The sequence below is a fragment of the Engystomops pustulosus genome, chromosome 6 (genome assembly GCF_040894005.1).
Source record: "Engystomops pustulosus chromosome 6, aEngPut4.maternal, whole genome shotgun sequence".
NCBI lineage: Eukaryota > Metazoa > Chordata > Amphibia > Anura > Leptodactylidae > Engystomops > Engystomops pustulosus.
The window spans coordinates 52,624,512-52,768,690 of NC_092416.1; the positions used below are offsets into that span (position 1 = coordinate 52,624,512).

Here is a 144,179-nt window from a genome sequence, read left to right on the forward strand (position 1 = left end):
GCACTAATTGGAAATAAATGTGTTATTTCTACTGTTTATACAGGAAGAAATAAACCGGAGCTGTGAAATGTCAGTTCCGTATTGTGAAGCCACATGTTCACTGGTGTGCCAAAACACAAGGTCACTTGATTGCCACTTCCCAAAGTGCTGACTGAGAAAAGCAACCTTACAAATCCGTTGCTGGAAGCCGTTGACTCACTGCCCATATTTTACATTAATTTACTTGGACTCCTTTGAAATAACACAAAGCTTTGAGAAAGTTCACGAGGTTTCAAAAAGTGTCAAAAAACATGTATTTACTTTATGTATCATAAGTTACCGTAAAAAGTGGACTAACTGAACTGCAATCTGATTTCATTTACTGAAATCCCATGAAAATTGCTACATTGGCTTCCGAGGGCTGTAAAGGAGCCTTCACTTGAATATTGCTTGGAGACCTGTAGGTACCATGCACTCTCAGTCCTTCTCTCTGCTGGATATGTGGTCTCCATGTCTCCTTCATGAACCTTTACCCACAATCCCCTTCTCAGCCAGTCAGTCCTTTCCTCTGCAACTCTTCCTGTAGGTGGCAGTGGCATAGAGCAGCAGGTAGTTCTGGGAAATGTAGTCCAGTCCTGCCCTGAGGATATGTGCTGGTGACTGCTGGTCTTATCACCTGCCTCGCTGTACAATGTGTGGCGTTTATTCAAACATGTACTAATGCATTTGTGATGCGTCCTTATAGACTGGATTGGGGTGTTCTTCACGCATGTCTCTCACAGAAGTAGAGCGTGCTGCAAGTTTCACGCCGCATCGTGGGTGTGCATAAAAAAAAATGCAGGTCCACAGAAACCCGTTGACCCACATTTATCAAAATGAGTGCAGTCTTTCTATGGAGTGTGCAGAGTGCCAAAGATTCATCAAAACTGGAGGTCTTCATGAATCTGGTGCCCCCTGCGCTGCTCTGGAAGTGTGGACCTTTTTTTTGGTAGACTTTGTTCATGCTGCAAAATTGTGGGGCACACTAGTAATAAATGTGGCGCAAACTGTGACTAAGCAGTAACACATCTCTTTAGGTGCATATTCAAAAAAGCGGATGTCCACTGATTTTCAAAAATATAAATTACATCTTTATTAAGTCAATACACTTTTAAAATACATTTAAAAAAGCACAATTGAGTGCTTCCAACAACCAAACAGACCCCACTATCCAATAATAAATAAATCCACTAGAGGTAAACTAAAAATGTATATATATGGCATAGCAGCATAAATCACACAAAAATTATAGAGAATAAATACACAAAGGTGCTAAGAGTTACAATTTATGCATAGCCTCCAATATAGCCATAGTTACCTCGGTATCTACATCGTCCAACCTGGGGATAGTGGGGGCAGAGAACAATCCCCATGTGTTCCACCTGTCTGTGCAGGCTTCCTGCATCATGATAAACCAGGGACACTTATTCAGCACAGTGACTGTGGAAATCTTCTTATATCTGTGATCCATGGCCTTCTTCTTAAAATCATCTTTTAAAATAATGCTAATAAGTCAGAAGGGCTCTGGAGGCATTGCTAAAGCCCCCCTGTGCTGTAGCTTTACAGGATGTAACACTGGAGCACATCCCCCTTCCCACTGAAAGCAGGCAGGAGGAGGGTTGTAGTGCTGTTTGAGCAGGGGTAGGGTTAGATGTGCTCCTGCACAGTGTAACAGCATGTGTAGCTTCAGCACAGAAGGACTCTGATGACCCCCCCCCCCCAGTGACCTTCTCTCTCATTAGAATAATTTTAAAAGTTGATTTTAGAAGGAAGGAGGCCCTAGATAACAGATATAAGAAGATTACCACATTGATAGATTTTGATGGTAGAGGTTTCTTTAATTGGTAGGTGTGCGATGGGAGTCCCTTCCGTCACACACTGTCACAGAATCGGCAAGTGAATAACGCTTGTGGTGAAGGGGTCTGTTTGTGAGAGACATAATTTTGGTTGAATTGTGCATTTCACTTTTGGTAATTGGAGAATAACTTCACAAAGGGCAAATGTGACAGCAGATAGAAGCCTCCGATATCAGTGTAATTCAGTGATATATTATATAATACTGTACCACCAAATGTTTTGATAAACCCTTTCTAGTCCAAAAACAAATTTACCCGTGGGGGAATGGTTTGTTTCTATAATACCCTTCTCCCTAAAACCCTTTAGGGTAACCCTACGTCCGTGTTTTTTGATGTTATGAATAATAATTTACTGGGGTGATGAGTCGGGCCAAAGAGTCTTCATCTGTCATCAGTTCCTGTCTCTCAATGTGTAAATCTCTTCTGTGAAATATTTGAATAGAATACAAGTTTTATTCTCTGTTAATAAAAAATTATTCTGCTCTTTATCTGGTATTTTTCATTTTTATTGTCTTTTTTAAAAGTTTGGCCTGTATGCAGTGGAAAATGTGATTACTTCCACGCATGCCATGCAATAAGCCGTCTCCTATTTGCATTTTTTACACGTCTTCATTCTCCCTGTTATGTTTTTGTTGCTTATCCGGATTTTCCACAATGAAAGAAAACCCAGTTTGTTTTTTCAAGAAAATAAGACTCAAACTAAACGTGTGTTCCTGAAGGTAAGAAGACGAGTGTCCAGGTCATGGTTAAAACTCTCACTGGGAGAGACATGTAATCTGCCGTGTTGAAATGATTATTATGGTGAGATTTTAATATTGTGTTTGAATGATGTTTTTTTATTGTTTATGTATATATGCTAGAAAATATAAAAGTTTTCATTAACCAGAGGAAACCTTGTAGTGGAATGGGACCTAGGAGAATGGTCCTAGGAGTCCATGGTCATGTGATGTTACACAGGTGCACTCCCCATTGTATTACAGAGAGTAATCAGAGCTGTACATTATAACGGGCCGTGCACCTGTGTGACATCACATGACCAAGGACCATTTTCTATACACTTGAAGTAAACAATGAAGCTTCCTATAAAATGACAACATGCACAGAACTAGAAAAGGGTGAGGAATTGATATGAAAAGTATATTGGAAAATTGTTTCATTACATAAACAATAAATAATATTTGCTGAAGGTGGACAACCCCTTTAGTCTGATCTGATAAAATATTTCAGTGTCTTACTTAACACTATCATCCAAGTTAAGAAATACTAAATTTCACATAATCAACATAGCATAACATCTTAATAAAACAACGATGTTGACTCTAAAGCAGTCGACTCATAAACAACATTCGGGTATACGTTATAAATGTATGATCTACATTCATGTTGTGGTCAGCCATTGGGATCCCTAGGGTTCACAAAAAGTGGGGTCTCTGAGTTCCCTTTTCCTTCATTAATTTGGGCTGAGGTATTTCATAAATTCCATAAAAGAGAATGGAGCACATGCACACACTACTCCTCCATTCATACAGGGGAATAGTGCATCCCTGTTCTCAAAGCAGGTTGAGGTCTCCATGGTCAGAACCAAAGCAATGCTTCATTTGTCATCCTGGCTATGATGGAGCCCATGGGTGGCAGAAGGACTTGCCTAAGTTTCATGAGAAAGTTCCTTTCCTCCATGTTCCATCACATTATTTAAAAAAAAAACCTATAGCCCATCCCTGCACATAGTAATCTTCTTTATAGGGAAAGAAGATTACTATCCACAAGAAGGAAGGTAGAATTGCCATTAACATAAGAAGCCAACACCTCAGACTGTTCAGCTCTTGGCCGCCACCTTTGTGCTCCTGTACAGCTCCTCCCTCCTGCTCCTTCACAGAGCTCACAGCCTGGTGAGCTGACGTCAGTTGGAGAGGGAGGAGCTGTATGGGAGCACAGGAGCTGAGCAGCACAGACAGGTCACGTGTTGTTTTTTGAAATGCATCCAAACCCCTGGGACTACACGGAGGATTCTGTCAGGATGCAAGATGCAAGATAACACACAATTATATTGCAATGCAATTGCTTAGAGAAAGAAGAAAGGCAGATTTGCAATTCAGCTGTAATGGGCTTCGGTAACCTGTCTTTGGTGAAAATGAGGTCCCTGGTGACAGGTTCCCTTTAAGCATCAAGGAGCAAGTTGATCTAATTTCGATGTTGGTTTATTATATGTTCTTATTGCCAGTTATTATATTATTATTATTACATAATTCTATCCAAGAAGTCAGTGACAAAAAGCCAAAAAGTTTTGGTGTATTTTTGGATCTAAGTGTTCTTATTGGCCTATTCCATGACAAGTTGAAAGTCACAGATCTTCAGAACAATCTATGAAGACGCCATGATACTTTATCCCACCTGCGGGAAGGGGTGTTGATAAAATGGCCAACCCTAATATCGAAATGGGTTGTGCACATTCTTTTCATCATATGTTATTCTTTCGTAAGTGAGAAATCTATTATTTATCAGAAAATTCACCTCAGGGGATGATTTTTTTTTCTCTACAGTTCTTGGTCCCTTTGCAAATTCTGTACTTGTGTCTAGACAAGAAATAATTGAAATCTGTCTTTGTCCTCTCTTCTTAAGCCCTTCATATTGTAAACTGCTAGAAAGAAGTTTCTCACTTATATCATTGCTCTCCTTCTAATGCCAAGAAAACGATGAAATACACGATGCCATCATAAAACCACATTATTGAGATTTTCTACAATTTCTGCATTCCTATTATTTACTATAAAACTTTCTCAAGAATGTGAAAAATGTCTTGCTGTGATTCCATTATCGTAAACAATTCAATATTCGCTCGTACAAATGATAGCCTGGCCTTATCAAGGGAAGTAGATCATCTGATATTACAGCTCCATACAAACAGATAAGAATCGGAGCATAAAGAAAAAAGGAAATCGGTCAGGTCCAAAGTGTTTCCCAAAATGAACAGAGTGCTGTGTAGCGCCTATTATTGGAGCCACAAAACAACAATGTTGAGATAAGTGTCTTTTTATGAATATGCAAATCAGTGTACAAGTGCAATGGGGCAGGGCAGATTTTCTTGATTTACCTATGGACAGCTGCATATGCTTTGGGTCTAATCTGGAATGTATTCCCAATGCTGCCTCTTTAATTGACGTGTTCAACCTTTGCCGCTTCACCATTGTCAAATCTACCAAATGAGGCCAGACCACCATTGCACTTACAGGAAATCTACCAGCAAAGTCAAGCAAGGTAAACCAAGGGCAATTACTCACAGAACCATAAAACCAGGCACCATGACTGTGGAAATCTTCTTATATTTGTTATCTATGGCCGCCTTCTGTCTAAAATTATGCTAATGATTGTTACAGAAGCCCTCTGTGCCATAGCTTCGCAAGCTGTTGTTACACCGCAGCTACATGTCTCAGTCTCATCCTCCTCTATACGCTCGCTGTAATCTTAGTAGCAATGCACAGTGAGAATACAGTGGGGAAAAGTGTTCCTGCACAGTGTAACATCCTGTAAAACTACAGCGCAGAGGGGCTATGGTAACACGCCCATATACCTTTAGCATAATTGGAGAGCCGAGAGCAGAGCCTGCTCTGCTGTCAAGGTGACCAGTGATTTGGCCAGAGTATTGTATAGCTGGTTAATATTCTGCCACAAGGGGGCGATGAGCGGACAGCTCCACCAAATGTGGAGCATCGTGCCCGTGTCATTTCCACATCGCCAGCACTGGTCCGAGATCTGAGGATCAATTTGCCTCAGCTTAACCGGGGTGCGGTACCAATGTGAAAGAATCTTAAAGTTGAGTTCCTGTAATCTGCAAGACGATGAGAGAACATGAGTTAGAGTGAAGACCGTAGTCCATTGCTCTGTGGTAAGTTCTTTACCCAGAGCCGTCTCCCAGGCCCTAGCATAGTATGGTTTTGAATCCCCTGTCTCCTTTGCCAAGAACACTCCATACAGTAATGAGACGGTGTGGGTGAGATGCGTGTCAGTAAGGCATAGTTCCTCAAATGTAGTGAGGGTAGCTGTGAGAGTTGGAACAGGTGCCAGAGAGGAGATGAAATGCCGCAATTGGAAGTATTTGAGCCAGGAACCAGGCATGTGTCCAGCACCTATCTCCACCAAAGGCCGCAGTCCCCCCTCACCCACCACATCCCTAATTCTAGGGAGCGCAGAGTCAATCCCCAATAGAGAGTGGGCCTGGACTCCTGGAGTAAACTGTGGATTACCCAGTAGTGGGGTCAAGGGGCCCGGGACAGATACTATTTTAAGTTTGAATGCAAACTTCCTCCAGGCCTGTAGGATACTTCTCAGGACTGATGAAATCTGCAAAGACTGTAGTGTGATAGACTGCGGCAACCAGAAAAAACCTAGTGCGTGTGGGGAGGAAAGCTCCAGCTCTGCTCTGACCCAGAGTTTTCTTGATTGGTGGTGAAAGAGGTCCAGCACACAATTGCCTATGGCTGCTCTAAAGTAGGATATAAAGTCCGGCATTCCCACCCCTCCAGCTATTTTGGGACGCGTGAGGAGACTCCTCCGTATACGAGGAAGGGCACCACGCCAAACGAAGTGGCGAGCCAATTTATGAAGCGACATAAAGAAGCTTCGAGGTATGTCCATGGGTACAGTCTGAAACAGATATAAGAGGCGAGGCAAGATGTCCATTTTTAGTACATTAACTCTCCCGAACCAGGACAGGGCTAACGATTGCCACTTAGTTAAATCAGCTGCTATGTTTGCTAATAATGGTTCGTGGTTTAGGGGGTAGAGACGCGACAGGTCCGAGGGAATGTGGACACCCAAATATTTAATGGATGTGTCCGACCAGCGAAAGGGGAAGACGGATGCTAGATGGGACGCCTCATTGGATGAGAGTGACACATTCAGCATCTCTGACTTCTGCAGGTTTACTTTAAAGTTGCTGAGTTTCCCATAGATCTCAAACTCCCTCAGAATTGCCGGGAGGGAGATCCGGGGATTGGATACATAAAGGAGCAGGTCATCTGCAAACAAAGATCTTATGGTGCACATGCCCGACTCTGATGCCCTGTATGTCAGGGTTGTTCCGTAGAGCGATGGCCAGGGACTCCATCACGAGCAGATATAAGAAAGGTGACAACGGGCATCCCTGCCTGGTTCCGTTGGAGATAGTGAATGGCAATGAGAGTGACCCGTTGACCTTGACCCTTGCAGAAGGACCTCGGTAAAGAGCCAAGATTCTCTCCTGCATATGAGGGCCCAAGCCGATGGAGCGCAAGGTCGCCTCCAGAAACCCCCAGTGCACTCGATCGAAGGCCTTTTCAGCGTCAATGGATAACAAGCACATGGGGGTCCCAGAGGTCTGTGTCTCTGCTATCAAGGAGATGGTTTTAATCGTGTTGTCCCTGGCCTCCCTGCCCGGGACGAATCCCACTTGTTCCTGATGGATCAAGGAGGGAATAAGAGGTTGGAGACGGACCGCTAAAAGCTTTGAGTATATTTTGGTGTCCACATTTAAGAGGGATATCGGGCGGAAGTTGCCACAGTGTGTCTGGTCCCTCCCCGCCTTGGGTATCACAGTGATGTAAGCTTGCAGAGCTTGATTTGAGAAGGGGCATTTCTCAGAGATGGCATTGAATACCTTGGTCAATAAAGGTGTCAGTTCCAGTTTACACATTTTATATAGTCTAGAAGTAAACCCATCTGGGCCCGGGCTCTTCCCGTTTTTAAGGTTTTTAATCACATGCGCCACCTCCTCCTCGGAAAAGTCATCCTCCAAGGAAGAGGCCTCTACTTCTGAGATAGTGGGAAGTGCATTTGTCTCCAGGTAACTGTTTACCGCAGGAGTGGGAGAGTTATGGGGCCCCTGTTGGGTGTTTCCGATGTTATATAGCTCCGAGTAGAATTTAGAGAATTCGTCTAGTATCTGGTACTCTTTATATACTAAACCCTTTTCCGGGGAGTTTATGGAAAATATATGTGTAGTCGGAGTACGTGGGTGAATTGCTTTGGCCAACCAAGCTCCACATTTATCCCCATATTCAAAAAACCCTTTTTGCATACGCTCCCTAGCACAGCGATACTTTTGGTCTAGAATGGACAGAATTTCTTGCCTTATATTGGAAATTTCAGCCTTCAGAAGCTCAGAGGGAGTGGATTTGTTAACAGATTCTTTATCGGCTAGGGAAAGCAGTGAGCTTTTAAGTTTGTGGGCCCTCTCCCGTTTCAATCTGGACCCATGTGATGTGAGAATGGTTTGCAGTTTAATTTTAAGAGCATCCCATCTGGAAACAGGGGCGGAGCTATCTGCGGATAAGCTTTCTGACGCGTTTCGAATAGCGGCCTTCACCTCCTCTATACATAGTTGATCATCAAGAAGATGATCGTTTAGCCTCCATGTGCCCTTTCGTCTTGTAAAAGGGGAGCCCGCTAGCGATCCAAAGACCGGGGCATGATCAGACCATAAAAATGTGTCAATGGAGCATCTAGGCAACATGTCTAGCAGTCTATGTGAGAGGAATAAATAGTCTAATCTGTGGTAGGAATTGTGCGCTAAAGAGTGGTAGCTATATTCCTTCGTGGAAGGATGCAATGTGCGCCACATGTCAACAAGATGAAGGGCACGCAGCTCAGTTTTCAATCTTCGACGTTTGGCAAAGGAGACAGCGGACCTACCTGTGGATGTGTCCAAGTCCACGTCCATTACCATATTGAAGTCTCCCCCCATGATGATGTTGGAGCCATTAGCAAATTCTGCCAGGATCTGGAGGGTTGAGACACCAAAGGAGACCTGGTTGGAGTTGGGAAAATATACATTAGCGATGGTAAAGACAGCACCTCCAATATTGATTTTCAGGAACAGGAATCTACCACCCGGGTCGTATTTTGAGTCTAGTAGGGTATAGTGAAGGGACCTATGCAACGCTATCGAGACCCCGCCTGCCTTTCGGTCAGGATGTGGAGAGTGGAACCACTTGGAGTATAGATTCGTCGGGCAGGCTGGTACAGCGTTGGCTACAAAATGGGTTTCTTGAAAGAGGGCTATAAGAATCTTTTGTTTGTTGAGTCTGTATAAGATTTGTCCTCTTTTTGCGGGGGCATTGAGTCCCTTGACATTAAATGAACAGAAAGATAGAGCCAGATTATTCATGATGTTGTCCGAGAAGAAGAGACAGAGAGAAATTCGGAAAAGAGAGAGAGAGAAAAGAGGGAGGGAGGAAAAGGAGGGAGAAGCTGCAGGAATAGTTGGGACAAGGGTAAATTACAATTAAACAGACTTGCTGGAAAATAAAATTAAACAGCTAGACCGTGTTCACGGTCAACCAATTAGACAACACTAGGTTGCCAGAAATACCTTAAATTTGGGGTATCGTCTACAAATACACGAACGGGCTCGCCGTACGTGTAGACCCCAGAGGGAAACGTGTAAACTAGGAGAGAGGTACACGAGGCATATGTAACCCCCGTTTGCTGTAATTGAGGTAACAAGAAAGATATAAACGCTAACTATCCAACATTTAGATGGTGTTTGTGGGATGAGTCCCTATTGATAACCAAGCCTAATTTAGACAACAGGAGCATTACTGAATGTCCGGTGATCTGGGCCGGCGCGGGTAGGCCGCTCGTCTTCCCTGGTCTCTGCGGGCCCGGCGTCTTGGAGGTCTAGCCGGCAGATGGGGAACCCCTCCAGGACCCCCTGGATTGGGGAGCCTCGGCCATTCTGTAATGACAGGGGCTGGAAAGCCCAGTGCAGCTGCCAAATCTTGTATATCAGAGGGATGTCGTAAGGTATATCTATTATCCCTGTAGCGGATATGAAGACAAAAGGGGAAACCCCATGAGTAAGGAATGTTCCGTTGTCTGAGTTCCTCTAAGAAAGGCTTTAATGCTTTGCGCTTAAGCAACGTGAGACGAGATAGATCTGGGAGCAACTGAAGACGTGTCCCTTGGAAGATGATATTCTCCGTTTCTCTGGCTTTACGCATGATGGCATCTTTAGTTTGGAACTTGTGAACTCTACAAATGACATCTCTAGGTGGATCTTGGTCATTTGGTCTAGCTTGTAATGATCGATGGGCCCTGTCTAGCTCCAAGGGTGTGTCAGCCGGGACTTCCAACAGGGAGTTAAAAATCTGCCGGAGAGTATCATGAAGACAAGAAGATTCCACTGTTTCCGGAAGACCTCTGACCCTTATATTATTACGTCGACCTCTATTTTCGTTGTCATCCAACTGGTCCGCCAGGAATTGTAATTGAAATGCATGTGCAGATAAAATGGCGTCATGGGTGTCCATTCTAGCTGTGAGGGTTGTTTGACTGTCTTCTGTAGCGGAAACTCTAGCTTGCAAATTTTGAACATCTTCTCTCACCACTCCTAACTCTGCTCCATAGGCCTGTTCCAGGCGCGCCATGTAACTTTCCATGTCCTCTCTAGTAGGGATAGAGCGAAGATGGGCACGGAGGGCTCGCAACTCCGCCAGCGCTTCAAATTCTTGTGATAAAAGCACACGCGGGAGCTCAGACATCATCACATGTGCATGCTGGGTCGACGGAGAGGAGTATACGGATTGAGGTGACATCACAGGGTCTGCCCCATGTAAGTGTTGAGGTGCGGATGGCGGGAGCGAGAGAGACTGTGTGCAGGTGGCCGGTGAAACATTCACCGGAGTGTCCGGCCATTCCTCTCCCTGGGAGGGCCAGAGGACAGGAGAGCAGGGGCCGTCTGGCATATAATTAGGCACCGCCGAAGTGGGAGCTCCCCCAGGACCGGCAGGGGGAAGCAACCAGTCAGCATGTCCTATACTCTGGGTGACCCCAGTTTCCCCATTGCCCCCCAGGCCTGCGGGTGGGACCTGTGACGGGGCAGGGATTGTCTGCACCTCTGGGACTGGACTGGTAGAGTGTATGCTTCCCTGCTGTAGGGGAGTAGGAGACATTATGGCTGGTGTCTGCTGCTGGGACATTGTGTCTCTGCTCACCTCTCCTGTTGTCATGGCTGTGGCTGCAGTAGAGGGTGCCCGCTCCTGTGCAGATGTGGCTGCGTGCCGCCGTTGGAGTGTAGGCAGGCTCTGCTGTGCTGCGGCGTCCGGTGATGAGGGAGGCGCCGCCATCTTGGCTCTTGCCACGGACCGTGCGGCTGTTGCTGTCGGATGGGCGCCGGATCGGGGGTCCCCGCAATTCCCGGAGTCTACTTCTCCAGCTGCGCTCACCTGGAGTGTCCCCGGGTGCACGGGCGCTCCGCTCCGTCGCACCGACCCTGCGACTTTGATGGGAGCCGCCACCTTGGACTCGTCCATGCCACGTGGATCGGCCAGAGGCAGTCCTGCCGCTGGGTCCCCCTGCGCTCCGGAGGTCTCCGTCGCGGCTGTGCTTCTCTGGGGAGGCGAGCGATGCTGCTCCGGGTTGGAGTTGGCCGGCATATCCGGGCCGGTCGCCATGCTGGAGCCACGCGGCGAAGAGGAGGAGGTCGCGCCAGGAGTCAGGTATCTCCCATTCCCACGGGATCCTGTTCTAGGGAGAGGGGTAGAAGATGGTTTGGGGTCTCCCCGCTTTTTGGGACCCATCTGTGGGGCAGTGATGTGCTGGATAGCAGTTAATACAGCTTCTTACGGGGGTATGATGCAGGAGCTACTCAGATGTGCGACCAGTCTCCGCCATAGTCAAGCCACGCCCCCCGGTAGATGTCCTTTAAAGCCTAATTTACATAAGCAGAAAAAGAGGATAATGTTGGCTTTATTGTGACATTTTGTTTCTGCTTCTATCATCCTATGAAGTTTTTTGGAGGGTGTTGTTGACATCATATTATACCAAATAAAACAATTCTTTTGTATTCCATATTTATACCCTTATTTATTCCATATTATTTAAAAACATTTTGATGGGTACAAAAAGATCTGAATAAAAATGATAACAGGATAAAAGACAACGCATTTCACTTTCATCCAGGAACGTTTCAATCAGATCTGTGTGAACATGTTGAAACTCTGAACATATATATACTTCTTACTGATTTATTCAGGAAAACTCCCTCCTCTCCTTTCCTGGAAGTGGCATCAACTTACAAGTGTAGGGGAAAAAGGTAATGTCAGGTTTGCAGAAGAGAATGCTGGTACTTCTGGTGGTGCTAGCAGCGTTCTCCGACCTCCGGCGCGTATCCGTGCAAACTCCACCTCTCGTCCGCTACCAGCGGTCTCTGGCGAGCACCCCGGGCAGCGGCTGCTAAGACCTTGCGCTGTTTAGGGGTTGTGCTCTGGACTGCTGGGCGTTGTGGTACCTATGCATGGTGCCTGCGATTGTGCTTGGATATTCTGCACCATGAGGGGTCAATTCCCAGAAGCTGAGGGCTACAGAAAGGGACAGAGGATGGGGCAAGCTCAGGGCACACTATCCCCTGTCTTCTGTGTTACCTAACCCTAAGGCCCGTTCCACACTTGCGAGTGTTGTGCGATGAACACGCATCACACTCGCAACGCATGCTGCCAGGAACGCACGGCCCGAACACTGCACACCGGGAGTGAACTGACATGCTTAGTTCACTCCCGCGGTGCAGCCTTTGGGCCGTGTGTTCCCGGCAACATGCGTTTTGAGTGTGATGCGAGTTCATCGCATCACACTCGCACGTGTGGAAGGGTCCTAACAGGTAACACCATCTTAAAGGCATATACAAGCAGATCATTGTCTCAAAGGCATACGTATACTGAGTAGAAAAAATTTTATTATCTTTTCTTTATATAATATATCATTTTTCTATGTAGTATACATATGTCTTTAAGACAGTGATGTTCTTGTATATGCCTTTAAAGAGAACCCGTCATGCAAAATAACCCCCCTAAACTAAATATATTTTCATAAACTGCCATTAGAGAGCATTGCCTCTATCCCTTCATTGTCCCTCTACATACCTGTAAACCTAAGCACTGAGGTCCTAAAGCTGTATGCAAATGACCTGTGAAATGTCCAATGAAGCATTAGCATATTCAAGCTGTCCACTCTATTCATGAGTGGGAGGCACAGCCACACCCCCAGTGCATGACTGACAGCCTGTATAATGATGTGAGGCTGTATAATGATGTGCTTCCTGGTGCTGGTGGCCACACCCCCTGCAGCCTGTGTGTGCATGTGTGTGTGTGTATAGGAGAGATACAGCAGCTCCATGCAGCCATGTTACAGCAGAACATGTCAGATTCATGTGTAGCTGATGTCTGTGTCTCTCACCTGTATATTAGGAGGATGCAGCATGTCAGCAGATGCAGCACACACACTAGCCATGCTTTACTATACATTACACACAGACATGAGCAGGGGGAGGAGAGGGGAGGGGTAACAGGGGTGACATCACTGCCTCTGACCATGTGACCAGCCTCATTTACATGATAAAGAATAGATGATTTTACAATGAATAATGTATGAAATAACTAGATAAAGGCTGGGATGGATCCTTGTGAGCTGCTCCAACAGGTAGAGGTGACAGGACTAGTGGCAGAGACCTGATGACAGGTGTCCTTTAAGATGATGATGCCTTTTTCCCCTTTCTGGCATTTTCTGGCGTATGCGAAATGATGTGTTTGATGTGTTTATTATTTTTATTACTACATTTTTGTATCCATCAACCTGTTTTTAAATAATATGGAATAAAAAAAGAATAATTTTATTTGGCAAAATACTATCGGTTATTGTTTATGATGTCAGTGCCTGCTTGTAAGTGCACAAAAACAAAAGGAAACAAACAAAAATGTACTACAATACCCAAAGGACTTCTGACAATCTACACTAGGAAGTGCTTTTTGCATCTTTTGCTTTCACATAGAGCAGCATCCTATATGGGAAGCAATGATATATTCTGTTTAAAGGGGCCTTCCATTACCATGGTAGATCATCAATATCAATTCAGTTGATGAAGGGTCCAAATCCTGGCACCCAATGATCAACTGACTGTAGGACACTATAAAGATTTGTATGTATTTAGTGTTTGCCTCATTTTTTCTATTTGCCTTATTTTTACTTTACATACTATCAGAGAGCCTAATATAAGAAAATGAGATTCTGAAATGGAGAGTTATAGTGAGAATCATATCACTATAATATCTAACGCATATCCATAGGTGTTTAGATTGACCCCTTCATAGGCCAGATATTTTAAATACTTGAAGGAGTATACTAGTTTTTGAAAATGAACTGCTATTCATCATGTTATCTCCATTTTTGCTTTATTGCCCCCTATTAATATGCCCCCTCCATTATAATAACTGTCCCTAGTGGCAAAAAAAAGGGAGTGTATTACTACCCTCACTGCCAGGGCAATAGAAGCCAGGAGCCCTACTCCTTTATTGTATCTGGCACCGCCACTGGTCCCACTCTCCGTGCTTCACCATCTGTCACAATCGTAGTTGCAAGGTATGTGACTGCGATTATTATGGGCGGTTACACAGGTCACTCCAAAATACTTAGTGGCCTGCAAGCCATATCATGCCAAGCCCTGCCTTTAGGGGATGACTATAAGCAATTTGCTATAACATTTGCCATGAATCAGTTACCAACATCCAAATCAAGTTTTACAATAAGTTCATTGATAAATACCCAATGAAAGATTTAATAACATGTAGATGGAGGGTCCCTTTTCAGGATCTTTATCAGTTGGCCAGAGTGAAAAGCAGCTGCAAGAGTGTTCCTTATTCTGGAAGAACTATACTAGTGGTAGCGAACCTTTGGCATCGGTGCCAGAGATGGAACTCAGTGCCCTCTCTATGGGCCATCACCTCATCGCAGAGTTTACCAGTCAGGACTCATGGCCTCTTGCAGTTTCAGGTGGCACAGGACCCTAGACGGAAGCTACATTGGTAATCTGAACTTCTTCTGTTTCTTTCTACTGTATTGGTGTCCTCTGCTGCCTATACAATTTAAACCTGTGACAGAGCAGGTAGTAATAAGTTACTGCATAAATTGTTGCATTGCCACTTTGCGAAAAATTTGTGGGTTTTGGTTGTAGCTTGGGCACTTGTTGTCTAAAAGGTTTGCCATCACTGACCTATACCATCCAACCCATTGATTGAAATGTGCAATACTTAAATTCTCCTGTGGAGGAGCTGCAGTAGAAATGCATGCTTATTGACAGCTATTCTAACAACTAATTGCTTTAGGTAACGACAGCAGGATATACTTTTTTAATCTTATATGCGCACAAATCAAATATATTGAAGAATCTGAGAAGGAATGTGTATGAGAAATGACCCACTTTTTAGAAAGTCCATTTCAAGATGTCCTTGATTCAACAAATAAACCTGATCAATAAAACAAAATCAAATCAATTCATTTAGAGATGAATTCTAATGCAACAACAAAATAAATAAATAAAATGAATTGATTTTCCCATTTACTCCATCAACAGCTATACATAGCAGCGGAAATGTTATTAAACAACCTTGACAATCCTGAGCTGGATCTACACATTTCTCAGAAACACCATTAAGTGGTTTCTAAGTAGTTTTTTTACAGCTGTTCTCAGACAGGGACAATGCACCTGGAAGAAAAATGTTGAGATGTATTTTATTAAAGTGTAATGACTCATTCACGTACACAGGTAATGTAGACAATGGATGCCATATGTGATCCCAGGCCTGCAAATAACTACATTCAGCCAAACAGAGATCTGGTAATAATCAGAGAAGACCCATATTAAAACAGCTACATGGAGTTGGCTCATCTTTGAAAACCATAATCCAAGAATTGAAACTGAACGCACCTTGTCAGAGTTGGACTGGAAATCTATGGGGCCACCAGTGGACATGATTCTGAAGAGGTCAACTGCAATCTATACAGAACATGTGTACATCAATCCAGTGTCCAGCTGGCCCATCAGAGTGCCAAGAGATCCTCCAGAGGGCACAGGCTCTATCACAATAATGGGTCAGACTGAAAACAACTAAATATAAAGACTTATACTCATTTACTAGGGGTTCATAGATGGTTGGCCCAAGGAACCACAGTCTGACACTGTTTCGACCAATAAAGTTGATCTATAAGTCAATAATAGGTTATTTATGAACAAACCCATAAAACACCTTACTTTCCTTCAAAAATGTGTAAATGACCATCCTGTTAAATCACAAGTACATTGGAAAATGCACTGGTGCTTTGGACTAGTTTGACCCTGCCACTCAACCTTGAATGGAATCCTGTCTTTTTTCAGAGAACAAGTCATGTCCAAAATAGTTTCTGATATGCAGCATTATTGGGTAGGAGGAGCTGATCAGGGTGGTGCATAAGGAGAGGAGGTATTGGTTTAACCTGTAATTTATTCATTTATTCTCTGTTTAGGAGTTTAGATAGTGGTCTCCTTTGTTGGTTGACAGCCTGCCCCAAAATGAATGTGTATGTAGAAATAGCTGTAAGTAGCCAAGTAGCTTTAAGTAGCATTTAACTGTAAATGCTGCAGCACTTCTCTCCCGTCTTCCAAAAACTATAATTTTTTATTTTTCCATTTAGACAGGGTCTTGCTTTTTGTTGTGCAAACTGTACTTCTTAGTGGTATCATTCAATAATCCATCTACTGGGAAGCAGGAAAAAATCCAAATGCTGTGGAATTGACAAATAACACACAGCGCAATACTTAAAACTAAACTCTTTTGAAAAGAAATACTTATTTGTATCATAACATTCAAACACCCCAAGGTTATACATCAGGGTACTGAGCTGTTTAAGGGGTACTTTTTGATTGACAAGCTCTCATTTTCATTGATAACATTTTGGGAAATCAACAGCACTTGGAATATATTGAATTTTTTCAGTTCCTGCATTCACTTTGTGAGATAATTAGTTTTAAATAGAATTTATATTTTTTTATTGTTATTTATTTACAATTTTTGGATTTTCTTACAATTTTTTAAGGACCTTAAAAGGAACCTGTCAGCAGAAAGTGACTTAATAAACCACTACCAGTATGTTGTCAAGCAGCTGAATGCCTTCCAGTTTGGATTTCTTTCACGACCCAGTGTGGTGACATCATCCAGAAAATCCGATTTAAAGTGAGATGTAAATTGGTTGTGTAAAGTCAAGGAAGCAGAGATTTAACACTAAAGTCAAGCTCTCTTTTCCTAAGAAAGCCCTTTTCACTGTAATGGATGGTCCTGCATCCAGAGACATCAGTAACCTGTTCTCTTGTAGTCCAATGCATTATGTCAGTCACAGAGAAGGAGGTGTTCAGAGCTCCTTGATTTCAGTGTTAAACTCTCCTCCTTCTTGACTTTATACAATCGATTTATATCTCACTTCAAAGTTGATTTTCTGGATGATGCCACCACACTGGATCATGAAAGAAACAAAAAGTAGAAGGTGTTATGCTGTTCGACAATTTATTAGTAGTAGTTTATTAGTCCAATTTCTGATGACTGGTTCCCTTTAAGGGGTCTGAACTTGCAGGTTACTACAAAAATTAACAGAGGGTTCTCTCGCCACCACAACACTGCTGTGTGGTGAATTTGGCCAAGATGTAAAATCTTTGGGTTGCAAATCAAACTCAAAAGGCACTATGCCCCAATTGGCCATGCTTTGGCTAGACATGTAGCCCATCGGCTTATGTGATAGTACTAATGTATGAGATAAGGTTCCCCCAATGTCCAGTTCATGGATTTTCACTGGTAATTACGGTATAAAAAGACTTTATAGAGACAGTGGGGGATATTTATCAGGACCTCTGCGCCACGCCAGTGGTTTATAGCTAGCTTTTGCAATTATTTTCCCCGATCCGCCACCTTCACAACAGTGGGTCGTGAAGGGGGGGGGGCGAGGCCAGCCGAGCGGAGGGCGCGGCCGGACAGGAGTGGGCACTTGCTGCTGCCGGCGACTTGCTGCTGACGGCCTCCTGTCCCAATACATCAAGAGGCGGAAGCCTCTTGATGTATCGGGCTGCGAATTTGCTGCCGCGGGGCTATCATACGCTGGCGCACGAGTGCCAGCGTATAATAAGTATCCCCCAGTGTATTAGATTTGTTATAGAATGACTATATAATTGTATCCTGCTGTTTATCAGGGTGTGATTTCACAATTAACACATCCAAACATTCAATATCCCTGGAGCTTATAGATATTATACTCATGTGTATCAGGGAAGCATTTCCTGTTTACTGAGACCACCCAAAAAATTTCATGACAGCAATTAATACATTTCAGCTTTCTCGGGTTATTGGTGTAAATTCTTTGTCCTATATTTAACTTGGATTTCATGTTGACTTGCTTGAGCTAGACATTTTGAAATTATCAATACAAAGCTTAATACGGGGTCATAGGGTGCAAGTTAAAGAAGTTGCTACCATAATCATGCTCATTGGTGCTGTAGAAAGCAGAAAAATACAAGTATTGTAGCAAAATACTTGGAAGTTGTAATTGAGCAAACAATTATGAGTTTACGATATAAAGTAGTATTACTGTAGATAATGCTGGAATATATTGACAAAATAAGGATTTTCTGTACCAGAAAATAAATGGTACATGTGCTGCAAAAGCTCAGGCGATTGGGAAGACTATAGGATAGGGACCGTCACCTGGAGACCACAGAATCATGGGAGAATATAGGGAGGTGAATAATCCTCAATTATTTTAATGGCCTGTATTCAGTACGTTTATTAATTTTCTGGGTCATATTAACACCCTTTAAAAAGATATTTAAAAAATCATCCCGTGTGTGGGCTAAGAAAATACTACTTGGGCATAGATGGACAAAGATGATGGTGAATAAATAGACTCATATATTATTTACTTTTCTAAATATTTCGAAGGAGTCTGTAAAAATGCATCTCGAAAAGCCCAAGAAGTTCCTAAAAAGTGAGGCTGTGCACATCCATCCCTTACATAAACATACTCCCCTTGGAGTCCACTGTCATTAATGACCTCCTCATGCCCATCACAGTCACGATCTGTGGTTTCTACTTTAGAAGTTTATATTTGCACTTTCCTTTACTGAAAAAAAACGGAAAATCTCCATCCTTGGAACATCAGTCTAATTACATTTTTGAGTAAATTGAGCTATCTATTTCCTTCTGAGTAGCTGATGACTCACCCTAAATTAAATGCCTCTGGCTCATTGGCTTGATGGCTGACCTACCAGCCAAGAAGTCATAAAAACACAAGCAAACTGAACCAGAAAAAAACATGGATTACATAATAGTTTCAAAAGTCTCAAAGAGTTCCTGTTAGTTCTCAATCTTAAGGATAAACCACAAAAATGGGAGCTTCATACCATGTGGCAAGGGCATATACGACCAAAAATGTCATCTAACCTGGGAGAAAAATGTTTCAAATTCATTTCTTTCAGCAACAATTTTATCTAAAGTCTGAAAATCATCAATAACAGCTCCAGAATAGTCACAAGGTTTGGAAAAGCTCTATTTTTTTGTAATTAGGAATGTATTGGTGTCATAAACAGTATTTGCCTTGGATAAGTATCCCAGTTTTGTTTTTTTTTTGCCTGATGTGCCTTTTGTCTTCTATTGTCTATTTTTATCTATGCTATGATTCATTATTGACATAAATATATATGCTTCATATTGGTGGCTTCAAATGGGTTTTTTCCAGCCAAAACATAGTAATGTTTTATCCACAGTACAGGCGGTCCCCTACTTAAGAACGACCCCTAGTTACAAACGGAACACTGGATATTGGTAATTTATTGTACTTTAGTCCTAGGCTACAATAATCAGCTGTAACAGTTATCACAGGCGTCTGTAATGAAGCTTTAGTGTTAATATTGATTCTTATGACAACCCAACATTTTTAAAATCCAATTGTCACAGAGGCCAAAAAAGTTCTGGCTGGGATTACAGTGCTAAAATATACAGTTCCGACTTACATACAAACTCAACTTAAGAACAAACCTACAGACCCTATCTTGTATGTAACCCGGGGACTGCCTGTACATGTCATTAAAAGTTGCCTAGTTGGGGTGCAACACACTGCCAATCAGCTTTTTTACACTGCAAACAGAACTGTCCATTGTGTATTGGTCTGTTGGTCATAGAAGTGAAGGAGAGTCTACAGTAAAGTCAGACGGTTGATATATTATAGAAGGAGCTGGGTTCTTTCTTGTCTGACCGTAGTTTAAGACAACTGAATGCTGTGGATACAGGGTGTCACACAACAACCGATCAACTATTAATTACCTATCCCATAGATAGCTCATTAATAAATGTGGCTAGAAAACCCCTTTAAATATTATCTTGTCTACATTCAATTCCATTTCTCAGTTTGCCTGCCACCAACATTCATTACATATGGGTTGTTACGGGTGCAATTTTTTTAGATAAATGTTGACAAACCTGAAACCCGATATAGTGTCCTTTATTTGTTCTGTGTTCGCACTCTCCCATGGATGCATTATAATCTTGGCTTAGGAGGATTCATCCAGGTGGCAATATTTCCTTTCATGTCCAATCCTGCGAGTCGCTCTGCCTACAAAAATCACAGGGAATAGAGTCAATCAAAATTCAACAGATGATCAACCAGACCCAATGGAACGTCAAGTGCCCAGTGTTCCCAGCTTCTTTTTCATAGTGACAATGTTTCACGCATGGATGTAGTTCAAATGGGATATCATATCACTATTCTACCAGCAAAAAGAATAGAAATTGTTCTAGGAAGGACCAACACCACCTGCAGGTCCAGTATCCAAGACACTCTACCTTGTGATCAGAAGGCTTTTCACTCTAGTGTTCAGACTCTGACCAGGATTTTGGATAGCAATTGGATGGGCAGATGGTGCAGATTACATTAGCAAATGATCAAACTCAAAAAGTTTTATTCTATAAACACAAGGGAGCTAAAAATGTATGCTCTGGTAAAATATCATATTCATAGGACACCATACATTGCTCTGCCCAGGGTTTCAAATCCGATATTCTGAGTGTTTTGAAAACTTAACCTGCCGATTGTGTTGTTCATTCCAGGAACACCTTCTATTTCTATTACTTGCGGAGTGGTGAAGATATCCCACTGTAAGTACATGACTTGACATCTATATAGAACTTTCCCTGAAAACCCTTCTAAGCTCATGGAAATTGTGCACCAAACTGCTAGATGGAGATTGATAAAAGGGAGATTGGAGGCCAAGATTATTTAGATTTATTGGGTCACTTACTTCAAAGGGCAGGCCTGAGCACAGCATGGGCAGGCTTTTACAGTAGCAGATCAGCCTCTTCAGTGTTTTGATCTACTTTTGGCTCACAACAATTGATGCTAAAAAACTGAGATGTGGATGTTGTATATCTGGATTTTTCAAAGGCATTTGACACCGTGCCACATAAAAGGTTGGTATATAAAATGAGACTGCTGGGAATAGGAGAAAACCTGTGTATTTGGGTAAGTAATTGGCTTAGTGATAGAAAACAGAGGGTGGTCATTAATGGCACATTCTCAGATTGGGTTGATGTTACCAGTGGAGTGCCACAGGGGTCAGTATTGGGGCCACTTCTTTTTAATATTTTTACAAATGACCTTGTATTGGGTTTACAAAGTCAAGTTTCAATATTTGCAGATGATACTAAGCTGTGTAAAGTAATAAATACTGAGGTCGATAGTTTAGCATTACATACGGATTTGTGGAAGCTTGAGGAGTGGGCAGAGAAATGGTTGATGAGGTTAATGTAGATAAATGTAAAGTTATGCACTTGGGCCATGGAAACAAAAAGTATAATTATGTTCTAAACAGTCAATTACTTAGTAAAACTGGAGCTGAAAAGGACTTGGGGGTATTGGTGGATGGTAAACTTAATTTTAGTGACCAGAGCCAGGCGGCTGCTGCTAAAGCAAATAAAATAATGGGATGTATCAAGAGAGGAATAGATTCTCATGATAAAGACATAGTTTTGCCCTTATACAAATCCCTGGTCAGACCACACATGGAATATTGTGTACAGTTTTGGGCACCAGTATATAAAAAGGATATAGTAGAGCTGGAACGGGTGCAGAGGAGAGCAACCAGGATTATTAGGGGAATGGGGGGATTAGAATACACTGACAGATTAAAAAAATTGGGATTATTCAGTTTAGAAAAAAGACGACTGAGGGGAGACCTCATTACAATGTACAAATGCCTGAACGGACAGTACAAGGATCTCTCCAAAGATCTTTTTATACCTAGGCCTGTGACCAGGACAAGGGGGCATCCTCTGCGCCTAGAGGAGAGGCGATTTTACCATCAACATAGACAGAGGTTCTTTACTGTAAGAGCAGTGAGACTATGGAACTCTCTGCCGCAGGAGGTTGTTATGGCGAACTCTATGTACATGTTCAAGAGAGGCCTGGATGCCTTTCTGGAGAGAACAAATATCACAGGTTATGGGGATAAAACATTAATTTAATTCTTAAAGGTTGGACTTGATGGATTTGCGTAAATATATCTAAAAATGACAATTCATCTGTAGTGTAAGGTTGTCTTAAAGATAGGCACAAAGGCTGCTGCAGGTTCCAAACCCCTTCCCACAGGACTCACCACACACTTCTGGAACAGAGCCAGGTAATGTGAAATTAAGTTTTATAAAGTACAGAAATGATTCAGAATCATGACAAAGGCATTTTTAAAATCAAAATGACATAGGCAACTAACATAGGCAGTTACATGATCGCATGATCAGACTACACTGGAAACATTTGTAGTCTGTAACTATGGAGACACATAGATCAGCATTGGAGCTATAAACATCAGTGTCTTTTTTTATTGCAAATTAATTTGTATTTTTTTTTAATAATTTTGGGCAGTGTTGGGATGTTTGAAAAGGTGCACATAACCTTTAATAAAGAACATTGGTTATTGCACATGTTGTATCCTGCACAGGATTAATGGAAGCAGCTCAGGAAACAACAGGTATAGGAATTGCCTTCTAAACGTACTCATTGCCAATAAATTTGAGTCAGCACTCCAACACTCATCGGGATTTCCCTTTAGGCTTCAGGCTTCCATGGCTACACTACTGCTTTAGTAATATGGCTTGCAGCCTAAAATGAGGATTTACATTTTATAACATCACTAAGTGATTGACATTATTAAGTTACAAGCATTGTGCGTGCTGAGACTATTGACAGTGGTTGAAACCTGGTCACATTCCATGTAGGAACACCCTGACTACCCAGCCAGCCAGCCTGGAGGAACGATTTGGTCATAAAACCATATAATGATATTGTTATTACTTGAGAATTGAGCGTGTTGTTACAGCGATTCCATCACTCCTGTTAATTGTGCTCAATGGGATCAGCACTCTATTTGCTTAGTAAGTATAAGCCACGGGATGGTGTAAAACATATTATATCTTTAATCTATACCTGACAGATTATCACTCTGCAACACGCGTTGAGTTGATCTATGTAGACGGCAGCGCAATTCATGCAGTAACGACAGCCAGGTGTTAACATGTTGTCTCAAATTAACGTCTTATAAAAATGAAACAAAGATGAAGAATTTTACTCTTCTGTGCAATGGCTTCTTAAGTGATATGGAAACTGTGGAGCATCAGGTTACATAGTAAATCCACAGTAAAGATTTTTGATGACAACAGGGCATGCGAAAAATCACTTAAAAAGTAACTATCCAGCATACAACTTTCTCCATACTATTTGATTCATTGTGGATGGTATGTAAAGCTATGGTATGTAAAGCTATAGCATTGAAAGACAGAAAACACTCGCCTTTCACAGTACATCTTATTGTGTATTACATATAAACATGATAATAAAAAGCATAGTATAAGAACTCGCATGGGGAGATTTATTAAGTGCTGGTGCATCTCGTCTGTCTGGCTTAGTAGAACTGCCATATAACCAGGAACGGGCACAGGCTATAACTGATAAGCCGGTGTGGGGCGTCCCTGCTCAGCACAACCCGCTCCATGCCCCTCTGCGCCCACTAGGCATGAAGGTGGCGTAAGGGGCCAAAAAGTTGCCAGTACAAGTCTTGCTAAATTCAAACTGTTTAGGACCAAAACATTTCTGTGCTTAAAAAGTATCTGTTTTTAAAACGCTCCATTTTGCATCCCTTCTAGAAATAAATTGGCAACTGGATGTTACGTTCAAGTGGTCAAGTACACCTTGATACTCATACATCTCAATGTTAAGTAGGACAGTTCTGAAGACTAAAGTGCTTAGGATTGACCACATCACCATTGGCTAAACGACTCACTCTTTTTGTGATATACAATAATAAAGCTCAAGAAATCTGCCCACAAATCAGGATTCCAGGAAGCCTTACCTTTTACGAAGAGCCTACTGGAAGTTTTTAGATAAGTTGCCAAGTAAGCTGAAACTTTCCAAGAAACTGTGTAGCAGTGCACTTAATTGAAATAGTAACAAACAGCTCTTTATTGACATGTTTCAAGAGTAGAAATCAGAGAAATGTAGAATACAGAGGGCAGAATGTATTTCAATAATAAATTGGTGAAAAATTTGGGAATCAAGTAAAATTAGAAAATAAATATTCACTGACATTTACTAGAGCATACTATTTGTCTACTCCTTCCAGGTCCCAGGCTGTTTGCATAGTAACACTATTGCCAAAGATTTCATTCACTATGGTACACAATGTTGCTGACCTTGTTTCTGCTAACAAACAAAAATTTAGATTCATATTATTCACATTATTACTTATTAAAATGTTTGCTCGAAAGCCCTCCTCTGTTGTACTTTAGTAAAAGTCCACTATGTCCTAAATTTGTCCTGGCTAATACCATTGGTATGTCCTGTGACATGTTGTAATGGCATGTTACAGGGGTATAATTCACACTAGTAACCGCCTTAATTGTCTCAGCAAATTAAATCTAATTATAACACATTTCCTACAGCTCAGTATTATTTACTAGCACTATTAGATGTCATTCAATAAAAAAGTCCATCCTCCAGGTCAGCTGCGCAAGAATCAAAAGACCAAATGTATTCTGGACAAACTGAGTTTTCATTTTCATTTTCCTTTTACATTTTGTATTTCTGTATTTTTTATTTTCATGTCATCCTTTATGCATTCTCTACATATGGATAATACTAATGGGGTATAAACATGTTATAGTTTTCCAAAGAAATAAAATTGCAAATAGTTTTGGTGATCGATGTTGGTCTGCTGCTGTTTTTGGGAATGCACAATAAAATGGAAGGAATGGATAGACATGGACAGTGAGCCCTACTCAGCTGTCCCTACCTTCTTGCCTATTCTACCCTAGACGGTAGATAACAACCGGTCGATGTTCCCTTGCTGTACCAAAGTGAAGACACTGAGACAAAACAACACAGAAAAATGCTCGTACAAATATGAATCAAAAACAACTGGACAATGCAGTACAGAATCAAGAGACAAACGGAGGGACAGAAGACAAGCAAGGGTCAAAAGATAAAAAATACAGAAGTCTAGAAAATACTATCAATCTCCAAAGAAGAAAAATAACAAGCACTGGTTAGTGGGCAGGTGGTCCTCTTATAAGACATTAAAAGTCCTGGTCCTTGAGCGATTCCCAGACAAACCAGACTGGCAGGGGAGGAATGTAAGTGGACGAGGCATCTGGTCATCACAGCTAGCTTACCCATCTAGAGCTCAGAACAAAGTCAACAGGAGACAACACCAACAGGTGTGGTGGAAATCAATTAAATTAACCAATTAAAGTGAAGTTATGCAGTGTTCAGACTAGTGCAGGACAGAATGCAAACTAAGAACAAAATCGCAGTCAGCAGCAAATCTTCTGGCGTACGTTATGGGCAGAGGATGGCACTGAAGTCCAAAGGGGCAGAGATTTTACACCTGGCTTCTTGATGCTAATGAGTCTATGGGCATTACCTTACCCTGTCCATGTGTCTACCACTTCTTCGTAGTCATTTTCCTCCCCTTTGCACAGAGTAAAAACAATGTTAAAAAACTATGGGGAAAAAGATTGACATATTGAGAAAGCAATAAAAATGTATTAAAGCTGATATATTGAGGAAGAAATGAAACAATTTAGATGTTTATGATTATGAGGTAAAGCTTAGGACCTTCAATCGTTTTTTCCAGTTGGAACAAGACCAAGATTTGCATTTTGTATCATGACTTTACAAGTGGATGATGTACTGCAAAGCTTCAGCTTGGACCAAAAGTTTATTTTACTGACTTTACTCTGCATCTACCTATATAAAAGTCACCATGAGACTATTGAGGTCATAACCATCAATGAAGACGGCCCATTTTAACTTAGGGAGCAGTTAGTGATACAGCTGGAAGATGGTATAAAGAGTTTTGCTTATGGTATATATGTGAACATTATCCCTGTTATGTGACATCTGGTGTGATTGTTAGTATATTTCCTGGACTATGACATCATTGCATTTATAATCCCTCACATGTGACATCACTGGCTTTAATATTTATTTTCCATGACATCACTTAAATAATGTACTGTGGCATCACAGTGTAAATTGTCTAAGAATGATTGTTCGGTTGTAGTGGGGGCTCCATTTTAAGTTTTGCTGTTGGACCCTATGGTTGATAGTTACACCCCTAGCAATATATCCTATAGCTCAGATCTGAAACCTGTTGCTCTCCTGTTTTTCTGGATAAACAACTCCTTCCAAGCTCTGACATCCAAGTGCTCGGAGATGTATCTTCTCAACATCCAGATAAAGAGCACAATAACCACTCCAAAGGCACTTTCTGTAAAGAGGTGAAAAATATACACTTCTTACCTCAGCAACTAAACAGGACATAACCCTCTATGGAATTCTTACCTATTCATTAGCATTTTTACTTCAACCATGACCAAGATCGTTCACTTTTTACATTCAATACCAGCTATTCTCTACAGAAAGCATAATAACCACTCGAAATACGCTTTCTTTGAAAAGGTCAAAAAGAGACAACAAAAGAATATGTAGACTTCTTACCTCAGCATCTAACTACGATTCTCTTCACATAACTTTGTATATTTTTAGCGAATGCAGAGAAGACTAACCTCCACCACATCCACTCTCTCAAAACACAAACAAAGTGAGCGCCATGGAGCATTGAACTTGTTATTTTGAGTGGGAAGTATTTACACAATGTGACGTTGCTATACGCCAAACCTTAGCATTCAAAGAAAGACACCAGACTGCTTAGTCGTAAACCCATGCCATTAACGTGCGGCCATCCTGGTAGAGACAGGAGCTTGTAAGGATTACTCAGATCCATGCACATTTCATCCTCTGTAACTTTGTCAGTCAGCAGTGTAGTACAGGGTCCACTGCAAATATTGTTGACCTATTCTGTTTCTGGTTGAGTGGGCATGACCAGACTCAGGTAAAAGTCTGTGTACTGAGAGTTGCAATTGATCTTGAAGTTATGTAGTCCCCCTGGGAATTCCATACTCCGCAGTAGACCTTGGTGTAGTATGCAGTATACCTTCCTCGGCACATGCAAAGTTTAAACCAATATTTACATTGCAGGTTATGACAAATTTAAATGAGTAAAACTATGGTCAAACGTAGAATATGTGACTTTTTTTATTTACTCCGTTAGTGTTTATGTCAATATGGCACGGTGACGCAGTTGACTTACATTCCTGATGGTCAGTGACCTGTAACGTAAACATGTCTGTAGCGCTTCTGATATGCATATTCAAAAATCTAGAAGTATGCAGCCAAACCACGTCAGACGGATTTATTTGCAATCTGGTGAGCTATGAGGATGCTGAATAAAATAGAATGGGAGAGAAAACTGCATTGTATTCTGCTCTTTTAGCTTCTCTGGGTTAAGGATATTGACAAACTATTGATGACGTATCCCTATCGCCATATCAATACTTTGGTGAGCAAAGTGCAAAAGTTACAAATGTGGGCACATAACCCTCATAAACCACATAAACATCATAAGAGTAGCAGAACTGTACTGTGCCAATATTGAGGATGTCAGGCAGCCACCAATCGGATGTTAATGACTTTAATGATGGGACCAGCTTCAGGCACACAAAGAGGACAGTGAGCCCCAAAAATATAGAATACTTCTAGAGACTAGTCAAAACAGTCTGAAATCAAACACCAAGCACACTTGTAACAAAGACACATAAATATAACATAGTGAGAAAGCAGAATGAGCCACAGATAGTGAGGACCCATTAAAATGTGGCCCAGTTCAACTGAACCAAATGTTTGGGTCTGGGTTTGAATATTGAACTTGAAACCTCACCAGTAAGTTAATCTCTGCCAAAGAGAACAGGGTTGTTTTATACACAGGTAGTTTATTCAATACCCTAATCTGACATGTTTGTTAGGATAACCCTGTATAATTGTACAAACAGTTTTTTGCATAGCTTGGGCTTGTTATCATATGTATTTGGCACAGTTACTGACACTAATACGTACTTATACTGACATTTTATATTTACAAAGTGCCGTTCAGTGCTCTACTGTTTCCATGTATTACATTTTTATCATGACATTTTTGCATTAATAAAGATAATAATTTTTTACTATACATTTTTTGGTGACAAGCTTCTATCTTTTGTGTTTTTGGTTTGGTTGTTTTATACAGCGCCTATGCAACTTGTTGGGAGAATAGACCTTGGTCCATTGGACGTTCCTCAATTGATATTCTAGGTGTTCTCTGATGGATCTTAATCGTGGTTCTGATATAGGGGTATATGTATGGGTATATGATGGTCATATAGTTAGGGCCATAAATATTTGGACACTGTCATGAATTTATTTTTTTTCACCTGTTTTTGGAAACATCTTTAAGTTCTAGTTATATTCTAGACATGGACATAAAGGGGGATATTTATCAGGACCTCTGCGCACCGCCAGTGACGCAGAGGCCCTGAAATAATCGCAAATGCTAGCTTATTGCTAGCTTTTGCGATTATTTTTCACAATCCGCCACCTTCACGCCAGTTACTGTCCCCGCGTCTGCGCACTCGCTGCTGCCGGCGACTTTTCATACGTGAAAAGTCGCCGGTTGCGTTTTTTTCTACGCCAGGCCCTGCCTGGCGTAGGAAATACGCTGCGCGACTGGCAGCCCGATACATCAAGAGGCAGAAGCCTCTTCATGTATCGGGCTGTGAATTTGCGGCGGCAGGGCTATTCAACTTCCATTCGATGGTATCCACATTAAAATTAGATGAAGAGTTTTAGGGTTTTGGTTTCATAACGTGTGCCACGCTGTTTTTAAAGGGCCCAATTCCTTCATTATGTCATTCTCAATGCCATATAAAAGCCATGAAGTTGAGTTGAGTTGTGGTACTTGCATTTGGAAGATTTTGCTGTGAAGAAAACATGTTGTCATAGGAGCTCTACATGCAGGTACAATACGCTATCATTACTCTGCGGGGGAAAAAAATTTTAGAAATTGCTACGATATTAGGTGTGAAAAAATAAGTCTGGGATAGAAACAAAGAAAGCACTGGTGAGCTCAATGCAAAAAGCTAGATATCCACAGAAGACAACAGTGGTGGATGATCACAGAATACTCTCCATGGTGAAGAATAACAACAATTAGCCACATGAACAACACTTTACAGGATGTAGGCAATGTATCATTACACAAATCTACTATAAAGAGAAGACCGTGTGAAAGTAAGTACAGAGGGTTCACTGCATGGTTCACTCATTCACTCATGAACCACAAGAATGAAAAAGCTGGATTGGACTTTGCTAATGAACATCTAAAAAAGACAGTTCAGGAAGAACATTTTCTGGACTGAAGAACCCAAATCAACCTTTACCAGAATGATGGAAATAAAAGAAGGAAAATGAAAGTGTGGGACAGCTCATGATCCAAAACATACCACATCATCTGCAAAACACAGTGGAGGTAGTGCGCTGGGTCGCTAGATGCTGTGGAATATTCTTGAATGGCCAAGTCAGACGCCTGATCTCAACCCAATTGAGACGCATTTCATTTGTGAAAGTCTAAACTTTAGACAGAAAGGCCATAAACAACTAGAGGCCTTGACAGTAAAGGCCTGGCAGAGCATCACAAAGGAGGAAACACAGCAATGTCTGGTGATGTCCATGAGTTCAAGACTTTAGGCTGTCAATGCCAAGAAAGGGTGTTCAACCAAGTATTAGAAATTAACATTTTATTATCAATTATTTAACTTGTCCTATTCCTTTTGAAGTGAAGGGATTGTGGCTCATTTACTAAGGGTTGCGGATCGCACTAGTGTCAGACTTTGCACTGTTTTTGAGATTTGCACAACTTTGAAAGGTATTTAAAAGGTGTCTGCTCTGGGATTGCGTCGCACGCGATCGTTTTTTGGTGCTTCTATGTGAAACAAATCGGGGGAGGGGGGTTGCCGTCAGATGATCTGACTGATTCGGACTGATCATGGGATTCAACTTTCAAATTGTGTTGCAAGACAATGCACTTACATTCTCCGGCGGAAGCGACACATGTACGAAATCGGGCGGCACAGTGCATTATCGTCAGGCAATGTACTTTCAGTGAACGCCGCAGACCGGGTAAGTAAATGTGCCCCATTGTGTTTAAAGATGTTTCAGTTTCTCCCATTTTATGCAGTCATTCTGTTCGACTCACTGAACTAAACCTGAATGTCTGAACATCAATTTCATCTGAACTGTGACTGTAGTAATCTTCTTATATTTGTTATCCATGGTCTCCTTTCTTTTTAAAGCAAACTTTTATATTTATGCTAAGAAGCCAGAAGGGCCGTGGGGGTTGTTACCTAACCCATGTGTGCTGTAGCTTTGCAAATGTTACACTCTCACCCCTGTCCCCCTCCGCACTTCCATCCAGCCTCTACCTGCTGTAATCTCACACATTGCACAATGTAACAGCCTGTGAAGCCGCAGCATGGAAGTGCTTTGGTAACACCTCCCATAGCCCATCTGATTCATTAGCATGAAGTAGATTTTAGAAAAAGGAGACCATGGATCACAAATATAAGAAGATAACCCCAGACACAGTGCCTGGATATATGAATAATTGTCCCTGGTTTATTATGATGGATTTTTATGGTATATTTCCTTTAAAAGGATAATTTGGCTGTATAATACAAAGAGTCCAATAAACAAAATTTCTGTCATCCAGGAAAGAAGGTCCCAGAACTTATTAGGCTCCATTTTCGCTGTTATAGAGGAGACATGGGAAGTGTGGAGCTATTTGAGTTCAATCCCCACCCACTCTGCAATCCTTCTAGAAGCTTCAAACTGTAGTATCTTCACACTAATAATGCTTTAGGGCACATTCACATGGCCGTCTGCGGGGACGTACATGCGACCGCAAATTTGCGGCCGAATGTACGTCCCCATAGACGGCATTAGTGGCGCGGCGCAGATCTGGTGCCACACATGTGTGGCACCAATCCGGCCCGCACACCGCAAAAAGATAGAGCATGCTCTATCTTTTGGCGTGTATGTAGCCGTGCGCCGCTATTCTCTATGGAGGGAGGTGGGGTCACCTCCTCCTCCACTCCAGCACACGGCGGTAGGCATACCGCGTGTGAATGGACCCTAAATTTTATAGTTCTTTAAATTTTACTATGATGTTCTTCACATTTTTAAAAAGTGAACCATCCCTTTAAATATTTTACATTTTGAAAAAAGGGTATAACAGTAACTCCACAGACTGAACGATGATACATTATACCCCCTTGTATTCCGTTTGACTAAGGGTGACTCAGGTTTTATAGATGTGCTGTGGAAAACCAGCAAATTGTTCACGGACATTGTAAAATTTCATCAGGTGAATTCTTCAAAGTGAGCAGGTTAATTGTTCGTGGTTTTCTTGTTATGACAGGCTTAGTATCGGAGGTGAACCTGGTAATTAAAGGCAATTAAGCATAGCTAACATGCCTTCATAATACCTTAATAGAGTTGAAATGTGAACAGAATTAATTCTGTGTTAACTAATGTAATTACCTCAGGAGTCTCCTTTTTACTTTAGTCTTTATAATGTACATCTTTAATACAAGAGAAAGCATGGAGATTAAGAATCCCAATCAGTTACTTAAAAGGACGAATATGACCTCCATTTTACTCTCTTAAAGTGGTTGTCCAAATTATATATACAACAGTGTGTTTAAGGGAACTTGTTATGGCATTTTGGGACACTAATCCTTCCACAATTCAAGCAATTGTTGCTTTAGCGTCTGATAAAGTCCTATACTATTGCAACATTTTCCACCGGGGCCTGACCTTTTTGGGCCAGGGGCAGCTGGATTCTCCTGGTACCTGAGTGGCTGGCTTCAGCGCGGCCTAGCGCTCAACTGGCTCATGGCCGCTTGGTACAGGTGGAACAGGTCTCATCCATGCCGGGAAGGTGTCCGACAGGTGGTTTGCAAGAAAGGAAGTAGACGTCGCGGATTGATGGGAACAGTTCTCCTTGGGGCACTCCCTATGTATATGTATGTGAGGATACCGGGTAGAGGGTATGCGGCTTCCAGTGATCATGCTGAGATAAGGGATGTGAAACATCTCTTTTTCTTCCAGAACACAGCATAGGCAACAGGCCAAGATAATAGTTCAACTGGTCCAAAGTCGCTGGTTGGAAGTATCTAGCATTCACAGAAAGGACTTCTCAGAAAGAACTCTCTCCAATTCTGGAACTTTCCAGCCACCAGCAAGTTGATGTAAACCTTACCTGGAGTGGAGAGTACAGAGATTAACCAACCAGGGCCTTTGTTACAATATAGAATTAACAATCAGTTACAAATATGTGCCTATCAGGCAGATCTGGGACAGCTGCAGTAGCAATTATAGACCATAGATGGCACAAAGAGGAGATCAGGCTCTATGGGACACATAAAATCTTATAGAAGGAATACTTTGTAATAGTCTATCTGAGCCTGGATGGAAAAGGACAACACTTTTTTACTTACCTGGATCCTGATATAAGCTAGCACAGTATTCCCTGAACCTAACCTCTCCACTGCCTGAGGTGAGCTATATAATGATGCCCCCCTCTGCCCCATCCAGTAGTGATATTTTTTTTTTTAGTAAGTGGATTTTCCACGCAGTGTCTCATACCCATAATGGCATCAAGTGGCAGGTTCTGCTCTGTTGCAAGTGACAGTGCCACTGATGCTGCCCCAATCTTGCTGCAGGCGGTGCTGTCTGGGACAAGAGGCTCAACTGGCTTCTGCCTGTTTCCAATTTGTGCGCATGTGCAGAGAAGCCGAGTGTGCTTCCCAGATGTCAGTGTCACAGAGGTGAGTCTAGAGATGAGCCATTTACATTGTGCATAAAGATGTAATGCAAATGCCCAGGGGCAGGGCTTGGCCTGATTGCACATGCATTTCCATTAAAATGCATGCAATTGGTAATGAGTACCCGGTGTTTTCTATTTAAAGAAAGCAGAACCCTGGGTATTTTTTAGCAATCACATGCATTTCAAATGAAACACAGGGGCGTAACTTGATGGGGTGCGGAGGTTGGGCCTAAGAGGTATAGGGGGCCCTTATGGTGTCACTTTCCCATATGAGAAGAATATTACTATAAACCATACATTATAGTCGGGGGCCTGGCACAGACTTTGCACTGGGGCCCATCAGCTTCTAGTTACGACACTGTAGAAACGCTGACAAGATATTTTGACTTAGCTCTGGAAATTTTGGTTTTGAAATGTGCAAAGACATGTCATCATGGCAGCCATTTTAGACACACCTATGACATTCCATTCGTATATATGCCACGTTACCACCGATGACACTAATTGGCAGCAGTGATGATCTGCCACTTTAATATTGCATCAAAGAGCATTCCCCTGAGCTGCATGCATTAGAAGACACACATTACTTCAAGAGCTGAGCCCTCTCCATACAAGGGAGTTGTCTGCTGTATTATGCAACAACACCGGCCATTAACCCCTTAATGACCGCCCTATCGGGATTCTACGGCGGTCATTAAGGGTACTTCTTCTGATGCGACGCCTTTCTACGGCGGCGCATCAGAAGAAGATTTCGGGACATCGGGTTATTATAGTGCCGGTGTCGGGCTGTGATATTACAGCCCAGACCCGGCACTAACACCCGGGATCGGAAAAACTCCGATCCCGGGTGTTTAACCCCTTGCACGCCGCGGTCAAGCATGACCGCGGCGTGCAAGTGTGTCCCCCGTGGATCGGACCCCACCGGTGTGCTTACCGGGGGATCCAATCCCTCCTGCCGCTGCCCCGGGTTCCGACGAGTGACCCGGGGCTGTCGGCTCCTCTTCTCACCGGGTCCTGCCTTCCTGGCAGGACCCGGCTGTAAGTAACTGAGCATGCGCGGCATGCTCAGTTACTTACACTATACACTGCAATACAAGTGTATTGCAGTGTAAAGGCTTGAATAAGCGATCGGATGATCGCTTATTCAAGCCAAGAAGTAGAAAATGTAAAAAAGTAAAAAAAAAAAAAATTAAATCTTTTTATAATATAATTAAATAAATAAATAAAATAAAAGTCCCATAATCTCCCCAGTAACACATAAAATGCAAATAAAGTATATAAAACACAAAACACGTACATATTTGGTATCACCGCGTCCGTATTAATCTGTACAATAAATCTAAATCAATATTGAACCCGCTCGGTGAACTACGTAAAAAAAAAACTCGAAAAACTTCCCATAATATACAATTTTTCATCAAACACCATCACAAAAAATGTTCTAAAAAGTGATCAAAAAAAGTTACGGTACCTAATATGATACGACTGAAAAGAACAACTGTTTTCGCAAAAAATAAGCCCTCAACCAGATCTGACAACAGAAAAATACAGAAGTTATGGCCCTGAAAAGTTGTCAATAGTAAAAACAATGCGATTTTCTCCAATATTGGTTTTGCTCAGGAAAATTGAGCAAAATAAGAAAAACTATATAAATGAGGTATCACCGCGTCCGTATTAATCTGTACAATATATCTAAATCAATATTGAACCCGCTCGGTGAACTACGTAAAAAAAAAACTCGAAAAACTTCCCATAATATACAATTTTTCATCAAACACCATCACAAAAAATGTTCTAAAAAGTGATCAAAAAAAGTTACGGTACCTAATATGATACGACTGAAAAGAACAACTGTTTTCGCAAAAAATAAGCCCTCAACCAGATCTGACAACAGAAAAATACAGAAGTTATGGCCCTGAAAACTTGTCAATAGTAAAAACAATGCGATTTTCTCCAATATTGGTTTTGCTCAGGAAAATTGAGCAAAATAAGAAAAACTATATAAATGAGGTATCACCGCGTCCGTATTAATCTGTACAATATATCTAAATCAATATTGAACCCGCTCGGTGAACTACGTAAAAAAAAAACTCGAAAAACTTCCCATAATATACAATTTTTCATCAAACACCATCACAAAAAATGTTCTAAAAAGTGATCAAAAAAAGTTACGGTACCTAATATGATACGACTGAAAAGAACAACTGTTTTCGCAAAAAATAAGCCCTCAACCAGATCTGACAACAGAAAAATACAGAAGTTATGGCCCTGAAAACTTGTCAATAGTAAAAACAATGCGATTTTCTCCAATATTGGTTTTGCTCAGGAAAATTGAGCAAAATAAGAAAAACTATATAAATGAGGTATCACCGCAATCGTAGTGAACCAGAGAATAAAGATAAAATATTATTTTTACGTTACGGTGAGCGGGGGGGGGGATGCTCACAATCCAAAATAAAAATTGATGATTTTGTTTGTGTCCCCCTTGAAATAGTTAATAAAATCTCATGAATAAGCTTTAGACTCCCAAAATAAATTATTTATACATTGTATCTCATCCCATAAAAAATAAGCCCTCATATGATCGCATTATCAAAAAAAATAAAAATTTATAGGTCGTACAATGTGACAATACAAATCTGCTGTGGACGGCGCCTCCATTCATTCTATGCTCGGCCGTGCGCCCGTACAGCAGTTTACCACCACATATGGGGTATCAGTAAACTCGGGAGGAATTGGGCATCAAGCGTTGCAGTGCGTTTCATCATTTAATTTATTCTGAAAATGTCAGTTTTGGCCTAAATGAATGTATTTCCAAAAAAATTCCATAGTTTCTAAATCGCAGGTCCATATTTTTTAACCCATGTGAAACACTTAAAGGGTTAATGAACTTAATAGAAGTTGTTTTACATATGTTGAGGGGTGAAGTTTCTATAGTGGGGTAATTTATGGGGTTTTACTATTATTTAGGCCTCTCAAAGTCACTTGGAAGCTGAGTTGTCCCTCAAAATGTGAGTTATGGCAATTTTCATGAAAATAAGAAAAATCGCACCTAAAGTTCTGCGCCTCATAACATCCTAGAAAAATGACCGGAAGCATAAAATATCATCCCAACATAAAGCAGATATTCTGTAAATGTTAATTATCAAACTTTTTGGGTAGTTTTACTTCCTGTCTGGAAACCAGAACATTTCAAACTTGGAAAATGAAGAATTTTTACAAACTTTTGCCAAATTTTCACTTTTTTTCAGAACGAAACGCAAAACTTATCACTTAAATTTTATAACTAACATGAAGTACAATGTGTCACGAGAAAACATTCTCAAAATCACCAGGATATGTTAAAGCGTTCCGAAGTTATAACCAATTATCGTGAGACATGTCAGATTTGAAAAATCGAGTCTGGTCATTGAGCTGAAAACTAGTGTCGGTGATAAGGGGTTAATAAACGCTTTAGTTGTTTACACTGATCGCAGTAGTTAACTGGTAAGCAAAATGGCAGCATATTGATGTTGGGGCAATGATGTGACATGGAGGAACCCCAGTCAGTTGCCATGACAGCTAGGAGCATCTGAAAGGCTCCCAAGGCTGTCAGACAACTTTTTTTCTCTTACAGCTTACTGAATGCATTTCATAGTATCATAGTAAAAAGGTTAGATATTGACATCAGTCCATCAAGTCCAACTTATACATTATATTGCATTGACCCAGAAGGAAAACCCTGCAAGGCGGATGCCAATTGGCCCAAAGCAGGGAAAAACTTGTTCCCAACCCCTAATATGGCATTCATTATAACTCTGTGGATCAACAGAAACTATTAACAAAAAGTTTAATTCCCATACAATGTTGTATTATCGCTCTCCCAAAATGTATGCAGGTCCCTCTTGAACATGTTCAAATAAACAGCCATAACAACCTCCTACGGCAGAGAGTTCTCACTGCTCTTACAGTAAAGAATCCCCGTCTATGGCAATGGTAGAACCGCTTCTCCTCTAGGCATAGAGGATGCCCCATTGTCTTGGTCACAGGCCGAGGTATAAAAAGATCTTTGGAGAGATCCTTGTACTGTCCGTTCAGGTATTTGTACATTGTAATGAGGTCTCCCCTCAGTCGTCTTTTTTCTATACTGGATAACCTCATGTTTAGGAATCTATGCATTGTATTCCAAATAATCCTGGTTGCTCTCCTCTGCACCTGTTCCAGTTCTATCTACTATGTCCTTTCTATATACTAGTGCCCAAAACTGTACACAATGTTCCATGTGTGGTCTGACCAGTGATTTATATGAGGGCAAAAGTATGTCCTTTATTTATTTGATTTAGCAGCATATGCCTGGCACTGGTCAATAAAATTAAAATTACTATCCACCAATGCCCCTCAAGTCTTTTAATTGATCATTTAACTCATAATTATAATTTTCATTTCCTCGACCCAAGTGTATAACCTTACATTTATCTATATAAAACCTCATCTGTCATTTGTCAGGCCAGGCCTCCAGTTTCCACAAATCCCTCTGTAATGTTATGCTATCTGCCTCTGTATTAATTACTTTACAGAGCTTAGTATGATCTGCAAATATTGAAACTGTACTTTGTAAACCCTATATGTGGTCATTGCTAAAAATATTAAAAAGAAATGGCCCAATATATAAATAAATGTATAAAATCAGAAACAAGAAGACTCCACCCGGAATAATTCCATGCCAGTTCCAACTGCGCTCTAGCCCTCTCTACACCTCCTCCCTGCACAATTGGCTTGAAGGCGGCATAAGAAGAAAATAACATCACAGAAAAATTACATTTAAATATAGAAATCGTATCATTGTCACCAATTTGCAACCCATTAAAATTTGGCATAAATTAGGCATAAATGGGTCATACACTTCCGCAAATGGTTTAAATGAAAACATCCAATTTTCCTGAAAACAAATAATCCCACCTAACACAACTCCATACACAGAAGTAAAGTGTGTTACAGATTTCAGAATATGGTGATGGTGGAAAAAATGGAAACTGAAATTTGTAGCTAGTTGCCTACAGCATCTTTATATGTTTCCAAACTAGTAGCATGTAACTATCCAATACCCTGCCCTGTGAAACCAAGGGCCCAGGGTGGAAAAAATAAGTTCATCCTGTGCAATACTCAGATATTGGACTCTCCCATAACAAAAACTACTTTTTCCTCAAAGAAAACTCTACATAGGGATAAAAGAGACCTCCACTGCAGATCTATAGGCTCTGAAAGCAACTGTATTAACCTAAACCTATTTCCCCAACTATAGGTAAAGGTCACCTTATACCATATACCAGTGGTGGCTAACCTATGGCACTGGTGCCTGAGGTGGCACTCAGAGCCCTTTCTGTGGCCACTCAGGCCATCACCAGAGATGACTCCAGGTATCTTCCTGCAGTCCCGGACAGCCCAGGACTTGCTGTGCACAGCGCTACCTGGGACTACTGGAGGAGTGGGAAGGTGTGGACAGATCTGGATTACCATTGTAGCTCCTGCTCCGGCCCTGACAATTCTTCCTGTTAATGGACCCAGGAGGGAAGCTACAATGATCATCCAAATTTATTCTATGTTCTGCTTTATGGTTGTCCTCAGGGTGACAATGAAAGCTGTGACAGAGAAGGGAGTATAAATCACAACTTAAATTTCTGTGTTGGCACTTTGCGATAAATAAGTGGTTCTTGGTTGTAGTTTGGGCACTCTGTCTCTAAAAGGTTCGCCATCACTGCCATATACTATACAAAAATATACAAAAATACCATATAAAAATACAAATGCGGGGGGAAGTGAGAAAAAAACTTTCCATAGCCAGAAGAAATCATGTTGGTTATGCCAGGAATTTGTGGCGAATGATATGTAGAAATATATGTTCCTGACAAGAAGACGACAAATGAGTAATTGTGTTATTTTATCATGTAATGAACACAATTGGCGGCTCATGCAGAATTCTTCACATACGTTATTGCGTAGAGCTGAACAGCAATCTCTGGCTATGCTTCACTTGGGCTGAGTAATGAATTTTTTCACACTAGAAAATTTGGATGTAAAATATATTATATTATTCACTCCATGAAGGGTTTAATCATCCACACATAATGATTAATATTATAGCATATACACTCACCGGCCACTTTATTAGGTACACCTGTCCAACTGCTCGTTAACACTTAATTTCTAATCAGCCAATCACATTGCGGCAACTCAGTGCATTTAGGCATGTAGACATGGTCAAGACAATCTCCTGCAGTTCAAACCGAGCATCAGTATGGGGAAGAAAGGTGATTTGAGTGCCTTTGAACGTGGCATGGTTGTTGGTGCCAGAAGGGCTGGTCTGAGTATTTCAGAAACTGCTGATCTACTGGGATTTTCACACACAACCATCTCTAGGGTTTACAGAGAATGGTCCGAAAAAGAAAAAACATCCAGTGAGCGGCAGTTCTGTGGGCGGAAATGCCTTGTTGATGCCAGAGGTCAGAGGAGAATGGGCAGACTGGTTCGAGCTGATAGAAAGGCAACAGTGAATCAAATCACTACCCCTTACAACCAAGGTAGGCAGAAGAGCATCTCTGAACGCACAGTACGTCGAACTTTGAGGCAGATGGGCTACAGCAGAAGAAGACCACACCGGGTGCCACTCCTTTCAGCTAAGAACAGGAAACTGAGGCTACAATTTGCACAAGCTCATCAAAATTGGACAGTAGAAGATTGGAAAAACGTTGCCTGGTCTGATGAGTCTCGATTTCTGCTGCGACATTCGGATGGTAGGGTCAGAATTTGGCGTCAACAACACAAAAGCATGGATCCATCCTGCCTTGTATCAACGGTTCAGGCTGGTGGTGGTGGTGTCATGGTGTGGGGAATATTTTCTTGGCACTCTTTGGGCCCCTTGGTACCAATTGAGCATCGTTGCAATGCCAAAGCCTACCTGAGTATTGTTGCTGACCATGTCCATCCCTTTATGACCACAACGTACCCAACATCTGATGGCTACTTTCAGCAGGATAATGCGCCATGTCATAAAGCTGGAATCATCTCAGACTGGTTTCTTGAACATGACAATGAGTTCACTGTACTCAAACGGCCTCCACAGTCACCAGATCTCAATCCAATAGAGCATCTTTGGGATGTGGTGGAACGGGAGATTCGCATCATGGACGTGCAGCCGACAAATCTGCGGCAACTGTGTGATGCCATCATGTCAATATGGACCAAAATCTCTGAGGAATGCTTCCAGCACCTTGTTGAATCTATGCCACGAAGAATTGAGGCAGTTCTGAAGGCAAAAGGGGGTCCAACCCGTTACTAGCATGGTGTACCTAATAAAGTGGCCGGTGAGTGTATATTATCTACACACAATGGATCATGGACCCACATGGATGACTGGTCTTCGCCTGCAGTCTTAGGCCTCATTCACATGGCCGTGTGCTCGCCCAGACCGGATCCCAGACGAGCACAGGGCCGGGAGGAGGAGGGGTGAGCGCTTGTCACCCCCTCCAACCTTCATTGGCCACCTGACACCGTGACCGGGAGCCATTGCAATCTCTGGGGGCTTGTCCCTCTTGCAACCGTGTGAATGTACCCTTACATTGTACAAACATCAGCTGCCATATCTATACTGCTGGGTAGGCCCCTGGTCAGAAATATCCTCCTTACCCAATTGGCAGTTGGCAATATAGTCCCTTCTTGCATCTGCTGTAGAAGATGTCTCCGCAGTTATACTGCCCTGATACTCCATAGATCCTGCTCCTTACCTGACAAGCAGGAAAAATCTATTTCTATTTGCTGATGTGCCTTAACCAGATGATCATTGGCAGTGAGAATAGTGGCTGAGCATATGTGTCCACTGTCACTGGAAGTGAATATTTCTATACACACTATGTGGTGGCTTGCTATGTAAATCTTACTGGATTCTATAACAGCATGTGCATAGGGAATATTGCTAAGTTTCTATTATCTGTATATGAATATGATATTTAATGGTGGGATAAACATTTAGGGTACTGTACCATGGGGTTCTTTTCCCAAAGCGTCTGACCTACAAGCAGAAGTTCATCTACCATAAGTTTACAATAGTGATGGTAGATGTGTCTTAGTAAAAGATGTTCCTCAGGAACTTCCCACATCTACCATCTGTAAACTGATCGTAGATGTCCTTTAAATAGAAGTAGTTGCATCCTTTTTTGAGGTGCAAGAGGTGTGAATAATTAATCTCGTCTGCACACTCCGACCTGCTAATTATAAGTCTTTTTTTAGGTGATCAGGCATGTCAAAATTACCGGTGAGCACCGCCGGGTTCATTATCAAGAGGTAAGTAGGTGAGAATTTTCAGTCTATTCTGCCTTATCGATACTGGTAGATTTCCTTTAAGTACCATATATACTCGAGTATAAGCCTAGTTTTTCAGCACAAAAAATGTGCTGAAAACCCAAACTCGGTGTATTCTCAAGTAAAAAAAATATAGGTTTTACCAGGTTTTTGCGGTAAAATAAGGAGCCTCGGCTTATACTGGGGACGGCTTATACTCGAGTATATACAGTATTTCCTTTTTTATTTTTTACTACAGATACCAGTATTCCTGCAGTAATAATGCAAAAATAACTAATAATACTAACAGCAATAGAATCTGCTTCTTTGTCCACCTTAGTAAAGTCTGGAAAAATCAGGCATTGCCATAATGTGCAAAAGTTATAATCCTCTGGGGTGAATAGCCATAGAGTTACATAGAGAGTAAATGGACAGCTCAGGATGCACTTATCTGCCCTGCCCCTGCAGTAAAGGAGATTATTATATCCATATATTGGCAGCTTCAATTTAGTAGTACACAAGGGTCTAAGTAAAATGAGAGGTAATTGAGGACGGAGCAGAGGGAAAGATTATCTAAAGCTAAAAGGGATCTTCAGGGGAAGATTAAAGTGAGTGTGAGATCTCAGAGGAAGCGACACTTGTGATTTAAGACAGAAAACAAGAGTTCCAGCAGTATTTCCTGGCAGCGCTCAGCAGCATCCTGTTAAAACTTTCTAAGCAGAGTAAAAAGTTTGTCATTTTACTGAAGCCTCAGTGACCACTATATCAAACCAAGAAATTAAATAAACACAAGACTTGTCACTGCTGATTCCTGTTATCCCTAAAAGGCCAGGAATAACCTAGAAGCAGGTCAGATGTGCCGAACATATTCATTATATCAGAGAAAAATAGGGATTTATCTTCTACTTACTTCTATAAATAACCAGGGGGTATGCTCTGTCTCCTAAATACACAGTCCAAAAATATAGCATTTGCCTTAAATTGTTTGGAAATGTTCTGATAACCCTTCAAGTATTACCACACTCCCAACTGTTAAAGGTTCTGTCTTACAGAGGTGGCCACACCTCCTGATGATCAATGAATCAGGGGTATTTGTTTAACAGCGCTGACTATTTTCTACAGATTCAGTATGAATGTACTTTATTTTTCAAAACACTCATTTGCATTTTGTCAGGATAAATGACATGGTGTAATTTATTTCATGCTGTTGGGTCTCCTCGGGCACTATATTCCAGGTGGGACTGCTATCCCTGAACTTACTTTTCAAGAAATTGTGCATAACTCAATAGGACACAAAACATTGTAAGATGTGTTTTCAGAGCATTTTGCTTCCTTGTCTGCTTGCTTATGTTTTTATCATCATCCATCCTACCCTCTTAATCTTTGTTTCATTCTTCTTCTTTCTGTACTAGGATAATTACCTAATAATAATAACCCCTTTACTTATATAGCGCCTAAAGATTACACAGCGCTGCAAAGAGCTTGCTAGATCAGTCCTTGTCCCCATGGGGCTCACAATCTAATCAACCTACCAGTATGTTTTGGAGTGTGGGAGGAAACCAGAGGACCCGGAGGAAACCCACGCAAACACAGAGAGAACATGCAAACTCTATGCAAATGTTGACCTGGGTGGGACTTAAACCCAGGAACCCAGTGCTGCAAGGCTGTAGCCACCGTGCTGCCCGAAAAGAATGCACTTGAGAAATGCTCAGATTTGTAAGAGCCAAAACGTTGTCAGTTATGGATTGAAAAAACACAGTTTTTTCAACTTTATTTTTTGTGCTGCCTTTTCATCTTTATAATGTAGATATTTAAAGGGAACCTGTAAGGGCGATTCGGGACACTAAACCACCCACAGGTCCTAATGGCCTTGTATGAGTTCCAAGTTGGAAGCAGTAAAAATAAAAAAAAAAACATTAATACTTACCTGCTCCACAGATCTCTGCGCCTATGCGGCGCTGCAATGAAACTAGAGTTGTCACCCCGGCTTCATTACGCATGCTCCGTGGGTGCAGTGCATGCGCAATGAAGCAAGCGTCATCTCCCGCTTCATTCCGCATCGCTAGAGGAGGTGCGTCGGAGCAAGAACTTTAGATGTGAGTCCGATGTGTTTCATCAAACTCGCATCTAGGTGGTATATATGTTTCTTTTTTTAAAGTGCACCCACCCTAAAAGCTCATAAAAGCCATTTTAGGACCCATAGGTCCATACCTGTATTTGGTTTAGGATTCCAACACTGGTGACAGGTGGTCTTTGAGTGTATGATGTGTGTATACAGTTAGTTGTATGTGTAGATAATTCTTTTATATATTGCATGTGCATGTATGATATTGTAACTGTATATCTCTGTCCGCACTGCTATCCTGGTTACTAAAACCATGGTGGGAGTGTGAATCCCTGACTCAGCAGTCCCAAATACTTACCAAACCCAAATGATTCAGGGATCTGTCTAGGCTCCATTGTGATATCTATTGGTTAAATATTCACGGGGGGGGGGGGATATATCTAAACCAGTGTTTATCACACCAGTCCTGATACCCCCTGTCCCAGTGCATTGTGCACCTGATAGATGACAAGATGAGGCCTTATCATTTATTAGGAGCAAATTCTTACTACAATTGACTCCGGTAACAGAGTAGGACGCTCTCACATTATAAAACTTTCATAAAAGTCAGTAAATCCGGTCCCTGCCCTCTCCACTGTACCATCTATGCAAAACTCCAGTTACGTACACTTTTTCACACAGCCCATAGTAACCTTACCCTAAGCGGGACTTTATATGAATGTCCTGAAGAACAATCTCACCAAACTCCTGTATTAAAAATGCTCAATACAAGGAGCTATTTATGGACCAAAAAACTTGAACCCGACCTCCTCTGACTTCATTCGCACAGTGCAGATCTCCAATCAAGTCAATCCTTTCGATGATGATCGTGACCCAAAAAAGGCTTGATGGAATTAAAGCAGTTGTGTGAGTATCCCAGGATTAATTTGTGAGTATAATTAATACTTTTAAACTACTTTTGCACTATGGATCTGCTTTAATTTTATCTAGCCTCTTTAGGTAGATTGACTAAATTGGAAGTAGATATGATTCAACGGTAGTATTGAGCTACAACCCACCCCAAAATGGCGGCACTCGGCCATAGACTATTTAAATGCGCTGAAAATCGGGGTGTTACTGGTTCGGGTCTGGGTTCAGCTTTTTTAAATTTTTGGGTTTGGTTCATAGCTTTTATTATTCTGAGTTTTACAGGAAGTTATGGAGAACCCATTTTCTTGCAGCTGAAGCACAGATTGTTTTCTGGACATTTACCTTGGGCTTGTGTGGTGTTTTATTTAACTTGCAACTTGTATCTGTTGCTCCTCATCTTTTATAATTGTCTTGTGGAGAGTCTCAATTGTGGAGGGGTAAACAATTAATTTCACCATTATTTATAAAGAAATAATGTTAAAAGAAATCTGCCTTCAAAGTTAAGTATGGTAAAAACCAGGGACTCATTACTCATAGATCCATGCAGCATGACTGTGGTAATCTTCTCATATTTATTATCTATGGCCTTCTTCCTTCTAAAATCAACAAGGGCTATAAGGGTGTTACAGAGGCCCTCTTCACAAGCCGTTGTTATATTGCAGGAGCACATCTTAGTCTAACCCTCCCTCTGTACTTCCTGTAATCTCAGTGCTCCTTGCACAGTGTAACAGCCTGCGAATCTGCAGCTCAGAGGGGTTCTGATAACCTCTGGATAAGAAAGGAAGGAGGCCATGGATAACAAATATAAGAAGATTACCACAGTCACAGTGCCTGGATCTGTGAGTAGGTGTCCCTGGTATATTATGCTTGATTTTCACCTAACCTTTTCCTTTGTAACATATCAAGAGCCAGTGACGTAACTTGAATTTTTGGCGTTTGCTACAATGCATTCAATGCAAGCTTTGTGGCTTGATAAACACCAGATAACTGCTACCTTCACATTCTATATAACAAAGGTAATTTTTGGAGCACAGGGACATATGGGTGGACATCTTCATCTTTGGTTTATCACCAGGTTGATATGTTATATTTCACCTAGACTTTTCAAGGCAACATCTTGGACATTATGACAAGCTGACGACTCTAAAAATACTTCCCAGCTGAGCCATAAACACTTTCATGACACACTTAGCCATAATATTACACCCAAACCACATCTGAAAATCTAATGATAGTCTTGTATTTCTCCATTCTTTAATTGAACTCTGCCGAGTTTGTCATTTATTCTAGACATGTAGATTCTGCTGATCTCAGGCAAATCACAGATTTTCATCCAACTGCTTGGCTGTGGAGTAGAATATCTGTCCCTGCTTGTCTATGAAGCAGAATGAGAACTGGGATCCGGGGATTCAGTAATAACTCCGGAGAACGGTAAATCCCCCAGGTCCCATTTCTGACACAGAGTCCTGGAATCCGTCCATAAACTACAGTAATATAAATACTGATCTATCAAATAAAACAGCGGACAAGAGTTTTGTCGTCTAGATGTAGAAAATAAAGCCATGGAGCAAATGTCAAATGGAACACAATCTTACAGCCCGGTACTACATGTCTCTGTCTGTGTAATACATGATGTTCAGTTGTATGGAGATCAGTGATTTCAATCCGAATGCTAATGAGGCGGGTGGTGCTCCTAGGTTGTGTGCTTAGCACCCGCAGCACAGCTATTCCCGCTTAGGTCACTACCCTCTCCATAAACAGTCTTGTGAGAAACCTGGAGACACACTGGAAGGAGAGGGATGTGCCGTGCTCTAGGTGCTGAGGATATAACCTTGGTTTACCAACTGCCTCATTAGCATATGAATCAAACTGGGAATTTCTCGGAAAAGGCAAAATAAACAGAAATAATAAAGGTATATTGGAAATTACTGTGCATATCCCTGCAACATGCTGCCAGAAGATTTAGCAGATTATAATGCTTGGCGGAGCTAGTAGACTCCCTTCAAAAATCGTACTATGATATTATTGTCTCTGTACTGTGGCATTACTGTGTGTATTACTATCAGATCACTGTTTTATCCCTTTAATGTCCCATCACTATGTGTATTATCTCCATACTGTGATAGCACTATGTATACTATCCCTGTATTATAACAACACTGTTTATTATCCCTGTACTATGATGTCACTGTGTACATCATTCCTTTACTATGCAATCACTGTGTTTATTAGCTCTGTATTAAGACTTCATTATTCGTATTATCTCTATGCTATAATTTCAATGTTTATTATCCCTGTGTGCATTCTCTCTGTATTGTATAATCATTGTGTTTATTATTTATATACTGTACTGTAGTGTAGCATCCCTGTTCTGTAATATCATTGTGTGCTTTATTTCTGTACTGTGCATTGCCTCTGTATTGTGACATCACTTTGTGCAATTATCTCTGTACTGTAACATCACTGTGCATTTCTCTCCATAAAAATGGGCCTTTACACCCTTACTTCTACATGGGGTAAAAAGAAGAACAAACACACCACAATTTGTTACTCAATTACTCCTGAATATGGCTCAGAAGTAAAAGAGTTCTATGCACATTTGAGGCCTAATCTTGAAACTTACACTGGCTGCGCCCAACAGCGCCACTATTGTGGAAAATACAGCCCTCAAAGAATTCATCTAGGGAAATAGTGAGCACTGCAGCCCCACTGATAAATTTCAAAAATTAATGTCCAATGTCTGGTGTAATGTGAAAATGGTATTTTTTCTACAAATATGCAGGTGTGTGGGTCTGTGGGTGACATGTAGTACCAATCTCATGCCACTGTGTAAAGTCAACTGTCCCCAAAAGGGGGACATTTATCCATGTTTCCTGGTATAGAAGCACTGAAATAATCGCAATTATTCATGCGACTACGCCACCTCCACGTCATGTGGGCGTGGAGGGGACGTGAAGGGCCACAGCCACCAGCTAAATGGAACGCAATGGGGCGTTCCTGTCCTGCGCCTGTGCCTGGCATAGTTTTGCCCGGTGCCACGGCCACCTATGAATACATCAAGAGGTGTAAGTCGTGACAGAGAGAGTGTGGCTTGTATCATGCACCGAGGGATGATAAATTCCCAGCAAAATGTAAGTTGTACTTGTGAATGTTCCATTCCCATACACACCACTTGGTTTAGAGACGGAAGCTGACAGTGGGATTTAATATTTAGCTACTTCTTGCCTACAAATTTGCCTGGTGAGAACCACAGGAAAAAGCTGACATGTCCCTTTGAAGGGGCGGTGGGATAACGCATTTACTATTTATTTAAATTACACTAGACCTTAAGAAAATGTTTATGGTTGGGTAGGAAGCAGAGAACCACAGTTTAGACTCCCCGCCACAAGTCATTTTCTCTACTAAATATTAGCCCCTGGTTGGGAAAAGAAGTCTCTCCAAATGCTCCATGAAAGAACACACACAGGTGCTGACTTAGATATTTCTATGGGGCCCAAAAATAGAAATGTCAATAATGGTTTTACCATTATTATCATTTGGAAATTATTTCAGGAAAAGGACCCACAGTGTAGGGTTAATGGGTCTAATACACAATTTGTCTTTTCCTTCTATAAGGACATTCCTTTCCCAGATTGTATACTGTACTGTAGACATCCATAGCTTACACCCCAATCCTATATTTTGTGCAATTTGCTATGGAAAGTCTTAAAATTGTCACCTGAATAGTGTTATTTCGGCACCCTAATTGGTTGTCTGTATGGAGCCGATCTTAATTCTTGAGATACTGTCCAGGAAGATATTTTTGGTAAAAGAAAAATGTAAGGATTTTTTTTTTTTTTTTATTAAACTTTTTATTAATTTTGTAAACATACAGATACACATATACACAAAATCACGACAAATGTTGGCATATATGTTGAATCTTTCCAAAGTGAGTTAGAGCATTGTTGGTTCAAGTTTGTATTCTTTTGCTGTTGTTAGCTAAGTTCGCCCTGTAGAAATCTGGGTATCCAGTATAGTTACAAAACCAACTTAACTAATCCAAGTGAAAAAAGAGAATAATCAAAAACAGTTTAAACATTCAGAAACAGTACAAACAATGACCTAAGAGTATCTTGGATATAGCTGATGTTATCCTTGGTAGTTAGGGCTCTTGATCCATTTTTCCCAAGCTACAGTATATTTATGGTGTTTGTTCTCTTGAATAGAGATGTGTCTCTCATATATGCAGTTTGTGTTCACCTGGTTAATTACTTCCTTTATACTAAGATGTATTCTTTCATGAAATTCTAATAGAGTCTCTCCGCATGATTGGTTGTCATCAATGTAGCGACAATAGACAAAGGGTTTGAGATGACAGGAGGCCACAAAATTTTTGCTAATAGTTTATGATGGTTCCAGTGCCATCTACGTACATTTGTTTGCTAAAAATCAAGCAGTTCTGCATGCAGATGAACGGATGATCAGGGTAACCCGGGGTAACTGAAATTATATACACCAGGACTAATAGAGACAGGTTGGAATTATATCTGTGAAATGCTTCATGTTTGTTAATTACAATGAATTACAGAATGTGTTATTTTGTTATCCTGAGTATATTTAAGAATATTGTCTTTGTGGGAATACCCCTTTAATCTTGGAGAAAATCAGCCATCAAAATTAAGCAATTAAATTAAAGCAAAGGTACTTATCCATAGCCTCCTTCCTCCCAAAATCAACCTTTAAAATTATGCTAACAGGCCTGGAAGGCTCCTGGGGGGTGTGACCAAAGCCTCTCAGTGCTGTAGACTCACAGGCTGTTACAATGAGCAGGACATATCTCACCTAAACCCCTGGTCTCTCCCTCCTCCCTCTGCCTGTATAATCTAGTAGCAGCAGGAAGTGCAGTGGGAGGAGGAAAGACCTGTGTTGCTCATTGTCTGCAGGGAGGGTCTCAGGACCCTCCATCCTAAGCCCTTCTGGACAATTAGCATAATTTAAGTTTATTTTAGAAGAAAGGAGGCTATAAATAACAAATATAAGAAGATCACCACAGCCGCAGGACCTGGATCTATGAGTAAATGCCAATGGTTTATCGTGTTTGATTTTGATGGTACATATCCTTTAAACGGGCTGTCCAGTCACAAGTCAACCCCTATGCAGGATCCTGAGGTGGGACCCCCACATGTCATAAGAATGTGGGTCCATTTTACCCCAAAAGAATGGAACTGCTCATTTAATTGTCTATGGCTCTGTAGCCAAGTACACTGCTCATCTATCTCTGTCAGGGCCTAACAGATAAGTAGCAAAAACTGGTGACCAACTGCTCTCTGGATTTGGGGCTACAAGGGACCCAAGTTCTCATAATCTATGGAGGTGAGATGAACATGTTATGCCCTATTTTGTAGATATGGGAAAACTTGAAATTTAACTTCAGTGGCTGGACAACTCCTTTAAGATACGAGAATCCTTTATGTACAAAATTTGTGTTACTTTAGTTGTTTTGTATTATCATGCCTGATGAAGAGGCCTAAGTCACCTCAAAAGCTTGCTCGTGATGTCATCTTTCTCACTTATCTATTAAAAGGTATCATAATCTCAATGGGGCACTTCTACTTACCTGTTCGGACGAGTTCCCCGAAAGTGCATTGTGCACCCAATATCCTGCATGTGTCGCTTCCCCGCTCAGGTCCGGCAGAGTTTACCTTCCTCTAACCGGTGCATTGATCTTGCGACCCAATTTGAAAGTTAAATCAAGCATTCTGTCCGAATCAGTCGGATCGTCAGAACATTTCTTTTTATTCAACTGGTTAACATGATAGAAAACTTGGGGCATGACATGGTCAACAACCTCTTCTACTCAACAACCCATAGGTTGTGCTTTGCTTTATTGTATATATATATATATATTGTATATGTCTGTTAACCCTCTACAATATATTTTCTCCTTGAAATTTAAGTGACCACTTAAAGGAATAAAACTGATATAAGCTGACCTTATAAAGAGAACTATTTCCTTTAATCTGGAGGTGTCACCTCTAACTGTATAGGCAAGTGCTGTACACTCTCTGCTTCCCTGGCAGGGAATTTAATAGGATGAGTATAATTTTAATAGATTTGGCAAAGCGACTGTATTCCGGCATGACAAATAAACTTAATAGACTAAATTGCATACCTGGAAGTTAGACAAGTTTAGTAGAATTTAAGGACACAGAAAACACAGGAATTCACGGACATGTTATAAATGATAGAACTTAGCAACACAAAGCTCAGTCATATATACAAAGAATAAATACAATGGGTTCAGATTCCTGTAAAAACTGTCAAATCATAACATAAAAAGCCCAAGCTGAGATAATACTGTTTGGTGATCAACGTTAATTGTGGCATTTAATTTAATTAAATTCTTCACTTCAATCAAAATATATTGGCTCACATTTATCAAAAACATTGCAAACTACACTAGGTGCGGTTTGCCTGTGTAGTGAGCAGAGGGCACCAGATTCAGGAAGTATAGCACATGTTCTTCATGAATCCGGTTCCCCTGCACTGCTCCGACAGAATGCACCAACTTATTTTTGATGCAACTTTAACATAGGGCGTGGGACACATTTCTGTCGGACACTGCATGATAAATGTGGCATTTGGTCCGAATGAGCACTGAAACGCCCCCATGTGTCACGTTGGGCATAGTGCAGCAGCGACACTGAAAAAAGTACAAATTCAGGTAGAAAACTGGCGCAGGGGCTTTAATAAATGTGGGCCATTGTACTGTATTATGCCTAGTATTATGCCTTGGGTAGGAGGAACCTTACTATTCGTGTTGTTCATCGAATCTTTTAGACATCCTGTGCCCCGTCCGGCCAGCACTTGTATGATACAGGCCACCTTAACTGTTGCACAGACCTTTAAAGTCCATAATAATAATTTTGGTAAGGAATATGCAAATGCATGACTTTGGATAATAGCTGAACCAGCAAGTTTCTTCCAGAAGGAAAAGACTACAAACTTCAGACTACACTGTTTCAGTGTTATATTTCCTTGTCAGTACAGTACAGGGAACTAATTTGTGTATATGAGAAGCCATAGATGAGATTCAGGAAGGGGACTATGTTTCCTTAAGGGGACTGCCTTTGCAGGCTACCTATGTTGATGTATTGTTTCCCATAAGGCCATGAAGATTTTTGCATAGCATATGATATTTTTGCTAATTTATTAAAAATAATTATTGAAATATCATAATAATTATTATGGTTATAAGTATTCAGACCCTTTGCTGTGACACTTATATTTAACTCACTTCTGTGCATTTCCTTCTGATCCTCTTTGAGATGGTTCTACTCCTTCACTCTAGTCCAGTTGTGTTTAATTAAACTGAATGGCTTTGATTACGAAAGACACTCACCTGTTTATGTAAGACCTCACAGCTCACAGTGCATGTCAGAGCACATGAAAATCATGAGGTCCAAGGAAAGCCGCATACAGGTTCTAAAAAAAGCACATGAATGGCTATAAGAAATAATATGCTATGGTCTGATGAGAGAAAGATTGCACTTTTTGGTGTTAATTCTAAGCGGTATATGTGGAGAAAACCACATCTCTGGAGAGACTTGAAAATGGCTTCCACCAACGTTCACCATCCAACCTGAGGGAACTGGAAAGAATTTGCAAGTAATAATGACAAAAGATCCCCAAAAAAATCCAGGTGATAAAAACTTGTTGCATTATTCTCAAGAAGACTCCTGGCTGTACCAGCTCAAAAGTTGCTTCTACTCTACTGAGCAAAGGGTCTGAATACTTATGACCATGTGATGTTTTTCTTATTTAATAAATTAGCAAAAATATCTACATTTCTGTTTCAAGATGTGGAGCAGAGTGCCCATTAAAGAGCAAAAAGAGAACTTTTTAGAACTTATCAATTGGCTGCAATGAAACAAAGAGTAAAACATTTAATTTAAGTGGGAGATTATAAAAGGAGGCACCAAAGAAGTATATTTTAAATTGAGGAGAAACCACTAAGGTAATATATGTTGTGGGCTTCAGAATTGGAGGCATTATTTGGCAAAATATATGAACCCTTTAAAAGGGTTGTACCAAATTTCAATTTTATAATAATCTTGTCTGTAGGAGTCCAGCTGCTAGTATCCCCACCAAACAAGAGAACAGACCCCCACAGTTAAGGGTGAGCATGTGCCCTGCAGCTCTATTCAATAATATGGGAGCATCAGAAATGCTGAGCATGGGATTTGGCTATTTCACTATCCATGAGAGTGCCAGAGATAACCAAGCCGCCTCACAAATGAATGAAAATGGGACCCTTGTTCTAGTGTAGTACATTGTCCATTTGGTGGGCGTCTTTACGGTCAGAAGCAAATCAGATTGAAATTCCCTATCGTGTAGTTACAGGGATGATAATGACACGTAGGACAACCCCTTTAAGCAATTAGGTGTCTTTTCACCACTATGTAGCAGGCTGTGTCTATTTTACTGGGACATTCCAAAAAAAATACAAAAAATTCCAAATCACATTCTCAACATGCCTTGTCAAGACAAGAGGCATTGTAGAGGTTGCTGTCACTCTTAATTATTTTCAGGTCCAGCAATCACTCCAGATAATTACCTAATTGTGCAATATGTTTTCACTCTTGTTTCACTGTAAATTAGTTGCAGGGCATATCAATGTGCAATTTATCATCGGAATAACCGGCACTCATCACACCACAAGTGAGTTGCTTTAAATATATTGTTATCTTTGTTTCGCATTGGAGTGACAGCCTGAGCAGTGGAGTGTGTATATTATGTAGTTACCACTACAAGGCTGCATGGTGTTTTCACAGTCAAGTCTTTGGAGCACCTAGAATTTACCTTACACATTCAAAAAGGTGGTCGTAGTTTGGCACCAACTTCTATTATAGCCCATCAAAGAGCCGCTCCTATGGGCTACAATGAGCAGATCACTATCTGCTACTAAGACATGTTCTACTCATTGTAACAGCTTGTGAATCTGCAGCGCTGAGGGGCTCCGGTATTGCCCCCCTCCCAGAGCTCTTCATAGTCACGGTGCATCGATCTATGAAAAAGTGTCCTTGGTTTATCATGATGGATTTTGATTTCGATTTTCATTAAAGATTATAAATGGAAACCAAATTCTATCGAAGGTCCACATTCCTGTAGTCATTGTAACATCCATGCTAGTGTCTCCCTCTGTCCGCAGAATGCGGCTTAGAAGGTGTTCAGTTTCTCTTTTTGCTTTTGATTGACATTCCTTGTGTGAACTGTGCTTTAAGTTGCTGATTGTGTTCAAGACTAATTGCACCACACCCAATTCCTCTGCAGCTATGCTCTGGACCAGCAATAGTTAACTTTCATTGATGGACAGAGCTCTGCTCCAGTCATCTGGGCCTGAGGCTCTATGGACACATACACTCACCGGCCACTTTATTAGGTACACCTGTCCAACTGCTCGTTAACACTTAATTTCTAATCAGCCAATCACATGGCGGCAACTCAGTGCATTTAGGCGTGTAGACATGGTCAAGACAATCTCCTGCAGTTCAAACCGAGCTTCAGTATGGGGAAGAAAGGTGATTTGAGTGCCTTTGAACGGGGCATAATTGTTGGTGCCAGAAGGGCTGGTCTGAGTATTTCAGAAACTGCTGATCTACTGGGATTTTCATGCACAACCATCTCTAGGGTTTACAGAGAATGGTCCGAAAAAGAAAAAACATCCAGTGAGCGGCAGTTCTGTGGGCGGAAATGCCTTGTTGATGCCAGAGGTCAGAGGAGAATGGGCAGACTGGTTCGAGCTGATAGAAAGGCAACAGTGACTCAAATCGCCACCCGTTACAACCAAGGTAGGCAGACGAGCATCTCTGAACGCACAGTACGTCGAACTTTGAGGCAGATGGGCTACAGCAGCAGAAGACCACACCGGGTGCCACTCCTTTCAGCTAAGAACAGGAAACTGAGGTTACAATTTGCACAAGCTCATCAAAATTGGACAGTAGAAGATTGGAAAAACGTTGCCTGGTCTGATGAGTCTCGATTTCTGCTGCGACATTCGGATGGTAGGGTCAGAATTTGGCGTCAACAACATGAAAGCATGGATCCATCCTGCCTTGTATCAACGGTTCAGGCTGGTGGTGTCATGGTGTGGGGAATATTTTCTTGGCACTCTTTGGGCCCCTTGGTACCAATTGGGCAGCGTTGCAACGCCCAGCCTACCTGAGTATTGTGGCTGACCATGTCCATCCCTTTATGACCACAATGTACCCAACATGTGATGGCTACTTTCAGCAGGATAATGCGCCATGTCATAAAGCTGGAATCATCTCAGACTGGTTTCTTGAACATGACAATGAGGTCACTGTACTCAAATGGCCTCCACAGTCACCAGATCTCAATCCAATAGAGCATCTTTGGGATGTGGTGGAACGGGAGATTCGCATCATGGATGTGCAGCCGACAAATCTGTGGCAACTGTGTGATGCCATCATATCAATATGGACCAAAATCTCTGAGGAATGCTTCCAGCACCTTGTTGAATCTATGCCACAAAGAATTGAGGCAGTTCTGAAGGCAAAAGGGGGTCCAACCCGTTACTAGCATTGTGTACCTAATAAAGTGGCCGGTGAGTGTATACATATATTCAGTTCACAGTTAGTACATCGCTGATTATATTTCCTGGCTAGCTTCATGTTGTCTGCTCTTGCGATTCTTCCGTATCTTGGGTTAACAGATCTTGGCTTTCATACATTGACTATCCCTTTATATTCTGCATTTCTGTTGTATTTGTTATCTTCGCTGTGACCCAGACCTCTGTTATTTCCTTGTGAGTGTCTGGTTTTATGTCTGCTTAGTGACCCAGGGAGGGATTGTCTACTTGGTTGTCCCATATCGGTTAGGAGGATACACAGAGGCAAGTAGGCAGGTGACAGTTTGGGAAGCTTAGTGTAGAGCTCACTGTCCTGTCTGTGTTTCCGGAATCCCAGTCCTCATTACAGTCATATCAAGTTATCATCCCGGAATAAGCTAAATTATTCTGTGATAGTAAATTATTTGTGTAAATAAATTTAAACTATAAATTATACATTTATAGATATAATTAGAAAATGGAAGATATATAAGACCACTGGTAATCTCACTCGATCGGGGGTTCCACAAAGGTGAATAATCGTTTTTATATTTTGATAGATCAGACATTTTTAGACAGAGATTTTATTTTTCCATTTTTTTTCTATTATTTCAGTCCCCCTAGGTACTTCATCCCTAGGGAGTCTGATCACTTATATTTCAATACACTGCTACTACATGAAAGACTGGCTTCGGCAGACAATATCAAATGCTGAATGACAGCTATAGGAGCTTATACTAGGCTTCCAACTGTCACAGCAACTGTCACAGCAACTGATTGGTCCCCTTTGATGACATCATAGAGATCACAGATAGAGATCACGTGACCCTCCATGTGCAGCCATTTTATGGACAGGAAGGTCTGGTTGATGAGGTAAAAGACAGGAGGCTTCACTTTTCACAACAAGAAAGCGGAGCAGAACTTCTAATATCCTGCCGCCCACACTTACATATACATTACAAAAACTTAAGGTAAAGTTGCTAATCAGTTCAATAAGCCACAAATCTGGTTGCTATTACCAATAAACAGTGGGAACTCATACATGGCACATTCATCAAAATGTACAAAGGGCAAGGGGAACAGTCCCAATACTCATGGGTCACATGAGGTTTTTATTTCATGTATGAAGATGTTGGAGCAAGTTCCACATGTTCCTGTCAAGCACTGAGAAGATCCTATAATATGCTGCTATGGCCTACAAGTTGCTACTAACCTGTTATGCAGGACACTTGGAAACCCACTTGTCCCAAATGGGGCAATAACAATAGGACACTTTCATGTAAATCTGTTTTTAGGGAGACTTTTTCCAAATAAAGCTTTATAGCTGTGTGTATTGCTAAGAACTGTTACTATTATGATGACATTTTTAGACAAGCTACGTTGATCACATCAGTGGCCTTTAGGCTGGCAGTGACAAATAGTGATTTACCAGTATATATCCTACAAAACTCATCCATGTGATAGCTAAAAACTAAATAACTTGACAATTGTTGAAAGCCACAGGATAAAAACACCACCCAATTTATTCCAGGAGGACAAACCGCAGAACTTTCCATGTTGAGCATTTAGTCTTGAACATGTTTTTGGTGAGCTTTTTCCACACTACTTATTAAGGGGTATATAGATGACAGAAGGGTTCCCACCCAACATAACCATGAATGACCTCACTACCGTGGGTTTCAGTAATTTATCACTTTCCTGTCTGCCATGACCTGAGTTATTCTTATGTCTCAAGGATGTCTTTGTAATGTTCCTATTGTAATTTTACTTCCAACTTTTTGTTATCCATTAAAACACAGTCTATACTCAAAGTCAAGGCTTGCTACTTGTAGATGTATCCTTTCAGGTGAGGCTTGCACTGGCATGACCGGCAGCTGTAGAGCCTCTGTCATCCTGGAACCTGTTGTAACGATGTTAACTTTTGCAGGAAATAAACCACTTATGTCAATTAACACATGCCTGCGGTGCTGGAAACCGTTCCAAATTTTATATAGACTCTGTACCACTCTGTAAATCTGCTTGTGTGTATTTGTGTATATAGAATTGCTATAGTTATGACTTATGTTACAGTAAAAATGCCAGAATTTAGTATTTAGTTGGCTTCAACAATTTTTATAGCATATATGTCCACAGACGGAAAAAAAAGAAATTCCCCAAATTTTCCAATCTTCTCAAAATTGATTTGGATGCGATACTTGAACGTTTCACCCTGTTTTCTTGTACATTTAATCGAAATAAAAATGTCGGCAATTAATCAATATTGTTTATGTAATGAAACATTGTACAATTTTCCAATATACTTTCTAGATCTCTCTTTGCTGTCACTCTATAGGAAGCTTCATTTTATTTACTTGCAGTGGATAAAAATCTGTCCATGGTTATGTGATGTCACACAGATGCACAGCTCTTTATAACACAGAGCTCTTAAAACTCTCTGTAAAACTAACAAGCTGTGCACCTGTGTGACATCACATGACCATGGACAGATTTTTATCTACAGAAAGTAAACAATGAAGCTTCCTGTAGGCAGAGATCTAAAAAACTGTGAGGAATTGATACAGAAAGTATATTGGAAACTTGTTCTTTACACAAACAATGTCAATTGTTTGCTCAAAATGAACAACATTGGGCACCACAACCTTTGGAGAAAATAATTGAAATTAGTGTTTGGGAAATAAAGTCTTCTCCTCTGAGTAGTTATTTGGCCAAATATTCTATTCTGTAGCTTCTTTTGGTAACCTCTGTTTGGTATTTACCTTATGACTGAGAATTACAGATGTTCAACTGAACTTAGGTCAAAACTCCTGGTGGCCAACCATTCAATGTCTCCTAAAGGTAAATTTGGATATGGAGGTAAATTTTGGGTATTTATTTTTGTAATGGTAACATTATTTGAAAAGAAACTTCTTGTGGCTGGGCAATTATTCTCCATAATTGTTTATTTCCATCATGTCCTGCACACCTGCACAGATTTTAGGTGTTCAACCTGAAACTTTCAAGTCCATTAGGCTTTGTAATAAATGATCCCCTGAACCTAAGGGGGGTGTACTATATGGATATGTTCTATATGAATTGACACTAGTTCTCTAGAATTGTTTTCTCTGGTGGACTATTGCAAAAAAAAAAAGATGACCACTCCAAATTGAGAGAAGGTTAAGGGAAACCTACCACTTGTAGTGGCAGGTTTCTGATGGAAATACCGGGCACCAGCTCAGGGTGAGCTGGTGCCGGAGCTTATTTTTGTTAGTGTATTAAACCGCGGTATAGCGGTTTAAAACACTTTTTAAACTTTATAGCCGGCACAGGGAGGTACGCGCTTGGCGCTTACCGTGCGCGCGGCTACATAGGAAGTGAAGGAGAGCCGCGCGCATGGTAAGCGCCGAGCGCGTACCTGTCTGCGCTGGCTATAAAGTTTAAAAAGTGTTTTAAACCGCGATACCGCGGTTTAATACACTAACAAAAATAAGCTCCGGCACCAGCTCACCCTGAGCTGGTGCTCGGTATTGCCATCGGAAACCTGCCACTTCAAGTGGTAGGTTTCCTTTAAGTGTTAATCTGAATGTTATAAAACAGTAGTTTGACAATGTTTGACACACATGGCTATGTTCAGTTCCCACCATAGGTCTAGATTTAGCTGTATGGACATCCCTGAACCCCAAGTATAAGGGTTTTAAAGTTTTAGGGATACTTGAGACCCCAATCGTGTAGGCATCTGAACGAACTGTGGAAGCTTTTGAAATATATTTTCTTTCAATCACCAGGAATGAAATGAAAATACTTCTATGGGGTTTTCCAGCATCAATCTGAAAGGTAAAACAAGATATAACATGATAAAAAATACCAATGAAAGTGTCTCACAAACCAGACACATGGGTTGGGATCTTCTGAGGTGCTGCATGAAAATGAGCCCTATCCTAAATCAGATTTAAATGTTAGAGTTACAAAAAAAAGAGCATTACTCATTGATTCTACAGAATTTACAGCATCTTTTATATTATATAATGTTATTGTATTAGTTTCATATATTTTAGTTCTCTACTGTACTGTCCTGTTTTATTGCACTTAAATTGCAAAGTTTACCAACTTTGACTATGGAAAAATTCAACTTAATGCAAATGTTCCTTTCATCACACTAGTAAGAAAGTAGAGATGAGAAGAGTTGAGTTGGGGTCCAGGATTCGGGTGTGTGTCCAGAGCGACGGCTCTAGGCTCACCCAAACAACGGACCTGAACTCAAATTTCGAGACTGCTCATCTCTAGTAACAAGCCTCAAGCTTGTGTTTGACCTGACACTTCTTCTGGCTACAGTGAGCCAGACTAAGGACATTAGGGGAAACTTCTGCAGATATGTGAATGGTTCATAGGATTGAAGTAAAGTATTTAGAAGTAAAAAGTGCACGAATGGTCAAGGATAAGAGGATCTTGAGGTCCCTCGAAACGTCACAGCATGTGGACGATGTTATTCTGTCCAACAGTCAGAGCAACGTGTGTCTCGGCCATAAGGTCTTCAAACAAGTGAGTGTTGTGACTCCAGAATAAGGTGATTATGCCAGTTGTACACAATATATACACTCACAGGATGAATATAAGATTTGCAAGCTACAATGTATCTGTAAACACATATTTGGTCGTTTGAAAAATTTAAATTTGACCGATGGATGTATCGATATGAACATTGAGGTAAAAAACATATGATAAAACGTTAAAACTGTTTCTTGATGGTCAATTAATAGGACTGTATTCATGAATGAGATATGTGAATGGTGGCATGCGTAGGCTTGGATGGGGTAAACAAACAGTTACCATTGTCACCAGAAAACATGTCATGTCTAAACCTACATGGTGGGAAATGCCCAAGACCTTATCATCTAGGATGTCTTAAAGGGATTATCCAGTTTCAGCTATTTTTATATAAGGGCCCTCAGTAGTCTAAAAATAATAGATATTATTATACCTGTAGTGGGTACGGAAAGTATTCAGACCCCTTTAAATGTTTCTTTTTTTTGCTCATTAATGTAGATATTTTTGCTAATTTATTAAACAAGAAAAACTGAAATATCACATGGTCATAAGTATTCAGCCCCTTTGCAGATTTTGAGCTAGTACAGCCAGGAGTCTTCTTGGGAATGATACAACAAGTTTCTCACACCTGGATTTGGGGATCCTCTGCCTCTTCCTTGCAGATCCTCTCCAGTTCCCTCAGGTTGGATGGTGAAGGGGTCCAGAGCCCTCTGGAAGAGGTTATCACCCAGGATACCTCTGTACTTGGCCGCATTTATCTTTCCTTCAATTACAAGCAGTCGTCTTGTCCCTGCCCCCATAGCATGACTCTGCCACCACCACCATGTGTCACTGTTAGGATTGTATTTGGCAGGTGATGAGCAACGCCTGGTTTTCTCCACACAAACCGCTTAGAATTAACACCAAAAAGTTTAATGTTCATCTCATCAGACCAAAGAATTTTATTTCTCATAGTCTGGGAGTCCTTCATGTGTTTTTTTCAAACTGTATGCGGCTTTTGTATGTCTTGTAATGAGGAGAGGCTTCCGTCAGCACACTCTGACATAAAGCCCCGACTGTTGGAGGCTGCAGTAATAGGTGACTTTGTGCAACTTTCTCCCATCTCCATACTGCATCTCTGGAGCAGTACCCACTTTGCGTACCCACTGTACCTTTGTTTCAGTCTCTGGTCCATCATGGCTCCTCTTGTCAGTGCCAGTCTCTGTTGTTATAGTGGTGACACCATGTCAACAGTGTAAATCTAAAGAAACAAGAGGTTTTTTTTATGAAAAATGTGTATTGTACAGAAATAGAAGGGGTTATATACCAAATTCCAGGACATCTGTAGAAAGATCAGTTCAGACTTAATAGTTTCAGGCCTCAACCAAATTGTTTGAGAAATTCAAAAAAAGAGTCATATGTATAAATTCATGCAAAAGTGGCAGTCAGGTAGATATCAAGTTATCAGAGGTTTACTGTATTGTAGTGGTAAAGTTTCCACCTTCTCTACTCTCTTTTATTTATTTTTTTTACATTATTTTTTTGTTTTTGTTATCTGCCTTTCTCGTTCCATTTATTGTCACATGTAAACAAAGTAGACAGCAGCTTGGAGACGGAGGTCTCAGGTAAACCTCAGCACCTAAGTCCAGGCAAATCAGAGCTAAAAACAAATCTTAAATTCTAAGTTTCCGCAGCAGAATGTAAGATATTCTGAGCGTGTCCCTGTCCATAAGAAGATGACAGTAAACACAATGTAGATTTGTCTCCAGACCTTCCAGTTGGAAGGTTTAATAAAATGTAAGGCATGTCCTGAGTAAGATATTTGGATCGTAGTTGGCTGTCATTTTGGTTACTATTAAATTATATATATCAGGTTGCCATCTATTAATATACTCAACATACTAAAATTACCACCTATCCTAAATACCATCTGTCATTAACAAAACCCAACACTGATATGACTACTAAGAATACACCAATAAGCAAAGTAACAAGTCTAGCAATAGTGGGCATAGGGGCTTCATATGTTTGTATCTACCTGCTATCTGCCCCCACCTTCTGCTGTCCCCAAATCTTCCCGCCTTAACGACAACAACCAAACTTATAACCCTGTATCAACCTAAGCTAGAAAAACATAAAAGTATTTATTCTGAACAAGCAAAAAGTTTGTATGTTCTCTCTGTATTTGTGTGAGTTTCCTCCTGGTCTTCTGGTTTCCTCTCACAATCCAAAACATACTGGTAGGTTGATTACATTGTGAGCCCCATTGGGGACAGGGACTGATTTGGAAAGCTCTTTGCAGCGATGCGTAATCTGTGTGTGCTATATACATAAAGAATTATTATTATTGAACAACAAAACTTTTTTAAATAAAGGAAAAGTGATGCCTAGGTAAACCTCCATCATACAAAACACTTTATGAATCCCAAATGTATACAAGTACTGGTAAAATAGTATAGGTCTTCACAAAGAAAAAAAAATAAACTTCACACTTCCACATTTACAAAAAAAATTGTTTTTAAAGTTATGGTGCTTGGAAAGTGGCAACCCAAAAAGTTTGATATTTGCCCAAAAGTATTTCATTATGCAAATGAAGGTCATTTTAAAAAAAAAAAACTATATGGAATATCGCATGGACTCAGATTTGTGGGTTTTTTTTAAATATACTCTACAGAAAGGGTTAATAAAAGGTAATCAGTAGGACATGTGAAATTAAAAATTACATTTAGTCCCAAATAAGGGTCCATACAGATAAGGGGACATAACAATAAAAACTTATAGCTTGTAGAAGACATTGACAGAAAAAAAACTGAAAAAATGGCCTGGGCATTAACATGGAACATAGGGGTTACATCTCTATGTTGTTGTGTTCTTCTGTTATTATTCCTAGAAATTTCTGAATGAGTTACTTCTTACAAGTAGGGGACATGTCCCTGCAGAGTCTGACAACAAGCAACCAGTGCTGATAGCAACAGACTATGAAGGGGAATGTCTTTTTGACAATAGGCGTTCAATGTTCAGGAGGAATAACAGAGGAACTGCATTCTACTACAACTTTCCTCCAGGATTCACAGGACTTCTGATGTGGGAGCCCCTTAAATAATATGGATACATCACAAATAAATGTCATTTTTAATAAAAAATAATATATATTCAGTCCTGATACTTTCGACTAAATATGATATGTGACAAAACATATACCAATACCCATGGTGATGAATTTTATACTAATGCTTCTATGCAGGGGACCCAAAAATGCACAGAAAATGCAGTAGTGGCAATAGAATACGGTACTTATTCAGCTGCACCTCCTACCAGTAATAATATACTATTTAATATTATCACAATATTATTGTCATATGGTATTCTTATTATATTATTTATGATTCCCCTAATTGTTATTATGTGGTGTTGTTACTATACTAGTTGCTATTTGCACAATTTTATCATGTGTTGTTATTAATATTATATGATTTACTAATCGCATTATATTATTTTGTGCTGTTATCATATTAGGTTATGTTATTGTTATTATACTAGTTCCTATTCACACAATATTATGTGTTGTTATTCATATTGTATGCTTTGTAGTCTCATTATATTATGTGTCACTATTACTTTATGATGTGTTGTTGTTATAGCATTTAATATTCTCCTAATATTATTGTGTGTTGTTGTTATTATACTACTTTCTATTTGATCAATATTATTATTTTTTGTTATTAATATTATGTAATAAATAATAAGAATTCCTTTATTTATATAGTGCACACAGATTACTCAGCATTGCACAGAGCTGCTGTCCCTGTCCCCAATGGGGCTCACAATCTAATCAACCTACCAGTATGTTTTGGAGTGTGGGAGGAAACCGGAGGAGCAGGAGGAAGCAAACGCAGACACGGAGAGAACATACAAACTCTTTGCAGATGTTGACCTTGATGTGATTTACTGTTCTCATTATATTAATATGTTACTATTACATTATGATATGTTGTTGTTATTTTAGCATTTACTATTCTCCTAATATTATTGTATGTTGTTATTACACTATTTCCTATTTGCTCAATATTATCTTGTTTTGTTATTAATATTATGGGATTTACTGTTCTCATTGTATTATTATGTGTTACTCTAATATTATGATATGTTGTTGTTATTATATGATTTGCAGCAGTGATGGGGGACACATGACAAGCTCCTGGCTGCAGTTGTACGCAGGAGTCTCATCGAGTGGCTCAGCCAGACTCATCCACCTCCTGTGCTGCAGGCTGTCAGTGCAATGAATGAACCCAGCCTGGACTATAAAGTGCACATATCATCCCATGTCCCTCCCCTAGGGGGTGTCTGTGCCTTGTAACCCCGCCTGGGTATCACCAGCCCCTTTCTCCTCCTCCCCTCTCTCCATCCCTGGACTCCTGCAGCTGAGCTGACATTCTGCTCCTGACCCAGGCAGGAGGCACTGCTATAGGACTGTGCCATGCTGTGCTGAGTGCTGCTGTCACCATCTACACTGATGCCACCTGCAGTGCCTGCTAAGGAAGGATCACTCATTCTCACCAGGACCATCATACCCAGCTGTCTGCCAGCTTCACCCCTCTGGACATTGCAGCTGGCAAATAACTTTTTCCCTTGTCCTGATCTGCTCCTGGATACATTCATTACCCAAGAGGAGACTGGACTTAGCTGGGTCCCTCTTTATCATTTTGGATATTGACCTATCAGCCACTGAGGACCTACAACAACAACCTGCTCTATATTTTGTATTTCTACACATTTATTTTGGGAATCCCCCCCAAGCTGCTCAGGATGACCCCTGAATACTTCTTGAGGTCCTTGTTGATGATGATTTTAGCAGTTTTCTCTGCAAATGCTAGCAACTGGCTGTAAGTTATACATTATATATTATTTTCTTCTCCTCTATTATGGATTATGTCATTACCCAAGTAGTGATCTATCATCTGAAGAGTGTTACCTTATAAGAGGTCAGGTATTACTCAGGCATGTATCAGTTCTGCTGGATAACTAGACTGAAGAACTTGCAATCAAATGTATGTGTAAGCAGACCCGTATTAATCACTATACTATGCCCTAGAAGTGCATTAGACGCCCCTGGGCAGCAGAGCTTGCTATCTACCATGCTTTGTGGTCGGATATGAACGTAGTTGACAAGTTTCCTCCATAAAATTCATAGCAGCTCAGTTACTTCAAAAACTACGTGTCTCCAATATTAGTACTTGGTGAACGCAAGAGCTTGCAATCAATTCAGATAAGATTATTGCAATTAAAAACTTTACTGTGCAAATATTTAGCAGAAAATTAAATAATATCTAATATTTAGACTAGTGCTGCAGATATTTCTAGGAAGCAGAGCTGGCAATCTCTTCACACTGACCAGGTATAATAAGTTTAATTGGACACTGTGCTCCATCCGATCTGCAGCACATCCTAGACTACAGAGCTTGCAATTAACTCATTTATATTATAGCAGGTTTTCTTCAAGATCCTATACATCATCCTAGACCCAAGAGCTAGCAATCAGTCTCCGGATTAGTAATGAATACAGTTTTCATCCAAGATGTATAAGACTTGCAACAGGTTAGGTTTATCTCAGTGAACGCCCTGGGCTAAATAGTTAGCAATTTATTAACCCCCTTGAGATAGAATATTATAATATAGTAGTGTAAGATGTGGTATGGCTGCTTGTTCTGCAGGATACATGGTAGTAACCTGGTCCTTGCTGTTGGCATGCTGCTACTTCGGCTGGCATTATTTTAGGTGGTGGTAACCTCCACCCTGTAGCCCTGTAAGTGGATCCCCTGAGGACAGTGCCCAGCTCTGTTTACAATTAATCCCAATTTCCTATACATATTAGGCTGATATTACAGTGAGCTTCCTTCACCCCAGCACCACAACAGGTGCTTTATCACCAGCACTCAGCAAGTCTATGCTCATATCCTCTATGATGGACCTCAGAAGCACAATATATAGCACCATACACCCAGGACTCTACATAGGGAGGACACTGTGCTATTGATTTTGCATATATTGATATTTAATAAATGGATGGATTGATAGGTAGATAGACACATAATAGATGGATAGATGATGGATTTATAATAGATGGGTGAATTGATATCTAATAGATAGATAGATAGATAGATAGATAGATAGATAGATAGATAGATAGATAGATAGATAGACACTGCTGAGTTTTTCATGTAGCAAAACTAAAATGATCAGTGACACCTCTCCCGGGGATCTGGTTATATTCAAGACTATAGGTCATCCTACTGCATGGTCTGGTATTCATACTTTTTGGGTGAGAATCCTTGGGATTTTATATTGTGGATATTCTTCCAGTAGTACACAACAACTTGTGGAACTAGTGGAACCTGTAATACAATATTTTCAATTTGGAATTTATTTTTTTTATTAAGGAGTAAGATATTTTATGGACAAATGAGAACCCTGACAAACAGCTCCTGAAATCTCAGCTTCTTATATCATGTGGCTTATGGAAGGAGCTGGCTTAACTGTAGTTACACCTCAGGTTTCAGTAATAGACCCAAATGACAAATTCGTCTCTGAAGATCATAGATAGAGATGTTGCATTCTATTACTTTTTCATATAAAATTTCCTTCTATGATATCCCTCCTTTAGCAGCTGATGTAGTTGTTCCTTGGTTCACCCTTGCATTTTACATTTGTAACTCCATTCACATCAGTTCACAAAGTAAATGCCCAGTAATGACTGAGAGACACATTATCAGGTTAATCCAGATGGGAAAAAGTGAAATCTTTGGTTATTAAGTTGAGTATGAAGAGTGACATGGAAGTAGCTGCTGTCATCATAGATGGGGGGAACAGTGCAGGATCATTGTATGCAATAATTCAGCACTAAATGCTTGTACGTAGCCTAAGGTAAAGGCTTCTAAATAATCTGGAGCCAGATGAGGCAAAATAAATGACCTCTAGTGGTAACAAAGGGGAGACATCCACTTATAGGACCTAGAGAGAAGAGTAGAGCATTGAAGTGTATTTTACCTAGGGGAATGAGGAAAAACACTAAAATAACTCATCAATTAAATTAATTTAGGGCATGCTGGGATATTTAGTTCTACCAAAAGCTATTTTATTCAGTACATACACATTCAGTGTATAATCAAACATTAAAGAAGCTCCCTATAGAAAAGTAGCAACATGTCCAAATCTGCTGCATAAAATGTAACCTAATACTAAAGATATGGCAGATATTCTCTGCTGGGTTTGTTGTGTAGGTCACTTGTCTATCCTCAGGCAGCTTTGCTCAATTGCAAGGGAAGCCTGTCTGTTCTCTATTGCTGATAAAGTCATCTGATCTGTAATATACATTTCATGGAGCTAAAATTGAGATTCACCCATATTACTGGGTCACTGAAAAAATCCCCTGCTCCAATCTACACTTAGAAAAGCTTTAATCCTCCTTCTGACCTGTGAGGTTAGCAATAGCTAATATATATATATATATATATATATATATATATATATATATATATATATATATATATGAAAATGAAATAAGAAGGTATAAATTAGTATAAAATAATTACAAGAAAAAAGGGCTAAAAATAATTTTATATATATATATATATATATATATATATATATATATATATATATATATATATATATATATATTCTAGTGATCTACTTTATGTAGTTATATTTCAATATTATTATATATTTTTAATTTTTTTTTTTAAATATTTGACTTTCAACATATCAACTCCAGAAATAATAAAATATTACATTTTATATTCTATTTTAATTATATAATTGTTTTGTGGATTATCCTTTCTTTTTGCTATGGTTTGTATCTTATGTTAGGATTTTTAATAATGTTTATTTTAAAATTGATTGTCTTGTTATATAATTCACCAGTAGGACTGGCAACCTTTAAAAACTTTCAGGATGTAAAAAAACTTTAAAAAAAACCACAAAAAACTATGAACTAATTCCATGCAGTTATTCATTGCAGGTTGGCCTCATTATTAATCTAGTGGTGGTCCTATAAATATACACGTCGCTTGCAAATCATGTTTAATTGGTGTTTTGTGGATGAAGGTTTACACTTCATTGTTCAGTTTTGCAAGAAGTACTTTTTTATTGCAAAGGGAGAAAAAAACTCTATCTGGACTGCAAACTGTGGTGTCAGCTAAACAGATACTTATTAAATCGCAGTAAAAATGTTTCGAATCTCCATTATTATAAACAATGTGATTGCTGTAATATCAATGAAGCAAATCATCTCCGATTAACGCAGCCAAAACTGCCAGTGATTTTTATGTAAGAAGAAAGGTCAACGCTCAGCTGAATATTTTCTGGATAAAAGTAATATATACAGTACAAAGGCTTAGGATAAGATAACTGGGGCCCAAACAACAGCAGGACATGTGGGATAGAATTAGTTTATATAACTAAATGTTTTATTTTACTATCATTTACAGTAAGAACGTATTCCTAGAAATCTAAAATGTTGTGGCTTATTTAATAGAAAGGAATTTTTATGCAAATATGATTTTTTTAATCTTTGAAATAGTTTGAATGACATAACATGGCAAATAATACAACTATGGAGGTAATTAGGCACTAAAATTCTACATTATTTCACCTATGTATTATTTGTGTATATGGAATATATATAGTTAAAAGTAAGAGTGAATGAATCATCCAAGATTCACTTTGCTGAAGCTTCACCAAATTTTTCAAAAAAATTCAATAGGAGTCTAAATCTATTCAGTCTGAACCATTATTTTCCCAATCAACCTGGAAATTCATATATAACCCCCTCTTGTCCTCTAAAATACAGATTTTAATATATTTTTTTTTATTTAAACCCATCTTCTCTTCCCATGCTCTGAGATGAATGACAGAATTATCTTGCTGCCATTTTACAATATTCGGCTTTGCTTTGATGCCCAATTAATGGAAAATTTAGGGCTTATATAAAGGGGCGTGTCCACTGCAGATCCGCAAAAAAATGCAGAAATGTGATGTCTGTGTTCAGTTCGTATTGTATCTGCAACCATTTTTTCATGTCCGTATGTCATCCGGTTTTTTTCACACCCGCAAAAAAAAAAAAAAAGATGGATCCATTGACTTCTAAGGAGGTCTGTGGTCTACATGTGAGAAAAGAATAGTGCGTGCTGCAATTTTTTTTCTCACTGTCTCCACATCCATGAAAAAAAACGGGCATGTGAACAGACCCATAGGAATCAATGTGTCAGTATGCTACCCGCATATAAAAACGGATAGCACATGGACCTCAAATAAACGGCCGTCTGAATGAGCTTTATACTGAATCTATGCAATAATAGATGCACTCATCCCTAGTATATACTGAGTTACAAGTTATGAAGTCACAAAAAGAAACATTTAACTTAAGGGGAAATCATATGGACTTGTTGGACTGTGACCATGTCCATCATGTAAAAGCCACCATTTTGTAGATATTTGGGTGGTCGAAGGCTTGTGTCATATAGACCATAGCTAGCATCAAACTGGTTAAATGTAAGCTAACCCAGTGGCCCCCATGGTAGTCCCTTATCAAGCTATTTATGTCCTTAATATGTTCAATTTATGGGATATTTAAATACATTTGTCTACTAATGACCTAAAAATAGTTGTTTTTGCTGTGTATTGCTATGTTTTATGCATCTTTAGTTGGTTATTGGTTGGATTGTGTTGTATATGTTGTATATGTACCAGGGTTGTAGTCACGGAGGTTTCAGTCTGGAGTTGTCCTGTTACTGTGATATTTGTAAGGCTGATGGAGCATGACAGGCTGCTAATCTATCATATATGTCATGAAAGCTGCTGTCGTCACAGTCCCAACAGGACTGAGGTGGCGACTGTCAGTGGAGTCCTGCACCATTTTTGTGGTTTTGCACTTTAGGTGCTTTCTCTACTGTGTTTGGTAGTTTTGCTCCTGCTTAAGATAACGTAAAATGCGAAGTATAATACAGATCATATGTGACATCATTTGTTGGCAATAAACAAAAGTATGAAGAGTTATTTTCTGCTGCATGCACTTGTTATTTTATTGCAGTGATGTAACATAGAGGCACATGAGCCAATAGTAACATTTTGGAAAATACCCTCCCAGTGAGCAATCTGCAGATGGCCACGTGTGGTTTAGCACTACATATACATATGCATACACATGTTCATACATATACTACAAGGAGGGAGAGTCAGCTCACCTGAAGGCTATGCAGTGCTGCCTGGCGTGTTGGAGCACAGACAACTTGGTTCCAAGTCCACAACATAGAAGTACACCTTAGGTCCAGCTTCATACAACAGTCCAGGATAGATTATAAACCGTAGAAAATGTATTTCATCTTTTTTTAAAAATCCATAGAAAAACAATGAACATGTGGAGTACACAGACAATCACAAGGTTATTGCCTGTGCGTTTCGGATAATTCCTTCATCATGGCATGATGCAGAATTTCTCCGAAACGCGTAGGCAATACCTTGTATGTGTCTGTGTACTCCACATCTATCCTGGACTGTAGTTTGAAGTTGGACCTAACATGTACTTCTATGTTCATACATATACTCATATTTGCACCGCACATGTGGACATATGGATTCACATTCATCTGCATCCATGGAAACATACAAAAATATGCACACACCTCCATATATATACAAATGTTTAAAAAAAAGGTCAAGAATTTTTTCTTTATTGTTTTATGAGTGCAGATGAGTGTAAATGCATAAATGCTCACATACAAGTACACACACAATTACTTACAAACATGCGCATGCATGCGCACAAATATCTACATGCATGCACCGGTATATGCTTATACTTACAAAGCCACACAAGTTCACACTTACAGGTGAGCACGAATATACAAATATATGCAGGTTCACACACAGACACAAATAACTACATACACATAATAATAAAATCATCATCATGCCTTGTGCACCAGTTTTTTTGGCGTTCAAGGCATAAATAATTCCTGGTGCACACCAAGGAAATTGCCACTTAAGGCAGCGTTCACGCATTTCGATTGCTTTAAAAAAAAAACAATTCAAGCACGGCGCCCAATTGATTGAGCCGAGCCCCATCCCGTAGTATTAAAACGCAGTTGAAATGGGAACACAGCTTAAGCGTAATGCACACCACTTTTTAAAAAGTGAACTTTGCCGATCACAAGGCATCCTAGGACAGGGACCCCTCAGCCAGCCAAATAAGCTGAAAATTATGGCAGATTTAATCTCATCGGCCCCATTATGAGAACACTACCAGTAGGGATGACATGCAGCCCTCATAGCTCAGCAGACCCTCTACTAACTTGGCCCTTCCTATACATCACTATATACTGGTAGCAAAGTTGCCAGGTATTTGTGGAATAAGCTAATATAAAGAAGAATGGGACGATGCTTTAATATTTACTCGACTACTAGGTCCTTTCCATTACCGGGACCCATGGTTGCCCCTCAATAAATATGAAAACCATAACCCATATAGTTTCTATGACATATCAACCATAGAAACAGATAGTGCCACTCATTGGCGACAACAAGACTTGTCAAGGTAGACCATCCATTGGAATGAGTTGTGAGAAAATGTTAGGGAACTGCTTACATAAAATTACCATAAAGAAAACCTACCATGAGGGATCTACCATCAGAAGTAGATCTGATGGCGGATTCCTCCTGCTTGTCTCTGCCCTAATCTGAAATGTAATAATCCTGGAACCTAACCTAACTTGTTAAAAACTTTATTTTAGTAATATTTTAATTAACTGCAGAGGCTACTGGGGCGTGTACTAGCCTGGCTGGGCACTGAGAGCTAAGGCTCATACACGCCCCAGTAGCCTCTGCAGTTAATTTACATATTACTAAAATAACGTTTTTAACAACTTAGGTTAGGTTCCAGGATAATTACATTTCAGATTAGGGCAGAGACAGGCAGGAGGAATCCGCCATCAGATCTACTTCTAATGGTAGATTCCTCATGGTAGATTTCTTTTAAAACTAATTATTACACTAGAAATTTAACTCCCATGTAACCTAAGTGGAGGTGACATGAGAGAATATTGTGGAGGTCTTAAAAGGATACTACAATAGACTATGACTCCTAGCTGTTGGCTAGGCCTGACACTGCAGCTGTCCTAATTTGTGAAGTCATCATAATAAGAGTTAAATAGTTTTTGTTCCCCTAGTAAACTAAAGATATCTAAATCTTAAGTCAAACTCATGGTTGTTACATACGTCAGTGATCGGCAAAGATCGGCAGAGCATGTATTTTCGGGCATTTCCTCCAGGTAGCGTTAGAACCATGGTAGTGAGGATCATTTTTACAGGACTTAAACATTGATGACCCATAGAATAACCCATGTGATGAGGTGTTTAATGCTTCAGTAACAATCATACAAATCAATGTGGCTAAGCTGCAATACCAAGTGCAGCCACTAAACATTGTATGGCGCTATGCTTAATAAGCAGTGAAGAGGCATATACAAACACTTCTGTCATTTCAAGTAAGTGATCAATGGGGGTGTCAGGTGTTGGGCTACCACTATCTGATATTCATGGCCTATCTTAAGGATATTGGTCTTCTTTTGAAGGACTACCACCTTTAAATCACAGCAAGCAGAGATCTTATACAATAAGGAATTGATACATTATTATAGAACTTTTCATCATACAGTGATTTCAGTGCTCGAATGATCTGAACGTCTATGTAAGTGAACCCCAGTAGTCGCCATCTGCTAAGTACATTGCTGCTAACAGTATTTATTTAACCAATGTCAACACGGTCCTCCTGCACATGTGTACGCTGTACTTTCTGCTTATCTCACTAATATACTGTGTATATATAGCACTTCTCTCGCCATCCCGGAGAATTTGGAGCTTTTTATAGCACATCATCCTGTGCATCGCTTCAGTCAGTAACAAGGTAAGCGCTCGCCATTGTTTACATTCACCATCCCTCTTGTGCATATTTAAAGTCCCACTTCTCCTCCAGATTACGGGTTTTATTAACACCATTGCAGCGTGGGACGTGATCCTTACGTTACAATGTGCAGTCTGTCTGCTGGTTTATGGTACATTTGACTATAATAATCACTTAACCTTCACTCTTGTGGTTTATATGTCAGCTGCAGAGTGAGCACATAGCTGGGGGTACTGTAACATTTATATATAAACCATTGTGGTTTACAGCATCGTTCTATTACGTGAGTGTATAAGCCTGGAGTAAATATCAGCAGCAGATGTCAGATTTATGGTCAGCTAAGCTTAATTGACTCTGTGTAATGAGAGGACTACACACAGGGCCTCTTCTATGTACACTAGAGCTCACAAGAAGTGGGAGATGGCCACCAATTGGAATTCAGCTTTTATTTGGGCCTAAAAAATGAAGAAAGCATCATGATTGGGTGGTGTGAGCTGCTGCCCCTATGGCAATTCCAAACATACATCCCCCATAGGAAGAGGACCTAACTCCCAAAGCAGCGCCAAAAGTAGTGCCAAACATACTACCCTCATTCAGAGTCAACAGTACCTACCACCCAAAGCAGTGCCAAAAGTAGTGCCAAACATATTACCCCCATAGCAGTACCTACCAGCCAAAGCAGTGCCAAAAGTAGCACCAAACATAATACCTTCAAAGCAGTGTCAAGAGTACCTACCCACCAAAGCAGCGCCAAAAGTAGTGGCAAACATACGAACCGCACACAAGTGTAAACAGTACCTACCCCCCAAACCAGTGCCAAAATAAGTGCCAACACACTACCCCCATAGCAGTGTCAAGAGTACCTACCCCCCCCCCCCCAAAGCAGTGGCAAAAGTAGCACGAAACATAATACCTCCAAAGCAGTGTCAAGAGTACATACCCCCCAAAGAAGTGCCAAAAGTAGTGCCTAACATACTACCCCCAAAGCAACATCAACAGTACCTACCCCCCTAAACAGTGCCAACAGCAGTGCCAAACATATTAACTCCATAGCAATGTCAATAGTACCTACCCCCCCCCAAGCAGTGCCAAAAGTAGCACCAAACATTCTACTCCTAAAGCAGTGTTGAGAGTACCGACCCCCCACTGAAGTGCCAAAGTAGTGCCAAACATACTACCCCCATAGCAGTGTAAAGTGTAAAGAGTACCGACCCCCCAAAGCAGTGGCAAAAGTGGTGCCAAACATACAAGCCCCATCACATTGTCAATTGTAGTTAATCAATAGTAGTGGCAAACATACTAAAACCAAAAGTGGTGTCAAGGGTACTTCCCCCACACAGTGTCAAAAATACTACCGCTTTAGGAGTGTCAACCCTACAAAGTGGTGCCAAACATACTGCCCCCATAACAACGGCAAACATACAACCTTCATCATAGTATTGAACCTATAGTAATGCCAAACATACTACCTCCATACCGGGATACATAACTCTAATGTATTGTTTATAGTACTGGTCTCTTCAGGAAGAGGGACCAGGCCCCTAAATTCTCTTGGGTATTGGTACAATCACAACCTCTATCTGCCCCTACCCTCTAGTGCTTTGTTGCACATGCCTGACCTTGTTGTACATGGAGAGAAGTATGGGTTGCACTTACCAAGTGGCTCTCCACTTCAATTAAATGAGGGGTTCTGAGTTAGATGACCCATCATATACTTATACAAAAAGAACAACTTATCTTGTTCATACATATTACATTAATGATGACAAACCCAAAAATTTCAAGGGACTCCACAACCATCCGCTGTGTCCCGGTTTTCCTCAATAGCAAATGTTTTAGCAAGGTAGGAACATGTGGTTGGATTTCCAGTTTTTTTTCCTTTACCCCCACACCCCATTTGGAACACATGTACAATTGGCTGAGTTCAACATGTATGTGTAGAAAGCGGGAGCTAGATGAGTGTTTGAAGTTGCCAGTAATCGATTATTTGAAAAATTCCAGGAGCAAGAAATCTCTTTATCGCAACTTCAGACCATGTTATGGGAGAAGAGCAAGAGGGTACTGCCTGTGTTCTCTACTCACTCCATTAATGTCTATGGAGTGATGGAAGGTGTGACCAATGCCGATCCATCTATACCGATCTATACCCAAAGCCATTAGTGGGTCCCATCCTTGTGTGGTGGAGTATCAGTAGCTACTGCCTGTCACCTGTACCTCACTCTCGCCTGTTCAGACTCCATGTATGTTATGACATTGATATTGTGGTCGTCTTTAATCTGTACAAGTGTAGTTTATCCAGCGCTGTTCTTTGCTCATACTTTCCATAAATCTGCACATGTTGCAACCTGTACAGTACAGGACTGGGAATGGAGACACTGACAACTATACTATACACAGAGCCATACTAACATACAAGAGAAATGCTTAAACAGCAATGCTTTACTGTCACTGCTATCGGTGGAGGTCATGTATCTCGATTGAGTTTAGTTCAGGTTTGTAGCAGTCTGGAATCTGAATGGATATACTGTATTTGGATTGCTCTTTCTATGACTGGTTTGACAATATATTAGGTAATTTCTCCTTAAGTAAAAAATTGCCATGGATAATCTGTTTGGATTTGGACATATATGTATTCATGGACTATATTGGGGTGAAGGAGGCATTACTCTGATATATGATGGGATGGTCTATGAATTGGACATTAGAAGAACCTTATCAAAAATGGATCCAAAGTTATATAATCCCTATCATTTAGTCCATTCACTGTTTCATTTTTCTTGAACCCCCTAGACCACTGTTCCTATGTCTTGGGAGAAGCGTTTTAAGGTTTCCTATTTCAGGGGCGAATGAGTCAATATCTTTATGCCAAACCCATCAAAAAATAAAAGTCAACCCACCAATTTTTCTCACCATTGGCATAACAATCTTGTCTACTGTAAATATTGTTTAATAGTTAGTATGGTTGAAAAAAGACATCTCCATCAAGTTCAACCAAGGGAGACAGTGGGCAGGGGTAAGGGGAAGTAATTTTTTTGCCATTACTGTACAGAGAAAATGTAGAAGTCTGTGCTGCTCATTCTTGGTGTTGGTTGTACTACAGGAGGTCAGATTCCCACCAATTATAATAATACAAGGTGGGAAACTTTCCTTCAAGTAAAGGAGATGAGCGCTTCATCAATGGGGTCCAACCTCTTGACCTCAGACTCCCCTGTGGATAAGAACAATGCAGGTCCTGGTGTCCCTGTTGTAGGGCTACTCGTTCGCATGGGCAGCTGTACCAAACCCCAGGACTACTAGACATCATTCCCATTCAAGTGCAGAACCAGCCACAATTTCCTCAAAGGACAAACCGTGTAAACAATGAAATGCTGCGGCCCTTATCATGGTGATTGACTTGGCTTCCAAAGGGTCACTCTCCAGTCAGTCATTATTGGCCTGTCTTCGGCGTCCGAAAAATACCCTTTAATAAAGAGTAGTTTTAGTATTAGAAATATATGGGGAGCATATCCCCAAAACAGCCCCGCACCTGTCTATAGGTTGTGCCTGCAGCTCAGCTTGATTGAAGTGAAAGGGGTTGAGCTGCAATGCCATAGGCAGGTGTGGTACTGTTTTTGGAAGAAAGCGGCCATCTTTGTCTAATCTTGGCCTCTGGTAACATTATTCTAGATAACCGTCCAATGTGTCTATGTAGCATTACTCTGACGTTTTACATTGCAGCGTGTATCCGTTAATGGAGCGTGACAAGGAGCCCTGTCCTGTGGACGGAGGTTTAAGTTACATTTGGGAGAAATGTGTTTGTTTTATTGCATCAACTGTTAGCACACATGTCATTTCCACTAATGTGATGATTGTGATCATACACAAAAGCACCATTGTTATATAGGACTGATGAAAGATGAAGGCCTAGAGAGGTCTGGATGGGATTTTATCAGATTTTAGCAAAAAAAAAAAAACTTAAAATCTGTAAGAGGCTGTACTCCATCAACACGTTGGGCACCTATTCTGAATGTGAGGCAAATAGGCATTACATGCTGAGTGTCAGTCTTCTGATATTCTACTCGTGCATCGGGTGGATACAAATCTTTAGATTCAGGCTACAGAGTGGAGTACATGGGATTGTGGGATGGCATTCATTTGTATATATAGTAGGCGTCATGTTATACGGGTGGCATCTTCAATCAGTAAATATGGATCACTGTCAGTGACGAATGGATAGAATTTGGTGCCTTCTCTCAGAAATCTTTTTAAAGTGATGACAAAAAGCAATTCCAGTTATGGTTGGTATTAGGTAACCCATTTCTCTTGCTCCTGACGAGTTTACTGACGGATTGACATTTGCCTTCTGCATTGTTGGCTGGGACCTTGTATCGTGTTCATGTCCGAAACTAGAAATTATTCATTTTTCAAACTAGACTGACTCATGGATTGAGATAGGTTCTCAGTATCAGATCAATGAGGGTCCAATACACAGGACCCCCAAAAATCAACTTTTCTCAGCAGGTGATAAACAGGCAAGGGAATAGAAATCAGGCATCTCTGTTCTCTGATCTGTGGGGGTCCTAGGAGATGGGACCTCACCGTTCTGATATTAAAAACCTACCACTTGGCTGGATCATCAATATTTTTAGTCTGGTGACCCTCCTTAAATATGGGCTTGGAGTTGGATTTGACATTGGGTTACCCCAGTGTGCTAAGATATCCAGCATTTTGGGTTAAGAGGGGGGAATACATGTAAAAGAGGGTTTGGGGGAGATCACTTTGTTTACCAGAGAGAGGCACAAGGTAGTGTAACAAACTGGTAAGGGTGGGAGTCAAGTGGGTTATGTGGCACCACAAGAAAGTTTATATAAATGTTTTAATACAGTATTACACACTATTTTGGCAACAGATTGAATTTGTATGGCTCAATAGCAGTGATTAACGTCACATTAATGTCAGCATATCGGGATTTACATGTAGGAGCACTAGAACAAGCCTTTGCCTAGCATGAAGGAATGCAATGCTGCTTTCACAGCAATTTAATACCAGGGATTATACAAGTGAACAGCGCCACCATCGTCTATAGGCTGTGTCTGGTATTACAAGCTTGGAGGCAACACCAGACATCACCTGTAAAAAAAAGAGAGGCCCCATTTTACCAGTCTTACACAAGCCATTTACTAACAATAATGAATTAAGGGGAATATCTGTCTGTTCAGCACTTTATCCTTGTATCTATGGCCATATTTACTATCACTCAAGTACTTCTCTTCAAAAATGTTGCCTCAGACTAATGAAAGCCAATGTATGATTGATAGTAGCGTGTCTATGTTTCCCCAGTGTCTCCATTTCCTTATTGCTGGAAAAGTGATCTCTCCATGTTATCATGCTAAGCATTTGTAAAATTATTTGGCACAGGTCAGGTTGCAGTGGAAAGCCAGGACATATCCAGCCTCACGCTGACAGTTTTTCAGCTTCAGATTTCTGCAGGGGAGCATCGACAAGTTCACTCCTATGTTTTGTTGGTTGTTTTCTGTTGCCTGCAATTACAGTCTCTACTCCAGAGCCATATACTGTATGTTAAAGTTATTTTCTATGTTTACCAAAATGGAGATCAATTGTGGGTAAAAAAAAAATCGATATAGGTCTGATACGGTTCATTTAAAGTTTCTGCATGATGTAAGTGAATAGACACCTCTCCTTATTGATAGTATAATTCTCTATAGATACAGCTGAGAATTGGGAAGGTCTGTCTAGAATCATTAGTATTTGTAAATACAAAAATCCAACTGTACATTTGGATGTGTTTCATATCTGGGTGAACATAAACTATGGACTTCTACTCTATGTTGAAGTCTAGGGGACCGGTAAAATAGCATATTGACACAGCTATAAGGCTTGAATGGAGATTGGCCCCACATGTAGTAGACACCGGCTCTCGAAAACCTGAACCTACATCCGCAAGATGTATCCGGTGTGCGTCAGCATATGATAAACCTCTCCCACAGTGTCTGCTTCCTGGGCTCCTACATTTGGGCTACATTTAGTAACTAGTAACTTCATCAATAATCTTGTTTTAGCTGGCACAGAATTGCATGAGCCATCGCTGCTGGGTCTGGGAGAAGGTAACACGATCAATAATATGAAGTGGTTGGAGTATCCTTATTAGGGGGTCTCCAGCAGATGGTAAACCTATTCCCTGGTGTCAGTGGCAGGAAACAGGTTGAGCCAAATTGTTAGAGCAAGAGAATCTCAAAGATATACACAAGATAAATAGGATTTTTGGATCACCGCAGAAAGGAAGTTTCAAATATTTGAGGCCTTTAAATCTTTGTAGGGCAGGAGCGAAATGTGGAGCTGATAGGGAAAGCCTTTCAGAAATACGGTGCTGTAGGTTGTAGGCCTCTTGGAGGTTGGTCTATAAGGCAAGCAAAGGAATTTCAGCGGCTTAACACATAATTTATAGCTCAGTCTTTCCAGCAAGGAAAAAAAATGAATTATGAATCCGTATAGAATATTACATTGACACAGTGGGCAGGAAAGCTCCAGGCAATCCTTGTATTACAATCCTAAGGCAGTGAAATAGCAAGAATTGCAGAACTGCCTGTAGTGTCTACCTGCTTATTAAATTGACACAAGGTTATATTTCATGTTATGCAGAGGATAGATAACGTAGACATAAGTAGAAATAGAGGTTACTTCTGAGACTAAGTACAGATTTATTAGTACACGTGGCATGACCTTACAGCACAGGCCTTAAACCAGAGGAAGGGATTTTAACTTTGCAGGGGAACCCTACAAATCAAGCTGATCAAATATGACTACACAGCCTATTCCTTCCTGTTAGAAATCCTCATTCTCCATTGTTTCTGAGATAAAGTTTTCCCAGTCCACTGCAAACTAGGTCTAATGCTATTATGACACTTTTTTGACATTATGACATTTTTTACTATCCCTCTTTGGGTGAGGTTTGCATAAAACACAAACAAAGTATGGACCAGCCATATTTGCCAGAATTTTTGGAGATATGGTAGAGGGACGAGTAATACATCAGACATTGGAGCCTAGTACTTACAAGTTTTGCAAATCGTAAATTGGAATATTATTATACCGTAATTACTCCCTTTCCAAGCCACAGTAATGGAATAGGAAACCCAGCCACCAAGGGCACAGTTGACAATTCAGGATAACTTTAGTATGACTAATTTTCTTTGAACCCCCATCTTACTAAATGATAGCTAGGTTACTTTTTTTTCTCTATACACATAGGGGGGCATTCAATATTGAGCGGGTATTTACACTGGGATTTTGGTGTCAGGTCTTAATTAAATGGCACATGATTAAAAAAGTTCTGAACCGTCTCCACATTCATGAAGGTGAAATAAAACTTGGTAGACCAGCTTTCAGCTTGTTTGTTTGTGCACCAAAAAAGTGTCCGGAACCTAGAAGTGCAAGAAAAGTGTTGGAATTACTTAGCTGCGGCCAGTTTGAACAACCAAGAAAAAATTGTGGTGCCAACAAAGAAACTGTTGAAAAGTCAATAATAAATCCCCCCTTTGAGATTTTCTCATTCTAAAGCTCTTACGGCTATTTTTTCTATGGCTGCGACCTATTTATTCTTGTGTATTGCAGTTAGCTGATCCTCTCTGTACATTCTCAGGCCATTCTCATTCTTATGTACTTACAGTCTCTTGCTCATTCAGGTAGGCAAATCAGAAGGAACATCTAGAAATGATAATTGTTTCATGGACAGGATTTACAATGGTATTGTGTTCTTATTTGTGGTAGGAATAATTTAGAGAGGTCTTGCTACTATTTGGCTGCCAGTTATAGTGATTTTCTCTGTTCTTCCATTGGTAAATTCCGAAGCCCATTGTTATTATTTCACAGACGTCTAGTAGACCGGATTTTCCTGTTGCTATTGCATTAAAAACTCTTTTTTAACTCAAAGACTTTGATTTGAGATAGAGATTTTAATATTTTTGTTGTCCTATACGATTCTTTTTCCACCTTGGGTTGTTGTATGCATACTAGAATCAGTAGCTTGAATGAAAGAAGTGTCATCCTTCAATCCCCTACACTTTCAAGAAGTAAATTGAAGAATACACACTAAGAAATAGACCATAATATTCCATAATATCCATAAAGCTCCAAGTTAGGGCCCAAGAGTCATAGTAGAATACTTCTTATAGAACTACTCATTTCTTCGACTGGTTGCCTTTTCACTTAAACTGTATACTCTGTGGCTATGTAGACCTCAAAGTACACTTGAGGAAGAGGATAATTTAGAGGACCAAAAAGTATGAGCCACTTAAAAAGTGGCTTGGTCTTGTGGCTCTTGTCTCCGTTTCCAGTCGACCTTTTCTAATGGCCAAAATACGGTTATGATATGTACTAAAGTGTCAGACTGAGGTTCCATAGTCCCAAGTTATTCAAGAAACCACCCTTCATTGTTCTCCAGAAAATAGACCCAACTATCTTCCAAATCTAGACAAAGTGAGCCCTGGGCAGAACTAAAAGTTGGGCCCCAAAATAAAACTATACTATGATCAGTCACATTCAGTAAGAGGCTCCTTTATAATTGTAATATGGGACTGCAGGAGAATTTTATATGAGATATACAGATGATAGGTTGATTGATGATAAATATGAATGGTGATAGATTTATAGATAAAGTAGATTAGGGCATCATGCCACCATTAAAAAGCCCTGCCGCATTTCACGAGCAGATCAAAAGCTTGGAGCGTGCCAGGGTAAGAGCTAATTCTTGATACAAGAGAAATTAAAAAATTATGTTGAAGACTCACTAAAAATACCTTGTAATGTAAAATTAGTGGTTATAGCCAGAATCTCTACTGTGTGTCTGTGTACATGTAGCAGCACAGGCATGCAAGGAAAGCGCTTGTTATGAGGGCAGCACGGTGGCTTAGTGGTTAGCATTACAGCCTTGCAGCGCTAGGGACATGGGTTCAAGTCCCAGGGTCAACATCTGCAAAGAGTTTGTATGTTCTCTCTGTGTTTGCGTGGGTTTCCTCCGGGTCCTCAGGTTTCCTCCCACACTCCAAAACATGCTGATCTGGTAAGCTCTGTGCAGCGCTGCCTAATCTGTGTGCGTTATATACATAAAGGAATAATTATGTATAATAATTATATATAGACAGATGCGAAAGAGAGAGAGAGATACGGTAGAAGAGAGACAGAAGATCGATTGATAGATGGATAGATATTAGATAGGAGATAGATATGTAGATAGAAGATATATAGATAAATATACATAACAGGTAGATAGATAAATGGTTAAATAGACAGATATTTAGATAGTAAATAGACAAATTATAGGAGATAGATAACTAGATGGGGTATTAAATGGGGTAATAAAGGAGCAATACATCCTCTGCCCACAAAAGTCCAAATGCAGGGGGGCCCCTTTAGGACAGGGGGCCTTGGGATAATGCCTAGTTTGCCGCCCCCTAACGCCAGCCCTGCTCCAAATGAGATGGTTTTCTGGGTTCCAGTATTAGGTTGGAGGTGAGCCCATCTGAGAACCTTCTGGTATTCTGGTGGGCCATTCCAACACCGCTACTTCCTCATCTGTTTTCCTCAATGAAATAATCTAGAGAGCTGAAATCTCAGTTCTGAAGGTTTGGTTGAAAGTAGATGTGTGTGAGTGATTACAAAACAGCAGAAGCTGAGAGAGGACGGTATGGCAGCTGGGAGTTGGCACACACAGCTATTTTCTGCTTATTTTGGCTGACTCCGAAGACCTCTGGCTTTTCCAAGTAGTACTTGGATACAGCAGTAATCAGGATTTCTGACAAGATAGATTCACAGCAAGGAATGCACATCCCCATAGTATCAGTGAGATAGAGAAAAAAGTTGCAGAGTTGTGAGAATGAGGGCCGATCACTGCCTAAACTTCCTGCAAGATATGTCAGTAAGAGGACGATTGATCACTGAGCGAGAGACAGATGGGTTGTCAGAGAGCCAAGATTACTTTTACAAGACAAGGACGTTTTCTCCAGCCCGCCAGAACATTTGGATTGTAAGCTCCACAGGCAAAGTGCCTGAAGATTCTCACAGCCAGTAACGTGCCATTGAAATATGTTTGTTATTTTTTCCCCCTTTTCTCGCACATTGTCCACACTCCCTAATGAAACATGCAAATAGTTTTTAACAACCCGAATGTGACGTGGTAAATAATTTACTCATCTATTGCCAAAACATTCTGTAAAACTACAAGAAAAGGAACACACTGAAACAGTCTGTCATCACGGCCCTAACGGATATGGCTGTGAGCGCACAGCACATCTTGTGTCCTGAACGAGAGCTGTGGCTTAACCCTTAATGCATTATGACGTACATGTGCACCATAGTGCATTAAGGATATATGAAGAGCACTCATGGGCTGAGCCCTACTCATACATGGTGGGTGATGGATTCATTCTGCTGACATCCGCTATCGGCACTGGCACCGATCACTGCTGGTGTTAACCATTTACCTGCCGCCTGCAAAACATATCCCTAGCAAATTCTCCATATACTGCAATAATATATTATTGCAGTATATCGTAGGAATGAGCAGACCCCCAAAGCTTAAAGTACCCATACAGGTCTAAAACGTAGTAAAAAAAGAAACAATAAAATAAAAATGTCAAATCACCTGCACCTTTTCCATAGAACTGATATAAAAAAAATAAACAAATAAAATAATAAACATGCTATGTGTCGCCACATCCCAAAACTCCGTATATATCAACATATAAAAACAGTTATTCTGGTCGGTGAACCCTGTAACGGAAAACAGCGCCCAAATGTCCAGAAACGGCACTTTTTCGCCATTTTGCAACAAGAAAAATTTTATAATAAGTGATCAAAAGGTTGTACAGCCCCCAAAATGTTATTAATGTAAAAGTCATCAAATCCTACAAAAAATGACACCTCACCTTATAAAAGCATGTGTGCATCATTATAAAAAAGGGCAAAATCAAGAAAAACATCTTTAGTACAAAAGGTTTTCATTTTATTAAATCTATTCAAATATAATAAAACCTATATAAAATTTTTATCTCTGTGATGTGATCATGCCAACCCAAAGAATAAAGAGGAGGTGGCATTTGGAGCACATAGTGAATGCTGTAAAAACTTTGTCCACCAGAAAATGGTGCAATGGGAAATACAACACCTCATGGCAGATTTGAACACTTTACACTAGGGGATGAGTCACAAAAACTATGGGATAGTAAACCTTTTTGATGAGACAAGCTCAAAATGGATGGTGGGTGGGTTGCGATACACTTGTATTCATGCATACACATGAGAATTTCTCCTGGCAAGATTGATTCTATCACGACCTGGCCTGTAGGATGCCAGGATGAAAACGTCATAAAATTAAGGAATTGTTCCTAATATCTGGTACCTGTTAAAGGAGATAGAATTTGAAGAAGAGCTCTCTATGAAGTCTAACATGGATTTTGTCCAGTATTAGCTGTGTTGGCTATAACTTAATTTTATGGGTGTTAACAATAAAAATGTTACCTCCTTCCGTATTTTTCTAGTCTTGGAACCTTCAGAAAAATGTCCATATTTTACAAGAATAAGTATGAATGACTTGTCTATCTATCTCAGCTGCTGACTTCAGAATAAGTGATCCTCTAAATAGAGTGTTTTATATGTTGGCCTACCACAAACTAAGTTGTCTTCTTCTGTGTATCTTGCAGGTACCTTGCAAAACTGTCCTCGGTAGGCAGCATTTCAGAAGAGGAAACTTGTGAGAAGCTCAAGGGATTAATTCAACGCCAGGTGCAAATGTGCAAGAGGAATCTGGAAGTCATGGATTCCGTAAGGCGAGGGGCTCAGCTGGCAATTGAAGAATGCCAGTATCAGTTCAGGAATCGGCGCTGGAATTGCTCAACACTCGACACATTGCCTGTTTTTGGAAAAGTGGTGACACAGGGTAAGAAATGTAGATATTGAAGCTATATAATCCATATATTGAAGCTATATACAGTAAGTGGTGTTTATATCTCTAGTAGAATATTTATCCACTTAAAAGGAGTTGACAAAGTTTGAAAAACATTTTTGTCATTAGACAACCATAAAAATTCTCTCAAGTAAAATATGAGACATCACTCAAGCAATGGCTTACATAGCAGTCCATGAAGAGACTTGCTGAAGGCTTGTAGTATTTTTGAGGAAGCTGTTACGATATAAGACCTTTATTGATTTACTGGATTGTACTGCTTTGAAGGAATGTTTACTTAAAAAACTCCAGTTATGGAACTTCTGTGGCTTTTCTTCTGTTGAGGCCAAAGCTATTTGTATGGGTGCTGAAAGTGAAGAGGCCTAGTGATGAACATGCCTACACTAACCAACCACTACCACCTCGTATGTCAGTTACCAAAGGGCTTCCGATTTTAATGGCTTCAATTACCCTTCACTGATATTTCAAGAATGATATTAAAGATTCAAAAGTTTAAACAAACCACCAAACAAGAAAGGTACTACCCGTCCCCAACTTAAAGGAAACCTACCATTTAGAATGGTAGGGGTAAGCTGTAAGTACCGGGCACCAGCTCAGGGTGAGCTGGTGCCGGTACTTACTTTCGTTAGTGTTATAAACCGCGGTATCACAGTTTTAACACTTTTTAAACTCTAGAGCATAACAGGCTTCGGCGCTGCGTGCGCACGCCTACATAGGAAATGACGGAGACGTTGTGCGCGCACGGTCACGCGCAGCGCCGAAGCCTCTTCAGCTCACAAACAATCCCTAGTTACAAATGGACCTCTGGTGAAGGTCTCTGGATTTTGGTAATTTACTGAACTTTATCCCCAGTCCGTAGGGATTATCTTAAATGTGTCTACAACAAAGCTTTATTGTTAATCCTTGCTCCTTTGCAACCCAAATTTTTTTAATAAACAATTTTTTTTACTGCAGTTACACTTACTAAATATAACGGTTCCAATTTGCATACAAATTTAACTGAAGAACAAACCTACCAAACAGATCTTATATCCATGACAGGTCAAATCTGATTTCTGCCTCAGATTCCACCAAAAAATATGCACCAGATTTTTCCTCTTAGGGTAAAATCTTAGTTCTCCAGGATCATGCTTGTCTGACATGTTAAACCCTGTTTGCCTGTAAGACAGTGGATCTCCTCTCATATACATGTGGTGATTTTCATCTTTGGATTTGCCAGTAGTTATCTGATATGTATGACTTGTGTAAGTTATGTAGACATTATATAACCAATGCTGGCAAGATCCCCTTCTTCTGTACGATGAGCAATGCCTTAGGTCAATAATACCATAAGGCTAACTGCACCCAGTACCAACCATACAGTACCAACCATACAGTACCAACCATACAGTACTATAACATACAGTACACTACCATACAGTACAATACCATACAGTACAATACCATACAGTACAATACCATACAGTATAATACCACACAATACAATACCATACAGTACCAACCATACAGTACACTACCATACAGTAACAACCATACAGTACAATACCATACAGTACACTACCATACAGTACAATACCATACAGTACAATACCACACAATAGAATACCATACAGTACCAACCATACAGTACACTTCCATACAGTACAATACCACACAATACAATGCCATACAGTACATTACCATACAGTACAATACCACACAATACAATACCATACCGTACAATACAATACAGTACAATACCACACAATACAATACCATACAGTACACTACCATACAGTACCAACCATACAGTACACTACCATACAGTACAATACCACACAATACCATACAGTACTATACCAGACAGTACAATACCATACGGTACAATACCATACAGTACAATACCATACAGTACTATACCATACAGTACAATATCATACAGTACTATACCATACAGTACTATACCATACAGTACACTACCATACAGTACACTACCATACAGTACAATACCACACAATACCATACAGTACAATACCATACAGTACTATACCATACAGTACAATACCGTACAGTACACTACCATACAGTACAATACCACACAGTACAATACCATACAGTACAATATCATACAGTACAATACCACATACCTCCCAACATTTGTGAAAGGGAAAGAGGGACAAAATGGCGGCACGCGTAGCAGTGTCCATGTACAATAATGTCTCAGCGCCTCAACCAACTAAGCTATAACCTCTGTGATTATCCAGGTGTAGAATTTTGGTAACTAAGAACTATGACTACTGTTACACTGTGACACAGATTTAATGCCTTGGTATATAGGGAGGGATCTTCTCAGAGATTATTGTAATTATTGAGATTATTATTATTATTATGGAGATTATTATTATGGAGATTATTGAGATGATTATTATTATTATTATTACTATTATTAATAATCGTCTCCATAATAATAAAAATAATAAAATTTATAATAATAATAATAGTTTCAATAATTAACATAAATAACCTCTGAGAAGATCCCTCTCTATATATCAGTGCATTAGTCTGTGTCACAGATAACAGACTGGCAGATAACACTTCTTAGTTACCAGAAATCCTCAGCTCTGTATTACTGGGCTTATAGCTCAGTTAGTTAAGGCTCCTGTCTACAGTGCAGAGGGTCCCAGGTTCAAATCTCAGCCTGGGCAAAACTTTATTTAATTAAATAAAGAGCTTGTGTCTGGAGAAGCCCTGGAGACCATATATGGACAGATACTGATCTGACCTGATGACGTGGTCCCTGCTCTCTCCGCTAAGTCCGACACTTCTCTGAAAAGTATTCCCTGCCCGATGTCTGCTCTGGGGAACCCTAGGAGATGTAGTGACCATATATGGACAGATGCTGATCTGAAGCTGATGACGTGGTCCCTGCTCTCTCCGCTAAGCCCGACACTTCTCTGAAAAGGATTCCCTGCCCGATGTCTGTAGAAGCCAATATGTACTGTGAGTTCAGGCTTTCAAAGTATTTACTATGTGGACACAGCGGGACCTGGGGGGAAAATCTGTGACAATCTCATAGCTGCCCGTGACCCGGGGCAGAGGTAAGAAAAACTGGACTTTCCCGGCAAAATCGGGACGGTTGGGAGCTATGATACCATACAGTACTATACCATACGGTACAATATCATACAGTACTATACCACACAGTACAATACCACACAGTACAATATCATACAGTGCTATACCATACAGTACACTACCACACAGTACAATACCACACAGTACAATATCATACAGTACAATACCATACAGTGCTATACTATACAGTACAATACCATACAGTACAATGCCATTCAGTACACTACCATACAGTCCAATACCATACAGTACAATACCACACAGTACAATACCATACAGTACAATGCCATACAGTACAATGCCACACAGTACAATATCATACAGTACTATACCATACAGTATAATACCATACATTACAATAAATGTAGGAAATTGACAAAAAAGGAACACAGGGAAATCCATACACAACTTACATGCAGTTACTAACCTCTTCTTTTTCATCTGTGAACTTTCTGGGAAAAATCTGTTGGAGTTCTGTATCAATACAAAGTTTTGCTTGCAGACTTCATGCAGATTTCTTGTAGATTTTCATAAACCGAAAGACGTGGGCAGAAAAGTGACATGATAATTCATCTATTTTCCGCATTGTGCAACAATTAATGTGTGAAAAAAATGCAATAGACCGGATTTACCAAAAGTGATGCAAACTTCAATTATCTGGTGCACTATATATATATATATATATATATATATATATATATATAATATATATATATATATATATATATATATATATATATATATATATATATATATATATCTTTCTTTGGAGGAAAATATGACAGCTAAATGAGATGCCATCTAGCGGTACATGGTTATAACTAATTATGGACAAGTAATATCTGTAATATAAGAAGGTATATTTTTTAAGGGAAATCTACCATCAAAATCCAGCCTGATAAACTGATAAACGAGGGGCACTTTCTCATAGATCCAGGCACCATAACTTCTAAAATCAACTTTTAAATAATGGTAATGAATCTGAGATTACAGCAGGAAGTGCTCACTGCACTCAAGTGCTGAGGAAGCAGGCTGGAGGGTAAGACAGTGTAATAGTCTGTACAGCCAGATCACAGGGGGGCTAAGGTAACATCCCAGACTAATTTTCATGATTTTACAGGAGGCTATGTATAACAAATATTAGAAGATTACCACAGTCGCAATGCCTGGATCTATGAGTAAGTGTCCCTGGTTTATCATGCTGGATTTTGATGGTAGATTGGGCTAAGGTGGATGCAATTCGAATGAATTAAAGAATAATTGTTTAGCGTTGGAAGAAAATGAGACAGAGCTGCAATACCATACACATCCTGAGGGCTGAGGTGGCAGTGTTTTTGGATAAAAAGCAGCTATGTTTTTCCACACGTGGACAACCCCTTAAAAGCATATTTAACCCTGAAAGGACACAACAGACAGTAATTAGAATGGAAAATCAGCGACAGGGTCTATTTTAGTGGGTGAAACATGCATTAGGTTCTGTTTTAATAGGGCATATGGTAGTTGCTGTAAATGTAAGGTTCTAGCTGGTGTTGTATACCCTCTAAACGGGCAAACCAGTTGCATAGGGTTTTATAGTTTCGGCACATGGTAAAGGGCTGTGGAGCTGTATTCTTCTACATAATATAGTCAAGAGACCAATAACGGTAATAAACGCTAAAATAGAAATGAAAGGAGAAATAAACATCTCAGCACAACATGCACTTTCATATAAGCACTGTGTTGACATGTGTGTCCCTTTAAACTTGGCAATACTCCCAGAATTCCTCACATGAAAGCTACTGCAGTGGAACTGAGGGTGAAGACAAGGAATGGGCGTTGTACAAAACACAGCTGGCCGTATTATATACAGTATATATATTAGTTTTTTAGCCGTCAAGTTGCCTGCACACAGCAGAGCGGAACATGTTGCAGCGGTTAGCTCTACAGATCTGATCAGCACACACATACAGGTGCACTCCACATAGTAGTGGATCTGGACATCCAGGACTTAGCATCCTCCCATATAACATTTTTGTGGTGTACAACTTTTCTGAAATGACGTCAATCGATAAAAACACAACACAAACACAAAAACCAAAACCCTACTTGTCCCTCTGTGCTCACGCTGTGTTTACGGAATGGTAGTGACCTGGTCAGACTCCAGACTGCGATGTACAATCTGTAAGCGCTCTGCACCTCAACTCTCCATAGTGTGGATATACATGCAGAATTTTGTTTCAGAATATTCTATGACTGATCCATTTATCTAATTTGAACTTGGAGAATTTCATGTGTTTGCACCAAAAAATCTCACTAAAGGACATCTACCACCAGGATGAAGGACTGTATGCAAATGAGCATGAGGGGCTCCATAGGTGTTAATAAAGCTCGGAGCCCCTCAGGCTCATTTGCATACAGTCTTTCATCCTGGTGGTAGATGTCCTTTAAGACATCTTAACAAATTTCAGCCTGTAAATCCACCGAAATATAGCAGTGGGACTCCTTCATGCATCAGGACATACATAACGGGCCATGAGGCATCGGGGGACCCAAAGGCCTTATAAGAAGGCACCAATATTATTAATAGCACATCATAGATAGGTCCCAGATTTTTCACATGTCTTGTCTGCCAGTGAATATAAATTCCCCCATTGGCTCCACATGGAATTGACTTTTGCAGGACTTTTGGGCCCATTGTGGTATCAGAGACCAGGCCTATTGTAGGATCCTGATCACCAGGCATCAGCACCAGTGAGCACTTATTAGGTCACATAACATTATTCAAGCTCAGTCCCATTCACGTGAAATGGGCTGAGATACAATATCAATAACAGCCACTATACAATGGGGGGGATTTAACAATGTGTTTCAGGTTCCTCCAGTTTCTAGCTGTAAAACTCAAGTGTTTTGCTGCACCATATTTATCACTGTGATGATGAATTCTGGTGCAGGATAAGACTGTCAGTTCCTACTTTAAACCTACTTTTAGTTGGTCTAAACTTCCGACTTCCTGCAAGCCACGCTACTTTCTCGTGAGGCCACACCAATTTTCCCAAAGGCCACGCCCATTAATCGGACAAGTCGGAAAAGTGCCAAAAAAAGGTCTAGAAGCCTTGATAACTGTGGTGCAAAACCACCAGAATTGTGGCGCAAGTGTGTTTATATATCCCTCACACACACACAAAAGGGCCCGATTCGTGTTTTCCCTACCTGTTACCTGAATATTTCCAATTTGCGCGGATTTCCCCTGAATTACCCCGGGTTTTTGGCGCACGCGACCGGATTGTGGCGCATCGGCACTGGCATGCACGGGACGGAAATTGGGGGGCGTGGCCGAACGAAAACCCGACGGATTCGGAAAAACCGCCGCATTTTTTAAAAAAAATGTGTTGCGAAACTTGCACTATAGGCCAGTGAATTTCAGGGCATTCCAGCGGGCCTCGGGGAAATTCAGCGCAGCAGCGACATCTGGTGGACGGCAGAGGAACTACCTTAGTGAATCCCGGCCGGACCCGAATCCACCGCAGAGAACGCGCCGCTGGATCGCGAATGGACCGGGTAAGTAAATCTGCCCCAATGTATTGCATAGTTCTCTGTAAACTGTGAAAAGACTTCCAAACTATGCACTCTCTTCCAAAAGCTGATATGTGGGTGAGTTGGGTATCAGCAACCCAAGAATCGGACATTGATCACTTATTCTAAAGAAAGGTCATCAATATTTTACTCCAGGAAATACCCTAAAAATTGGCATTGCCCTTTCCAAGACAATTAATAAATAATAAATTGGACCTTACTGGAATGAGGTTGACTATGACATGCCAAACACTTGTATTAGCAGGTCATTTTTTGATTCTCTTCCAATGAGAATACTTCACATGAAAGGGTCACTTTTATGACATAAAAACAAGTCATCTTGTAGATGCAAAGAAACACATGAAAGGGACATTTTCTATTTTGAACACTTGTTTATCATAAGAATGAATCTTCACATCATTATTCTGTAAATATCCTAAATATCATATGGGAAAAGGCCCTGGGAACTTCTCCACTTCTATAATATATTTAATATACTATTAAATATATGATCAAAGGTATGGGGACATCCATTATAATATTTGAATTTCAGTGTTTAACCACACCATTAAAAAAGTTTTTAAAAATACAGAACTTCAAACTGCAAATGGTTTAAAAATAAAATCATCCACAACTAGGGAAAGCTTACTGCATACAGGTATAATTATTGAGTTCAATATAAAATCAGTATGGGGTAAGCTCCTAAGCTCCCTCTACTGGTGGGTGCAGGTAGAAAGAATGTGATTCATTCAGGACGCCTTTATCAGAAAATTTGAGTCCTGAGGATGACGGTACACATACCGCCTGCAGGTCGGCAACTGCATGAACCAAGAGCATGTCCACTTGTGACAACACTGACTATAAAACCTTTTGTGAGTGCAACCATTGGGGCACTATGGGAGTCCCAGTAGTCAGAAAACTGCAGCTCCATTCAGCTTTATTTGTTGAAGGGCTTCACCGGGTTCACGTATAGCCACTATTTCTTTCAGTAGAGTATACAAAGAACCCCTTTCTTGTAACCTGTGGGGTCTCACCTCTCACCACCAGTCATGAGAATGGGGTTAAGTTCTAAACTAGGCAGAAACCCTTTAAATAGATACTGAATCTCACTCCCTTTTACAAGAGCTTTCTTTTGGTCCTCCCATAATTATATTTATTCATTCCTTTCCTCAATGTTATTGGTAGCTCCCAACAAATTCATAGGCCACAATTCAAAAGGTCCTGCTCGCCTCTCTGGTATTCCTGGATGTACTGTGAAGTCTGACAGTTGTCTGATTTACTAAGTACATTTCATGGAAAACAAAATATCCAAAATATCTATTTCAATTGTAAGTAATGTTTTCCTTTACTGAGATACAATTATCATCCCACTCTGATTTTACGTCTCTCAGTGGAGCCACATATTGATTTTAATGTGTTACAGCTGAACTAGCAATAGACTCAGTGCCATATAAATACATGTGGCAGACCGTCTAAGGTATATACAGATATCTCAAACCATTGGGTAGGTGTCTAATCTGCTAAGCACCACCCAGTTGATCCATAACTATTTAGTTAGTAACCCCTTGTAGTACTATAAGGCCACATTCAGGCAAGTGTATCATAATCTAACACCTGGACTTCTCCATGGAAAATTTGGCATGTCAAAAAGGGGTGCAGTTTATGGATACTTGTCCCAAAGTACTTGTTCCCAGGTGCCTCTGGGCCTTAATTTTGATGCTATAAATTTTACTTGCAAAAAGTTATATGAGAAAATAGTTCACTAAGTTTAGTTCACTGAATCTACTGAGTGCATCTCCTACATTTGGAATGCAGACAGGTATACATGGATACGTATCTGAATCATGCCTTATTTCATACATGGTAGGTCGCTGTCTGCACCACATACTTTGCAATCAGTATGCCACTTGTACCTCTGCAGTGGTACAAGTGGCAATGGTAAATAACATACATTTGTCTGGGTCTTCTCAGTCAGTAGGATTGGGATAAAGAGCCAACCAGAGCTATAGTTTAACCTTCTTATGAAGGCTGTGATCCGGTTTCCTAAGGATCTCTGAACTCAAACCTTTTGTCCAAACCAGGAATTGAGTTAAAGAGAACCTGTCATCGAAAATTGGCCTTGTAAATCACCAGCAGTATGTTGTCAAGCAGCGGAGCAGCTTCTAGATGATGTTTCTTTCATGGCTTAGTTTGGTGGCATCATCCAGAAAATCAACTTTAAAGTGAGATGTAAATTGGTTTTATGAAGTCAAGGAGGCGGAGAGTTTAACACTGAAGTCAAGCTTTCCCTTCCATAGAACACCTCCTTCACTGTAATTGATGTTCCTGCATACAGGTACATCATTGATCAGATTTCCTGAAGTCCGGCGCATGATGTCAATCACATGGAAGGAGGTGCTCAGAGGCAGGAAGAGCTTATCTTCAGTAATAAACTAAAGTAAGCTAAGTCCTATTTGGAACCAACTAATTGCATCACACACTGTTTACCAAGCACAGTGCCACATTTTTGGTTGTGGGTGTGCGAGATCCTGTAGATTGAAATGGACTGCAATTGCAGGCACAGAACCAGTTTTGTGGAGCTATGGATGCTACGCAATGAAAGGGAAGGGGGCGCTCTTTATTGAGCTTATTGCTGTCAGGATTTAGTCCCTACTACTCATATACCTATAACATATCCTTATAATAGTCCCTAGACACTACATTAATGTTAGTCCTTGTATCAAAAAATGTGCCCTCCCCCATCCCAAACATTTGTCTCTAGTTAAAGAAACATATGCATTATTATGAATATTAGAAAATGTCCAACCGCTGTTTCTGTAACAAATGGGATTTTAAGTAAAGAATCTTTTTCCAATTTATCAAACACTTCCTTAGAATTCTGAGAAAGAAAGTGGGCGCCAGACTCAATAAGAAAAGGTAAAAATGTCAGCTATTTACAAGTTATAAGTGTATTGGCCGGGGGTCAATAATGTAAATATTCAAGGTTTTTCAGTGATACGCAGACCCCAGAGGATCCAGGCAGAATACCAATAATTTTTTTTTCTCATCCACATTGAAATGATCAAGTGTTTTCTTTTCAGACACGCAAAGCTGGTTTGTGTTACACAACTGATAGTCAAAACTTTATTGTCATCATCGTTGTGGATTCCTTGTAGCAGATACAATCCCTTTACAATCAGGAAACCACTAAATACGTTCTATAAGATTCTTAACTATTTAACGCAGGATTTTTTTTTCAAAACTCTGGTTCCTCGCAAGCTGGGAAAAAAAGCAATATGGCTGCTATCAAATTTTCTATATGTACTTTTATCCAGCATCTGTAAAGCGAATGCTGAATTCACATCTGCATTAAAGGGAACCTGTCACCACCTTTGTCACAAATCAGCTAGTGGCAGGTTCCCATATAGCCCTATTATTCCAATGGCACACTTCTTCTACCAAAATAATGTTGCCTCCCAACCCAATAAAATGAACTTTGAGCTCTTACTTGGCATACAGAAAGATCCAGCAAGGAGTCAAATGGGGGGCATGGCTTCCTTGCCTGGATCCAGCGGCTCCTCCCTTCCTCACTCCCTTACTAACCACCCTATCTTTCGTCCGGCTGGTTGACATCAGAGGATGGGGTGGAGTGTAAAGGAGCGAGGACGGTAGGGCACTCTGGAATTGGCCGGGGAGGCTATGCCCCCTCCGACTCACTGCTGAATCTGACTGTATACCAGCTAAGAGCACATAGTTCATTTTAAGGTATTGTGAGGCAAACAGTAAACTTGTCAATAGCTGAATTTGTGAAAAAGTTGGTTCCCTTTCAATTTTCTGATATAGGAGAAAAAAAATTCAAGCTTGACTTATATGGTCTTTCTGCATCTGTCATGACTGCAGTGTTATCAATAACTATATTTTAACTCATATATGATGACATCTGTACAGTAAATGAGACTCTTTGTGGGTGAACAAAACCTTATGATATCTTTCAGAAATCTAAGAAAGTTGAATGACAGAAATATTCAATTACGTCAATAACTTCAGTTTATTGGGAGATAATTTTAAATAGTTTTGGATGTGGTTATCTCTGCTAGATGCCACTTTTAAGACACAGCGGCTACCACTGTTTTGGCATCACTCTGTCACTTATATGGAGTGACAATGGAGATTGTACTGTAATGGAGAGACTGTGGTTGTATATTTAATGAGGCATTGTAACTTTCTGTGTTAGACAGCATTTATAACAGTTTAGGATACTATGGCTATAAATGATTGTGGTGGTCATATGTATGAAAGTCCTGTGGTAACAGAGGTACACCATCTATGAGGCGGGTTGAGCCTCTTCCCTCAGGCAGCACCACCTGCAGCAAGATGGGGGGCATCTAAAAATAGTGTCTCTAGACTCCCGATGTGAGCATGGGTGTGATACAATGTATAGAGAATGAACTTACTAACAAAAATTACGTGAAATATTACTTCTAGGTGGGGCGGTGGCGCCGCCATTCTATAACTCACCTCAGGAAACAGGGATTTTAGATTCATCCCTGTGTGATAAGCATTGTTATGAGACACTGTGGTGGTCACTTTTATGGGAGGTAACTGGATATCAATCATTGCTTTTGCTGCCTTGGTTGGCATCCATATCGCACTGCATTGTGGTTACCACCTGTATGGGGGCCTTGTATTAAACAGTGTTAGGCAACACCATAGTAGCCACTGTTATAGGGTAACTGCTTATCATTAATATTTCTGCTGCAGTTGGTAAATATAGTGCATTGTGGTTGCCACCTATACTAAACAGTGGTTTGAGAGACCATGGTTGGCACTTGTAGGCTGGGTTCAAATCATGTCATATGCCATACATTGTAAGGACATGTCAGAAGGAATGCGACTTGTCCTAAGGCAGTGGTGGCGAACCTATGGCACGGGTGCCAGAGGCGGCACTCAGAGCCCTTTTTGTGGGCACCCGGGCCATCGCCCCAGCACACCAGACAGGACCCAAAGAATCTTCCTGCAGTTCCAAGCAACTTAAAAGATGCTGCTTTCAGTCATATTTTGATACTTACTTTGATACTTGAGACTGTAGGAAGAGGGAGAATTAGACAGGGTCGGATTATTTTTGGAGGAGCTCCTGCTGGCCCCAGAGGGAAACTGGAAAGAAGCTAAAATGATGAAAATTTTCCATCTTTCTACTGTGTTGCTGTCCTCAGGAGGCCAATATGATTGAAAGTTGTTGAACAGGGTGCAATAAGTTACTGCTTTAATTTTTGGCACCAAGCGATAAATAAGCGGGGTTTTGGGTTGAAGTTTGGGCTCTCGGCCTCTAAAAGGTTCGCCATCACTGTCCTAAGGTATGGCACAGAGGTATCCCACCCCAGTATACAGTGGGATGCGTAGCCAGGGGACCTCCTTTTCCCCTCTGTATTCAGCGATTGGCTGCTGCCAATGAAAGTGGTGTTCCCCCAGTGATGTCACTGTCCTAATATGGACAGTGAGATCACCGGGTCCTCCCTCTTGTTGAGCGATGCATGCGCTCGGCGGGGCTATGGGGAGAGATGCAGTGCGCTGCATCCGTATAGTACATATGTCACTCAAGCTGCAGGATGAAAAGACATAGCCTGTTCCATTCTGCATTTTTTGGCAGACAAAGCATTTAGTGGAGAGACGGAGGAAACGACTATGCTTCCGGCTGCTGCTACTTATCATTGTATACGTTAAGTCTATACGCCAGGTGCTTTTCCGAAGTATACACTTATCGTATACAAATAACGTGTTGTGAATGCAGCCTTATGAGGTTGCTGGCATCAGGGCCGGCTCCAGGTTTCAGTGGGCCCCTGGGAGACAGTGCCTCACTGGGCCCCTTAGCAGTGAACTCATGTGGTGGCATTAAAAACGCAGAACCTTAAGATACCATTATTAATATACACCCCCCCAGTCAGGCACCATTAATTAATATACACCCCTCCCCAGCCAGCATACAGTAATAAATATTCCCTCCATGCTCCAATATACACCCCCCCAGGCTCCATTACTAATATACCCCCCCCCCCCAGGCTCCATTATTAATATACACCCCCCCAGGCTCCATTAATTAATATACACCCCCCCCCCCAGGCTCCATTCATTAAAATACCCCCCCCCCCAGGCTCCATTCATTATTATACACCCCCCCCCCACCCAGGCTCCATTCATTTATATACACCCCCCACCCCCACCCCAGGCTCCATTCATTTATATACACCCCACCCCCACCCCAGGCTCTATTCATTTATATACATACCCCCCCACCCCAGGCTCTATTCATTTATATACACCCCCCACCCCCACCCCAGGCTCTATTCATTTATATACATACCCCCCCACCCCAGGCTCCATTCATTTATATACACACCCCCCACACCAGGCTCCATTTATTTATATACACCCCCCCACCCCAGGCTCCATTCATTTATATACACACCCCGACACCCCAGGCTCCATTCATTTATATACACACCCCGACACCGCAGGCTCCATTCATTTATATACACCCCCACCCCCACCCCAGGCTCCATTCATTTATATACACACCCCCCCACCCCAGGCTCCATTCATTTATATACACCCCCCCACCCCAGGCTCTATTCATTTATATACACCGCCCCACCCCACCCCAGGCTCTATTCATTTATATACACCCCCCCCCACCCCAGGCTCTATTCATTTATATACATACCCCCCCACCCCAGGCTCCATTCATTTATATACACACACCCCACCCCAGGCTCCATTTATTTATATACACCCCCCCACCCCAGGCTCCATTCATTTATATACACACACCCCCACCCCAGGCTCCATTCATTTATATACACACACCCCACCCCAGGCTCCATTTATTTATATACACCCCCCCACCCCAGGCTCCATTCATTTATATACACACCCCGACACCCCAGGCTCCATTCATTTATATACACACACCCCCACCCCAGGCTCCATTCATTTATATACACCCCCACCCCCCACCCCAGGCTCCATTCATTTATATACACACCCCCCACCCCAGGCTTCATTAATTAATATACACCCCCTCAACACACACCACCCTCCATTAATTAATATACCCCCCAGACAGGCTCCATTCATTTATATACACACACCCCCACCCCAGGCTCCATTCATTTATATACACACCCCGACACCCCAGGCTCCATTCATTTATATACACCCCCCCCCCACCCCAGGCTCCATTCATTTATATACACACACCCCCACCCCAGGCTCCATTCATTTATATACACACCCCGACACCCCAGGCTCCATTCATTTATATACACACCCCGACACCCCAGGCTCCATTCATTTATATACACACCCCCCACCCCAGGCTCCATTCATTTATATACACACCCCCCACCCCAGGCTCCATTAATGAATATACACCCCCTCAACACACACCACCCTCTATTAATTAATATACTCCCCAGACAGGCTCCATGAATTTATAAAAAAAACACATTATTCGTGACCAGATAAAAATAATAAACGCTAACTTACCTGAAGCTTTGCACACATCTTCAACATCTTCCAAGTGACAGCAGTGTCTACCGTGCAGCAGCAGGGACGCTGGCGGCGTCATCACGTCATCACGTTGGCAGCGTCCTGCACAGTATTAGACGCTCCGCAGCAGACATACAAACAGATGCACTTATATTGTGTGAGGGTCCACTCGTGGTGCCGCCCCGTCAGCCGCGTCGGCACTGTGAGTACGGCGCTTCTCTCAATGACATCAGTTTGTGCCGTGGGCCCCTCTGGGACCTCTGGGGCCCCGACACTTGCCCGGGTAAGCCGGGTGCTGGCGCCGGCCATGGCTGGCATCATTGCTGTTGTGCATATTTAGGCCCCATACCCCAAACTTTTATTTTAGCTGTAAGCTAGTCACAGGGCTCTATTGGGCTTGGTCAGGGCATGTCATGATCAAGGTGACTACCCGTATCGTAAATTATAGAGCAGGTTCTATTCCTGCTTTCCTTTACGGCCCAGGCGGACATTTTCTATTGACATTGGTGTTGTGAGCAGTGCTCCCCGACCAAAGTCATACGAGCTGCAAACAGGGGATCACATTCCCCTGCTTGCGGCCCCCAAAGTGCATTGTCCTGTGGTTGTCTTTTTGACATTTGTATTTCATTCTATTATATGAGAAAATGCTGGATGGGAAGGCTGGAAGACGTTAAAGTTTGTTCCATTTGCACAATTAATTGACTGCTGTCATGTAAAGTATAAAATCTCGACCTGTTTGCTGTATGAAGAGCTACATTTAGACCATGGGCCGTAGAGCGTGCACTCAGTGCCAGCATAGCAGCCCCACAACAGATGTACCACTTTAACGCAGCTATTTTGTAGATGAGACTTGAAACCTCAGGCCAGCATACTTGTAGGACATTAAATATCCTCTGGTAAAAGTGTCCTGCGCTGTGTTTCCGTCTGGTTTTGCTGACTCACCGTACTCCACTGTTGACTGTTTTTTCAGTGGTTGTGTGAACTACCAGTGGGATAAAGAAGCAATTTATGGTGAAATGGCTATTTCCTCTTGGTCTCAGCACTGTACGTCATTGTTTGACACACTGCAGAGGGCAATCCATAAAATTAAAAAATCATCAAGGTCTCTGGAAGGATTAACCCGCATTTGTGTTGTGCTAACATTGAATGCAGTCACTGACTTCCTTTTCCGAACACGGCCTGTTTAATGCGGGATGTACGTGAATTTAATTAGCTTGGCATAAATACTGAAATTCCTCATTTATTACTACACCTGGTTGGAAAAATTATTAAGATGAAATTTACAAAAAATTATTTACGGACACAAAACCATTTTTTTTCAATTGCTTTTTTAAAGAAAGGAAATGTGGAATTCTCCATTTCTGAAGCCCAGCAGCTCCTGCAAACCCAGATTCCCAATGTTTGTTTTTACTATAATGAGTGAATACAAAGACTAACACAAGGACAGGGCCCGTTTTAGACAAAGTGGGGCCCTGGTAAAAACTAAAAGTAGAGCCCCAAAATAAAACTATTTTATGAACAGTCACAGTCAGTAAGAGGTTCCTTTAGCCCTGCACAATAATAACACTTTGTAGTTATACACAGTAGTAGGGAAGTATCTGTAATATGGCGCTGTAGGAAAATTTTATCGGAGAAAGACAGTGTGTTCACCCCAACACAGTGTTTGCCAGATACGACTTAAGGCTTTCTCTTGTGGTCCAATACAGCCCAGGACACGGCATGCTCAGCGCAATTTTAAAGTGACATCCTTCACTGCCAGGACTACAGGAGGAGCGGGAAGGGCTGGATAGAGATGGATTGTCATTGGAGCTCCTGCTCTGGGTCCTCTGGTTCTTCCTCTTCAGGGGATCCTAGAGGGAAGCTACAATCCAAATTTCTCCATCTTTCTATTGTTTTGGTGAACTCAGGACACCAATACGATTACAACATGTGATACAGCAGGGATCAATAAGTTACTGCTTAAATTGCCATGTTGGCACTTTGCGACATACAAGTGGATTTTGGTTGTAGCTTGAGCACTCTGTCTCCAATAGGTTTGCCATCACTGCCATAGGGGGTGAGGGGGGATGCATATAAAATAACCATAAGAGAGCTGCATATAACATAACAAAGAGGGGGCTGTGTATAGAATAACCATGAGGGGGCTGTTTGGGAATATATTAGGGAACAGGAGACTGTTTTAGTTTCTGATTTTTTAATGCCGCCTTGTGAGTTCAGTGTAAATGGGCCCACCGAGGCTCTGTCGCCCAGGGGCCTACTGAAACCTGGAGTTGACCCTGGATATGTAGACAAAAAGCTAGACAGATAAATGATTAGATAGATATATAGATAGGAAATTGATAAATTATAGGAGATAGATATGCAACACCCTCGCCGATGCAAGGCAGGGGAGTGGTTGCGAATACGTCCCACCATGTAGCTTGCAGCCTATGTAGGGTCTGATTAGCCTCACAGCATGTCACTACATAACAATAGATGACACAGATGAACTCTGCAGTGGTAGAACCTGCCTGGCAAGGCAGGAGTTAACTGTTTTATGTGATGTCATATGTGTCAGCCAATCACAGGTGCCTGAAGAGTGGAATTTATATCTAGTTTAGTGAGGAAAGGGGTATCATCCTACCTTCAAGGGTGATACCTGAAGCAACCCAGGACAAGCTGAAGCATCCTTTTAGGACACAGCTACCTCCCAGCCTGCCCTCTGCATCCAGGCTGGTGCTCTACATCCTGTGGCTCCCTCCAACTGCATCTCAGCACTCCACTACTCTGTTAAAGGCACGTTGCTGCAGTTCCTGTCGGTTCGAATAAAGAACTGTAAGTTGTTTTTGTTCAACCTCTGCCTCCGTCTGGTCCCTGCTACTACGGCTGCCATCATCACAGGCACCCTGTCCACTACACAGAGACTCATACTCTAGACACCAAAGGGTTGCACCAGGGAGAACCGCTATAGCAGCCTCTCCCTCATCATTACTTGCCAACACCACCCTGCTGGAGACCTGCCAGGCTGTAGGACAGCCCTCCGGTTCCCCATACCAAGCACCGTGACACTAGCGTGCCTAGGCCGCAACCGCCAGCCACTCAGGTACTGTGGGCCCCGGCTGACTCCAGGCCCCGGTGTGGGATGTTGCAGATAACTAGACAGATAGATGATAGATATTTACACAGGAGATAGATGATAAGAATCTTCACCCGGGAATTCAATCAAGGGGTATTAAAGGAGCACAATATTGTACTTACCATTTGACCAAGTCAGCCCAGCTCTTCTGCTTATCCCCTTAAAGGTAAAGTAAATATTTTACAGTATATCATGTTTTTTTAACATTACACAAAGGTTATAACCTTTAATATAACACCACCAGCTACTAGCAAAATGACATCTATTACTACTGTGCTTACTGAACATTTTACAAACACATTAGGCACAATTTCAGGCATAATATCAATTACAGTTGTTTGCATAACAGTTCCATAATTTTACACACATTAGTAATATAACATAGCCAATATAACAAGGAACCAGAACCAATAATAACAGTAAGTCCTCTGTTATTCGCCAACAGTCACTATTGGGTTTCAGCTCTCTCAACATCTCCACATGTGACTGCCAAACATTAACCCTAGCGGTAATGTATCAGCCTCACTAGTATCCCCACAGCGGCCACAGTTTTGTTATTTTACCTAAGAATATGGGACTGGAGATGAAGTATATGTTCAGCCTGGAAAGGTGTTTTGCCACTCATATACAGATAAGGCAAACATTGATATGGCAAAGAACTGGCACTTCAAATGTCAAGTTAATATTTTCTGTATACAACCTAAAGAAAGGTTGAAATAATATAGAAAAAGCAAAACATTATTTATCATGTTATCCTGAGATTTATTCTGTAGATCTTTTATTAAAATATATAATATAAAACATAACAATAACACAAAACGTAAACCAAACATTATATACAACTATTTTACCTTTGTGACAGAACCCTGTCTTGAAAATAGGGGTCAGTTGACCCACTTCCTGCAGCCGGACTAAATAGAGGGTTTCCTGCACATGTGGAGAGTGGCTGCGCATGCCTGGCAATCTTTCCTTTCAGCAAAGCCAAAGGTGTAGGTTCTAGAGGTGGGATCCACATCTTTCATATATTCATGACATTAATATTAATGAATAAATACCCAGAATGTACATCACATATAAAAAGTCTGAGGAGATGCTATAAAGCTTTGCTTATCCCCCTGTATAGTATCCCCCACTACCCATAATGGTTTTTGACACGGTGGCCTTGGTTTACGTTTACCCCTCCATGTCCTACTTTCACATGGGCTCACTACTTTTCTACCATCCTAATTAATTTCAGGAGAAAGAAAAGTCCTGCATGGGTTTCTACAATTTTAGGGACTTCTCCAAGATTGCCTCTATGATACCCCCTTGTGATATTTGGCTCACCTATCGGGTGAATCCCAATGAGTTTCCATGTAATCTCTGAATTTCATGATGCTGATGCAGATAGGACCACAGATCCTTCCCATAGTTACAGCAGATGTGTTAGTATAAATAGCTCCTCTGAACAGTGTCCGTCATTGTTGGTCCAGTCTAGCCTAGCTTTGCCTCTAAGCTGGCATCAGGCAAAAGCCAATTTGTGGTGAGGAACACCGGTCAGATGTTAAACTCCAGTCTTTGCCTCATTGTTTGACACTGGTTGTTTTTTTGGGGTTGTATGAAAAAAAGGGGGAAAGACTTGTGGTGTGCAAGATTCCAGACTAGAAATGCCAGCGATACTGGAATATAAGTCTTCTCTTCTTAGGCAACCACAGTGCAGAACGACCCACACGAGCCTGCTGTTAACCTCAGCTGACTTGGAAGAGAGTCAGTCCCCACAATAGCTCCGTCTGGGGCTTGTTTTTGGCAGGCTCTTTCTACTATGCCAGATTATGTGCAGTGTGGACCAGCTACCAGTTAGCTACGACCACCAAAGTAGTCCCACTTATGTTGACAGGAGGTATCCACAGGAGAGACACAGAGGTGAGAGACAGGTCTAAATTCAGACTAACCAGAAAGTTGATAAAACATTCCATCTTCCCAAGCAAACTAAAACGGATAATATTTGCTAAGGTGGTTATTTAATACACGGGCCCTGTTTCCCCCTGAATATGAGTGAATATATTGTATTAAGAGCAAACCTCACACATGTTCACTACCCCTATCGAATATTAAACAGTGGGGGAAAAAAAATATGTAAAAGATTTATTTGCACTTTAAAAAAAACCTCTCCTTCTTCTCTCCCCACAACCCCTTTTAAATGTGTCCTCTGGAATACTTGGTCTGTGTGCAATAAACTAGAATCTGTTCATGACCTGGAAATATAGATCCATAAGGATGACACGGCCTCCGACGGCTTTGTCTTATGGCGGCTTACACTTTTCTTACTGCTCCAGACCTGAGAACAGGCAGGGAGGAGTGGTAGGTATACTCTCCATGTTGCACCTTCCAAGTCATTCCTCCTGTCCCCTCTCTCACCTTCCCATCTTTTGAGGTCCACATTCTTCCTTCGTGTGGCTGTAGTATATTGCCCTCCTGGGTCACCATATCATTTCCTTGACCACTTTACCCCTTGGCTCCATCACTTTCTTTCCTGCCAGATTCCAACCATCATCATGGATTAACACCCTCCTCTAACCTTCTGCCTCTCAGCTCTTATCACTACCTCACTATATCTTTCACAACTCTGTGACTTTCATCAATATCTAATTTTACTTATTCTTTCCACTTTCAGATCATAACCATCTTTCTTTTACTGTCAATAATTCTTCACCTTCTCAGAATTCATCAACCCATGTTATATACTGCCACCCACATGCCATTGATACTCCCCAACTCACAGCAACCTTGCAGTCTTCACTGTCCCCTATCACCTCCTCCACCTCTCTCAATAGGTCCACCTTTATAACTATATTGTCAAATGTACCCTGGATGGCACCACTCTATCTAAAATTTTCAGCATAGATGTAGGCAACCTTGGCACACGGACCAAACCCATTTCCTTTGGCTGTGCTCCAGGTATACTTTCTGTGGAGAAAACCTTCTGAGCTTACCTTTTGTAAGCTCTTGCAAGCAGGGCCCTCATTCCTATTGTTTCATCTGAACATGTTGTTACTCTGTAATGTTTTATTTTATTTACGTACTCCATGATCTGTACAACGCTGTGGAACATGATGGTGCTATAGAAATAAAACTTTATTATTGTAAATGAGCCTCAGAGGCTCCTGCATACAGCACAGAAGCCCCTTCTGGCTCCGTCAGCTGTCACAGACTTTTTGGCAGGGGAGGAGGCAAGCATAAGCTCTGAAGGAAGGCATGAATAATTAGCAGTTGACGGATCCAGCAGGGTCTTTTATGGCATACACAGGAGACACTGAGGCTCATTTTCATATTTTTAAGTCCTTAAGTATTTTTAAGTCCTTTTAGACAATAAATAACCCATTAACAGCTAAATCAAAAACAGATCCCGCTTCAGGGGGCCCTTGCCAGTGCGTAAATATGCTTGAGGTAGATCCAGTAAATCCATGTGTTTGACATCCTATAAAAGGGACCAGCAATCTGACTGTAAACTCTTTACTTTGTATCATATTCCCAGCAGGGATGGAACTTGAGGGGTGCAGTGCCTACAGTCCAAAAAATAGACCAAAAAGCTTTAGGCGACCCATAATTGTGTCTATTCCCCCTATGAAGAGACCATACAGTATAGTTAGGGGGTCCGATGCAGATTTTGTATTGGGGACCAACGGTTTCAAACCACACCTTTAGTTCCCACTTGTAAATAAGTAACAGCTTCCTGTATATAACACAGGTAGTCTCCACACATTCTTGAAATAGACTGTAAATCTGCAGTAGAGGAGCCTGGGAGGCTTAGTTGCTATCGGGAGGACACAATGATAAATGAAACAGCAAACATCCAAATTTACAGTGAAAACCTTACGATGAGCTAGACATAATAAATATTTGGAAAAGGTTACTGCAAGCGTAAACTTGGACAGCTGCTGCAATGTTTTGCGGAGAGGGAAGCAATGCTTTGACTATTTCGTGTCTCATCGCTGAATGCTCCGATTAATGACAACTTTTGGTGGGATTTAACTTTTTAAAAATGTCATAACAAAAAAGTTAATTCTGAAACCAAACAAGAAGACTGTGTGTCTCCCAGATCCTCACCCAAACCACAAATACGAAGAAACGTCAATAAAAAAATCTAAAAAATATTAACCAAGAAACTTAAGATCCTTCTTCCTTCAAGCTTTGGCCTAGTAATTCAGGCAGTTTCCACTTTTTCTGTGGAGTCTTAGTGACACCTGCTGACTGAGGCCTTATTTAAAGGGGTTTTCCAGGACATAGATGTTGATGACCAAGTTCCTCCATACCGGATTGGGGGGAGTCTGGCAACTGACAACCCTGGTACTCCCACGCTGAGCTACTATCAACCAGAGCGCCATATAATGTCTAATGGATGTACCCGGTATTGCAGATCAGCTCAATTTATTTCAGTGACACCCGTCAAAAGCTCAAAGGCATGCCACTTTTAGTGGAGTTGATTAGTTGATTAGTGGAGTTTCTGGGAGCGTGTGCCTGACCCCTTATTCTAATCAAAGGTCGTGAATGTCATAATCCCGGTTTATATGACAGGCAATATGGCTGCCATTAAAGCTTTATAGTGGTTGTCACCCAACATATATTTTCATGTGGAGCAAAGTAAAGCGTAAAAAAAAAAGATATATAGTCAACTAAGTCAACGAAAGCAACTGGTGACCAATTCAAATTTGTCTCTTCCTTTTACTAAAAAGCTTTGTCCTATGTTCGGTACGTTCATATAGGAATGTACCTATAGGGACTACAAAAGTTGTACTTGGAGGGTAGGGGCAAACTCCATTGGCAATTATTATTACACTGGTATTATAAATGGCGTATGGTAGGGGGCTCTTGATACAGATTTCACCTTTTGGGTCTAAGAGTTTTAAAAAAGAACTCAGGATTCACCATAACGGTAGCGGAAAGGAATCAGATGTAGAGATCCTTATTAATTATCCTTTTTTTACATATTTATCCCTTGGCACCGCCTGTGAATGAACTGACCAGTTTGTGTCCCATTCAGTAATGTTTTGTGGTAGGAAATCTGTGTTTTTCATCACTGCTCTGAACGGTAAAGGAAATGACTACCACAGATATGTGGTTGGGAACTCATGGCTCGGAAAGTGCAGTAAAAATTGTGATTATGGTTGGAATTACTGGTTAGGTTCTTGGGTATATACTGAAGAAGCTCAGGGTTGAGGCAAGTAAACCTCTACACTTATAGACAAGGGTATAGCCTAGAATCTCTGAATATCTTAAAGGGTTTGGCCACTTTACCACATGTTTTTTGTAATGTGTGGGGGCAGGATATTAGAGAATTAAACAATAAAACTCCTGCTCCACTTTATTGATATATAAATTGAAGCTTTCTGTCTTTTATCTTGTCAGCCAGACGTTCCTGATTATAAAAATGGACGCCCATGGTGGCTCATGTGATCTTTTTCTGTCTATAAACAATGCAAGGACCTCTATCTTATATTCTAAATACTATCATAAGGTCCTGGCAGGGCAATTGCTCATGGACCGATAGAGATCACATGACCTTCTATCTGTGGCCATTTTATGGTCAGGAATGTCTGGTTTATGAGGTAAAAGACAGGAGTAGAGGGGTTATGATTGCGGTCACAGGGGGTGCGACCAGGCCTGTTGGCAGGGATAGGCCTGGGCACTGACAGCCACCTCCCGGGCTCCCCTGTCACCAATATGCTGTCGCCGTACGATGCAAGGGTCGATGGCTCTCAGCTCGGTCACCTGGCTGGACTTAGACTAAGCATTTGTACAATTGCTTATGAGAGAGACTGTCTCTGTGCGTGTCATCACAACACATGCCACGCGCTGCCTGTGCTATATGAAGGGCAGAGTCTGCACAATGACGCGTCAGTACCTGTGCTTTGTGGCACTGCCAAACAACCAAACCGCTACTGAAGGAAGGACGGACGAGGCCGCGGGAACGCCAGTGCCGGGTAAGTAAATTAATTTTTTTTTTTATTACAAGCCACTTATTGCTGGGGCAATATGTAACATGTAAGCATATGAGAAATTAATTTAGGAGAAGGGGGGCACTATTTATAATATTTTTGGGGGTTACTAATAGCTCTGATAATATTAATTATTAATGTCTCAAATTGGGGTAATTGTCTTTGATTTTGAATCTGTGGGGCACTATCTCTATATTGATAGCTGAACATTGTCTCTAATAATTGGGCAGAGCTGTTCCTAATATTAATTTAGTAGTTATATTCTTGGACCACGCTTAACGGTGTTGACCCCACCTACTAATGGGGCCACTTTGTTTCAGGGCCAATGTTAATTCCCAGTCTGCCCCTGCCCATGGCTGTTCCCTGTTGCTCCAGCTGTATTGGAGCTGCCCCCCAATAGTTGAAAGACGAGACAGAGTAGGAAGTGAGGCACACAGTCACTTTCTGCTCTGTCATACCATTTGCTGCAGTAGCGCAGAGGACGGAAAGTAAGTCTCAGTGCCGGCAGCGTTAAGACATCATAAAAAAAATGTAATTTGATGCGTGGACCTATATGTAGTGTAATGTAACTATATGTTGTTTTTTCATTTCTAACCTTTTTCAGAGTGTACAAACTTTTGACCACTTTTTTATTTAAATTTTTATAAGTTGCACAATGGCAAAAAGTGCTGTTTATTTGGGCACTATTTTCCATTACAGAGCATTGCAAAACTTACTTACAAGATGAATATTGCCTCTATACAGACAGGCCAGGATATAGATGAAGGCAGTTCAGAGGTACCCATGGGTTTTGGATCCTAGAAGGCTTCTCTGCCACTCTGGTACAGGCGGTCCCCTACTTAGGGACACCCAACTTACATATGGCCCCTAGTTACAGATGGACCCCTCTGGCCACTGTGACCTCTGGTGAAGCTTTCTGGATGCTTTACTATAGCCCCAGACTGCAATGATCAGCTGTAAGGTCTCTGTAATGAAGCTTTATTGATAATCCTTGGTCCAATTACAGCAAAAAAATTTTGAAACTACAATTGTCACTGGGAAAAAAAAATTTTTGTCTGGAACTACAATTATAAAATATACAGTTTCGACTTACATACAAATTCAACTTAAGAACAAACCTATGGACCCTATCTTGTATGTAACCCAGGGACTGCCTGTTGTGTAAAAAGCATTAGTTCCGCAATCCTTTTGATAGACTGTAAGCTCTTGTGGACAGGAGACTTATTCCTGTTACGCCAATTATTTATTCATTTTATTCATTTATTTATTCATTTCCAGTTATTACATTTATTTGTACATGTTCCCTATGAAATGTAAAGTGCTGCTAAATAAGTGAAGATTAGAGCTTATAATTATTATTACTGTCCTTTTGTCTTGCAGGCACCAGAGAAGCAGCTTTTGTCTATGCAATATCTTCAGCAGGAGTCGCCTTTGCAGTGACCCGGGCATGTAGTAGTGGAGAACTAGAAAAATGTGGCTGTGATAGGACTGTTCATGGGGTCAGCCCTCAAGGTAAGTACATACATTATGTATTTGTATACATGGGTGTAACTACAGAGGTAGAAGCCATAGCAGCCGTCCCATCATCCGACCTGACACTGAAGAAATATATAATATATACATATTATGCTGCAATTGTACAGAATAATATGTATATAACATAAAGGTGATGTATATATTTGGTATATGGTGTATATACAATATAATACACATGTATTTGTGTTTATATGCTGTTTGTGTGTATATGTGATGTCTATATGCTCTATGTGTGTGAGTGTATAAATGTGTGTGTATGAGTGAATTACTGTTTATGTATATGTATAGGTATGTAAATGGGAGCGTATATATGAGTGTAATATGTAAATTTTTAAGCGGGAAGGGGCCCCATTTAGAAGTCTGCTGTGGGGCTCTTCCTCTCCTAGTTACGCCCATGTGTTGTTTGTGTAAACTGGACTGAACCAGGAAGCCACTAAATTTATATCAAGTACTAATATAAATATTCCTAAATACACCTTAAAAGCGTTGGCCACTTTACATCATGTTTTTTTAATTTGTGTGTAAGGGCAGGGACAGGATATTAGTTAATATCTTAACGACCAGGCCCTTTTTAGTTTTTGCGTTTCCATTTTTTATTCCCACCATCAAAAATCTATAACTTTTTTATTATTTAATATTCCATGTTGTGTACTGAGAAGCGGGAAAAAATTTCCAAATGAAATTTGTACAAAAAATACATTTGCGCCATATTCTTGTGAGCTTGGATTTTACAGCTTTCACTGTGCACCCCAAATGACATGTCTACTTTATTCTTTAGGTCGGTGAAATCACAGGGATAACAAATATATATATATATATATATATATATATATATATATATATATATATATGTTTTATGTTTTCATACATGTACAAAAATTAAAACCAAAATCAAGAAAACATTCTTCATTTTGCCATCTTCTGCCACTAATAACTTTTTGATACTTCATTGTATGGAGCTGTGGGTGCTGTCATTTTTTGGGGACAGTAAAGCCTATTGATCACTTTTTATTAACTTTTTTATATTTTTGCAAAATGGCAAAAAGTGGCTTTTTCGACTTTAGGCGCTATTTTCTACTACTGGGTAATACATCGGAGATTATGGGTCACTGAGATACCTAACATGATTTTAACTGTTTACTTATATTATTATCAGTTCTAGGGAAAGGGTGGGGGGTGATTTGAAATTTTAGTATTTTTTTTTTTATATCTTTCAGAACCCCTATGGTACTTTAACCCTAGGTTGTCTGATTGATCCTACCATGTACAGCCATATGGGTTTTCCACATCATTTATTACAATGTGCAAATACAATAATGAAATGGGTTGAAATGAGATAGGCATGGTAACAGATCGCTTCTCCGCCATGATGTCATGGGAAGTGACGATCCAATATGGCGGCGCCCATGTGGTTGTTACTGGTGTGTGTTTGCTCCGATATGCAGCAAACACCCATCTTGTGTGGAGAGAGTTCAGCCCGTGAGCCCTCTCCATACAGCGGCAGGCACCGTGTGCGGTAATAATACTTCACATGTTGGTAAGGGGTTATTTTACCAATATACATCTATTAAAAGTTTTGCACGGCTTTCTTGATGTAAATAGATTAAATTTAAACCTCTCCTCATCAGCCAGACATTCCTGACCATAAAATGGGTACAGATGGAGGGTCAAGTTCTCCTATCTGTACAGAATTCTGATTCATACACTCCTGGCAGGGTGATTGCTCATGAACAGATAGAGACCACATGACCCTCCAACTGTGGCCATTTTATGGACAGGAATGTCTGGCTGATGAGGTAAAAGACAGGACGCTTCACTTCACATTTTAAGAAAGCGGAGCAGAACTATTAATAGATGTATATTGGTAGCTTCCCTAATATACCCCCCACACTTACACACACATTACAAAAAATTTGAGGTAAAGTGGCAAACCCCGTTAAGATCTTCAGTGCTTCCAGGTTGGATTTTCAAGTAAATGTAGACTTGGAAAATCCAGTTGTGAGATGAAGTCTGGCTTTGTTCATCTGTTTTTGGGGACTTTTCTGCTGTTCAGATGTAACTTAGTGGTTTTTCCTTATGGATACATGTGGTGTCTAATCTTTAATGAATTTGCGACTTTTTGAAACAAAAGTAGCAACTAGTCTCCAAAAGTTGCAATTAGTTCCCCAGCTAATTTCTACACCTGGTCAGGGGCAGCCATAGATTTGCGCCAAAATTTGCAACTTTTTAAAAAAGTTTCACATCTGGATTCAGGTGATAATGCAGGGAAAACTAGACAATGGTGAACTTTGAAAGGAGACTGTTTTAGGGGAAATAAATTCACAAATGAGCACAAACAAAATGAAAAGTTTCAAAAATTAAAGAAAAAAGCAAACCACAAGTTTGATGCATGCCCCCGATGTGCTTATCCAGTACTATCTATACTAAGCATTCTTACCTGTAACTGATGGGTCTCCCACCTGATCTCCATCCCAATAACTCTCTTTATATATAATATTATAAATTCGAATGCTCAAAAATTGTAAACTTCCTGATTTGCCTTAAAATATTAGCAACTAACCAGTCGAACTCCCTGTTCCGGATACGGGTGTCTGTTTCTTTAATTTCACACCTAGCTGCTCCTGTGAATGTTATTATACAGTTTCCTGACCTGGGGGTAATTTAGTTAATAAATTCTAGAAAAATAAATGAGCCAGATAATTATCATATTAACAGATGTGGTATTTGTAGAACTTCAGCAATGATTGTGCATGCGAGGAGAAGTTATATAAAACCAAGGTGCATGGTTTGATAACTGTAAAGGGGACGTCGTGGTTACCGTAGTATTCCTCATGGACCTGAGGACACAGTATTTTTTTTTAATAATAGTTTTATTAGGTATTGTCCAGTGTATAATGATTTCAGATAATGATACTTAGGATTATCACCCATGCAGAGGTAATTAAGGCATTTCATTGTGACCAAATCAGTGGTTATATAGTAGATATATAATCCAGAGAGTCAACCACAAAGTTGGCCCAATAAATTGTTTAGAAGTAAGAAGTAACAATAATGATAATCCCCAGAGTGAGAGAGTTTAGAAAAAAACTGTTTGAAAATGTCCCAAAAGGTATATTAAAAGCGTATGTGGGTATGGGGAGATGGGGGACTCCTCTCTGCAAAATCATACTAGTTTTATGGTGTATTTGGATGACCACAAGGGAAGACAAGTGAGATAGGGCTATTTCATAAGAAAAAACTGAATTCACTTCTGTGATAAGTTGCGTTAGTGATAGTATAGTAGGGGCTTTCCAGGATCTGGCTAAAAGTAGTTTAGCAACATTTAGTAGCTAAGCTAATTAATATTTTGTTTCTGGTTACAGTGTTAAGAATGGGTCAATATAGGTGGCTATGTTTTGGCTACAATTTTATAAAACATAACACACTTTATCAAAGCTATTTGCCCGAAATTTGGGGTTCAAATTTCGAGTGGTGTGCAGAAGTCCTCATGGGAAAAAGAGTAAGAGCAACCTAAAATGTTAAACCAAGGCTTTATACCAGTTTGATTTTAGTATGCTACGAATAGTAAAGGAAATCTACCATCAAAATACTTACTTGTAGATTAAGGCACTGTGGCTCTGGTAATGTTCTATTTGTTGGCCTCCTTCCTTCTAAAATCAACCTTTATAATTTTGCTAATGAGCCTGAAAGGCTACTGCGAAGGTTCCCAGAGCTCCTCTGTGCTACAGATTCACAGGTTGTTACACTGTCTCACTGATCCCTCAGTACTTTCCCCCTTCCTCTGCATGTCATTAAGACAATTATGAAAGTTAATTTTTGAAGGTAGGAGGCCATTGGTAACCAAGATTACCACAGTCACAGTGCCTGGTCAATGAGTAAGTGCCCCTGGTTTATCATTATGGATTGGGATGGTAGTGTATTATGGTAAATATCTGCTCTCTGTGCTTTAGAACTTTTTGGTGGGGGAAATTAGTAGCATTTTTAATAAGTCCATTCATGTGTATTATGTGTTGGCCATGCTTTCAACATTTCTAAGTTTTTAAATGTTCTTCATTTCAACATACAGGGTTCCAGTGGTCTGGCTGTTCGGATAATATAGCTTATGGAGTGGTCTTTTCACAGTCCTTTGTAGATGTAAGAGAAAGAAGTAAAGGTGCGTCATCCAGTAGAGCGTTGATGAATCTCCACAATAATGAAGCAGGACGTAAGGTAAGTGGTTCTTTATTTTAATGATTGGGTGAAGGGTTTTGGTCTAACCAGAATATTTTGGTTTGTTTCCTAGTAATTGGTCCTTGTAATGTAAAGTATCTATATAGTGCTACATTCACACAAACGTATGCCCTGGTGGGCATACATTCGCCCCGATGGAGAGTGATGACCACCAGGGCCGGATCAATGGTGGTGGGGGCCCCTGGGCACAAACTGGTGGGGGCCCTTCCAACAATGTTTTAGGAAGTATTTAGCCAGCCCCTGTGGTATACAGCCTGCCAGCCTCTATATATAGCCTTTCAGCTCCTGTAGTATATAACTTGCCAGCCTTAGTCAGAAACTGGTGGGGGCCTCTTTAAAAGTGAAAGTGGTGGGGGCCCCGGGGCTCGAGCCCTGGGAGCCCCTCCTTTAATCCGGCCCTGATGACCACTCTCCATTGCGATGCATGGTGCGCGGTGCAGTAACATGGGGAAAGATAGGACATGTCCTATCGCTCAATGCCCCATCACTGCTCCCCCCCCCTAAGTACTATATTGTTTACCTGTTGATGGTGACCAATTGAAACTTTCTCATTCTACTTGCAGGCCATCCTCAATAACATGCGAGTGGAATGCAAGTGTCATGGTGTCTCTGGATCTTGTGAGGTGAAGACCTGTTGGAAAGCCATGCCGCCATTTCGCAAAGTTGGAAATGTTCTAAAGGAGAAATTTGATGGTGCTACCGAAGTTGAGCAGAAAAGAATTGGAACAACAAGAGTTTTAGTCCCCAAAAATTCTCAGTTCAAACCACACACAGATGAAGACCTGGTATATTTAGATTCCAGCCCTGATTTCTGTGACCACGACTTAAAGAATGGTGTTTTAGGAACTACTGGTCGGCAATGTAACAAGACTTCCAAGGCTATAGATGGGTGTGAGCTTATGTGCTGTGGTCGGGGGTTTCACACAGAAGAAGTTGAAATTACGGAAAGATGCAGTTGTAAATTCCACTGGTGCTGCTTCGTCAAATGTAAACAGTGCCATAAAGTGGTAGAGATGCACACGTGTCGGTGATCAGACTGAAATCGATAGCTGCTTTTACCAGAATGGACAATATCAATCTCTACACACCACCAATGTCATTCCTTCCACCATGACAGGTGAAGCTCCAAAAACTGCAAAACAAATGATACAGAGGGACAATGGATTTTTTAAAAAGAATATTTAACGTCCCTAAATATCATTGATGTATATTTGTATCCTTGTTCTTATTTATTGCCGACAAACATTGAGGTTTTAAGTCAGTGCTTCCCATGTGGTGAAAATGACTTGTGTTGCTGCTTCTAGAGGGATGGAGACCGGGATATCATCTGCTGAAGGAACTGGACTCCAACAAAATATAACGAAAAAAGAATTTTAAACTGCAAGATTGAGAGAAACTTATATAGGATGACCACTATCCACCTTGTTATTCCAGTGACATTTAACTAACTTCCTCCAAATGACCAAAATAACAAATGAAAAACTTTCATTATATTTTTGAAATGGAAACAAAAAATGTTAGCATAGGTATTTTATATCTATATCAATGTATATAAATATATATATTCATGTTTTGTATTACAAATATTTCTGTAAAAGAAAGATTATTAAGCCCAGTATGAGGTCCTTACCCAGGTTTTTACATATTTTCTCATTCCTTGAGGACAGATTTTATTTCCCCTTTTCTCAGATTTTCCTGCTGAATTCTAATGAGTTACATTGTGCTGCAAGAATTAAAGGGGTTGTCCACTTTCATCAAACAATTGCAATCGTAAAAGAAAGTTATACAATTTTGTAATATATTTTCTGTACCAATTCCTCACGGTTTTCTAGATCTCTGCTTTCATTAAACAGTTTCACTTCCTGTGGATAAAAATTAGTCCATGGTCATGTGATGTCACAAGGGTTCATGGCTTGTTAGGATCACAGAAAGTAATCAAAGCTGTGTGTTGTAACGATCCATGCAGCTGTGTGACATCACATGACCAGGGATATAACAAACAGTGCACCTGTGTGACATCACATGACCAGGGTTATAACAAGCAGTGCATCTGTGTGACATCACATGACCATTGTTATAACAAGCAGTGTCCTCTGTGACATCACATGACCATGGACCAGATTTTATCCAGGAAGTAAACTATGAAGCTTTCTATAGAATGACAACAAGCAGAGACCTAGAAAACCAGGAGGAATTGATACAGAAAGTTTATTGGGAAATGTAATAACTTTTCATTAAACAAACAATATCAATTATTTGCTAAAAGTGGACAACCCCTTTAAGGTGGCAAAATGCTGCCTTGGAAATTATTTAAAGAACAACCCGAGTCATAAGTGACCTATCTGTTCCCATCTTGTCCATAGGGGGCATTACTCTAAGTAATTAGTACTGATATAGATATTCAACTCGAATGGACTTGAAAAGTAACAACCACTTTTTTAACCAGAAATTTAGAGCAGTTTTTTGCCACTTGCCTTGCATCGCTCATTTTGAAAACCGATACCAAGTGTAGGGGGTGCCAATGAGAATAGTAGAGATCTTTAGTTCACTTTTAGGCATCATGGAAGTGACATTTAGAATTTCAGAAATGTACTTAGCAAAAACTATTCTTTAAGTGACTTCATAATGTAATGTAGCATATACTGCACTATTTATACTCAGATCAATTATGACTGGAGTTGCTCTTTACAATTTTGGAACAAAATAGAAAATGTTTTAGAAATCAATTTGTTCTCTTCTTTTTTTATAATTTTTTTTATATTCTCTAGAATTAACCCCTTAAGGTCCAAAGTAATCCAAAATAGTAACATAATTCTATGTCAGTTGGGTAGTAATGGTATGTTACAAGATATAATACAGTAGTCATAATACAATCTAGATAGTAAACTAAAAGAAATCAAAAGCACTATGATGTATGTAACTAGCTGAGAAGAAGCAATGTACCTTCAGTGAGATCCAGGCCCTACCTTATCCCTTTCCTGTGACTAAATGACCCCCCAGTGGTTGGGGAACACTATGTTATACCCCATACACATACTTTACACGATTAAAGTTACTATTCAAAAGACACTTAAGGTACTGGGTTGAGGAAGACAACCTGAGACCATCCATATGACCATCCACTTGACATCATTGTTGTTGACGGAAGTGAGAAGATTATCTTTAAAGAGTGTGAATACTTCTAAACATCTCACAAGTAGTGTTGAGCGTGTCCAAACCACAAAGTTTGGGTCCGTACCAAACTTTGCAAGTTCAGGCCCCAAACCCAGACAAAAAATTCAGCCAGTTCTTGTCCGGGTCCAGTTCAACACCACCGCTAATAACACCCTCGCTCTGTGACGGCACCAATTGTGGGTGTTAATGTTTTAGCTTCGGGTCCCAGTAGGATTTTTAGCTTCAGATGAGTTCAGCCAGACCCAGTTTCAAAAGGGGCCAATCATACCTACTCGCAAGTCATTGGGATGTAGGAGGTTAATGAGATAATGATTTTACTAATTGGATTTGTGTGCCCAGATCACAAACGATAGCTAAAACAAAGGGGTGTTAGCAAAAAAGTGATAACAGCTCTGTTGAAATGAGTGGAACGTATTGTTCTGACTGGTTCCACCCAGAAATAGGGCCAAAAGTTTTGTGCAGAGGATGAGAGTACCCTGACTCTGATGAACTTTGGCAAATCAGTAATTTGTTAGAAGTTGTCTAAGGGGATAGATATTTATTCTAAGGCCTCATGCACAAGTCTGCAAGGTGGGAGCCGGCAGCTATCTCACAGTTGCCATAGACGTGCATTGCAGGCAGGCACGTTGTGGTGAGCACACTATTGTCTTCCCGCACCGTGTCCGATCCAGGCAGCTGCGCAGCAATGGATAGGGCAGCTCCTATTCTTGCCCGGGTTACAGCAAATCAATTCCCTTTGTAGAGTGGATGGGTCACCCCCTCCTTCTCCAACCGGCTTGCAGCTCACGGCACTCTCCGCTGATTTGGACGTGTGCAGTTACTGACCATTCACATTACTAACAAGTGATTGTCTTTTGTGAATGTGATTATTTGAAAGACTAGTGTTCCCCACTATAAAACATAGATTATGATGTAGAACACTTGAAAGTAAGTAACTCTGGTGTCCATCACATGACCATACGCAGGGGTTACCAGATGCATGACTAAAAGCGCTTGGTCCCTTTTGCAATATCTGTAAACCCCCCCACCACCACCACCACCACCATCTACTAAACTGGATTTTCTCTGTATTTGCTCATTGAATACTTTAAAAATAGAACAGATTTTGCTGCAATTTTGAAGCACAACTTAGGCCAGGCTACTTTTGACGCAGAAGTCTCAAAACCGTCTTAAACCTTTAGTAAATATGGCAGAAGTCATGTTAGACTTTTGTATTTTGGAGCTAATTTCTGTTTAGATTATAAACTAAAGTCACATAACCCATGGAAAACATCTATAATTGATGTGAAGATGAATCACGTAATTGCATGGTTAGCCTGAGATAACTGGAATTTTAGTAAAAGTGACTATAAATGGGTACATGTCTCATGGTTTTCAGTCTTCACACCCACCACTGGTAGATACGGGACCCTAATTCTTTCTTGGCCTAGCACATTTATGAGATAAAATTACCATTCTTATCACATGTCCTTTGTATAATCCTCTTACATGACCTGAATTTTTCATAGTTTTTAATTCTGGATATTGGAGACCTGTTTCAAACATCAGCATTGGCTCAGATTAGGCAATTGTTACTCAAAATATGGGGGGCACCAACAGACATTGAATTACTGGTTCCAAATATTGCAGCCAGTTTTTTAAATATGATGTTGGAGGTAAATGCGGCATTATTCCACAGGCGGAAATTCTTCCACTTATCTTGTTGGCAGGGCTTTATTGTACTATGATAGCTCTAGTACTGTAATAATTTACAACCCCACAAGTATATACTTATGATTGCTGATATTTTTTACATCCGGAAACAGGCAGCCAGAAATGATGGACTTTGGACTATTTAATGACATACACCACTATCCAATATGAGGATTAAGTAAGCTTTGCTTCTGGAGTACAAGTAACATGATACACTAGTATCTCCGACATGTTTAAGGAATCACTGGGTTACATTTGATTTATACATCACAGTTTGTTCTGGTTTTTATTCTCTCTGCATAAAACATACAACATTTATACAGTCGTCTTATTAGAAAAAAGCCCCATTTGCTCATTAACAGAAAATGGTTTATTTTTTTACTATGTAATTTTGGATTTTAGTGCAGGTTTATTTGACTACAGAGATTAAAAAATTCTGTTGAATGTTCAACCACATAAATTGTAAGTCTCTAAGTGATTCAAGGGTTGGGCTCAATGCACTGCATAACTCAATATATATATGTTTTATGGGGGTGGGAGTGGGTTGAAAATAAAGACAGGCCAATTTTGGTGCTTTAGATGTCAGGATGAATGATTTCAAAACTTAGGGCTGTGTTAGTAAATGTATCTAGTCGTGAATAATATTTTTGGGACTTGTGGAGATCCAGTGTTTGTGGCAATGCTTCCTGGCTAAAATATGTTAAATAGGTCTGTTTTTAGAAGGAGGCAGAAAACTATCTCTCTAGTACCAGATGTGAGTCCGCTAAAGTAGATCTTTGTCCCTTGAAGAGTTAAAAACATTCATCATACTAATGGAGGTATCTAGAAATTAAAGGAAATATTCATTAAAAACTATAATTGAAAAGCATTTGCCTTATCCCTAAATGGTTCCTTCCATGGCTGCAATGTTAAAAAAACTGTTTATATACTTTTATGCAATACACAGTAAGTTAGTCCTGCATATTCATGGTTGCATGCACTGCCCTGTTTCCCTGTTCCTGATTGACAGGTGCCATACTGCTGCCACCATGCTGCAGGTATGGAACTAGTACGTAGGAACTGCCTGCCAATATTCAACAGACATATACAGCTTCCTTTACTTTGCCCTACTCACCTCTGGCTGAAGTTGCTGAGGGTGGGTTGAGGAACAGGTGAGATACAGTCAGTGGATCTGTGTGACTTGGCACTGTGACATCATTAACCATTCACTCAGGGGGTTGAGAGAGATGCTGACTATATGAAGCTTACTCTTCACACCTCCCTCAGGAATTCTCTTCGTCCAGGTTTTTAGTGTCAGCCCCAGCAAGGAGGGTGGGATAGCTTGACTGTACTCCAACTGCACTCCTCCATGGCTGGAACAGAAGATACCAATAAAAGTTTTTATCAAAAAACAATGGTTGCTCTAATCCCATGGAAGAAGAAGTATTAGTGGGACATGTATAAAGAAATCTAAACGGTACTTTGTGTGGTTAGTGGGAGGTGTTAATGGTGACAGGTTCACTTAAACATTTGGAACAAATGCCACACCAACATCTTCAGCTTGCGGAAAATAAGAACCTTCTGTTGAAATTATTGCATTTGCTGTTGTCTCACTATTTGTCTACCTGTTACTCCTGTGGCTGTTTGTTACCCGTGAGGCTGTTTAGAAACGCAATTACAGTGGAGAGGAGCCTTTCCTTATAGCAGATTTGTTAAGACCTAAACACAAGTCATCGGGAATAAGCACTATGGGCCACATGTATCACTCGTTTTTTCTGTTGTTTTTGCGCCTTTTCATTCAGACGCACCGTTTTTGCGCCATTTGTGCGATTAAACGCCAAACTAGACGTGCAGCAAAAATAACCAGCTTTCCCTCATCTATCTTACCAATCCAGATGTTTTGCTGCTCCTAATGATATTCATCACTTGCAACGTATTCATTTAGGCGCAAAAACGGGCGCAAAAACACTCCAGCCCGAAGGTGGCGTTATCTGAGAAGAAAGCACTGAGCCCCTTTGCAAAACAGCTCATTTCTAGCAGCAAAGCTCAGCCAGACACTAGAGCAGATCATACAGACATTGGATGCCCTGCAGACACTAGAGCATATAATCATACCTCCCAACTTTTGGGCGAGAGAAAGAGGGACAAAAAGCCCCTCCCCTTTTTCTAAACCACGCCCATTGCCACACCCACAAGCATAATATAATATTGACCTTGATGGTCCCCACATAGAACAATGCCCCTTACTTTGCCTCCACCCCCCGTGGACCCGTATAATTACACTTAATGCAACTCTCCAGTATCCTCCTGTTCCCCATCCTTCTCCAGTATCCTCCATCCTCCTCCTGTCCTCCATCCTTCTCCAGTATCCTCCATCCTCCTCCTGTCCTCCATCCTTCTCCAGTATCCTCCATCCTCCTCCTGTCCTCCATCCTTCTCCAGTATCCTCCATCCTCCTCCTGTCCTCCATCCTTCTCCAGTATCCTCCATCCTCCTCCTGTCCTCCATCCTTCTCCAGTATCCTCCATCCTCCTCCTGTCCTCCATCCTTCTCCAGTATCCTCCATCCTCCTCCTGTTCCCCATCCTTCTCCAGTATCCTCCATCCTCCTCCTGTCCTCCATCCTTCTCCAGTATCCTCCATCCTCCTCCTGTCCTCCATCCTTCTCCAGTATCCTCCATCCTCCTCCTGTCCTCCATCCTTCTCCAGTATCCTCCATCCTCCTCCTGTCCTCCATCCTTCTCCAGTATCCTCCATCCTCCTCCTGTCCTCCATCCTTCTCCAGTATCCTCCATCCTCCTCCTGTCCTCCATCCTCCTCCTGTCCTCCATCCTCCTCCTGTCCTCCATCCTCCTCCTGTCCTCCATCCTTCTCCAGTATCCTCCATCCTCCTCCTGTCCTCCATCCTCCTCCTGTCCTCCATCCTTCTCCAGTATCCTCCATCCTCCTCCTGTCCTCCATCCTCCTCCTGTCCTCCATCCTCCTCCTGTGACCTCCATCCTCCTCCTGTGACCTCCATCCTCCTCCTGTGACCTCCATCCTCCTCCTGTGACCTCCATCCTCCTCCTGTGACCTCCATCCTCCTCCTGTGGCCTCCATCCTCCTCCTGTGGCCTCCATCCTCCTCCTGCAGCTCCTGTCCTCCAGCCTCTTCCGGTGTCCTCCAGCAGCCTCCTCCAGTGTCCCCCAGCAGCCTTCACCTGTCCCCCCAGTAGCCTCCTCCTGTCCCCCCAGCAGCCTCCTCCTGTCCCCCCAGCAGCCTTCACTGTCCCCCAGCAGCCTCCTCCTGTCCCCCAGCAGCCTTCACTGTCCCCCAGCAGCCTCCTCCTGTCCCCCAGTAGCCTCCTCCTGTCCCCCAGTAGCCTCCTCCTGTCCCCCAGTAGCCTCCTCCTGTCCCCCAGTAGCCTCCTCCTGCCCCCCAGTAGCCTCCTCCTGTCCCCCAGTAGCCTCCTCCTGTCCCCCAGTAGTCTCCACTGTCCCCCAGTAGCCTCCACTGTCCCCCAGTAGTCTCCACTGTCCCCCAGTAGCCTCCTCCTGTCCCCCAGCAGCCTTCACTGTCCCCCAGTAGCCTCCTCCTGTCCCCCAGTAGCCTCCTCCTGTCCCCCAGTAGCCTCCTCCTGTCCCCCAGTAGCCTCCACCTGTCCCTCAGCAGCCTCCTCCTGTCCCCCAGTAGCCTCCTCCTGTCCCCCCAGCAGCCTTCACTGTCCCCCAGCAGCCTCCTCCTGTCCCCCAGCAGCCTTCACTGTCCCCCAGCAGCCTCCTCCTCCTGTCCCCCAGTAGCCTCCTCCTGTCCCCCAGTAGCCTCCTCCTATCCCCCAGTAGCCTCCTCCTGTCCCCCAGTAGCCTCCTCCTGTCCCCCAGTAGCCTCCTCCTGTCCCCCAGTAGCCTCCTCCTGTCCCCCAGTAGTCTCCACTGTCCCCCAGTAGCCTCCACTGTCCCCCAGTAGTCTCCACTGTCCCCCAGTAGCCTCCTCCTGTCCCCCAGCAGCCTTCACTGTCCCCCAGTAGCCTCCTCCTGTCCCCCAGTAGCCTCCTCCTGTCCCCCAGTAGCCTCCTCCTGTCCCCCAGTAGCCTCCTCCTGTCCCCCAGTAGCCTCCACCTGTCCCTCAGCAGCCTTCACTGTCCCCCAGTAGCCTCCTCCTGTCCCCCAGTAGCCTCCTCCTGTCCCCCAGTAGCCTCCACTGTCCCCCAGTAGCCTCCTCCTGTCCCCCAGTAGCCTTCACTGCCCCCCAGTAGCCTCCTCCTGTCCCCCAGCAGCCTTCAACAGTGCCCTGCAGCCTTCACCTGTGTCCTCCAGCTCTCCTTGTCCTGTATCCTCCTCCTGGCCCCCTCTTCCTGTGGCCCCCTGTCCCCATGTTCTTACCTACTTCTCCCGGGCTCCGACTTGACTCGCGGAGGGGGCGGGGCCAGCCGGGGGCGGAGCTACCGTCTCACATGACTTCATCATGTGAGGAGGTAGCAGGGGCTGGTCCCGCCTCCTCCTGGCTCCGATGCTTCCGCTGCTCTGCAGCTCTTATCTACGGGGCCAGGAGGAGGCGGGACAAAGCGGGGGAGAGGGGGGGGAGCCGTGACATTCTCCCAACCGCCCGTGACGCGTGTACAGAGCCCAAAAAACGGGACTGTCACGTCAAAAACGGGATGGTTGGGAGGTATGATATAATACAGACATTAGATGCTCTGCAGACACTAGTACATATAATACAGACATAAGATGCTCTGCAGACACTAGTACATATAATACAGACATTACATACACTGCAGACAGTAGAACATATAATACAGACATGAGATGCTCTGCAGACACTAGAACATATAATACAGACATGAGATACTCTGCAGACAGGAGCTGCAGACTCTATTTACAGTTCATCACCTTCTATTTACAAATAATAATAATAATAATTCTTTATTTATATAGCGCACACAGATTACGCAGCGCTGCACAAGCATGTCAAATTGGTAACAAAACATTCTGCAAAACGCTGAGCTCACAGCAAGAGCAAGAGAAGTTTGCAGAATGTTGCAGATACTACTTACAAGTGTCCCCCATGTAATTCTGCACAGTGTCTGAGGGGGATATTGTGCAGAATTACAGGGGTGCTGCAGGAGACCAGCACTGGGGGATCCCCTCCAGGAGAAGCCCCTGCTGAGGAGGTCACTGGGTGCAGGGTGTCACACACCTGGGTGCTGCTGTGAGTGTTATCTTCATTCTGGGATGTGGGAGAAGCACAGAGGAGCTTGTAGCAGGATCACATGTAAGTGCCTGAATCTAACATTGCGCCTAAACTACGCCAAAATTGCGCCTAAACTGTTTTAAAGTAAAGTGATTATTAAGAGGCAGAAAATATACTTAGCACAGATGGTTGTAGCTTGTGATAATTCTGGCAAAACAGTGCGCCAGAATTTAGGCGCAACTACTACACTTAGGTGCACAAAAGTGATAAATGTAGCCCTATGTGTTTTGGCGATAAAAAATGCTAAATATATATGGGGATACTTAGCATTTCACGAAGGCCAGACTACTCTAGGTCTGACCTGATCTAGTTTTTTGTAAAAACCTGCAAACAAAACTTTTCGGGTTTTGCAAAAGTTTTCAGGAATGGAGCAGGAACTCCCCCTGAGTGACCACGCCCTCTACCCCTCCTCCCTAACACTCCCTACCATAGAGATGTACATTCCAACCTGTACAGTGTGTATCTATAGAGGCTGCATGAGCTCACATCTAATCTCCCTGTGTGTAGTTAAACAGCTCTGAGATGGGAGGATTAACCCCTTGATGCTTGATCTTTGAAAATAATGCTCATAGCATACTACAGGCAGAGAAAGAGCAAGAAGGGTTAAAACTCACAGTTAATGTGGTAGACAGATTTACCATAGTATGAAAAAAAATTAAAATAAAAAATCGACACCTAGCTCCAATTCACATTGTGTACCAAGGTTAATTTTTAACCACAAATTTTTTATTACATCTAAAAACAAAACATATAACCATCTAAATCAAGGATAGTGTATGCCACTATTTTGAGAGACAAGATATATGTTGTATAGACATAAAACATACATAAAAGATTTGGAAATCACAGGCTGGGCAAAAAAAGGGGGGCAGAGTAGCACTAAAGAGCCCAAGTGCTCACCTCTACCGTTAAAAAAGATAAAAATATTCTAACATTATATACAGTATATAACATATGTATATACGTGGGATATTCAGAGAGCTAAATAGTAGTATTTTTTTTAATGGAATAAAGATGTAATTGGAATGAAGATATAATGGTCTTGCACCTCTTGTTATTCGAAGGAATACAACTACTAGGCAACAGTTTGCTTTTTCACCATAGTTGTCTCATACTCAACTGTAGCTTTGACCATAACAGAGGTGGTGTGACCTGTTGAAATACTGATGTTGATAAAACATATCCTAATTGTGATGTTTGTTGCAATTCGTTCAAAGCAGTCTAAGTCTGGTGAATCAAGTCCACATGGGCCTAGGACATACGGTAGTGGATTATACCGTACAGGGGATAAAGAATGTTTCTTCTATGTGGTGATGACACAGAAATAATATTAGGACTGTCTTTCAGAAGTTTATAAAAGATATATAAACTCATGTTTTCAGCTGTATATCTTGTTGCCTGTTCTTCTAAAGGAATGCCGCGATAGTAGGGCATGGGGCCGCTGATCTTTACTTCAACATCCTCTTCGTTCGGCATGCGCTTGCGTGTGTGTCCGATCCACCTAGCTGGGTCGTAACCCCTGCAATGGAAGTTGCCAATTACCGGATACCAGGTGAGTTGTAAATTCACTATAGATCAGATTTGTATCCAAACGATGTATACAATAGAGGTATCATTCGATGTAACGTTCTCTCCACGGGAAAATACAATTGCTAGATAGACGCGTTTCCGAGCCTCAGCTGCTTCCTCAGTAGATGATTTGAAAACTCCCCACAATGCCTCTTTTATACAAAAAAGTTCAAAAACCTGGCCTGGATCATCAGATTTGCCATAGTAGAAATAACATTGTAACTAAGGTGCACATTGCAAACTTACAAACTTACAAACTTACAAACTTAGGCCCCTTGCACATATGTTTGCCCAGGCCATAACATGACAAGCATATGGCCGCCCGCAGGAGTGGGCAGCCACACCATGATAGGCTTATGGGTCCCCATTACATTTGTGTGCATGGGACCTATGGAGAATTTCTTATTAAAGTATATTAGGAAAATGTTCAAAACAGTTTTCCTGTTCCAACAGGTCATAACAGTCGAAGGGTTTTCTATGAAGTACTAAGTACTAGGGTTGAATAATTCAGAGACTAGTACTTAACCCCATTTTTGTGTTTCCTTTTTTTACTCCCCGTCTTATACATTTTTACTACATTTACTGAGCTGTCTTGTCTGATTACAAGTCTTGTAACCTGAACGATCACTAAGATTCCAAATTTATATATATTTTTTTTATGTTTAATATATATTGCCATAAACTGACACCAATAACTTTTTAACTTCAGTGTATGTAGCAATGTGTGGCATCTTTTTCTACTGGATAAGTTATCATCGACACCCAAATGGAGACTGTATAACCTTTTGATATTGTGTGACAAAATGGCGAAAAAGTGTGTGTTCAGAATTTTTTTTTCCGTAATGGGGTTCACCACAAGTAAAGTTGCTTTTATATTTTGAAAGATCGGGCATTTTGGAATGCATGGATACTTAATGGGGGGAATTCTTTAAGACTGGAGTTTTGAATGGGAAATTCCTTCCCACTGGCGATCCGGTGCCCATATCTACTAAGAGGCTCCGGCCTCTTGCCAATGTATAAGGAGATAAATATATCTGAGTCATCCAGCTTGTCATTCTGAAATATTTTCCGGATGAAATGCACAAACATCATTATTACTTGCCACATGAAAATTTCATGATAAATGTTACATCTTTGCCTGTGGTGGTAGATTCCACAGCAGTGGCTTATAGTTTTCCATTTAATTACTGTGAGTATCATTATTTACTGACATGTAGTTATTTCGTTCTGCTTTAAATAACTTGGTTCATCCTTGTGGCTTTTCTTGATGCAAATGTCTGATACTGAATGTCCGGGGATGATCATTTAGGGAATACAGGCGGTCCTCTACTTAAGGACACCCGACTTACAGACAACCCATAGTTACAGACAGACCCCTCTGACCTCTGGGGAAGCTTTCTGAATGCTTTACTATAGTCCCAGATTGCAATAATCAGCTGTAAGGTGTCTGTAATGAAACTTTATTGATAATCCTTGGTCCCATTACAGCAAAAAATGTTTAAACTCCAATTGTCACTGGGGCCAAAAATTTTTTTTGTCTGGATCTACAATTATAAAGTATACAGTTTCGACTTACATACAAATTCAACTTAAGAACAAACCTCCGGACCCTATCTTGTACGTAACCCGGGGACTGCCTGTATCCAGAGATTATCACATAGTATTCTGCGGTTAAGGCCTTTGATCATCATCTATAATATAGAGGAGAAACTGGTGCACAGGGTTTACAGTTTAGTTTTCTTACAGCAGGTGAAATATTTACTCACTTTACTCAAGATTTACTCACTTAGCTTCCAAATCCAGGGTATGTGTAGGTAACACATCAACATGTCTGATCCTTCAGAAACTCAGAAACTTTTTGTAATTATTTGTAGGGGAACTACAAAGTTACTTTGTAACTTTTTGTAAAAACTTTGTAGGGGAAGCAACGCTTGTCCATATGTTCTATAATGATATACCAGGGAGGTGGGTACATTACTGGAGGCTGTATTGTATTAGTAGCTATCATTCTCGCCAAATATGTCTTCGAATCCCAAGGTCGGCCATTCACCTAAATAGCCATCATGTGATAATATTTCACCTGCAATCAATAAATCTGCTCTCTAATGGTGGTGGCGCTGGGTGATCCCTGATCACCAAATAATATGATAAGAAAAAGGTTGAGAATTTTATTAAAGGGTTTTCTGAAATTATTATATTTTACTATGTGACCCAGGGAGGTATGAATATAACAAACAGCACATACTCACCTGGCTCCATAGTTCTGGTGCAGCGTTGCTCCACTCATCACCACTGGCCTCCTTTGTATACAGAGGCTCAGGGGGGACTTGGTATCAACAACATTCGTACCCGCTATACCCTACAAGCTGTAGTCAGAGGCTATAGCCTGCGTGAAGCTGACGATGTGACGTCACCGTAGAACCTTTGTATAAAAACAGTAGCCGGCATTGACTGGTATTGTTGAGCTGCACTGGTAAACCAGACTTGCCATGGTAAATAAAATTCAGGACTACCCTTTTAAACATTACAGATAACGAAAAAGAGTCAAGGGGTGGGGAGCAACTATTATCAGTTCTGGACGGTTCGTACCAGAAATGGAATCTGAATATAATGGTCATGACTAGAACCTTTAGATTATAAGGGTACAGGTTTATATACACTTTTATTTAGCTTCTGAACATTCTAGTGGTATCTGCCACATGGAAAAAGAAAAATGAGATCCATGAAATGGATATAAAACACAATGACACTTTCAGCTCTGCTAACTCACTTGTAACACCCACACACAGTCAGCTCTGCTATATGCCTTCCTCCCCCTCCCCTGGATAAAGACCTTGTCTCTCTGAAGCTAGTGGAGTAAGTATCTGCACACTGCTTCTTGCCAGTGCCTGTGTTTTAGGTGGTCATGTAATGCAGGGGGTATGGTCAGGGGCCGGAGAGTGTGCACATAGTAGAAGCTATTCATTGTAAGAATCCGGTCATTAGATTTACGGTCGTATACAGGGACAACCAAGATTGTATACAACAGGATTGATAGAGACAAATTGGCGGCCACGCCGCCCGATTTCTGTAGCGGGCATGCCAGTGCTGATGCGCCACAAGCCGATCGCGTGCGCCAAAAACCGGGGGCCATTCAGGGAAAATCTGCGAAAACCGGTAATATTCGGGTAACCCGACAGAAAAACGAATTCGGAAAAGCAATTCGGGCCCTTAGTAAATGACCCCCAATGTTTCTATTCTATTCAAGTATTTGGTTTTCACGCATGTTCTTCATATTACAAAAAGTTATATGTTTTTCTATTGTTTTGACTAAAAATAGTTTAACAATGTAAACAAAATAAATGAAACTATAGATAGATGACTATCAATAATAAATGACCTTCATAAAAATCATTTTGATTAATCAATTTTAACTCCGGTTACAGAGTTACAGAATTTAGGAATTTTTAACAGAGTCTACAAAAAATCTACATAATAAAAAACAAATTAAGCAATAAATAAAGAATAATAATTAAAAAAAAATTATTTTGATGAAATTGTCATTTTCAATCAGTTAGAACTGGAACAGTACAATCATAGTGATCTTAACAGATTTTTGGAATTCATCCATCTACAAAAAAAACGGTAATTTTCATTAAATGATCATCCTAGAAAATGTTGTGGATTATTTTTGAACAAATAGAATAGTTTGCTCTGTGTTTAACACCTGGTTCTAGGAGATAAAGCTTGGACATCTGTGCGCCCATATCATGGTTCTCATACATTCTGCCGAAAAAGGAGTGAGCCACAACTGACAGTTCATTAACTCTGCTTATATGTGATAAATGGCTCACCTTGGTATTTATGGTTCATTCTGTGGGAGCGATGTAGTACCAGGTTGGGAACATTATACAAAACCATTGAATAATATACGATTGTGGATCCAAAGCTTTTTTTAAACTGTATTATTATTGGACATTTTCTAGTAAAGACAAAGGACACACAAGGCAAAGAAACTTGCAAAAATTTACAAATGTTACAAACTGCAACATATCAAACTAGCAAGAAATAAATTTCTCGCAACCATCAATAGGACAATAACCAAAATGGACACAAAAGTAACTGGAACAAAATGTAAGGAAGGTATCTCAGTAACGGACAACACAACAAGACAGAACAAAGATTACATATGAGAAACAAGAGACAGATCATTAGGGGGGAGGGGGTGCCATAGGGTGGTGGGGTGAAGACACAAAGTCCCCAACTGCACTAGCTCGGACCAGTAACCAGTCAATAGCTGTCCCATATCTCTCACACCACTTAAAAGGAGACAATTATATTGTTTAACAGAACCTTGAGGTGCCCTACTCCCTAACCCTATGCGGATAAAGATATAGATTGTCTCTAGAATTATGAAAAAAGACACCTAGCTGCCGTCAGAATAGGTAGCACCTTAGTTGTGGCACATATCGAGGTTTAAGCCTTCTTAAGACATATTCGATTCCAAGTGCAACCAGGAAAGGGATTCAAAGCCTCCCCCTTATACGGTTGGCTTTTTGAAGCATCCAATTGAGAGTTCAACAACAGCTTCTAGATATCGGAGATCTGACCTGTAGTGCACCCATTTTACAGAGTCTTTCAAAGTTTGTTGGTTTGGATACAGCATCCGGAAGGAAGGTGGAGCATAAAGTTTCATAAGGCAAGATGGTGTGTGATCTGCCGTAGAACATATCAGCAAACCTAAACAAATGCTTATCAAACCTTAGGCTAGCGAAAAGACTCAAGTACCTACGAATAAACAAGCAGGTGTTCATGTGGCAGCGCTTAGAGGCAAGCCGGAAAGGTCTGGATCATAGCCGACACGTGTCCCCAGTGAGCTTCAGCAGGGCCAAGTATAGGCTTATACAATGAAATTTCCTGAATCCCAACCGAAAATAACTGTGCAGAATCGTTTTATATATCTATTATATTAATTAATGTGACAAAATGGCAAGGGATAAAAGGAACATTGACATTTTTTTTGGTTTATGCCATATGCAAGTTAGGTATAGGCAGATTTGTCACATTTCCCATATGGTTTGGAAAACACCCAAACCATTAACCCCTTTGTGTCTAAGCCATTTTAGACCTTTAGGACCAGGACACTGTGTCATTATAGGAGGTTATAACTTTGTGACACTTTAACATATCCAGGGGATTTTGAGCTTGTTTTACCGTCACACATTGTACTTCAAAGTAATAGAAACATTTTGATGATATCTTTTGTGTTTAGTTATGAAAAAAATTAAAATTTGGCAAAAATTTCAAAAAATGATTCATTTTCAAAGTTCAAAATTTTCAGCTTTTCAGGCAGATAGTCATAGCACCCAAGTAACTTTATAACTAACATTTCCGGAATGTCTGCTTTATATCGGCATAGGGTTTTATGCATCCTCTCTCTTTTCTAGGTTGTTAGGAGGTTCAGAATTTTGGGTGTAATTTTTCTCATTTTTATGAAAATCGCCAAAACCCTTATTTAGAGGCACCTCCTCAGCTTTAACTGACTTTGAGAGGCCTAAACAGCAGTAAGTAACCTGTACTGCCTGTACATACTGCAAAGCCTCACTTTTCCAAATGCCATGATATTGCCAATGTTGATGTTCACCTTTCAACCCTCTTTCCAACATGAAGACACTGTAGAAGACATCACCAGTATCACCTTCATTCCTCTGGCAGCAACTTAAAGGGGTATTCCCATCTGGGCATTTACATTTAATTGAATTCATTTGCCACATGTAAACATTTCTTCAATTGGATGTTATTAAAAAAATGTTCCTGTGTGAAGATAATTTCTCATAAATGTAGCCATGTTGTCCCTAGATAACTTCCTCAGATACGACCACCTTACAATCTGGCAGCGGTGGCCAGACTTGCGCTATTGAGTCCTGCCGGACCACCAGGATTCAGCAATCATTACTACAGGACGGCTGTGCGATATGTAGTAACTCCCGGACATTTCATATACAATAACCTTTTGTTTCTTTGTGCAATTCCTCCAGCAGACGTGGTCGTATCCGAGGAAGCCATCTCGTTTCTAAGGGACTACATGACTACATTTATGAGAAATTATCTTCACACAGGAACATTTTTTTTAATAACATCCAATTGAAGAAATGTTTACATTTGGCAAATGAATCCAATTAAATGTAAATGCCCAGATGGGAATACCTTTTTAATACAGCATAACATACTGGATCTGTCCAATACTGTCCCCATAAGTCTCTAACTTGAGCACCCACAACTACCATCTCAACAGTCTATAAGCAGAGGAAATTGCATCTGTTTATCTATCAATCAAAAATATTCAAGAATACAAAGTATTTAGCAGCTTTCTATTTATAAAAAGAATGAAGAATGTGGAGCAAAGGAACCAGACAAGTTACACCAAAGTGAATGGCAACAGACATCAATATATAACATGAATCCTCCAAGTGTCACTTACACAGTCCCAGCCGAGAACATAATACAGATTCAAAAAGGTCTAAGTGTGCAGAACAGCAATATCATAGCTTTCATCCAGACCTCCAGGACATGTTCTATACATACCTTTACCTGTATGAACAGCACACATCAGATTCATCATGCTGACAGAGTATTAGGCTTTCACAAGCGTTTTTCAACACTTGAATTCACCCTGTCTTATAGAATTTGTTTATTCTGTCTCCTGATCAGGAAAAATGCCCTAACTCCAGCTTTTCTCCCTGACGTTCCAATTACATAGAGTCCTCTGGATTTTTGACTTACATACCTGCGATCACATAAATGTCATTTGGTAATATGTTTTCCATCGCCGAGGCTGAATACAACATTGGTTGCTAAGAAGTAATTGCAAGATTGTGAAGACATATTTGTCTCAGAAGGTGATGAGGTGAAGAGCAAAGATTGCAAATGGCATTGATGCTTGATTTTACATGCTCAATTATTTTGAAATACATGTAAGGAGTCTTACCAAGACAAAATATACAACCAGTTTACACAGTGACAGAGATGGGGAAGACAGTTATATAACAAGTAATGATGGGCCCCAATAGCAAACCTGTGACTACCATTACAGCCATTAAAAGATTATGGAACACTTCAGTTCCGGAGATCCAAGAAATATGCCAAGGCACATCCAATAACATAGAAAAGGCTTTATTTCATCTTTTATTAGATGTCCTTTGACATATTTCTTGGATGTCCGGGATTCCATGTACTTCTATGTATTCCATGTATTGTCAGTGGCCAAAGCTGCACTCCATGAGACCGTTTTCTAGGACGAGGTGTGGTGTGGAAGCTCTCCTCTATGGGGCTCATTTACTAAGGGCCCTGCGGACCGCACTTTCGTCGGACATCCCGACGATTTCCATTTTGCGCCACTGGGACAGGGATTTAAAAGGGGTTTTTGCTGCATGCGATTGGATTTTGGTACTATCGCGCCTGCTTTCATGCAATAGAAATTGCAGTCGGACGATCCGATGGATTCGGACAAACCGCGGAATTTAACTTCAAAATTGGGTCAAGGACTTACATGCACCCGGAGGAAGATGGTGAACTCCGACAGACCTCAGCAGGGAAGCGACAGATGCAAGAAAATCGGGCGCACAGTGCATTCCGGACGGACAATGCACTTTCGGGAACTCCGAGGGACCGGGTTAAGTAAATGTGCCCCAATATGTTGTGTATTAAAAGATTATGATTGTCTCCAAACAGCGATGGATGATCTACGCAGTGATGTCATAGCATAGGCATAATTCACACAGTGATGTAACAGCATAGGAATAATGCAAAGTTACGTCTTGGTAGAAAAAGAATTGCACACAGTTGTGTCACAGCACAGGCATTGGGACACAGCAGTAATGGGATGTTCCCATTTCAGTAAGCAAATGTATTTGTATGATGAAAAGTTATTAAATTTTCCTTTATACTTTTTGAATCTTCACAGTTTTCTAGATCTGTGCTAGCTGTCATTTCAATAAGAAGGTCCATTGTTTAATTCCTGTAGCTAGAAATCTGTCCCTGGTCATGTGATGTCACACAGGTGCACAGCTCATTATATAACTGGTAGAGATGAACAGACCTGAACTTTAGGTTAGGTGTCCTCCACTCGCCAGCGCCAGCAGAGTAGCCAATCAAGCAGCTTTACGCCCCTAGCAACTAGATATGGCTGTGATTGGCAAGGTGTGTCCACCAGGTGTTCATCTTGCCAATGATGCTTAGTTGCTGGGGGAGTAAATCTGCCTGATTGGCTGCTCTGCGGCCCATTAAGTGACTTGTCTGGGTTTACTGGAGATGCCAAACCTGAAATTCGTTTCCGCTCAAATTTTCATTTTTCATTTGGCGCAAATTTTCATTTAGGCACATGTTTTGGCAGAAAAATTACTATAGTCACCCCCTGGTGTAAAAATAGGACAGACACCACTGCCAAATTTATCAATTGCTCCTTGAACGCCAAAAAAAGAACATTTTGCAGCAAACGTAAAAAAAAAACAGATCATTCTAATCCCTGGTCATGTGGTATCACACAGGTGCACGGCTCGTTAGTATCACAGAGAGTCATCAGAGCGGTGTTAGATAACGAGCCTTGCACCTGTGTGACATCACAAGACCATGGACAGATTTCGATCCACTGGAATGAAACATAGAAGCTTCCTATAGAATGACAGCAAGCAGAGATCTAGAAAATTGTGAGAAATTGATACAGAAAGTATATTGGAAAATACTATAACTTTTCATTACACAAACAATTAGATTTATTTACTGACATGGGAATACACTTTTAATATGGCCACCCAGTAGTTGCAAAGCATAGTAGCAATTGCTGTGTAAAAATAACTCAACAAATACAACTTGAGAATATTAAAAGGGAAGGTGGATCATAAAGGGAACCTATTATCAGATGTGACCTCCCGGGTTTGGCGCAGATACAGCTCAGTCATGGTGTCAGTTCACAAGTCATGGTGTCCCTAATCGCATTTCCCTATTCCCCCCACTACCTTTTCCTCACATAGTTACTGGAACTTTTCAAATCGCATACAAGTGCACGGAGCAGTGGAGTCTATAACTCACTTTCACTGCCCCAATGTGCAGGTTCCCTTTAAAAGTGTAGATATAGTAACAGCCCCAATTTCCTTGTAGTACAACATAACAGCAACAGCCCTATTTCCCTTATATACTATATATATATATATATATATATATATATATATATATATATATATGATATATTTCCAGATCAACTTTATTCTAAGATGCAATAATCAATCACAAAGGAGTTTTAATTGTTTTTTGGTCAAATGAAATGTGTCTCAAATTATTGGGGGGGGATTTATGAAGCCCCCTCCCCAAGCCAGCTTTTCCGACTTGCACTTTGGGCATGATGGGGAAGAGCAGGAATGGGTGTGTGCGGTCCACCCTATTTACTTTAGTCTCCACCAGAAAATGGAAGGAGAATATTGATAAAATCTGCACCAGGTCCTTGCTACAGTTCTTCTTTTTGTACCATGAAAGAAAATGGTCAGACTAATACTATATGAGGGGAATTCATCATTAGAATTTGTCTCTGACTTGGTTGTCTATGTTCAATTCCATTTTTGCTTTATCTGAATTCATCAAGTGAGTCTGTGTGTGTTGTTGTGTTTTTTTTTTGGTTTGTCTCAAAATGTTCTTTTTTTGGTGTACAAGGAGCAATTGATAAATTTGGAAGTGGTGTCTGTCCTATTTTTACACCAGGGGGTGACTGTAGTAATTTTTCTGCCAAAACACGTGCTGAAATACTAAGCAGATAAGGAATTTGGCGCAAACAGGGTCTATTTTAAAGTGACTTTGCTCTGTCCTATGTTCATTTGGCGAAATGGAAAGTCACAAAACTGCATTTGTACTACAGCTATGCCAAAACAACACCAAACATAGATTAAAAAAACCCAATGATAAATCCCCCCCCCCATGTATTTTGTAGTAGTCATTTTCATACCATCAGGGACCCCTAGGTGGCCTCCCAACTCTCTACCACCAGCTCATTTCTGATGTCAAAGCCTTTTTGGGACATGGCGACCATTCATAACCATCCACTACTCCATCCATCTGGACCATCAAGGGTTGCACAGCACCCCACCACTCACCAGTATCAAAGATTGTTTCAAATTTGTATATGTGAAAGAAGAAGGACGGCACTCACCCAGATCCTGTGGAATAAAAGTTCTTCTTTATTGGGAATCAAATCCGAACATCACAAACAGGGTATAGCGGGGAGGGAGTGATGCATGGTGCTCAAAGGAAGGCTACGGCCGTTTCGCACTGTCTGCGCTTCTTCTGGCCTCTGTTTCAAATTTAGTCTTCATGTATGTGTGGGCCCATTGCAGCCACTTGTGAGCCATACTGAGTGGTGGCTGAATCCAACTGCAAGCCTCTGAAGGATCCTACAACTTGAGGAGCACGTGACTCCAGATTCCCCAGCAGCATCAAATACCTGTTTTCTGTTTTGTAGTGGTTTTTGGACAAGTGCTCTGTTAAAACTACAAATATGTCTAGCAGAAACCATTCTCATGATACCTGTATCTGGACAAACCCGTCTGTGCTCTGAATAAGCCAGAAATCTCTTGATAGTATGGTGATCACACTTTAGTTTTTATACCTTGCCCAAGGCATTGCACTGTTTGATGTTTTTTGTGAACTTTTTATTCTCATATAGCTAGAAATCTGTGGAAGGTTTTGTTAATAAGGTTTCCGTTAATTAAGCACACCAGACAAACTATGTATCACTATGTCCCCTCCCTAGCTCACTCCGCCCATCCACTCAATGTGGAGGTGGCATAGGAGCAACGAAATTGCAGCCTTGATAAATGCCCCCTAAATTTACATAATAATTTGGACCACAGTGCAATGTAAACAGTTCAGAGACCCTTAACAGTTTATCTTAAAACATTGTTAGCTACAAAGCCAGCGGACAGTCTCAAAGCGCCTACAATGGTCCATTGCCCTTCAGTTTATCCCACAATGCCCCTATTATGGCCTCAAGAACAGTTATCAATATTCAGATATTGGTTGGTAAAGGTAATTTACTTGTAAAGGCATATGACCATCTAAAAACATAGAACTGGATGGAAATTGGTCAAATAGATTTGAAAGTTGAATCCTTCGGAGAACACTGTCTCATACTGTCATTGTTAAAGGTTGCTTGAAAATGACAAGACATCTGCTGACCAGTCTTGATTTTTGATTTCTGAAAACATAGGCATTGAACCAACGATTTTGGTTTGGAGTTTTCTCTAACCTCTGTTCTCTATATCTAAATGACATAATTTTTAGAATCCAATATGCTTATTAGGCTCTTTATTGTCAAGTGGGTGTTCCTGTACTGGAGCAGACAGCCTGGCACCACCCACCTTACAATAAAGTGCTAAAAAGGGTGGCAAAACTAACAGCACAGCACCATGGTGGGGTCTAGTGAAAAAATTCTCAGTCAGTGTAGTACGGTAACACCAGTGTGGCTCTGGTTAAGGTGGTGAATGATCCTCATTTGATTGATGCCATTGCGGTATGTGGTGAGCAGTTACTCCTAGAAGCCCAGTGCTCTGCCAGTTATCCTTTAGTTAACAGAGTCCATAGTACTGTATACACCTAATTAGTGTTCTTGAGAATACCACCTTCTTTCAGGAGCTGACAGTACTCTCCCTGTACATAGGTATGTCATATCTGCACCTTTCATGAAATAATTTGCTGAAGGTATTGTAACAACATATTAATTTCTGCCATGAGGCCCCATCCATCATCAGTGGTGTACTGTCGTGTGGCTCTGCTGCCGAGCTGTTAATTACAGGTGATGGAGGTATAGATAATTAATGGCATGCGAACAGATTCATGCACATCACCGCAGGATTCTCCAAACAACTGCAGGGATAAAACCAACCGAGCGACAAATTGGTGACTGTGATGAAGCTGCTGAATTTGGAGGAGGAACGCAAGGAATTCAGAAAAGAAAGTCATGAGCATGTCCAGGCTAGGGGAACGACAATATAAACAAGAAATTCTAGCTATCATTATTGTCTGTTATGAAAGGCTATAGTTATAATACTATATATACAATACTGTTATTTAGATAAAGAAGGAATATCTATATATCTAGTTAGAAAGCTATCTCATTTATTTATCCATTTACCTACCTCGCTACCTGCCTATCTTCCTACTCTGCCTATCTATCTATCTATCTATCTATCTATCTATCTATCTATCTACAAAAAGTAAAGTTCAAGTCCGCACAGCTTTGTGGAACCCCTAAGGAGGGGGGATGCAAAGCCCGCCAAGGTCCTGGCTTGGTCCTTACGCAGATACAAATTGGAAAAAGCATGCAGCACTTTAAAGGTAGAATTCGAAAGTTGGTGATCTTTATTGAGGCAAGTGGCAATGTTTCGGTGTTGGACACCTGCTTCTTCCTGGTGCTTGTAAGTGCGTGTCTTGCAACACAATTCTAAATGTTAAATCTTGCGCTTTGTCCGAATCTGTCTGGTTGTCCGACGGCCACTCCCCCCATTTCTGTCGCGTGCAAGGGTCATTATGGAGAACAAAATAATAATGGAAGAAAAGAGTACAGAGGATCTACAAAGGACTAAATGAAATATAATATGAGAACTCCATTTATCTCCACAGACAGTGACTCCAGCTTTAATTAAGAAGTATTAAGTGGACCAACAGGGGTTCCAGAATTTAGAAACTCACCTCTTTTCTCATATAGACGTGTTCAGAATATTAAGGACTGACTAGTGATATCATTTGTTGGACCAGTAAAACAGACCACACAAAGAGGTATCAAAAATAAAAATAATAATTCCTTTATTTACAGGCAGTCCCCAGGTTACATACAAGATAGGGTCTGTAGGTTTGTTCTTAAGTTGAATTTGTATGTAAGTCGGAACTGTATATTTTATCATTGTAATCCCAGCCAGAACTTTTTTGGTCTCTGTGACAATTGGATTTTAAAAATGTTGGGTTGTCATAATAATCAATATTAACACTGAAACTTCATTACAGACACCTGTGATAACTGTTACAGCTGATTATTGTAGCCTAGGACTAAAGTACAATAAATTACCAATATCCAGAGGTCCGTTTGTAACTAGGGGTCGTATGTAAGTCGAGTGTTCTTAAGTAGGGGACCGCCTGTATATAGCGCTCACAGATTTTCTGACGTTTTCAGGATTTGCGCCGCTGTGACAGATATTTAACTGGAGATTGTGTTCCACACGATCGGATTTTGCGCTGTGGCAGTAATTGGGGGGCGTGCCGTCAGAAGTCACACATGCAGGATATCGGGCGAATAATTCAGGGAACGTGTTAGGACGGGTGAGTAAATGTTTCCCAATAAGTTTAAAAAAGGTGCTGTGGCACCGAACCACCACACGATGGAATGAAGACACCCTGCTTTTTGACAATCATTAGGAGTGCTGCCTCTTCTTTGCATTGTATGACTGAACTGGGTTTTCTTGCTTTGCACCCATCACTTTTATCTATCCATCCAAGGAAAAGAAGCACCACATTTAAATCCAATAAAATAAGATGCAGGGGTGAGTTTATTTCAGTACAATGTTTCAGTGTAGTACCATCTTTTTCAAGTGGTAGTTTGCTTAAAAGTAGCACTGAAATTAACTCACCCCTGCATCTTATGTTTTGCATCTTATGTTTTGGATCTATATACGCTGCCACTTTTCCTTGGATATTTACACAGTTTTGCAGCCTAAACCTTGAGGCTCTGCTCCCCCCTTCCCTTTACAAGGAATCTGGTAATCTGTGCTGCAGTGGTCTTTCTTATGATAGAAGAATAATGGACAACCATAACTTTAATGTAGTCACTTGGCTAGATCTATTACAAGTGTCTGAGAGCAGAACTGTTCTAGTTGCCCGTGACAACCAATAAGCGCTCAGATTTAATTTTCCCATGGTTGTTTATTAAATTGAAGCTGAGCTCTGATTGGTTGCAATTAGAGATGAGCGAACATGCTCGTCCGAGCTTGATGCTCGGTCGAGCATTAGGGTACTCGAAACTGCTCGTTACTCGGACGAATACTTCGCCCGCTCGAGAAAATGGCAGCTCCCGCCGTTTTGCTTTTTGGCGGCCAGAAACAGAGCCAATCACAAGCCAGGAGACTCTGCACTCCACCCAGCATGACGTGGTACCCTTACACGTCGATAGCAGTGGTTGGCTGGCCAGATCAGGTGACCCTGGGATAGACTAGCCGCTGGCCGCGCTGCTCGGATCATTCTGTCTCTGGATGCCGCTAGGGAGAGAGCTGCTGCTGGTCAGGGAAAGCGTTAGGGTGTTCTATTAGCTTACTGTTAGGCAGGAGTGATTCTCAAAGAACCCAACAGCCCTTCTTAGGGCTACAATAACGTTCTACTTTTTTTATTTTAATTTGCATCTTTTACCATTTTGTGAGGAATTAGCAGGGGGACTTGCTACCGTTGTGTTTAGCTCTTAGTGGCACACATATCCATAGCAAAGACCGAAGTGGGAAAATTCAGTAGGGGTTGGATTTCTATTAGGCAATAACTCAGTGTCATCTCATCTGGCATAGTAGTGTGCTTCCTTTGATACTTGGCTAGAAAATAGCCAGAGGAGAATACAAACAGCTTCTTGAAGCCTACAGTAGCGTTCTATATATTTGATTTCTGGTTGATCTGCTGGTGGCTGTAGTTTCTGCAGTGCATGTACTTGCCAATTCTGAGCAATTTGTAGTGAGACTTGCGACCGCTGTGTTCTGCGCTTAGTGGCGCACATATCCATAGCAAAGGCCGAAGTGGCAAAATTCAGTAGGGGTTGGATTTCTATTAGGCAATAACTCAGTGTCATCTCATCTGGCATAGTAGTGTGCTTCCTTTGATACTTGGCTAGAAAATAGCCATAGGAGAATACAAACAGCTTCTTGAAGCCTACAGTAGCGTTCTATATATTTGATTTCTGGTTGATCTGCTGGTGGCTGTAGTTTCTGCAGTGCATGTACTTGCCAATTCTGAGCAATTTGTAGTGAGACTTGCGACCGCTGTGTTCTGCGCTTAGTGGCGCACATATCCATAGCAAAGGCCGAAGTGGCAAAATTCAGTAGGGGTTGGATTTCTATTAGGCAATAACTCAGTGTCATCTCATCTGGCATAGTAGTGTGCTTCCTTTGATACTTGGCTAGAAAATAGCCATAGGAGAATACAAACAGCTTCTTGAAGCCTACAGTAGCGTTCTATATATTTGATTTCTGGTTGATCTGCTGGTGGCTGTAGTTTCTGCAGTGCATGTACTTGCCAATTCTGAGCAATTTGTAGTGAGACTTGCGACCGCTGTGTTCTGCGCTTAGTGGCGCACATATCCATAGCAAAGGCCGAAGTGGCAAAATTCAGTAGGGGTTGGATTTCTATTAGGCAATAACTCAGTGTCATCTCATCTGGCATAGTAGTGTGCTTCCTTTGATACTTGGCTAGAAAATAGCCATAGGAGAATACAAACAGCTTCTTGAAGCCTACAGTAGCGTTCTATATATTTGATTTCTGGTTGATCTGCTGGTGGCTGTAGTTTCTGCAGTGCATGTACTTGCCAATTCTGAGAAATTTGTAGTGAGACTTGCGACCGCTGTGTTCTGCGCTTAGTGGCGCACATATCCATAGCAAAGGCCGAAGTGGCAAAATTCAGTAGGGGTTGGATTTCTATTAGGCAATAACTCAGTGTCATCTCATCTGGCATAGTAGTGTGCTTCCTTTGATACTTGGCTAGAAAATAGCCAGAGGAGAATACAAACAGCTTCTTGAAGCCTACAGTAGCGTTCTATATATTTGATTTCTGGTTGATCTGCTGGTGGCTGTAGTTTCTGCAGTGCATGTACTTGCCAATTCTGAGCAATTTGTAGTGAGACTTGCGACCGCTGTGTTCTGCGCTTAGTGGCGCACATATCCATAGCAAAGGCCGAAGTGGCAAAATTCAGTAGGGGTTGGATTTCTATTAGGCAATAACTCAGTGTCATCTCATCTGGCATAGTAGTGTGCTTCCTTTGATACTTGGCTAGAAAATAGCCATAGCAATAGGATAGGATTGTTTGGTTTTAAAAACTCAAAAAAAAACAAAAAACACAAAAAAAAAAAAAACACACAAAAAAACACCAAAAAAAACAAAAAGAAGTAAAAAAAAAAAAAAAGTTATAACTCTCATTTTAAAAATGTTTAACCCGAGGGCTAGGGGTAGAGGACGAGGGCGGGGACGTGGGCGTCCAACTACTGCAGGGGTCAGAGGCCGTGGTCCTGGGCGGGGTGAGACACCACCTGCTGATGAGGGAGCAGGGGAACGCCGCAGAGCTACACTCCCTAGGTTCATGTCTGAAGTTACTGGGACTCGTGGTAGAGCACTGTTGAGGCCAGAACAGTGCGAACAGGTGATGTCGTGGATTGCTGACAATGCTTCGAGCAATTTGTCCACCACCAGTCAGTCTTCCACGCAGTCCACCCATGTCACCGAAATCCCCACTCCTCCAGCTCCTGCACCTCAGCCTCCTCCCCCCCAGTCTGCCCCCTCCCAGGAAAATTTGGCATTTGAACCGGCATACTCTGAGGAACTGTTTTCTGGACCCTTCCCACAGTCACAAACCACTTGTCCGGTTGCTGCTGAGCAATTTTCCGATGCCCAGGTTTTCCACCAGTCACAGTCTGTGGGTGATGATGACCTTCTTGACGTAGTGGAAGTGTGTAAAGAGGTGTCCGACGATGAGGAGACACGGTTGTCAGACAGTGGGGAAGTTGTTGTCAGGGCAGGAAGTCCGAGGGGGGAGCAGACTGAGGGATCGGAGGATGATGAGGTGACAGACCCAAGCTGGGTTGAGAGGCCGGGTGAACACAGTGCTTCTGAGACGGAGGAGAGTCCTCGACCTGAACAGGTTGGAAGAGGCAGTGGTGGGGCCAGACGGAGAGGCAGGGCCAGAGCTGGTGCATCAGCGCCACTGTCAACTAGTGAAGCTCCCGTGGTGAGGGCTCTTGCGGCGAGGGCTAGATCTTCAGAAGTGTGGAGGTTCTTTAAGGAAACACCGGATGACCGACGGACTGTGGTGTGCAACATTTGCCAAACCAGGCTCAGCAGGGGTTCCACCACTACTAGCTTAACTACCACCAGTATGCGCAGGCATATGAATGCTAAGCACCCCACTCAGTGGCAACAAGCCCGTTCACCTCCGGCCGTGCACACCACTGCTCCTTCCCCTGTGTCAGCTGCTAGTCAGCCCCCTGCCCAGGACCCTGGCACAAAAACCCCATCGTCGCCTCCACGATCCTCCACAGCATCCACCAGCGTTCAGCTCTCCATACCCCAGACGCTGGAGCGGAAACGCAAATATAGTGCAACCCACCCGCACGCCCAAGCCCTTAATGTGCACATCTCCAGATTGCTTAGCCTGGAGATGCTGCCCTATAGGCTAGTAGAGACCGAGGCCTTTCGCAACCTCATGGCGGCGGCCGCCCCTCGGTATTCGGTCCCCAGCCGCCACTACTTTTCCCGATGTGCCGTCCCAGCCCTGCACCAGCACGTGTCAGACAACATCATCCGTGCCCTGACCAACGCCGTTTCTGACAAGGTCCACCTGACCACGGACACGTGGACGAGTGCTGCCGGGCAGGGCCACTATATATCGCTGACGGCACATTGGGTTAACTTGGTGGAGGCTGGGACCGAGTCTGACCCTGGGGCTGCTCATATACTGCCGACGCCGAGGATTGCGGGGCCTACCTCGGTCCAGGTGTTTCAGGCCTACTATGCCTCCTCCTCCTCCCACCCCTCCTCCACCTCCTCCTCCGAACTACCATCCGTGGGCACGGCGCCATCAGTCGGTAGCTCTAGGCACAGCAGCAGTGCCGTCGCTAAGCGACAGCAGGCGGTGCTCAAACTGCTGAGCCTAGGCGACAAAAGGCACACCGCCCAAGAGCTATTACAGGGCATCACGGCGCAGACTGATCTGTGGCTGGCACCGCTGAACCTCAAGCCGGGAATGGTTGTGTGTGACAACGGCCGTAACCTGGTGGCGGCTCTGCAACTCGGCAGACTGACACATGTGCCATGCCTGGCCCATGTGTTAAATCTGATAGTGCAGCGTTTCCTCAAGACATACCCCAATCTGTCTGATTTGCTCACGAAGGTGCGCCGCATCTGTGCGCATTTCAGGAAGTCCAGCCCAGATGCTGCCACTCTCAGGGCAGCGCAGCGCCGCCTCCAACTGCCCGCTCACCGACTGTTGTGCGACGTGCCCACGAGGTGGAATTCAACACTGACCATGTTATCCAGAGTTTACCAGCAGCGCAGAGCGATTGTAGACTGCCAGATGTCAACTTCCACCAGAACTGGTAGTCAGGTCAGTCAGCTTCCTCAAGTCTACAATGAGGAGTGGACGTGGATGTCTGATATCTGTCAGGTGCTGAGTAACTTTGAGGAGTCAACACAGATGGTCAGTGGCGATGCCGCCATCATCAGCCTCACCATCCCGCTGCTTGGCCTGTTGAAAAACTCTCTGGTCAGCATGAAGTCGGAAGCTTTGCGCTCGTCACAAGAGACGGGGGAAGAATATTCCCTTGTTGATAGCCAAAGCACCCTGAGGTCTGTTTCTCAGCGCATATCGGAGGAGGTGGAGGTGGAGGAGGATGAGGAGGAAGAGGAGGAGAATGTTGGCGAGACACAAGAGGGGACCATTGTTGAGTCCTTCACTGTTCAGCGTGTATGGGCAGAAGAAGAGGAGTTGGAGGAGTTGGAGGAGGAGGAAATGGACAGTCAGGCCAGTGAGGGGAGTGAATTCTTACGCGTTGGTACTCTGGCGCATATGGCAGATTTCATGCTAGGCTGCCTATCCCGTGACCCTCGCGTTCAAAGAATTTATTCCAGCACCGATTACTGGGTGTTCACTCTCCTGGACCCACGGTACAAGCAAAATCTTCCCACTCTCATCCCTGGAGAGGAAAGGAGTGTGAGAATGCATGAATACCAGCAGGCCCTGGTGCACAAGCTGAAACAGTATTTCCCTTCTGACAGCGCTAGCGGCAGAGTGCGTAGTTCTGCGGGACAAGTAGCGAGGGAGAGTAGGCGAGCAGGCAGCTTGTCCAGCACTGGCAAGGGTACGCTTTACAAGGCTTTTGCCAGCTTTATGTCACCCCAGCAAGACACTGTCACCTGTCCCCAG

At 41.2% G+C, this 144,179-nt stretch overlaps 1 protein-coding gene across 1 annotated transcript; it reads left to right on the forward strand.

The window, feature by feature from the left end:
- Positions 1 to 63,820: 63,820 nt before the first annotated feature.
- Positions 63,821 to 118,961, forward strand: WNT4 (Wnt family member 4). The gene is made up of 5 exons (XM_072156108.1): positions 63,821 to 64,279; positions 84,048 to 84,283; positions 108,971 to 109,102; positions 113,193 to 113,335; positions 113,920 to 118,961. The coding sequence occupies exons 1-5, from the start codon at positions 64,203 to 64,205 to the stop codon at positions 114,385 to 114,387; spliced, it is 1,056 nt and encodes a 351-aa protein (XP_072012209.1). The 5' UTR covers positions 63,821 to 64,202; the 3' UTR covers positions 114,388 to 118,961.
- The last annotated feature ends 25,218 nt before the right edge of the window (positions 118,962 to 144,179 follow it).

Coding starts and splice junctions, on each gene's coding strand:
- WNT4 (XM_072156108.1), top strand. CDS start 64,203: ATGACCCCTGAATACTTCTTGAGGTCCTTGTTGATGATGATTTTAGCA. Junction 109,103..113,192: donor TCATGGGGTCAGCCCTCAAG/GTAAGTACATAC, acceptor TTCAACATACAG/GGTTCCAGTGGTCTGGCTGT. Junction 113,336..113,919: donor ATAATGAAGCAGGACGTAAG/GTAAGTGGTTCT, acceptor TTCTACTTGCAG/GCCATCCTCAATAACATGCG.